The sequence below is a fragment of the Trachypithecus francoisi genome, unplaced genomic scaffold (genome assembly GCF_009764315.1).
Source record: "Trachypithecus francoisi isolate TF-2019V2 unplaced genomic scaffold, Tfra_2.0 Lachesis_group4, whole genome shotgun sequence".
In the NCBI taxonomy this organism is placed as follows: Eukaryota; Metazoa; Chordata; class Mammalia; order Primates; family Cercopithecidae; genus Trachypithecus; species Trachypithecus francoisi.
In genome coordinates, this window is record NW_022681469.1 from 24336191 (window position 1) to 24480369 (window position 144179).

A 144179-nucleotide genomic window follows, 5' to 3' on the forward strand; every position below is an offset into this window, starting at 1 on the left:
TCGGAAGGCTGAGATCATCCATCCTGCCCTCTCTGAAGCCCCTCTCTACTGTAGACTGAGCATAGGAGCTATAGAGTCTTTCAGGGTAGGTGTACAGAGTTGGATGGAGAAGACAGAAATTCCACCCTCTTCAACAGAAAGTAGTAAAAATGGGTATCCTGTATCTCATCTCTGAATCAACTTACTCCCCCAAAAGATGTTGCAAACATTACTAACTGGAATGTTTTCTAAATCATAGGAAGGACCCTGAGGTGGCACCTTTTACAAATTTTATCTGGAAAGGCAATGCTTTTAAACTATCCTCCAGCAAAATATGTTCCTGTCATTAAATTTCAACTAACTTTATCCTATCCCGATGACATGTGGTTTGTGTATTCAGTCCTTCATTTGATAAATACTTACTTTAGAGCCAAGCCTCATAGCTACTACACATACTGCCAAATACAGAGATGATGGAAGACTTGTATGCCAGATAAGGAATATTGAAAGGGAAGAATCATTCATCCAGAATTCATGAGATCTCCCTCCACAGCTATCAAAAGAAGATCCACCCACTGGGCTGCAGGCATATGGCAGTGTGCTCTGTCCTTACGATCAATCAAGATGGTAAGTGCCTCAGGCTTAAGTAATTTATTGTAATCACTCTTCTGATATGCAAATCATTTTCAAAGGCTTTCTGGCTACTGAAAAGATCATATATGACCAGCAGGTGCACATACGTTTCAGTCGGCTTGATGGATGTATCTCTCTGAATAGTTATGTAAGTAAGATTCTACTTTATTTATCAGTTTTTTAATGAATTAGAAATAATTTTTTAAATTTAAAAAACTGTAGACTGGACCTGGGTCTCAAAATGACTCTACCAAGGTACTGACAGCCTAAAAGATTCAGCTGGAGCCTTCTGTCTTTCTCTTTTTTTTTTTGAGACAGAGTCTAGCTCTGTCACCCAGGCTGGAGTGCAATGGTGTGATCTCAGTTCACTGCAACCTCTGCCCACCTGGTTCAAGCGATTCTCCTACTTCAGCCTCCTGAGTAGCTGGGATTACAGGCACCTGCCACCTCACCCGGCTAATTTTTGTATTTTTCGTAGAGACGGAGTTTCACCATCTTGGCTAGGCCGGTCTTGAACTCCTGACCTGGTGATCCACCCGCCTCGGGCACCCAAAGTGCTTGGATTACAGGTGTGAGCCACCGCGCCCAGGCTTCTGTCTGTCTCTTAAAGCTAAGGGTATTAAAGACACATTCATTTGGAACTGTATTAATTGAAGTTATGTGATTTAATTGATGTATCACTATTAGTAAACTAATAAATCTATTTTTAATAAATTAAATTTTAAAATGAATTTAATTGGTGAATTTGAACTGTATCCATTAACTGGGGGTATTCATCAAAAACAACTGGGTGTAACAAAGGAATATAAGACCTATATCAAATATTTGGAGGACTTTCATGAAGAATAGGAAAAGACCTGTTCTGTGCTGTCACTGCGTGCGGAATTGAGATCTACAAGTGGAGGATAAAGGAAGATGGCATTTTAGCTGCACATAAGAAAGACTTGCTAAACACAAGATTTTCTCCTAAATATTAGTTGGGACATGAATTCCTGATCCCTAGAGGTGTTTAAACATTACCCAGACTGTGTGGAATATTGAAGATCTAGAAGAACGTCAGTGCCTCTGGGGCCCACCAACCTCGAGTCTATGATTCTGTAACTAGGCAACTTAATTTCAAAATGCATTGTAAACATTTTTTTTCCTTTCTCTTGGGTTTCAACATATAACCTTGAAGCAAACTGCAGAAGCCTTTTGCCTCAGCCTTAAAATGGACTCCACGTCCCTCTCTTTCTCACAGAATATAGTCTCTTCACATTTATCTAACTGCATGCTAGGAAAAAGAAAAGAAAGAGAAGAGGCTCGTGAACCTGCATAGTGAGGAGTCAGTATCCCCCACCACCCTCGTTTAGCTCCCATCAGGGCTTTCTACTATAAATAGAGTAGAAAGGCACATAATTCTTATGGGGCTAATTTTTAGACAGACCAAGTCTGAGGACCCAGCTACAGAATTCCGGAGATTACTTCAAGGCAACTAGTCAACAACTTGGCCATTGTAAGGGTGATGCCAGCCTGAGATCCAGGTGGCCTGGGACCCAAGACAGCTGCCAGAACAAGACACACAGGTACTGGAATCAGCACAATTCTTGCATGCCTTCCGTAACAAGTTTTCCCTTTTTAAACTCCTGCTTTCTCCGCAACTAGTGAAACGGTTCCTTTGATAGGAATCCAGCCGCTTCTCCTTTAGTAGTTTTGGTTAGTAAAAATCACTTTCTTTCTTCCATTCCTCATTCTTGTTAATTGGACTCCGCAAGCAGCGAACTTGTGTTTGGTCACAATTTTGGTGGCCCATACTGGAAGCCAACAAATTCAGTTTGGGCCTGTGTTCAGGTACAGTTTTGGTGGCCTGTACAGGCACCACTGTGTGCCCTGGGGGCCTGAGCCCACTGGTGAGGTGTCTATCGGCAGGGCACAGGGCGTTTGTGAGTTGGAGCTGCTTGTTGCTAGCTGACCCCTGGCTGGAACGTGAGGACTTTCCCTGCAGCTGCTGAGATACTTTTGTCTCAGGGATCCTCTCTCTTCCTGCTGCAGTGCCTGCTGCCTTCAATTATTCGCTGGTGCAAAGAAAGTGACCTTTAGAGAAGTCGACAAATTTTGGAATTTGGGGATTTGGGAACTTTAAAACTTTGGAACTAGGTGAGTTAGTTGGAATGCATCAACCACCCTCTGCCTCCTTTGTGGTGCCCCTGGGTCTCTATGCTATTTAGACTTGGCCACTAGGGGCGCAAGCATTTTATGCATTTGTATTTGTGGTATCCTGGGGCTTTGCTAGGCTAGGACTCAGCAAACTTGGGAGGTAAGGAATTTAGGACCCTACTCAGCCCCTTAACAGGGTATTTTTTTGAAAACTCGCCATTTGTTTGTATGTGTGAACGTGAATGTGTGACTTTAGTGTGTGGGCCCTGATTTCTCTCTCTCTCTCTCCTTCTTCTGACTTCATCCTCCTGGTTATCTGGGAAGCCACCTACAGCCTTCCTCCCCTCAGCCAAAGGCATCCATAGCTCCCTTCTGCTGGAAACAGTTCACCTTGACAGGTGACTTGTGGAAGTGGGAGGGATTCATGCCACATGGTGTGTAAGTCTTGGATGCTGAGGCTCTCCCTGATGGGAGCTAAATGAGGATGGTGGGGGATACTGACTCCACATTACGCAGTGGCTGGAAGGTTCACGAGCCTCTTCTCTTTCTTTTCTCTTTCCTCTTCTCTCCTATAAAACTTGACCTTTCTCCTCTCCATTCTTTTTCTTTATTTTTCTCTTTTCCTGTTCGAGCCAGAGACTCAGCCTTGAAGGAGGAAAACAGTGTCCAGCATCCCGGCTCCTGATTCTGTCATCCCAAGGAAGGCCTATTTGTGTGCACATTTTAAGCTAGTGGGCAAATTATAACAAGAAAAGCTCAGAGTGCAAATGGCTAACCTACATTATAGAGTTAAGTAGAGTCTTCTAAAGCTCTCTATCTTCCTCTCTCTTCTGCCTGCTTTAAATCTGCTGTTACTAAGCTGCTGGTGCTAAGACTCATTATTTATGGTCTAACTAGAATGTAAACATTGGAAACTTGTTTGAAATTGGGGGGGAGGCCGGGCGCGGTGGCTCAAGCCTGTAATCCCAGCACTTTGGGAGGCCGAGACGGGCGGATCACGAGGTCAGGAGATTGAGACCATCCTGGCTAACACAGTGAAACCCCGTCTCTACTAAAAAAATACAAAAAACTAGCCAGGCGAGGTGGCGGGCGCCTGTAGTCCCAGCTACTCGGGAGGCTGAGGCAGGAGAATGGCGTAAACCCAGGAGGCGGAGCTTGCAGTGAGCTGAGATCCGGCCACTGCACTCCAGCCTGGGCGACAGAGCGAGACTCCGTCTCAAAAAAAAAAAAGAAAAAAAAAGAAATTGGGGGGGAAAGGGTAAAAGAGGTTTTTAAAACCAAACTGCCATAAAGACTGCTTTATCCAAAATTTTGGCTCACACCTTTCCTTGAATTACCTATCAGGGCAAACAAAGTTTAGCCATGTGGACAGGTTCCAGTTTTATCTGAAAAATAACTTGAAGCCAGGTTTTATAGGTTGGTGAGTTTGTGATGCTGCCTCATGGCTAGAGTTCCAAGGTAACAGCTATTGGATCTTTGTGTATGTACGTTTATAGGTTTAGATATGTTTATGTGATGTACATGTAATATGTTGTTTTATGTCTAGCATGCTACCAAATTGTCATATAATGACTACTCATAAATTAAGTCCAAATACTTTTCAAGTTCACATTGTGAAAGGAAAATATCTTCAGCTTCTTCAAGCTGGAACTGCTCAGGGTAAATCTGCCTCCCATTCTACTCCAAGTCATCCCTCTGCTCACTGAGATAGAAGCATATCTGATTGCCTCCTTTGGAGAGGCTAATCAGAAACGCAAAAGAATGCAACCATTTGTCTCTCACCTACCTGTGACCTGGAAGCCCCCTCCCTGCTTTGAGTCTTCCTGCCTTTGCTTCAAGTTGTCTCACCTTTCCAGACTGAGCCAATGCACTTCTTACATATATTGATTGATGTATCATGTATCCCTAAAATGTATAAAACTAAGTTGTGCCCTGAGTACCCTGGGCACATGTCATCAGGACTTCCTGAGGCTGTGTCACTGGCATGTGTCCTCAACCTTTGCAAAATAGACTTTTTAAATTAACTGAGACCTGTCTCAAATTTTTGGGGTTCACAGCATGAATCTTTGATAAATAAAATTGGCTTCAAAAATTGTTAGTAAAATAAAAATATCTCCAGAATCACCAGCATACATCTGTGTCTGAGTAAATAAATTTTATATTTGCCTTTATGCTTTTTTTTTTTTTTTTTGAGATGGAGTCTGGCTCTGCCGCCCAGGCTGGAGTGCAGTGGCCAGCTCTCAGCTCACTGCAAGCTCCGCCTCCCGGGTTCACGCCATTCTCCTGTCTCAGCCTCCCGAGTAGCTGGGACTACAGGCGCCCGCCTCGTCGCCCGGCTAGTTTTTTGCATTTTTTTTTTTTTAGTAGAGACGGGGTTTCACCGTATTAGCCAGGATGGTCTCGATCTCCTGACCTCGTGATCCGCCCGTCTCGGCCTCTCAAAGTGCTAGGATTACAGGCTTGAGCCACCGCGCCCGGCGCCTTTATGCTTAACAGGGAAATAACTTTAAATAATGACTAACTTTGTACAATACCTGGGTGTTCAAAAGCAATCTAAACTGATAAAAAACTAAAAAAATTAAGTACAGGTAAATGAGATAAAAGCATGTAAGTGGACTTTTTGTGTAACTTAAAAATCTTAAAATTTAAATTAAATAATAAATGCTCATTTGATATCTGGGTCATTTCCAATTTAAAAAATTATGATATGAAAAAACATGGTTCTAAAACTGTGAAATGACTTAATCTGTAAAATATTAACATCTGACAACAGTTCAGAATTTCTTGCTTCCTAAATTTTCACTAAAATTTAAGATTACTAGAAATAAAAATTATAATTAATAATTCTATAAATTGTATTATAAAAATAATTTTATGTAATTTAGAAGTTATTTTAAAATTATTTATTTAAAAAGGAAAAAGAAAGCAATATAAGTGGGGGAGGGAGATGTGAAAAAAGTTATGAATATAAAGGTATATTTTTTAATAAAAAGGTTATAAACAAAAGAAAATAATTTTGTATAAAAAAGAATCTTATATGTTAGAAAAAGTGAAATGACATTATTTAGGAACAAGAGAAACGTAAGACAAGTGAGAAAGTCCAAGCATGTTGTAGATGGTCTATATAAGTTATAAGGTTCATGAAAGGAAATTTATAAAAGGATTTTGTGTGTGATTAAATTAGCTATAATTAAAAGGGAATTATTTAAAATAATCTTTCTAAGATTGGTTCCCTATTTTAAAACAAGGTTTTCTTAAGGTATTGATTTGCTTTTAATGAATTACAAGAATTTTTTTCTTTTTTTTTTTTTTGAGACAGGGTCTTGCTCTGCTGCCTAGGCTGTAATGCAGTGACATGATCATAGTTCATGCCACTTTGACCTTCTGGGCTCAAGCAATCCTCCCACTCCAGCCTACTGAGCAGCTGGGACTACAGGTGTGCACCACCATGCCAGACTAATTTTTTTTGACTAATTTTTTTTTTTTGTAGAGACAAGATCTCACTGTGTTGCCCAGGCTGGTCTCAAACTGTTGGGCTCAAGCAATCCTACCCTGTTTAGATTGGGATTGTTGGGATTACAGGCATGAGCCATTGTGCCCAGCCAAGAATTTTTTTTAATTTTATATTTCTATAAAATATATTTATATTTTAGAAAATAATTTCCTAAAATATAAAATATATTTTATATTTAGATTTTACATTTCTAGAAAATAATTTTTATATTTCTTTTGAAAATGTCTCAGAATCATATCTCAGAAGTTCAATTTTGCTGTGTCTCACTGCTCTCAGCTTCTTCTCTCCTTGGGGAGGCCTGAGATGATAACTCTCTCCTTCAGCTTTTTCAACAACATTTTCCCTCCAGTTCTAATTTTTGTTGTCTTGGCTTTTCTTGATATGTCTAAATTTTTCATTGTAATCAGGACCCTTCTCATACAGTTATTTAGAATTACGTAGTCCCCTGAGATCACACCACTGCACTCCAGACTGCTGACTGAGTGAGACTCTGTCTCAAAAAAAAAAAAAAAATAATTATGTATTCCCCTGATATACTCATAACCTTGAACACACTCTTCCTGTGATTGATTAAATTCAAGTACTTTTTGTTCATTGGGTTTAACTTCTAGTTTACCTAAATGGGCCTCCCATAAAGAGAAGCACTCACACTGAAGGCTTTTCTTTGCTTTTCTGGTAACTGGTTTAAGAAACAACATATTATGTTTTATCAAAATAATTCCTATGTTGTCTTTATTGGGTTTTTAATTGCTTGGAAAAACTGAGATCTGAAGGGTTAAGGTTCTTACATCTGTGTAACCTCCTGTATTGCCCTAAAGTCTTTTGATTATCACTTTGGCTGAATGAATAACTATTATTTTACAATGACCTGTTGTTCTGTTTTGATAAAATGCTTTAAGTGTTTTAATATCTTTGACAAATGTCTTCAAAATCGAATCCAAAATTAAGTCTCTGACTTGTTGCTTGGGTTTATTAAAACTATAAAAGTAATCACCATAAGGCTATAAAAAATTTTTGCAAGACAGCCCATTAAAAAAAAAAAGATAAAATTTTTTTGCAGCTTTCAGTCAGCTCATGGACTCCATTATCACCACCTCCAGGTGCTATTAAACATAATCCTTTATCAGGTGTTATTAACTAATCCTTGTGCTGCTAAGTCACAGGGCTTTGACTACTGGGTGGACATACCTCATCCAGAGAAGGCACTGACTCCTACCAGTATCTGACACCAAACCCAAGTTAACTAAAGCCTTGTCTTTGCACCCAAACAAAGGGGACAATCAAAATTAGGTGCTTTCATGAGACACAGGGACAGGCCGACATTCGAAACCATTAAGATTGATTTAATAATTTTGCCTCTCTCTAAAACAATATGTTATTCTATACCTTGATACTAAATAATTTAAATGTTTAGCTATCCTTAATCTGTCTTTTCTGTCATTCTCAGAACTAGTCAGGGCTTATGACATTTTTATTTAAAACTTGGCTAATTCTTTATGTTTTGTTTTACCTCCAAAATCTAAAACTACTCAATCCCTCCAGGCCCAGGAAATATTGCAGAAGAGGTGGGTATATGAGATTATAAGGGCTGGTTTTTGAGGGATAAAATTAATTTAGACCCTGAAAAGCAAGGACAGGCACACAGATGCCTAAATAGTTGAACAAAATCCTTGTGTTTCATATAGTCAATTGCCACAAGCCAAGATTACAGTAGCTCAATGCATAGAATTTGTAAATAAGTAAACTTAGCAAACTTGCTTTTTGGCTTTTGGGTTTTGGCTCTTCTATTACTTAAAAGAAGTTTTAAAAGTTAATGAGTGCCTGCCCACCTCCATTCCCATCTGGCCTAAACATTTGATTGGCTGTAAGTCTTTTGACTCTAAGTCCCATGGCCACAGAGTTCCCACCAAGGGACTTAATGGACTGGGACAGGTAGCTCACCACCCTGGCATCAATATGAAACAAAATAAATGCTTGGCTGCTAATACTGCCTCTGGTATACCTTAACCAATATAAACTTAAAAAATAAAATTCTAAGACCCTCAACAAACTGAATGGACCCCCCTTTTGGCCTTGTAAGACTAAAAAAACAGGCTCTCTAGCTGTAAAATATCAAATCATCACAGGACCTATGACCACACCAGGCAAGGATTAAGTCACACACTCCCACATTAAAAGAGGAAACTATGTTCTTCTTTTTCTTTAGCAGCCAAAAAAAGCATCAGCCTCGAGATAAGCTGATTGATTCCCAGCCCCTGTTCCACCAGCCATAACTACAGCTTTAATTAGTCAAGAGACTAATTGCAGTAACCTTTTCCTGATAAAAGACCACTAACCATGGCCAGTTCTGGCCAGTTTACATAAACCACACATTTGTGTGCCTTATGTCCTAAAAAGACCTTTTGACATATAAGGCCTAAATGTAGTACATTTAAATATTAAGTTTCTGCCTCAAAATAACATGGGTCAAAAATGCGTTATTTGTTCAGTACCCACATGTCAGGACCATCTTCATATGGGCACTGAATATGTATGTTCAGCCAGGTTCTTGTCATATCCCCACAGGAAATCTGGGTACAAACAACAGCGAGGAACATGCACTGTAATTAAGACTAAATGTTTTACATACTTTCCAGATAGCTCCAAAAACACATCTTCAGCCCTACAAGACATGCACAAACAAACTAGTGCTGTGTCTAATCGTACAATGTCTTCAAATCATATGGCTTTAAATATCCTAACTATAGCCCAAGGCAACGCTTGTGCATTAATTAAGGTTGAGTATTTTATGTATATACTAAATTATCCTCACAAGCTACGCAGGCCTTAAATACCCATATTTCTACTATAGATGCTGTCTCTCAAGACCACGTGACAGCCTGGTTTAGTCAACTTCCTAATACATGGAAGACTCTCACATACAGTATGATTGGCCTTCTGCCCATTGTTGTTTTCCGTTGCTATGGATTTTATTGCTGCTGTATACTTTACACAGTAATGTAGGACGAACTTGCTCAAACTTGCTCAGGTCCTTCCACCATAATGCTCCAACAAACCCCTACTATAAGTCCAGGGGCTCGAGAATATTTCCAATTCCAGGTCAACAGATTCCATTTCAGTACCCATTACCTACACCCCTTCTCAGCAGGAAGTGGCCAGATCAACTATGTCACCCACTTTCCACAGAAGTAGAATAAAATTTGACCGTGGGGAACTGTAACTGGGCAGCTTAACTTCAAAATGCATCTTAAACATTTTTTTCCTTTCTCTTGGGTTCCAACATATAACCTTGAAGCAAACTGCAGAAGCCTTTTCCCTTAACCTTAAAATGGACTCCATGTCCCTCTCTTTCTCACCAGATATAGGCCCTTCACATTTATCTAACTGCATGCTAGTGTCTATAATAATTGTGTGCCTTCTTAGAAGTGCCAGGGGCTAATTTTTTAGACAGAAGACCAAGTCTGGAGACCCAGCTACAGAATTCCAGAGATTACTTCAAGGTGACTAGTCAACAACCCGGCCATTGTTAAGATGATGCCAGCCTGAGATCCAGGTGGCCTGGGACCTAAGACAGTCACCAGAACAAGACACACAGGCACTGGAATCAGCACAATTCTTGCATGCCTTCCTTATCAAGTATTCCCATTTTGAACTCCTGCTTTCCCCGCTAGATTCAAGGCAGTTCCTTTGAATAGGAATCCAGCAGCTTCCCCTTTACTAGTGTTGGTTAATAAAGTCACTTTCTTTCTACTAGACCTCGGTCTTGTTAATTAGACTCTGCAAGCAGCGAGCATGCATTTGGTTCCACTTCTAGACTGGCAGGCACATGCTAAACCTCCTAAATCAACCACATCCCTTCTCCTGCAGCCCGAAGCCTACAGCTGCATGTTAGCCTTGGAGTTCCCTTTTCTACCAGCCCTATCTCATATCTTGCACAGAAACAGGACAGGGCTCCAGTGAGACAAACCTGTTAGTTTATCGGCTTGTACAGCTTGCCGCTATGAGTGTGCTGCTTTGTACTTAGTGAATGTATAATGGGTGAGATGGCAGAAGATAATATGATGATGAAGCAAGTGTTTAAAGTGCTTGTTGGGATGCTTGGTTTCCAGCTTGTAGGTAGAATGAAACTAAGTTACAAAACATTAGGACACACCTATTGCAGTAGGATTTTCTGCTTTAGAATATTAACTGTTTGTTTATAAATAAATCAAGTGAAGCTAAGCAGACAGAAGCTGCACCGTTAGTGTTGGAATCAGAGGAGACAAAAGGAACCGAAAGACATATTTTCCCGAGATCACTTTTTCCCTCTGCGAACTGAAGCAGAAATTAAGGAAGTAGATTTAAGGGTTCCAGCGCCTTTAGGGCTAGCTCCAAACTGTTGCCAAGGAAAAGTATAGGGTTCAGAAAGAGCCTCTTCTGATGTTACATTATCTGAGAGGCAAGCAGAAGAGAGGGAACTTAATTTTTGGCAGATGTGTGAATATTAATAGTTTAGGAAGGGCTGTAGTTTCTAACTTTACCAATTTACTAATCTTCTGATTGTGTGCTTTTGAGAAAATACTTGGTATTTGGTTTCTTCTGAAGAGTATGCATGGGAGATGTGGGACTTTTTAAAAATAACTTTTTTGGGCCTTTTTTTTTTTTTTAATAGTAACTAGCACCAGGAAAAGAGGTTCTTAAGAGAAAGAATGAGCTGGGGACCTGTGGCTGTTTCTGATTCTCACAAGCCTGCTCTCCTCCAAGACTCCACAGCCCTGGCCTTGGTGGGAGAGAATGACAATGATGTGTCTTGTACAGACAAAAGTCAAAATCCCACATCTAAAGACAGGGTGAGGAAGGTGCATCTGCAAAGTCATGGTGCTGGGAACTCAGCCAGCAAACTTAATATTTGATCAGATCATATCTGGACATGGAAATCCAAAGTGCAGAGAACCAACCTGTGGAAGTCATTAGAGTTTATTTAAAAAAAAGTAGGACCTCGAATGTGTGTCTGAGGTGATGATTAGAGTTTGATAATGTTACTAAGACAATTAAAAAACCTAAGCTTGGGTGATTTTTGTCTTTACAGAAACCAAAGGTAGATCCTGTGTATTGATTAAGCATTGAATTCCAGGAGAAACAAGAATGATCAGTAAATATTCACTGCTTATGAAATGTTTTTAAAAACTGTTATAAACCCCTCTTATTGCCACATAAAGGAAGGTCATTATCTTTCTGTAACCCTGGGACCATGACAAAACTCTTGACATTTCTGTATACTTTTATTTATTTATTTATTTATTTATTTTTATTTATTTTTTTGAGACAGAGTCTCCCTCTGTCGCCCAGGCTGGAGTGCAGTGGCCAGATCTCAGCTCACTGCAAGCTCTGCCTCCGGGTTTATGCCATTCTCCTGCCTCAGCCTCCCGAGTAACTGGGACTACAGGCACCCGCCACCACGCCCGGCTAGTTTTTTTGTGTTTTTTAAGTAGAGGCGGAGTTTCACCGTGTTAGCCAGGATGGTCTCGATCTCCTGACCTCGTGATCCACCGTCTCGGCCTCCCAAAGTGCTGAGATTACAGGCTTGAGCCACCATGCCCAGCCGACATTTCTGTATACTTTTAAAAACATTTGTCACCTTCTTAATATACTGTATAACAAATACTGTTTTTCCGTCCTTCTGAAATTCTGCTTTGCCATTTTGATACCGTGATTGTCTAAGAACTACTCAGACAAGTTTGTTTTTGTTTTTGTTTTGATACAGGGTCTTGCTCTGTGGTTCAGGCTGGAGTGTGTGGTTATGCCTCACTGCAATCTCCACCTTCCAGGCTCAAGAGATCCTCCCACCTCAGCCCCCTGGGGTAGCTGGAACTACAGGCTGACATCCATGCCCAGCTCATTTTTGTCTTTTTTGTAGAGACAGGGTTTTTCCATGTTGCCCAGGCTGCTCTTGGGCTCATAGGCTCAAGAGATCCTCCCTCCTCGGCCTCCCAAAATGCTGAGATTAGAGGCGTGAGCCACCACGCCCAGCAAGACTGGTTTTATTACTCACACTGATTTAGTGACATTTCTTCCCAGTTAACAATTTTTCCATTTTTACAAACTGATTTGGTAAAGGGGACAGAACTTTATACTTGGTGATTTTTTTAAATGTTCAACATAAAATAAAATGGATTTTAAAAAGAATATGTGAGATTCTTCCCCAAATCATTTCTTTTCAATTCTGCTTTGTATCTAGTTTGTCTCTTTTATTTTCTTTATTAACTAATGATTCTTTTTTTTTCTTTTTTTCCTTGTGGATAATTTCAGAAAAAAATTTCAGGAAAAATTGCAGAAATCATACAAAGAACTTTTTTTTCCTTAGTAATTTGAGAGTATTTTACCAACATGATACCCCATCACCCTTAAATGCATTAGTGTGCAATGCTTACAAAGACTTACACCTCTTACTACATTTAAACCGTTGAAATGAGGAAATTAATTCTAATACATTACTATCATTTTGTTTCAGACATCATTAAAGTTTTTTCAGTTGCCCCAGTAATATCCATTTTAGCCAAATGATCCATTTTAAAATTATATATTTCATTTATCGTGTCGTTTTAATATTATTTGATTTGGAACCATTTCTCAGTTTTTCTGATTTCATAATTTTGACTATTTGAAACACTACAGACCACTAATCTTGTGGGATTTATCTCATTGTGGGTTTCTTATGTTTCCTAGTGTTTAGATTCAAATTATGCATCTTTAACAGGGATATCACAGATTTGAAGCTGGAGTCTTCACACTGCATGCTGTCAAGTGGTACACGATTTCAATTTGTCCTATTACTAGTAATAGTAAATTGATCACTTGATTAAGATTGTGTGGTAGGCAGAATTTTAAGACGTCCCTATAACCTTGGCTCATGGTATTACTCCTATGATGGTGTTATATGGCAAATGGGTAATTACCGAGGTAGGCCTAATCTAAATAAATCAGGCCTTTAAAAGCAGAGAGCTTTTGAGAGCTGACAGCAGCAAAGAAGTCAAAAGTATTCAAGATGTGGCAGAGATTCACCTCCAGAGAAGCTCTACCTTGTTGAGATGGGGAAGACCCACAGCACAGAACTGTGATTAGCCTCCAGGAAAGGAACACAACCATCATCTGACAGCCAGCAAGGAAACAGAGACCTTGGTCTAATTGCAGCAAGAAACTTAATTCTGGGAGAAGGATTTTTCCCCAAAACCTCCAGAGAAGAGCCCCGCCTGGCTAACACCTTGATTGCAGCCTTGGGAGACCCTAGGCAAAGAACTCAGGGGTACGGCCTGGACTTCTAACTTACAGAACTATAAGACCATAAGTGGGCTGTTTCAAGCTGTTATGTTTGTGGTCATTTGTCATGCAGCAATAGAAAACTAATACAAGTGGTATCTGCCAGTCTGTCAGTTGTAAAGTACCCGTTTTTATTAATTAATAAGCATTTCATAAAGAGGTACTTTGAGGCAAGACAGATATCCTATTCCTCATCAAATGTTTACCCACTAGTTTCATCATCCATTGATGTAACCGTGGCAGGCAGATTGCCTGAGCTCAAGAGTTCGAGACCAGCCTGGGCAACACAGTGAAACCCCATCTCTACTAAAATGCAAAACATTAGCCAGGTGTGGTGGCATACTCCTGTAGTCCCAGCTACTCAAGAGGCTGAGGTAGGAGAATCACTTGAGCCCGGGAGGTGGAGGTTGCAGTGAGCTGACAGAGCGAGACTCCATCTCAAAAAAAATAAAAGAAAAAGAAAAAGAAAAGCACATTACAAAATATAGCATTGAAGGAAACATATCAATACATTAAAAATGGTGATCTTTGAGTGCTGGGATTACTGATTATTTTAATTTCTTTTTTTGAGATTTTCTGTTTTCCTACATATTCTACAGTGAAATTTACATTTGGTACTTAGAAAAAAAAAATTGCTTTCAATAACAGTGCCTAAAAGTCTTGAACTTTCACCTGAGTTCAACTGAGAAATGGGGGAAAATGTATTAGCAAGGTGATACAGTTTGGCTCTGTGGCCCCACTCAAATCTCATCTCTAAAGACAATCCCCATGTGTCGAGGGAGGGACGTGGTCAGAGGTGATTGGATCATGGAGGTGGTTTCCCACATGCTGTTCTCATGCTAGTCAGGAAGTTCTTGAAAATCTGATGGTTTAAAAGCGGCAAGTTTCTGCAGTGCTCTTTCTCTCTCCTGCTGTCTTATGAAAAAGGTGCCTGCTTCCCCTTTACCCCTTCCGCCATGATTGTAAGTTTCCTGAGGCCTCCCCAACCATGCAGAACTGAGTCAATGAAACCTCTTTCTTTTATAAATTACCCAGTCTCAGGTAGTATCTTCATAGCAAAGTGAGAACAGACTAATACACAAGAGTTTCTTGTATTATGGTATATTACAGTTTTTAAAACATTTTACTGGATCAAATGCATATCATTTTTCACTGGGGAAAAAAGTGCTAAAATATAAATCTTTTTCCTTTTTCCCACAGTTTCTTTCTCAAGTTGTCATAGTGGCTTTTGTTTGTTTGTTATTTAATGTCATTTTAAGTATAGAAAAATTAAAATGTTAAGTTTTTAGCATGAGTTATACTGTTTGTCTTTATATTGTGCAATACCAGTTTTTACAGAGTCACCAACTTTATACAACTCATATTTTGGAGCTCATATATGTGTATATACATTGTTCTTAGAAGAGTGGAAACACTGTGCAAAACTAATTCAAATTTTTTTTGTTTGTTTTTGTTTTTTTTTTGGGGGGTTGTTTGTTTGTTCTTTGAGATGGAGTCTCACTCTGTTGCCCAGGCTGGAATGCAGTGGCATGATGTCCACTTACTGCAACCTCTGACTCCCAGGTTCAAGTGATTCTCCTGCCTCAGCCTCCTGAGTAGTTGGGATTATAGGCATGTGCCACCACACCCGGCTAATTTTGTATTTTTAGTAGAGATGGGGTTTCTCTATGTTGATCAGGCTGGTCTTGAACTCCTGACCTCAGGTTACCCACCCGCCTTGGCCTCCCAAAGTGCTGGGATTACAAGCATGAGCCACTGTGCCTGGCCCAAATATTTTTACTTCATTTCCTGATGTGCACACAGTCTACTAATATACTTTATTTCTGGCTTACTGGTTGGTAAGGATGTACTGAAAGGAAAATAAACTATGGTTTCCACTTTTCATTTTCATTTCATTTCTTCTACATCATTTTCAGAATATGAGGTGTCTAATAAACAGAGGTAACATAATGAAGGGCTCATGTGATTAAGTCAGGCCCACCCCAGTGATCTCCCCATCTTAACATCAATTGATCTGAAACATTAATTACATCTAAAAAAAATTTCTTTTACCATACAACATAATAATCATGCCAATGTGATCATGTTCATCACAGATTCTGTCTATTCTTCAAGGAAGGAGGTTACATGGGGCAAGATTACACAAGGATCATTGGAGGTTATCTTAGAACTACATTTTCTTTGTAATAGAGAATGGCTGACTATCACTATCAGGGCCTCCACTCAGCCTGGCTATAAAAAGCAAAATGCCCCTAGGCAAGATAGATAAAGGCCCAGTTAATCTCTCCAGTCAGATCAGGAATTTGTTTCTTCCACAAGGTCAGTGAATGTCAACTGTGGAGCTAAACTGCTTGAGTCCAAATTTCCTTGTCAGAGAGCACAAACGCAAAGTCATGGTGCTGGGGAAGCTGCCAACACTCACAGACACCACTGCGAATGCTTTGCTTTGAATAAAACAATGAGAATCCAGGGAGACTGGAGAAAGAATATATACAGAAACAAACAGGCTGCTGAGAAGAGCAGTGGCTAAATGTGAATCAGATTATACCAAGAGATGCTATTTCAGCTACTTGGATAACGAATGAATGAGAAAGTAAGTTCTGATAAAAAATGTTGTCTGAGTACAGTGGCTCATGCCTAAAAGCCCAGGATTTTGGTAGGCTAAGGTGGGCAGATCACTGGAGGTCAGGAGTGGGGCACAAGCACCACAATCCCTGGGGCACAAGCACCAGCCTAGCCAACATGACAAAACCCGAACTCTACTGAAAATACAAAAATTAGCCAGGCATGGTGGCACACACCTGTAATCACAACTACTCAGGAGGCTGAGGCAGGAGAATGGCTTGAACCCAGGAGGCTGAGGTTGCAGTGAGCCGAGATCACGCCACTGCACTCCAGCCTGGGCAACAGAGCGAGATTTTGTCTCAACAAACAAACAAACAAAACTCCCTAAGTGTATACTCACAAATATTAAGCATTCAACTAAGGGCAGGACAATGTGTCAGACACTATATTGGGTGGAATCGTGTTCCCCCAAAGTCCATTTCCACTCGTAACGTCAGATTGGGACCTTAATTGAATATCGAGTCCTTGCAGATGGAGTTAGTTAAATTAAGATGAGGACATTCTGAATTAAGATGGGTCATAAATCCAATGACTGGTGTCTTCATAAGAAGGTCATGTGAAAGCAGAGGCAGAAATCAGAGGGAGGCAGCTACAAGCCAAGGAACCTCAAGGATTGCCAGCAACCACCAGACGCTAGGAAGAGGCAAGAAAGATTCTTTCCTGGAGCCTTCAAGGGTGTATAGCCCGGATGACACCTAAATTTTGGACTCCTGGCCTCCAGAATTATGCAGGAATAAATTTCTGGTGTTTTAAGCTTGTGGTAATTTGCTACAGCCACCCTAGTGTTACAGGGTGGGTCTTTGTTCCTAGAGCTCCCAAGATGGTAGCAGGCCACTCCCAAGATGGTGGCAGCCACTCCCAAGATGGCAGCAAGCCTTTTGTTCTCTGACCTGGGGTTCTTGGCCTCACGGATTCCAAGGAATGGAACCTTGGGCCATGCAGTGAGTGTTATAGCTCTATTAGAAGCTGTGGGTCATGGAAGAGAACTGTGGAAACCAGTGACTAGTGTTTAGCTCAATTAGGATGAACCCAGGCACTTAGCTGCACAGGAACAATGGTGAGCCTCTAGCCTGAACGGGAGCAGCAATGGGTGCCTCACTGCATCACAAATGCAGCAGACACTCTGCTGGATCCAGAGAGGTAGAAGTCAACGATGGGTCTGCGACAGCATCGTTCAGCAGTGGTGGGCGGCGAGCGAAAGCTCAGCTCGAGCCAGAACAAACACGGACCAGAAGAGTGTGCAGGTGCAAGATTTAATAGAGTGAAAAGAGAGCTCCCCTACAACAGGAGGGGGCCCAAAGAGGGTTGCTGCTCCCTGCTTGAATGCCTGGGTTTATATCCCAATTATTGTTCCTCCCCCTGTGCTCTCAGGAGATATATGATTTGACTATTTCTTTACCTTCTGCTTTTAGCCTAATTTGTATTTTAATGAGCCCTCTTTACTACCTGATTGGTCGGGTGTGAGCTGAGTTACAAGGCCTGTGTTTAAAGGTGGGTGAGGTCACCTTCCCCAGCTAGGCAAAGGAATTCTTAGTCGGCTTAGGAAATCCAGCTAGTCCTGTCTCTCAGTCCCCACTCTCAACAGGAAAACCCAAGTGTTGTTGGGGAGGTTGGTTGATGACTACTCTAACTGCTTCCCACTGAATTGGGTTGTAGTAGGGATTGTGCAGTTGAGATTTCCTCAGGAGGGGTAGCTTCAATGTCATTAACATTAGAGCATGGGCTAGTAGGCCTGTCCAGGAGTCCACGGTAGAGCTTAGTCATGGACTGCATCTGGTGCTTCATTTGAAGAACCATTTGTAGTTTTACAGCTTTGATTCTGGAAGAGACAAACTTAACAAGGAGTTTAAAGACACAGGGATTGAAATGTAGGCCCGAAGTGCAGGGGCATATGGGTGTGGGTGGTGAAAGTGGGGTTTCTTTTTGAAAAACTCGTATATGATGGGGCATCAATATTTCCAGGAAGCCACATTCTTCATAGAAGCTCTTGGTAAGGGGAGCTACTGGTAGTACAGCGGCATGGAGGAGGTGCAGTGAGAGTAAAAGCAGGTAAGAGAAGAGTAAAAAAAATATGACAAGGGAAAGCCAGGGGGATCTACGATTCTAGTTACTTTCTCATGGTTGTCACTTGAAGAGCAGGTGCAGATCCTCTAGAGGTTCACAGGAATAGTTAGCGTTGTCTCCTGGATTTTTGGGTTCCTTTGGCAGTATCCAGGGTTTGACTCGAGTGTGATGTATCCAAGACTCCACTCCAGCCACATTAACCATGGTTGAGGTAGATAAAATGACTGGGTAGTTTCCTTCCCAAGATGTGTCTAGGGATGGGGAATTAGAGGGAAGGGACTTGACTAATACCATGTCACCAGGGTGGAATAATTCCTTTCCCTCCTCTTGGGGACAGGTTCCCCATAATGTTTTAAGAACTTGTTGATATGATGTCTGCAACTAAGTTGGCCATCTCTCTGTTAAGCACAAGGTCATTGGTTAGGAAGGGCCATCCATACAACATCTCATATGGACTAAGTCCCACTTTTGGGGGAGAGCTTAGGATTCTTAGTAAGGCTATAGGCAACAGAGCAGGCCATGCAGGGTAGGTTTCTTGGGTTAGCTTTTTTAGATGTTGCTTGAGTGTTTTGTTCATTTTGTTGACTTTTCCTGAGGATTGTGGCTTCCAGGCACAGTGTAAGTGATATTGCATGCCCAACGTCTGGGATACTTCCTGGGTTACTGCAGCCTTGAGAGCTGGGCCGTTGTCACTCTGTAAGCCTTGGGGAAGTCTGAATCTGGGAATTATTTCATGAATTAGTGCCTTATTACCTCTTGGGGCTTTTCTGTCCTACAAGGGAAGGCCTCCGCCCAACCAGTGAAGGTATCTACCCAGACTAGTAGATACTGAAATCCCTGAGATTTGGTCATGTGGGTAAAACCTAGCTGCCAGTCTTCTCCTGGGTGATGGGCTGTTCTTTGTTTTCCAGAAAGAGCTTGGTGATAAGGCAAGGGATTATTTCTTTGGCACATTTCATATGCCCTGACTATCTGCTTGATAGTTTTGAAAAGGCCTGGTCCAGTAAATAATGATATGGCCATCTGATGGGTGCTATCAATGCCCAAGTGAAAGGTTTGGTGAAGGGTTTTAAGTGATTTACATTGGTTAGCTGCAGGCAAAAGTATTTTTCCTTCTTCAGTGGCTAGACATCCTGAGGGGAGGAAACTATGTCCTCGTGAGGTTCCCCATTCTATTTCTTCTGCTGAGTACTGGGGCTTGGTTACCTGGAGGGGATTACCCCATACTAGGAGTCCTTCTATAAGCATTTCTAATGGAGAGTCCTGCCTCATGGCTCTTTTGGCTTCAATATCCGCTTGGCGGTTCCCTTCTATTTCCCTTTCCTTTCTGATGACCCCGGCAGTGTAAGACTATCACCTCTTTAGGTTTCTGTACAGCCAATAATAATCTCCTAATGACTTCCTGATGTTTGATAGGTGTTCCCTTGGAAGTCAGGAATTCCCTTTCTCTCCATATTGCTGCGTGGGCATGGAGGACTGGGTAAGCATACTTAGAGTCTGTATATATATTTACCCTTTTTCCTTCTCCTAATTCTAGTGTATAATGGCCCCTGCTTTTGCTAGGATGTCTGTCCCTAACAAAGGAGTGGGGCTTTCAGGCATAATTAGAAAGGTATGTGAAAAGAGTAAAGTTCCCCAGGCACAGCTTAGTGGCTGGGAGAAGTATCTAGTAACTGCCTGTCCTAGGACCCCTTGGATAGTGACAAATCTGGAGGACAGTTGTCCAGGTCAGGAAAGTAAGGCTGAGGAGGCCGTGCCAGTGTCCAGGAGACAGTTAACCTCCTGGCCCTCAATGATCAAGCATACCCGGGGCTCTGTGAGGGTGATGGCATGGGCTGGTGCTTGCCCTGGGCACCCTCAGTCCTGCTGCTGGATCATCTGGTTAGTGGCTTCTGACTCAGAGGACCTTCATCCTCTGGGGCAGTGGGCCTTCCAGTGATTCCCTTGATATAAGGGGCATGGATGAGAGGGTGGCTTATTTCTATTCAGACAATCTTTTTTAAAGTGTATTGTAGACTGCACTGGAAGCAAGCCCTATTAAGCATTCAATTTGCCCAGGCTTTCCCTGTTCCACAGCCTCCAAAGTCCACTTGCCTGAGGGCCATGACTAAAGTGGTGGCCTTTTTCTTATCCTGTTTGTCCCATTCTGCCTGCTCTTCCTGATCTCTATTATAACAAACGGAGGTTGCCAAGTTCAATGGGGTTTCTAAGTTTTGCTCCGGGCCTAAGGCAGACTTTTGAAGTTTTTGCTAATGTCTGCAGCTGACTGAGTGATAAACTTGCCTTTTAAGATTAGTTGGCCTTCAATAGAATCAGGTGACAGAGAGGTATGCTTCCTCAGTGCCTCCCTTAGTCTCTCCAGAAAGGCAGTAGGATTTTCTTCCTTTCCCTGTGTTATAGTGGACATCATTGAATAATTCATAGGCTTCTGTCTAGTTTTCCTTAGTCCTTCTAGCACCCAAGTTAGCAAATGTCTGCAGCAACAATCTCCATGTTCTCATTCTGCATCCCAGTGAGGGTCAACACTGGGAACTGCCTGCTGGGCTGTGGGGAATTGTTCTGTTTCCTTTGTTGTTATCCTATCATTGACCTGACTGAGATACCAGAGATCACCAAACTCTCGGGCTGCAGTTATGGAGACACTTCTCTCATTTGGGGTTAGTGTCTGATCTAGCAGTGACATTGTATCTCTCCATGTCAGATCAAAGGATTGTCCTAACCCTTATAAAACATCAATATAGCCATCAGGGTTATCTGAGAATTTACCTAGGTCTATTTTAATTTGCTTCAAGTCTGAGAAGGTAAAAAGTACATACACTCTGACTGGGCTGAATTCTCCAGAATACATCTTAGGGGCATTTTTGCCTTGGGGGGAACGTTTCTGAAAAAAGAACATAGGGATGCCAGCACCCCTAGTCATTTTCCAATGAACTTTAGTCCTAGAGCATCCTCTATGGTCCTAATGCTTATTCCTTTCTGTTGGGAACAGGTCCCCAGATCTGGCCATAAACTGGCCCCAACACTGGCCATAAACAAAATCTCTGAAGTACTGTGACATGTTTGTGATGGCCATGATGCCCCTGCTGAAGGTTGTGGGTTTACTGGAATGAGGGCAAAGAACACCTGGCCCACCCAGGGCAGAAAACCACGTAAAGCATTCTTAAACCAAAATAACAGCATGAGTGATCTGTGCTTCAGGACATGTTCCTGCTGCAGATAACTAGCCAGAGCCTATCCCTTTATTTTGGCCCATCCCTTTGTTTCCCATAAGGAATACTTTTAGTTAATCTATAATCTATAGAAACAATGCTTATTACTGACTTGCTGTCAGTAAATATGTGGGTAAATCTCTGTTTGAGGCTCTCAGCTCTGAAGGCTGTGAGACCACTGATTTCACAATCCACACTCTGTATTTCTGTATGTGTGTCTTTAATTCTTCTAGTGCCGCTGGGTTAGGATCTCCATGACCGAGCTTGTCTCCGCACCTTTCCAGGGTGCGTAACCACTCATGGACCTCTGCTTATCGGATTAGTTACACTCACCGACGTAGCAGTCCTGCACCTGTTTCTCACCTTTCTTGACTACAAAGAAAGGGGTCCGGGCTGCCAGATTCTAGTGGTCCTTTACCAGCGTGCCCAATATTGCCTTTGCACTCAGGGGTGAGTTCTAGAGCTGGGCTGGGTTCCTGAGTATTTCATAACAACCCAGCTGCCCCATCAAGATGCATTCCCATAAACAACAGTTCTTATGCAAATGCATTTCAGTGAGTGTGTAGGTAACCTTTTGAGTCAGGATTAAGATAGAGTTTTGATTCTGTAAGTACTTTAAGGCTTGGCTGAGTGCAAACAGCTTGCATGGTTGAGCAGACCGATTATTAGGCAATTCTCCTAACTCTGCTTCCACAAGAGTCTCCCTAAAAATTACTGAATACCCATTGTGATTTTTTTCTCAGTCACCCAGGAGGAACCATCTATCATCCTGTCCTGAAGGGAGTTCCTCCTAGGTATGGAAGGATCTTTGCATGGTAATTAAAATGTAAATCCCCTTTTAGGAATCTGCTGGGTTAAGGGAATTTTCAGTGGTTGATGTTAAATCACCTTTTTCTAACAGAATAGCCCCATACTTTAAGATTTTTGAGTTAGTAAGCTACCTTTTTGCTTTTTTTTGACTTAGGATAGCTCTGAACTGTTGAGGTGTGCTCACAATGAGGTTTTCTCTAAAGGTTACTTTGCTACTTTTAGCAAAGCAGTTGCCACTGCCTACTGAATGCATTTGGCCCATCCACGGGTTACTGGGTTAAGGATTTTTGATAGGAACATTACAGGTTGTCAGTGGTCTCAGTGTTTTTGGACTATGCCCTTGTTTACACTGACATCCAGGTGGTATTGGAGTGTTATAAGGTCATGGAGAATACCTTCGATTATCAATTATAGGTTTTAAATTTACCCTGGCTTTTAAAGGAATAGGGTACACTGTTTTTTTCTTTACTACTTCTAGTTTTCTCTTTCTTTCTGTCTTTGACTCCCTCTTTGTCTCTCTGTTTCCCCCCTCTCTCTGCTGCTGTTTCCCCATCTCTCTCTCTCTCTCTCTCTCCTCTCTCTCTCCTCTCTGCCTCTCTCCTCTCTCCTCTCTCTCTCCTCTCTGCCTCTCTCCTCTCTCCCTCCTTCTCTCTCTCTCTCTCTCCTCTCTGTCTCTGTCTCTCTCTTCTCTGCCTTTGTAGATAGATTCTGCAAACACAGTGGAAGGATGTTCGCTCATTGCCCCCATTTGTCACTATAGGAATATGTGCCTGCCTTTCATTTACTGAGTTCGTTTTCATCCTGATCTCTTATGTTGTTGTAGACCGAGTTCCAATTGTTAAAGTACTGGGTTATCAGTTCTAAGGACCCAGCAAGGGTGGTGGGGAATGGGTCCCACATAACTGCCCATGTTGAGAGCTGTATGCCTAAATTGGGAGGGACACCAGGGACAAGACTCCCTGGGTTCATAGCTTAGATGCCTAAGGACACAGTGTAGAGCTTCCTTAGATCCCTTTGGAGATAAAACTTGCTCTAATACTTGGGAAAGCAAGTGAAAGTCTGAAGCATTAGTACCTAGGAGGCAGGGATTGGAGGAAGTAGATTCAGAGGTAAGAAGAATTTTGGTGCTACACTTTCAAGAAAGTCATGGTTGGGACCCAGGAGGTATGGGTCAGAAGGAGAGGTAGGGGTGCATGCATGGGTGACTGTTGAGTAGAGACTTCTGACTACACCATGATCTCTACCAGCTGATGCCAGGAGTTCAGGATGACAGCTTTCTGCCTCTAGTCAACCTTCAGCTTCCCCAGGAAAGCTGTGAAAGCAGAAGCTGGTTCCAGGCAGACCAATGCTCCCAAATCAGAAGGGTTGGGGGTTGTTAGAAAGCCTTTTCCCAGGAAGCCTCACACCTGAGTCTTTAGTCCAATGGCCATGCTAGTCGTTTTTAACTGGCCAACAGATCCCAGGTATTTTCCTCCAATTCTAAGGAAGGATAGGACAGAATAGCAAGTGAAAGTGGTCTGATATCACTTACTGCTTTAGAGAATCCCTGTACAGGCCACCAAATGTTACAGGTGGGTCTTTGTTCTCAGAGCTCCCAAGATGGTGGCAGGCCACTCCCAAGATGGCAGCAAGCCTTTTGTTCTCTGACCTGGGGTTCCTGGCCTCACAGATTCCAAGGAATGGAACCTTGGGCCATGCAGTGAGTGTTATAGCTCTGTTAGAAGCTATGGGTCATGGAAGAGAACTGTAGAAACCACTGACTAGTGTTTAGCTCAATTAGGATGAACCCAGGCACTAAGCTGCACAGAAACAATGGTGAGCCTCTAGCCTGAACGGGAGCAGCAATGGGTGCCTCACTGCATCACAAATGCAGCAGACACCCTGCTGGATCCAGAGATGTGGAAGTCAACAGTGAGTCTGTGACAGCATCATTCAGCAGTGGTGGGTGGCGAGCGAAAGCTCAGCTCGAGCCAGAACAAACACGGACCAGAAGAGTGTGCAGGTGCAAGATTTAATAGAGTGAAAACAGAGCTCCCATACAATGGGAAGGGACCCAAAGGGGGTTGCCGTTCCCTGCTTGAATACCTGGGTTTATATCCCATTCATTTTCCCTCCCCCTGTGCTCTCAGGAGATATATGATTTGACTATTTCTTTACCTCCTGATTTTAGCCTAATTTGTATTTTAGTGAGCCCTCTTTACTACCTGATTGGTCGGGTGTGAGCTGAGTTACAAGCACTGTGTTTAAAGGTGGGTGTGGTCACCTTCCCCAGCTAGGCTTAGGAATTCTTAGTCGGCCTAGGAAATCCAGCTAGTCCTGTCTCTCACTAGGAAAACTAATACAGACACTAATGGAGAAATAAAAACTAGAATAATGAGAATATTGCTATTCATAGGAAGAAAGCAAGGTTATGAATTCTGCTTATCAGTAAATATAGAGGAGCCATTATATTTTTTTAGTCTTCAGGATTATCCCAAGGTTGAAGCACTAGGGTATAGTTTTTTTCCAATCAGGACAGCCTTTAAATATACCCTGAGAGTCCGATATATAGGCTGCCTTTACCCCTGCTTTTCACTTGAGCTGTCAGCATCCCTTGGTTAATGGATAATAGTACCACAGCCATTATCTGCCCACTGCTTCTCAGGTCTTCTGAATGCTGTGTCCTAGCAGAAAGCAGATCCTGGGACTATATGCAAGCCATGTTCAACTCACACATAGAAAGTAACTGCTGGCCGGGCGCGGTGGCTCAAGCCTGTAATCCCAGCACTTTGGGAGGCCGAGACGGGCGGATCACGAGGTCAGGAGATCGAGACCATCCTGATGAACACGGTGAAACCCCGTCTCTACTAAAAAATACAAAAAAACTGGTCGGGCGAGGTGGCGGGCGCCTGTAGTCCCAGCTACGTGGGAGGCTGAGGCAGGAGAATGGCGTAAACCCGGAGGTGGAGCTTGCAGTGAGCTGAGATCTGGCCACTGCACTCCAGTCCGGGCGACAGAGCGAGACTCCGCCTCAAAAAAAAAAAAAAAAAAAAAAAAGAAAGTAACTGCTAATAAGGGCAATGCACCATTTTCTAGCACAGAGTAGAACACACAGAATTGAAAGGAGAGAATATTAGTGGTGCCTCAATTCCTATTTTGCCTCTCACCATTAGACTTGAATGAGAACAGAAGTATAACTTTAATCATTAATTAAAGATTGACATTCTCCACATATCATCCCTGACTCCAAAATTATTCTCAGTTCCAGTTCGAGGATGTTATATAGTCTCTGTAATGTATGACTAGCTGTAGAATTCATGAAATTACTTCAGATTATGTGAGTAGGCATTATGGGTTGTAACAATTAAGAAATCTAGCTTCAGTTTTTTAAAATCTGAAATTGGAGTTAAAAAGTAAAATTGGAGTAAAAACATTTCCCATCCATCCATCCATCCTTCCAACTATCCTTCCATCTATCCATCCTACCCTCCCTCCATCCATCCATCTATCCATCCATCATCCATGCATCCATCCTTCCCTGCTTCTATCCATTTATCCATGCCTCCCTCTGTCCATCTATCCATCATTCCAACCACCCTTCTATCCATCCATCATTTCATCCATCCATCCATCATTCATCCATCCCCAATCCATGTATCCTTCCACCCATCCTTCCTTCCTATCATCCTTCCATCCATCCTTCCTTCCTTTCATCCATCCTTCCATCCTTCCTTCCATGTTTCCATCTATCCATCCATGCCTCCCTCCCTCCCTCCATTCATTCATCCATCCATTGTTCCATCCTTTCAATCTACCCATTTATTCAACAGATATTGTTGATAATCTCTTCTCCCATAGAACTTACATTCTAGTGGGTAGAAACAGGGTAAGCAAGCAAACAGAAAACATATAAAATACATAATGTATTGATAAATGCAAAGGAGAAGAAGAAACACAGAAGGGCAAGAGGAAATATCAGAGGAGATGGGTTAATTTTAAATAGGGTGAGGAGAAAGCCCTCTCTGAGAAGATGATAAGTCGGAAGGAAATTAAAAATACAAGTCAGAGAATTATTCTAATATCTGAGGACAGAACATCATAGGGAATGAGAATAGCAAGGGCAAAAGCCCTGGGTGGCCTTGAGCAAGTTCCTCCTCCCTCCTGCGTAGCTCAATTTCCTCTTCCAGCAAATGTGAACAATAAGATGATAAGAGTACCTACCCCAAAGGGATTATTTTGAGGATTCAATGACTTCACCCACAGGAAAACACTTCAAGTTGTCTGGGCGCACAGTCCACTCTCAATACATCTTGGTTACGATCATTATTTTTTATTATCGATCTTTACATCCTCAGTGTTGGCAGAGTTTCTGGTGTTTAAAAAACATTTGATCAGATCAGATAAGTGGAAAAAATTATCATTTGCTTATTCAAGCCATGCTGTTCTGTGATATTCTGATCCTAGTTGAACATACAGAAATACATGTCTAAAACAGAACCTCGATTCTCACCTACAACAGGACAAAGTTCACTGTGATTTCAGATAAGCTTGGCTAAAATAGGACTTAATGGAGATAGTCACACTTCAGTGAAGAAAGAGAATTCCCTGTGTAATGTCACAGGAGATTCAACCTCAATATTCTGCATCGAAGGGATACTCCTCCAAATGAGAGGATCTGCAGAAACAGAAAAAACAGAGAAACTGTGTTCCATGAAAGCAACAGCTCTGATTCAAAAGGTATTCTTCTTGGTGGACTCTATGGTATTTGTGCTCTCTCAGCCACCTCCCTGCAAGAACACAAGAAGGGTGATCACACCTTGACCTTCCCTCAAATCAATATGAGGGCTTTGCTAGGAAGGAGGACAGACAGTGACCAGGGCACGGGAAACAACTCGGAATGACAACTCATGGTAAGCCTGGTGTCAGGTGAGGCAACTGAAAAGTCTTGTCCCAATCCACCCTCACAACATCATGAGGTAGGAAACAACAGCAGAATTGACAGCTTGGGGATTATTATGACTTTAAATGAGATAATAGCACCAGCAAAGGGCTCAGGACCCTGGCACATTCTAAGCTAAGGTTCAGTGGATGTTTGCTGCGATGAGTATTATCATCCACTTTATAGGTAAAGAAACCAACTTGGAAAAACTAGGAAATTTACCCAATGTCACACAGCTAAGAAACCAGTGTTAGAGCTGAATTTAAGGCCAGGTGGACTTACTCCTGAGCCCACCAACCCATTGCTTCCACCGGAAATAATGCTCATAAGAAGGTAAACGGTTTAGTTTAAGGGAGTGTCCCATTTTATGTTCACCCTTCCTTTTTACACTAAGCAGCTGCTACTTTGTTAAGCGCTGATAAAAGTAAGCCATTGTAAGATGAGGAAAGGCTGCTGTGATACTAAGGGTGGGCAGGATAGAAATGGAATATCATGACATGCAAGCTACGCTTGAGATACTGAAACCATTTTTAAAAGCTGAAAAATCATTTTGGCTATAGAAACATTGGAAGAAATTCAAATTGTCATTGAATTGCAGACCTCGCAGTAATAAACGCCAGGGAACTCTCTTGGATATATTTAAGTAGATACATTAATCAGAAAGTATTGATTGTAAAGAGATGATTTAGGATTCCCACCTACCCAGAGTGAAAATTTTCTTTCAACCACATATCTGACATTTCAAGTAGAGTTACCACCACCACCTTTGAGAGGCATTTGGAGATTATTTAATCCAGCCTCCCTGGCCTTCTTGTTTGAATGCTCTAAACACAATCCCACCTCAGGGACTTGGCACCTGCTGTTATCACTGCCAAGAATGCTCTTCCCCAAATATGCATATGGCATATTCCTCACAGCAAAGCCTCCCTTGACCCACCCCGTATAAAGGATCCGTCCCACTACCACCCACCACTTCCTATCCACTTTGCCCTACTTTATTTTTATGTCTAGCATTTGTTATTATCTGACACACGTATTTTGAGTTGATTTATTTCTGTTCTGTCTTCTTCCCTCCCTCCCTAAGCACGTGGAGGCAGCAGCTTTGCATAGTATGATAACCCAAGCATCTAGAAAATGCCTGGCACATAGAGGACTACTAGATATTTATTGAATGCATGAATAAATGAATGCTCGCCTCCTGCGTATCGACAACACACCTTCTGTTACAATTCTAGCTCTACATCCAGAAGTTCAGACAATGAGCAGCAATTAGAGATGTGTCCCTCGCAGTGATTCCCAGGCACCCCAATTTTAACTTTCAGAACTGCCCCAAAATTGTATTTGAAGACACAAGTAGTCCCAGCAGCCTTCCAATCCTTCCAACTCACCCTCTACCAGTTTAGAAAAACTCCTGGCAATATTCCTAGTTAACTCCATGCCACTTACGGCAACATGGTATAGGCCCTCCAGTTTCTGTTGAAGCTGAGGATGGTTGCCATCTCCTCATCACTCAATTTAAAGTCAAAGACCTGGAAAGATAGGAGTTCCAGGACATCATCAGTAAGGTCGTTACTGCTGTGGCTGGAGACTGTCAGCCATTCTAGCAGGGAGCTCTAGCAGCACAAACTGGCCACATGAGTTTTTTCCCATTATGTCCACGAGTTACAAATTTTTCTCTAAATTAAGTCCTACACAAAGACCACAGTATTTGTAGTGCTCAGTGTTCCAGGGGAGGGAGATCAGGCTCACAGGCACTAAGTCCCAGGTGTGCACAGGCCCTGTGCTCCATGATGCGCCCTTCAAGAGGACAGTTCACCAAGGACAGTTCATATCTCCTCTGCTGCTGGGAGGTGAGTAGGGAGGCCAGGACGGTCTGCTATTGTGTGTGGCCCAGGGCCTAGCTGCTCAGGGGCAACTGAGGATCTTCTCAGTGCTGTGAGGCACAGCTGTGCTCAGACCTGACAGGGCTTCAACAGGCACTGTCCCCAGCATGTCTTTAGCCTATGGGTCATTAATCTCAGCTCTACGGAGCCTAGATCCCTGGGCTGGAAAATGATAGGGTGGTGGGAAGGGAGGGAGCCAAAGACAGTGCAGGGGTGAAGTGAGAATCCTGGTGACAGGGTCTGCCTGTCCCCCACTCCACTGAGGAATACCAGGGCCGACCAGCCGGGATCTTACCTGAATGTTCTCAACAATGCGTGCTGGTGTCACAGACTTGGGGATCACAATCACATTCCTCTGGATATGGAAACGGATCAGAACCTGTGCGGAAAGGGGACATCATGTTTCCACTCAGCTACAAGGACCCCTCCTTTTATGGAAAAGAATAAAACATCTCTGCAGCTCACTGTGGCTTCAGGTACAATCGCTAATACTGACTGAGCCCTTGACAGCTATTAGACTTGTGCCAGCCGTCCGCCTCATTTTCTCCCTTCATCTTAGGGACAACTCTGTGATCTTCGTTTTTTAGGAATAAAGAAAGCAGCTTGGGGGTCATAAGGCTGATCAGAGGTACAGTTGGCATCTGAACCCATATCTCTAGACTCCAAAGCCATGCTTTGCGACTTGACCGTAGGGCTTAACAGGAAGCTGTGAGCCAGAAGCTATCTTTGTTTCAGTGACAGCTCTTGTGTTTCCTGGAGGTTCCAACAGACTTCGAAGGAAACACTATAGATGGCTTCAGCTCCTGTGTTCTTCCCCTTTAAGGAGTTACTTGAGGACAACACAAGAAATGAAACCTGAGACTGGAAGAAAGAGTTGCTGGATAACAAGAAAAATAAAAATATGGCACTGGGCTGTGGTTTTTTTGTGCTTTGCAGCAATCTCCTTAATCTTGGGATCCTCCAGCAGTGAAGGGTCCTCTGGCTTGGCCCTAGAGGCAGAAAGATGCTGATGTGAACAATCACCATGGCTACCATGTACAGATGGACACCACTCCAATGAGGGTCTCACCACTGATCATCAGGGCCTCTCCATCTGAGAGACAGGCAGGAGGACCTGGAAGCTTGGGTCCTCCCCCAGGCTCTGAAGCCTCAGCATTTTGCAAAGCCTGCTTCATCCTTGGGTGGTTGAACTGGAAATATTCCCAGAGGGTCAAACACGTCACCCATGTTTTTGCTGTTGCTGCTCTGCTATTGTTGTTTTTTAATTCCCATTTGTTCCACTGTCGTCCCATTTGGTTGTACCAAATGCATTACCTTACACACGTTTTTCTTTCCAGTGACTTATGGTCTCATACCAATATTTACCAAAAATAAAATAATGTTTTTAAGATTATCAAGAGAAGGATCCACTGCTTGCAAGCCTCACCAAGGTCTATCCGGAGAGCCCAGGGGGCTGTAGGCCGTAACGGTGATGCCCTTGGAGTGGCAGTACTGGATCAGTTTCTCCTGCGTGAGGTACGGGTGACACTCAACCTGCAACAGCAAACAATCTTCGTCACAGGGAATGCTGGCTGGCTTTTTGAGTTGTTCATAGGGAGTTCTACACACACACACAAAGACCACCAAGCAAAAGCCAAACACCTACCCACTGAGATTCTTGCTAACACACCCATGAGATCAGCCTCACACCTCCCGAAAGTGTCCTGATCACTGACCCCTGAGATGAGACTCCGGGCATAGCATTGAACGTTCCTCCCAATGTTTAAGAAGTAATAGGGCAAGACCTTTATTTACCCTTATACTAAACAGAATTTACCTGGTTAGTCACTGGTTTATATTTCAGTCCAGGTTTGTTCAAGAGCTTCTCAATCTGGAAGTGGTTGAAATTGGAGATGCCAAGGGCTTTCACCAGCCCCTCATCCACCAGCTCTTCCATGGCCTGTCATAGAAAGGAATACCTTTTGGGCAGCCCCAGAGGGACTACAGGGACCCTGGCTTGCCTTAGTCCTCCCTGGGACAGAAATTGCTAAAGAATCCACCACAACAGGGTTAGCCGAAGCATTCACAGGAAATTTCAGTCCAGGGCCTGGGTGCCCATCAGTGATTGGTTCCAGCCCTACTGCCCCTCCTCAGCCCAAGAAAAACTAGGAGTAACAGGTAAAGATTTTATATTCTTGCCACTCGTACCTTACACGTAACGAAACACATGCAAAATTATACTTCTCTACACAGGGGAAATATGAAAGTTTTGTAACACAAAAAACAAAAAATAAATAAAAATCAACATTTGCAAGTTTATGAGATGATTTTATTTTTAATGAATCCAAATGATAGCAGGGAGCTACTGTTGTGTGTGCATTGTACACCCAAACCTGGGCAAGCTGTGTTAGTCAGGAAGAGGATGTAGCATGTGGAGAAGCCTCACTTATGGGTCCTGAGTCACTGTCTCCCACACCAAACTCGCTTTAGTTTGCAGGAAGGTCATGCATTCAGATTACGCCCTGGGAGGGTCACCTGGCCAAGGAGTTTTGTGGGACTGAAACCTGACCCACCGTCTGCATATCCAGCCATGCTTCTCGGCACAGAAACTACAGGGACCCCCAAGGAAGGGAATCTTTGTATAACTTTTAGCCTATATTGGGCATTTTCCAAACTTGCCCAAAGATATCATATATGTTAGCAGCAGCCTCCAATGCAACATGTATTTATTAGCCATCTATTACATGTTCCAGAAGTTGTCAGGATGTAAAAGTATACAATGTGCTTCCTTCTTCTGGGATTCTTATAGTCCAGTTAAAGTGCTAGGGTTCCCTTCTGTGGAGCCATCAACCATGACACTGAGGTTGCCTCAGATAACATGACCGGGGCATAGACAGAGTCAGAAAGGGCAGAGAAGGAAGAGATTCACACAGCCTGCAGCTGTCAGGGCAGACCTTCAGGTAGAGTTTAAACTGCACCTCAGAAAAAAAAAAAAAAAAAAAGAGAGAGAGAGAGAGAAAAGGGGAAAAACATGAGCATATGAGACAGGAAGGCAATAGCAAAGCTCAGAGGCAGGGATGAACATGACATGTTCAGGGCACTCTTTATTCAGCCCTTCTCAACTTTGGCTGCAACTTGGAATCACCAGGGAAGTTTAAAAAGTACCGGTGGATGCAGTGGCTCATGACTGTAATCTCAGCACTTTGGGAGGCTGAGACAGGAGGATTGCTTGAGGCCAGGTGTTCGAGACCATCCTGGGCAACATAGCAAGACTCTGTCTCTACCAAAAAAAAATTTTTTTTAATTAGCTGGATGTAGTGTCATGTGCCTCTGATCCCAGCTACTTGGGAGGATTGCTTGAGCCCAGGATTTTAAGGCTGCTCTATGCTATGATCATGCCATTGTACTCTAACCTGGGCAACAGAGCAAGACTCTCTGAATTTAAAAAAAAAAAAAATTACCTATTCCTGGCTTTCTTCCCCCAGAGTTTCTTACTGATTTTGTCTGAGTTGTGTAGGGAAAAGAAAGAAACATCAGACTGTTACTGTGTCTGTGTAGAAAGGGAAGACATAAGAAATCCCATTTTGACCTGTACCTTGAAAAATTGCTTTGCTGAGATGTTGTTAATGTGTAACTTTGACCCAGTCACTTTGCCCCAACCTTGTGCTCACAGAAACATGTGTTGTATGGAATCAAGGTTTAAGGGATCTAGGGCTGTGCAGGAAGTGCCTCGTTAACAAAATGTTTACAAGCAGTATGCTTGGTAAAAATCATCACCATTCTCTACTCTCAATAAACCAGGGACACAATGCACTGTGAAAAGCCAGAGGGACCTCTGCCTTGGAAAGCCGGGTATTGTCCAACGATTCTCCCCATGTGATAGTCTGAAACATGGCCTTGTGGGATGAGAAAGACCTGACCGTCCCCCAGTCCGACACCCGTAAAGGGTCTGTGCTGAGGTAGATTAGTAAAAGAGGAAAGCCTCTTGCAGTTGAGATAGAGGAAGGCCACTGTCTCCTGCCTGCCCCTGGGAACGGAATGTCTCGGTATAAAACCTGATTGTACATTTGTTCAATTCTGAGATAGGAGAAAAACCGCCCGATGGCGGGAGGTGAGACATGTTGGCAGCAATGCTGCTTTGTTATTCTTCATTCCACTGAGATGTTTGGGTGGAGAGAAACATAAATCTAGCCTACATGCACATCCGGGCGTAGTACCTCCCCTTGAACTTAATTATGACACATATTCTTTTGCTCACATGTTTTCCTGATGACCTTCTCCCTGTTATCACCCTGCTCTCCTACCACATTCCTCTTGCTGAGAAAATGGAAATAATAATCAATAAAAACTGACGGAACTCAGAGAGCAGTGCCGGTGCAGGTCCTTGGTGTGCTGAGTGCTGGTCGCCTGGGCCCACTGTTGTTTCTCTATACTTTGTCTCTGTGTCTTATTTCTTTTCTCAGTCTCTCGTCCCACCTGATGAGATATACCCACAGGTGTGGAGGGGCAGGCCACCCCTTCAAGCTGTAGCCTAGACTTTGGATTTTTAAACTCTTCAGGTGATTCTAATGCATAGCCAACATTGAGAGCCACTAGCGTAGATGAAGTTATTCAATTGGGCAGTAGAGTTTAAAAGCTATGAAATCATAAGTTTCCTGAAAACTTCAATTGAGCAATTAGATAATTTAAAAGCTTTTGTGCATCATAGGTCAGATTAGTTTGCCTGTATTGGAACTTGACTTCTTTATACTTTTTCCGCCCCTCTACTTTAGAGTGGTCAATGAGGTTTCTACTGAACTGGCTGTGGGTCTACATAAACATCCAATGCTTTCATATTCAAGCCTGCTCGTTTCAAATCAGAGCCTCTGACCTTGATCACTGATATCTTTTCATGCCTTTCAAATGTTGTATTTAGTCGTCATCCTTGTATTAATTCAGAAAACATAGCACTGTGAGACGCAGGCTACATTGACATACTTGCCATACTTAATATCATCATAGGAGCTTAGACAGAAAAACTGATCAAATGTATTGCAAATGGGTGGGTGCGGTGGCTCATGCCTGTAATCCCAGAACTTTGGGAGGCCAAGACAGGTGGATCCTTTGGGGTTGGGAGTTTGAGACCAGCCTGGCCAACATAGTGAAACCTCATCTCTACTAAAAATGCAAAAAACAGCCTGGTGTGGTGGCACGCACATGTAGTCCCAGCTACTCAGGAGGCTAAGACAGGAGAATGGCTTTTATTCAGTAAAGGGAGGTTGCAATGAGCCAAGATCATGCCACTGCACTCCAGCCTGGGTGACAGAGTGAGACTCTGTCTCAAAAAAAGAATGCTGTGCTTGTGGATTAACGCCTTTGAATAAACAATACACAGAAAAAGCTACATTTAATTGAATCATGTCAATTCTAAGCATTTCAGAAAGGTGAGGCTTAATATATTTTCCTCGTAAAACACAATAGAAGCTCACAACTGCATACATCCCTAGACACACAGCTGCCAAGATAACATGGTTAACTCTTGGAGTCATATGCCACTGTTTATTTATAACTTATTCCTCCACTTCGTTCTCTACTAGCATTTGCAAAAGGACATAATGGTATAATAAAAAATGACCAGAGAAAACGTTCATCCCTTAATTCACTTTGAATATGAAGGATGTGAAACAGGTCATGATTTGATCTGAGAAGCAGGTATCTTGCACTGACACCCAGGTTGGAGTGCAATGGTGTAATCTCAGCTCAATGCAACCTCCGCCTCCCAGGTTCACACAATTCTCCTGCTTCAGCCATCCAAGTAGCTGAGATTCCAGGCACACACCACCACACCTGGCTAATTTTTTGAATTTTTCATAGAGACAGGGTTTCACTCTGCTGCAACACTGGTCTCAAACTTCTGACCTCGTAATCTGCCCTCCTCAGCTTCCCAAACTGCTGGAATTACAAGGTTCCCTGATTTCTGGATGTGTGTTCACTGCCTGGCAAGCACCACGCTGATGGCTTTGGTGGTTGGACTTGTGATTCAGATGAGTCTGGGTCCAATCCCAGCTCTGCCACACACACTGTGACATGACCTGGGCAAGTCACCAAACAATCTAGGTTTCAAATGTCATTATTTACATTATTTATAAATGGGGATGTTAACCCTGTCTCATAGGGTTAGATGATTTAAATGGGCTTTATGACTAATGTCCCTGGCATGTAAACCATCTTAATCTTTATCACACCCTTGAAGATATACATTAGTACTTTGTATTATAAGACTTTAAAGAAAAAAAAGAGAAAACTGAGCCCTACAAGAGTTACAAAACTGACCCTAGGTGACTCAGCTGCTATGAGCAAACCCAGGCCCAAACCTCCTGTTCCAAATGGTTCACCCTGGTTTGAGAACAGCATGTGTATTCCCCAAAGTGGGGTCCATTGTATTTCCAGTCTTATTTGAAGACTCAGTATTAGCCTTGAAATATAAATAGTATCAGATGCACCCAAAAGCCAAATGTGATGAGGAAGATATTAGAAGAGCTAGAGAATCACGATGATGAAATTAGAAAGCATCAGGCACATGGCCTCTTTCATATCAATGGGAAGTCTCATGGATAACTGAAGATTTCTCTCCCAGCACACTTACAGGAAGCTGGAACCTACCTCCCAGGCATCCAAGAACGTTGCTTTTCCACCGATGATATTACCTTTATCATCTTTGGGTAAAATGTCACCCCCAGACTGTAAATACAGAATGAAAAGTTTACTCAAGGTTTCAGGGTCCTGACTCTTGCTAAATACTACATGTGCATACCAGTTTTTCAGGCTCTGCAGTACATACTACAAGAATGTGAGTTTAAATAAAATCTCTATATCTACTGTAGCATATTAATCCATATATTTTAGAAACCACTGGATTGACGTTAAGATCTGCTGTTAGTACATTCCAGAAGCCACCGTTATCACCATGGACATTAAGCTCATACACCTAGATCCTGTATACACCCAAGGGCAAACTTTCACAACAATATCACTGGATAAGGATTAGATCTCCAGGGTGTGGTTTTCTGGGGAAGATATTGGCCAGCTTCTATCCTTGCAGCCTCTAGAAGAGACATGGAATAAGGGATGGCAGGCCATCATCACTCCAGCTGGTCAGGAGGGGAGAGAGCTGGAAATTTGTCTCTCCCACCCCTCAGGAGCAGGTAGAGCAGAGCCCTAGGCAATGGGAGCCGCGATGACAACTGGCTTCCTTCCAGCATCACCCCACTTGGGCTTTTCTCCAAGATGCCACTCCCGGGGTGTGCTTTGCTTAAGAAGATAATTAGGCCCTGGAATATAGTTATGCAAGTGTAACCCAAGGGATTTCCTGGGAGGGCAACACTGGGGCGTGAAATCAAGACAAAGGTGATAGGGCTGTTGCAACTTGTCTGGGCTACCAGAAATCATGGCTTCTCTCAGACATAACTGCAAGAAACGCAGGCATGTGGCCACCTCAGCAGCACACATGGCCTCAGCCTCCCTTCCACGCCAGCATCTTTCTGCTCCAAGGTCTCTTCCTGCCATTCCCAATTATGAACTGCAAGGTCTCCTGCTCCAGTCCACACCACCCCCAGCCCTGGTACAGCTACTATTTTCTGACACCTGCTCAGAAACTAGAGGCTGAGAAAGGGAGTCGCTCAAACCTTGAATCCCTGTGGCCAATGAATAAGATAGACGTCCAGATAGCTCAGCTTCAGGTCCTTGAGGGTCTTCTCAAAGGCTTTCCTCACAAGGGGTCTCTCAAAGAAAGTGGGCCACAACTGCAAGAGGGTAGCAATGAGCTGTTAATACTGGGAAAAGGAAGGGCCACGTTATACTCATTGTTCCTGCTTTTATATTTGCACCCTGATCTAACCTGGCACAGGTCATTGATAACAAAGCTGATTAAGATCCACAACGCAGTGTGGAAGATCACCAGGGCTCAGCACATCAATGACATGTCTTAAGTGTTAAAACCAATTTACTTTTTCAACTCTCCTAGTACTCTATATGTCTCTCAGATCATTTAAGTAAATATGGCCACAGATTTGAAATGTGTTTACCTGTCTCAGTCTCTTCCTCAGCTGTGGGCTCTCTGAGAGCAGGACTTGCGTGTAGCTTTTAAATGTCAAGCATTCTTAGGCCTTTGGGAAAAGATGGTCCTTTATCTGACCTATCTGATAGGTCCCTTATCAAGCCTGTCAGGCCCCAAATGATAACTTTATAAGGGCTTTATCCACACTTGGCTGCTACACAGTGGGGTCTATTTGTCCCACCAGATGTATGCAATATCCAAGTACCTAGAAACAGTGTTTTTTCAGCAAGTTGTGTATAATGTAAATTCAGTGATTCTCAACCCCCTCACACCCAACACCCTCTTCATTTTTATGACATTGTGTACCTCACCTTTTACTAGACTGAATAAAGAAAACCATATGTGACAATAGAAAAATGCCCCTATTGTTTTCCAAAATGCCCCCTGGCTGAGAACCTCAGGGGCACAGTCGCTGAGACCACAGTGCTGACAGGGAGGCCACACATCAAGCCCTGCCTGCACCCTTGGCCTCTGACTGCCTCTGGGCAGATGGTGGATCCCTCTGATAGGGAACAGGGAGACCCAGGGCAGTGCAGGGCTCCATGGAGACAAGCCCACTATGGGAAAACCAACCCGCAGGCAGGTGGCGCAGCAATGACGTGTTCAAATATCAATAACGGCTTGGAGTATGGATAGAATTGTGTCCACGGATGTTATCAAGGCAGGGATGAAAAGGGCTACATGTAGAAAAGGCTCACAGAGTTCTCACTGCCGACCCGACCCAGATACTTCTGCCTGCCTTGAAGTGAAGGCCTCCCACCCAATGCGCCATGTGCACCTTGCTGACGATGAACAGGTCCTCCCGCTTCACAGCCTGCTCTTGGATCTTCTCTTGGATGGTTTCACCCACCTCATGTTCATTCTGATAGAAATAGGCACAGTCAATGTGGCGATATCCTGCATCAATGGCCACCTTCACCGCTTCTTTCACTTTGCCGAGAGGAGACTGAAAGGCAAAAGAAAAGCCCATCACACATATATATATTTTTTTTCCTTAAGAGATGGGGCTTGCCATGTTGCCCAGGCTAGCCTCACACTCCAAAGTTCAAACAATCCATCCAACTCCCGAGTAGCTGGAATTACACCACAGTCAGCAACCAACATATTCTCTTATCCCCAGATCGCCTTCAACAGGCTGCCCCGCATGGCCCAGTTTCTCCAAACCAAGCCCTCACTGGCGTCTCCTTTGCCAGGGGATATCTGGCAAACTTTAGAAAAGTTTTCAAAAGAAGAGAAGGAAAGTGAATTAATTTTATGATTATCTCCTTATGTCCTGTCCTAGTTAAAGTCAGTTCCCCTTTCATCCAGGTTAGTCCTGAAATGTCTTCAGGTGTGTCGGGGAGTGCAGATGGCTCCACTGCAACTTGCTGAAGACCCAGATGAAAGCTTGACTCTAAATAACCCAGAGGGATTTTCAGGCAATATCCCCAAACGGTAATAAGGATGTGGATAATGGTCATTACAGCATCAATCCGGATTCCAACACTTACTGGGTGTGTGGGCCCAAGCAGGTGATTCCATCTTTCTAAACCTTGTCTGCAAAATGGAAAAGAAAAATAGCACCAGCCTATGAGGACTTTGTGATGATGACAAGCTGCAATGAATGTTAAGTTAAGCACATCACCTGACACACAGTAAGGCTCAGTAGAGGCCGTTCATTATACAAGGATCCCTTCAGAAAAAAAGGAGAAATAGAAAACCTTATAGGAATAGAGTTTGTTTTCCATTCCCATAAGAAAAAAGAGGGAGGGAGGGAGAACGAGAGAGGGGGGAGAAAGAAAGGAAAGAAATAAAAGAAAGGAAATAGAATTATCACATTTTGTTCTAAACTAGCCAAGCCAACGATGGAGGCAAAAAGCACTTAAAACTTGATCTCTCACAAAATAGTTTTTTAAACGTCTTCTGTTGGGATATAACAAGCATTGAAAAGTACATAAAACATAGACGCACAGCTACCCTACCACCTGGACAAGAAACGGCTGCCACCAGGCATCCAGAAACACCCCTGTGCCCCCAACCGCTATGCTACACCCTTCTTCACCTCCACCGCTAAGTGCATAATCCTTTAGTCTATCATCCCCACATGTCGAAGATGGCTCCCTTCATAATTCTTACATTCAATTCCAAAATTCTGAAACTATCTGGTAAATTTACCCAGGGTGAGCAGATTCCCTGGAGTTCTAGAAGTGATTATTTGTTCTGTTTATATAGGATTGAAGCTCTGATTTTGGTCAAATCTTGCTATTCAAGCAAGAGACGCTGTGCATGAATCAAGCTGGAAGTGATCTGTTTGCCCAGATAGACCAAGAATGTATCCTGAGAATGACCCAGTGTGGCAACAGAGTGTCCTACCCTCCAGCTCGGCACAAGAGAGGGGAAAAATCAGGGTGCACAGAAGGAAAGAGAGCCAGAGGCAGAAGACTCAGCACAGGCATTAGCCATGAGGGATAGGAGAGAAGAAGAATTCCAAAGACTGCTTCTGGTCGCTAGTTAGGGTAGTGCCATCATGGATGAAAATGGCAAAGAAGGCAGAGTGAGGTGGTGATGGAACAATTTCAAACTTAGCCTAAGAGAGGCTCGGGAACCTCCCTCACTGAGTCCTGGATGTGCCTTACCATGTTTTGCCAGCTGACATTAACACAGCCCGGTGGAGCTCAGGACTCCCAGCCCAGGCTCTCGGCAGTCTCAGCATGCTGCAGATTTCAATGTGTACAGCAACCACCTGGGGACCTTGTTAAACGGGAGATACCCATTAGGGAGTCTGGGGTGGAGCCCGAGACTCTGCATTTTTCACTTTCTTTCTTTTACACAGGATCTCACTCTGTTGCCCAGACTGGAGGGCAGTGGCACCATCACTGCTCACTGCAGCCTTGACCTCTCAGACTCAACACTCAGTCTCCACCTCAGCCTGCCAAGTGGCTGAGACTACAGCTGCATGCCACCATGCCCAGTTAATTTATTGATTCTCTGTAGAAATAGAGTCTTGCTATGTTGCCCAGGCTGGTCTCCAACTCCTGGGCTAAGCAATCCTCCCGTCTGGGTCTCCCAAAGTGTTGGGATTACAGGCATGAGCCACCACACCTGGCCAGTTCTCCATTTCTAACAAGCTCCCAGGTCATATGGATTCTGCTAGCCCAAGTCCCACAACGTGATCTGCAAAGGGGTGCCAAGGACTTGGGGCTCTGCATCCTCTCTGCAACCACCCGGCCCACAACAAACCCACAGCCAAGTGGGGAAACGTTGAGCCCAATTAAGTGTCCTAGAGAGACAGAAGAAACTGCCCTGGAAAACAATTTTAAGTCCAACAGCTGCTTAAACTTTGATACTTGCTAGAGAAGCTCTCAGCACTGCTGGGAAAGCCAGCCTTGGAGCTTTGCAGTCTGAATAGCTCTGAGAAAAGAAAGCAATCGGAGTCCTGGCTCCAGGACTGAATCTCACCTCTCCAAACCCCTGTCCGACCTCCAGCCTTTCCTGGCTGAATGCAGAAAGAGAAAACACCCAAACACCCCTGCAGAGAAGAAGGGTGTGCAAAGATTTGCATATTTACCTGCCATGTGCCCAGGCCCACAATGGGCATCTTGGCTTTGGTACTGAGCTTCACAAAGGCGGCCATGGTTGGTGCAGAAATGATTCTGAGTGAGCAGGTAGAAGTCTCACCTCCTGCTGTGTCCAGAGTTGGTTGCTTCTGGTGAGTTCTTGGTCTCACTGACTTCAAGAATGAAGCCCCAGACCTTCGCAGTGATTGTTACAGCTCTTAAAGATGGTGTGTACAGAATTTGTTCCTTCAGATGTATCTGGAGTTTCTCCCTTCTGGTGGGTTCGTGGTGTCGCGGACTTCAAGAATTAAGCCACAGAGCTTCGTGGCGAGTGTTACAGCTGTTAAAGGTGGTGCAGACCCAAACAGTCAGCAGCAGCAAGATTTATTATGAAGAGGGAATGAACAAAGCTTCCACAGCTGGAAGGGAACCCAAGCAGGTTGTTTATTCCATTATTTATCCCCGCCCATGCGTTGCAGATCGGTCCATTTTGCAGAGCACTGATTGGTGCATTTTACAGAGTGCTGATTGGTCCATTTTACAGAGTGGTGCTTGGTGCATTTACAATCCTTTAGGTGGACAACAGCGCTGATTTGTACATTTTTATAGAGTGCTGATTGATGCATTTACAATCCTTTAGCTAGACACAGAGTGCTGATTGATGCATTTACAATCCTTTAGCTAGACACAGAGTGCTGATTGATGCATTTACAATCCTTTAACTAGACAGAAAAGTTCTCCAAGTCCCCAATCGCCCCAGGAAGTCCAGCTGGCTTCACCTCTCAATCCTCCCTCTAAACAGGACATCCTAACTGCTATTGGGAATTGGGCGATGTCCACTCTAGACACTTCTTGCTGGATAGGGGTGAACAAGGGGCCCTGCAGTTGTAGTGTCCTTCAGAGGGGAACTCTTTAGGCCAGTCAAAGGGCCAGCGGGTCAGTCCAAGGGTCCTCAGTACAAGTTTTTAGTCGAGCACACTTGGAGTTCCATTTGTAAGACCATCTGTAGCTTGATGGTCTCAATCCTAGAGGAAACACATTTACAAGGAGGTTAAAAATACAGGGCCCAAAGGTGAGTAATAGCAAGATGGTTGTCACGGGCCTAGAAAGGGGAGAAGCCATGTTGCCCAACTCCAGAGGTTGGCATAAGAGTTAGAAAGACACTGTCTGATTTCAGAAGCCTTTTCCTGTAAACGTTGAGTGGCATGTCGTATTATCCCTGACTGGTTAGTGTAAAAACAATACTCTTCCCCTAAAAATGTGCAGAACCCTCCTTTCTCAGCAGTGAGGAGGTCAAGGTCTCGGCGGTTTTGGAGAGTCACTGCTGCCAAATAGTCTATTTGGGATTGTAGAGTAAGGATAGATTTAATTATTTCTTGCAAACTGTCTGAGAAATCCTTTGAGATGTGTGGTAGTAGGATAATGAAGTAGATAAACTGGCTATTCTGGTTCCTGTAGCAGTGGCCGTTCCTAACCCTATTATGTAGGGGTATTAGTTGTATGGCTCTGTGCTGACAGACTTGAGTTTTGAGGGGCACTGATAGGGTCTGATTTCCTGGGGCAATGTTAATGTTGGGACTTAGGAAGACTAAGGTGCAGGTGCCTGTCCACTTAGTGTGGAGGCAGATATAGGTTGACATTACACAGAAGAAGAATATGCCTTGCTGGGTAGTCAGAACACGGTGTGTATGTTAAAAAGGTGTGTGAGTTTGTTGTTTTCATTTTCCCATATTCCTAGAGGACTTGCCAAGGTAAATCCAGTGAGTGTCTGGAAAGGGGTGTTGGGAGCAAACTGAGTGGCTCTCTGTGTTCTGTTTTCCCATTGGAGAAAAAAACCGTTTTGTATCTATTAGGAACCATTCAAGAGAGTGCCTGAAAGATGGGATGAGATGGGATGAAAGATTGGTGCGTTCTTACAGAGTGCTGATTGGTGCATTTACTATCTGCTAGCTAGGGAGAAATGTTCTCCAAGTCCCCACTCGACCAGGAAGTCCAGCTGGCTTCACCAGTCACTGCTTTTTGTTTGTTTGTTTTTGAGAGGGAGTCTTGCTCTGACTCCCAGGCTGGAGTGCAGTGGTGCGATCTCGGCTCACTGCTACCTCCATCTCCCGGGTTCAAGCAACTCTCCTCCCGAATAGCTGGGATTACAGGCGCTCACCATCACTCCAGTCTAACTTTTGTATTTTTAGTAGAGACAGACTGGTTTCAAACTCCTGACCTCGGGTGATCCGCCCACCTCGGCCTTCCAAAGTGCTGGGATTACGGGCATGAGCTTCTGCGCCTGGCCACATCCTGCTTAAGAAGGCTGGTGCTAACCGCTGTGGGAAGAGCTGGAGCCTGGCCACAGTAGCTTCCCTGCCCTATCCAAACAGGTAATCCCTTCCAGGCTTTTGTGAGATTGACGATTGTGTGAATGAATTATTACACATGGCAACCTTGTGTAAAGTTCTCTTACATAAGAGTATCATCGGCACTTTTGTTTGTTCATGATGAGTCAAGAAATTCAAAACAGCCCAAAGTTGGAAAGTAGTGAGGGAGAGAGAAAGGAAGGAAAGAAGAGTGAGGGGAGGGAGGGAAGGAATGACGGAAGAGTAAAGAAGAGAGAAAAGATAAAGAAAAAGAAGGAGAGTAAAGGAAGGGAGGAAGGCAGGAGGGCAGGAAGGCAGAATGGCAGGCAGGCAGGCAGGAAGGAGAAAGAAAGAAAAGAAAGAAGAGAAAGAGAGCGAGAGAGAGAAAGAAAGAAAAAAGAAAGAAAGAAAGAGAGAGAGAGAGAAAGAAAGAAAAGAAAGAAAGAAGAAAGAGTAAGAAAGAAGAAAGAGTAAGAAAGAAGCCTGGCCAACATGATGAAACCCCATCTCTACGAAAAATACAAAAATTAGCTGGCCATGGTGGTGAGAGGTGAAGTCAGGTGGACTTCTTGGTTGGGTGGGGACTTGGAGATCTTTTCTGTCTTACAAGAGGATTGTAAAATGCACCAATCAGCACTCTGTAGCTAGGATGGTAAAATGCACCAGTCAGTGCTCTGTGGCTAGCTAGAGGTTTGTAAAATGGACCAATCAGCACTCTGTAAAATGGACCAATCAGCAGGAAGTGGTCAGGGAAAATTAAGGGAATTAAAGCTGGCCATCCCAGCCTGCAGAGGCAACCCACTTGGGTACCCTTATATGCTATGGAAACTTTGTTCTTTTGCTCTTCAAAATAAATCTTGCTGCTGCTGACTCTTTGGATCTGTGCCATCTTTAAGAGCTGTAACACTCACTGCAAAGATGTGTGGCTCCATTCTTGAAGTTAGCGAGATCACGAACCTACCGGAAGGAACCAACTCCAGATGCAGTGGCCATGTCTGTAATCCCAGCTACTTGGGACGCTGAGACAGGAGAATTGCTTGAACCTGGGAGGGGGAGGTTGCAGTGAGCCGAGATCATGCCACTGCACTCCAGCCTGGGCAACAGAGTGAGACCCTGTCTGAAAAAGAAAGAAGGGGAGAAAGAAAGAAAGAGATTAAGCAAAGCAAAGAAGGAAGAAAAAACAAGGATTTTCTTTCCCTGTGATGGTTTCCTCTGTGAAATGGAGTCTAGGGAGGAGAGGTGAGAAGCAGTGTTTCCATTTTAAAAGTAGCAATTCCGGCCGGGCGCGGTGGCTCAAGCCTGTAATCCCAGCACTTTGGGAGGCCGAGACGGGCGGATCACGAGGTCAGGAGATCGAGACCATCCTGGCTAACACGGCGAAACCCCGTCTCTACTAAAAAATACAAAAAACTAGCCGGGCGAGGTGGCGGGTGCCTGTAGTCCCAGCTGCTCGGGAGGCTGAGGCAGGAGAATGGCGTGAACCCGGGAGGCGGAGCTTGCCGTGAGCTGAGATCCGGCCACTGCCCTCCAGCCTGGGCGACAGAGCGAGACTCCGTCTCAAAAAAAAATTAAAAAAAAAAAAAAAAAAGTAGCAATTCCAGATTCAGTGCAGAGATGGTCAAATCCTGAGCTGATTAGAGTCAGCTATAACTAGTTGGTAGACAGCAATCTAGGGAACATGATACAGACCTGGGCCATGCTGTGACACACCATGACAGGCCAGGGCCACGTCACAGCATCAGCTTCGGCTTGCGGGTAGTGGGTTTTTGTGTTTTTTCGCGTTCTTGTTTATGAGGTGGGTTTGCTTGAAAATTGAAATGGACTTGAATCTCTAGGCTGTGGCTTATGACAGCTCTTAGAGGGCAATTGGCATGATATTTTGCACCTATGAGTGAAATATCTTAAATTTCATTGATGTTTGTTAAATTATCTACTTCAACATTAATAATACATGCATGGGCTGGGCATGGTGGCTCATGCCTGTAATCCCAGCACTTTGGGAGGCTGAGGAAGGTGGATCACTTGAGCTCAGGAGTTGGAGACCAGCCTGACCAACATGGTGAAACCCTGTCTCTGCTAAAAATCCAAAAATTAGCCAGGCATGCTGGCACATACCTGTAGTCCCAGCTGCTTGGGAGGCCTGAGAATCACTTGAATCTGGGAGGGAGAGATTGCAGTGAGCCAAGATCCTGCCATGCACTCCAGCCTGGGCGACAGAGAGAGACTCTGTCTCAAAAACAGATAAATAAATACACACATGCCTCATCATCTGGTGGCCACAAAGTCTCCTGGATCTGCACATGGGGCACCTTATTTTCCCAGTGTATACTGGATGACATGCAGGGCTAGTATTGTTGAAATAGTAAATCCTTAGTGACCGTCAAGCTAAATAACAGAGAGAGGGTCCCTAAAAGAAAAATATTTCTCTGGGAATAGAGCACTGCAATGGGAATACGCATGCCAGAGGAAACTATGTGTATATTTGGGGAAATAAAGGAAGACAAAAAGTTTTCAGGGGAAAAATGAGGATTATCTAATTGCTTTGAAATAATTAGCCTTGGCTACAAAGATCAATCATGCAAGTGTTAGTCTGAGGTTGGACAGGCAGTTGTTCAGCGGTCCTTGCAGAGTATGTTTTTTATTTAGTTGCAATGGCCTTTGTTCAAGGTTGTGGTTTTTGCAGTCTTTCATGGTAATTTTGGTTTTCAGTTGTACAACCATTAGAACCCTCCTTTCATGCCTTCCGAGCTGTATTTGTTGTTTGCTTTTTAACATTAGTGACTCCATTTTGATTCTGACCATTTTTACATGATGCACAGAAAAAAGAAATGTGTATTATTCATGATAATATTCCTTCGATAACCACTTAACTATGATTCGGTGAGGAGGGAGATCTTTTTTAGATAACTGAGATTAAGAAGGTATATCGATTAGCTGTTTTCGTGTAACAAACCAACTGGTTATAACAACAACCATTTATTTGCTGGTGATTTTGTGGGCTGGCAGTTTGGGCAGGAAGCAGCTGATAAGCCAGTCTCAGAACCACAGTGCTGTCAGCTTGGTTTCCTCACCTCTGTGGGCTTCACTGGGGTGGACTGGGATGTCAGGGAAGGCAGGGACCCTTCTTCACATGTTTTTCGTTTTCCATGAGGCTAACTTGGACTTGTTCATAGGTAGCAGCATCGTAGGAGGCCTACTCTCGGAATGTGTGCAGAGTCACCTGTCACCTTCTATGGATCAAAGCAAGTCTCAAGGCCAGAACAGGGCCAAGGAGTAAGGGAATAGATTCCACCTCTTGAGAGGATTGGTTACAGGGAATTTTGGCTAATTTCTTTTTTTAAAGGTAGAGTCTCTCTCTGTCACCCAGGCTGGAGTGCCGTCGCACAATCTCAGCTCACTACAACCTCTGCCTCCCGGGTTCAAGTGATTCTCCTGCCTCAGCCTCCTGAGTAGCTAGGACTACAGGTGCACACCACCACACTCAGCTAATTATTGTATTTTATTAGAGACGAGGTATCACCATGTTGGCCAGGATGGTCTCAATCTGCTGACCTTGCGATCTGCCTGCCTTGGCCTCCCAAAGTGCTCAGATTACAGGTGTGAGCCACCTCACCTGGCCGAATTTTGGCTATTCTAAATCAACCCCAGAAGGTTTAATAAGAACTTTGATTAGCTCCTTTCTAGCTTCATGAACTTACCAATCTATTCCTGGTTTTGCACCTTTAAGAAACTCTCATTTTTAAATCTGATGAATACATGTCCATAAGACGCTTTACTTTGTTAAAAATAAATACATAAAAAATTGAGAGAAAATTATTTTGTAGAAGAAAAATGAATGAGGAGTAGTGTCATATTTCCTTCTCACATCCATTTCTCTAAGAAATGAATCTGTCCTTCAACGTCTGCTCCTAACCCATACTGTTCGAATATAGATGGCTGTTGGCCATGGTCTGGGGATTATTTATAATCAGCCACAAGGGGTTACAGTGTAATGGCTTACAATTTAGTGGGGTGGGACCACGGACTAATTGGAGTTTTTTGTTTCAGTCCTCATAACTTGTTTGAAGCTGGGGGCTTGGCTGTCCACCCTTTGTACTTAGTAGTCCACCAAACATCTGCCCAGTCACCACAGGGACTTTTTGATCTCCATACTTACACTTGCTTGATTTTTTGTGGTATGGACATAGACACTTATCAACATGGGATAGCTTCCTTTGAACCTGCTTCTCTCCACATGGATGACTGAATAGGCATCGAACAGAAGCGTTAAAAAATGACTAGCCTGAGTTACACTGATGACAAGATGACCTTCTGTTGAAAAAAAAGAAAAGAGAATAAACAAGTGATTATTAAGCTCTTGTTAGAGTTAATTTGGCGGGGGTCAGCCCTGGAGGGACAGTTCATGACTCTGGAGGTGGTGGTGCCTTCTTGACTCGGGTGTGATGAGTCCATCCTCTTTCTGCTGTCCGGACTGCAATCTCAGTAGTTAGGAGCACTAGGTAGGGTCCTTCCCAGGCTGGTTCAAGCTTCCTTTCCTTCTACCCTTGGATGAGAACGTGGTCTCCAGGCCGATGCTGATGTTCTGGAAACTCCAGGGGCGACGCCTGTACTAGGAGACCTTCAGTCTTAAGGAAAGAGCAGGTAGAGGATAGAACAAGCATATAATTTTTGAGGAACTGATCCTTTGTTTCAAACATAGGGATGTCAGTAGGACAGTGTAAGTAGGGAATTCCACAGAGCATTTCATAAGGTGACAGGCCAATATCTCTCCAAGGGGCAGCCTGGATTCTTAACAAAGCAATAGAAAGACATTTAGTCCATGGCAATCAAGTTTCTAAAGCTAACTTAAGTGGTTTTTTAGAGTCTGATTCATCCACTCTAGTCTTCCTGAGGAAGATGAATGCCAAGGGGTATGGTATTCCCAATGCATATCTAGTGCCTGGGCTCACTTCTTAATGACATGCACAGTGAAATGAGTTCCATTATCTGAATCAATATTTTCTATTAGTCCAAATCTGAGTGTGATGTTTTCACTTAATGCTTTAACTACATTGCTGGCAGTTGCACGTGAGAAGGGGATTGCCTCTCCCAGTGGGTACAGTGGTCTATTATTACTAATAAGTGTACCGACCAATTGGAAGCATTTCAGTGTAATCAATCTGAACACTTTGAAATGGTCTCAGCCCCAGATTTCTTCCTCCAAAGGGCCATTTACTTAGAACCTGCTTATTAGTTTTTTTTACATATTAAGCCACTATCTATAACTTGTTTGTTCAGGGTGTAAATTCCTATACACACAAAAACCCGGAGAACTGCATCGCACATTGCTTGGGGTCCCCAGTGGGTCCCTTGACATAATTGAGACAGACTTCCCTCATGAGAGGTTTTGACAACATTCCCCTTTGATCTGATAATATCCATTTCCTTTCTGAGTTTTCTTTAGCTCCTATTCTTATCAACTTCTTTTTTTCAATGGAAGAGAAAACGGGGGTTGCAGTAGGAGAAGGAAGGCATGGAGTTAAATGGAAGAAATAGCAACTTGTTTTGCTATTTGATCTGCAGGATTATTTCCTCGACTTGTGAAAGGCAAGTCCTTTTGGTGCCCTGGGACATGTACAATAGCTGTCCCTTCTGGCAGTTGGAGATCGTTGAGGACAGGAGCATCAGTTCTATTTAAACTAAATTCTGGCCTGTACTATTGATAAGACCCCTCTCCATCCAAATTTTTCCAAATGTGTGTGCCACCCCAAAGGCATATTTATAGTCAGTACAGAGAGTGTTTTCTTGGTTTCGTAAATGTCCTAAAGCTTGGCTGAGTGCAAACAGTTCACACCCTTGGGCAGACCAATGATCAGGCCACCTTCCTGATTTTACTTTTTAAGTGCCTCTCCGTTAATCACTGAATACCTATTATGTCTTTTTCTTTTAATCACCTGGGAGGATCCATCTATGAATCAGTGCTGTCCTGTCTTGAAGGGAGTTTTTCCGAAGTAGGCTTGAACTTTGGTATGGTAATTAATTAGATTCAAACATGCATGCTCTCCTTTTAAGTTTGGATCCCCCGTTAAAAAGCCTGCTGGATGAACTGCATTATTAGTAGTTAATATTAAATCATCTCTTTTTCCAGTAAGATAGCCTCATATTTTAAAATTTTGGAGTTAGTGATCTACCTCCTTGCTTTTTGATTTAATACAGTTGTAACTTGGTGGGGCGTGGCCTGAAGCCGCTAGGGAGTAACCTAAAACCTCAGTTGGAGGGACAGCACAGTCTGGAGCATGGCCTGAAAAGGATATGGAGTAACCTGAAACCGCAGCCAGAGGGACCTGAGACAGCAACAGGAGGAGGGGGATTGGGGGCACTGAAGGAAGGAAGATGATTTAGAGGATCCCATGGGTTAGTAGGTGTGGATTGTCTAGGCATTGTCTAGGATGTCTCTTTCCCTTTTAGAAACGTTGGCTTCTGACTTTCTCCCTCCGGCGTCTGAAGGGTAAAGGAGAACTGGTCCCAGCCGCCAGCAGAGGGCGGAATCGATTTTTCCTGAGAGACAGGGCTCTTATCATTAACATGTTCGATTAAGAGATGACACGTCCGCTCTTCATTAGACTTAAATTTTGGCAAGAAAAGTGAAGGCTTAAGGATGGATTCTTGAACTCAAATAAAACAACAATATTTTATCATCTACTTTTTTTTTATACTTGGTTCTCTTATTATCTTTTCAAGACTTTAGCTTAAGCCCCAAGGGGCTATCAGAAGGAATTTCATCCTCTCTAGACTCTCTAGTTTTCCGTTCCCTATCTTAGGGATTATGGGAGGGGGCCCAACCCCTCCTGTTAGAGATTTCTACCCTCCCCCTTCCTGGAGGCTGACTGAGGCTTTGGGCAAAGGCTCCAACCACACCTGTTTGGATTTTCTACCCTCCCCCTTCCTCTTTGTCTGCTCTGTCTGTTCCTGCCTCTAGTTGATAGATGGCAGCATGAGGCCACAGACGAGACTCACTCACTCCACACAACCACCATACTTAGTCTCATTCGAAATGTAGCAGGACGAGCCGCCGACAAAACTCCTCAGACACCCAAATAAAGAAGGAAGGGGTTTATTCCGCCGGGGGTATCAGAAAGACTTCTGTCTCAAGATCCGAGCTCCCTAAGTAAGCAATTCCTGTCCCTTTTAAGGGCTCACAACTCTAAGGGGGTACATGTGAGAGGGTGGTGATTGACTGAGCAAGCAGAGGGTACGTGGCTGGGGGCTGTGTGCACCGGTAATTAGATCGGACGGGACAAAACAAGATAGGGATTTTCACAGTGCATTTCTATACAATGTCTGTAATCTGTAGATAACAGAACCAATTAGGTCAGGGGTGGATCTTTTTTATTTTTTTTTTTTTTTGAGACGGAGTCTCGCTCTGTCGCCCAGGCTGGAGTGCAGTGGCCGGATCTCAGCTCACTGCAAGCTCCGCCTCCCGGGTTCACGCCATTCTCCTGCCTCAGCCTCCCGAGTAGCTGGGACTACAGGCGCCCGCCACCACGCCCGGCTAGTTTTTTGTATTTTTTTAGTAGAGACGGGGTTTCACTGTGTTAGCCAGGATGGTCTCGATCTCCTGACCTCGTGATCTGCCCGTCTCGGCCTCCCAAAGTGCTGGGATTACAGGCTTGAGCCAGGGGTGGATCTTTAACTACCAGGTCCAGGATGCGGCATCGGGCTGTCTGCCTGTGGATTTCATTTCTGCCTTTTAGTTTTTACTTCTTCTTTCTTTGGAGGCAGAAATTGGGCATAAGACAATATGAGGGGTGGTCTCCTCCCTTAATACACTCTCAGCCTCCAACTTATCCTGACCACCTAGAAAATACTTTGTCACCTTCGCGAAGTCTCCTACCTTATTCCACGCACAAGAATTACCTGCTCCTCTTATTGATTCGGTCTTGCAAGGCTCTCCTACCCGCTTTGCTGAGAATCCAGATTTATTCCTTACAACAGGTGGACCGTGAGCTCCCTCATGCTAGGGGTGTGGTAACTAGACAGTAGGATGCATCCCCTTTGGGTGGGGTGACTGTAGGCCTCCCTCCCAAAGGAGAATGTTCAAGCCCCAAAGTTGGGCGCCAGAACTGTTAGGAGTAACGCTCAAAATCTTAAGGAAATTGAACACTTGAACAAAGGATTCTTAGCAAAGCAATTTTACTTCTGCGCCGAGGGGTGCCTCCTTGGCCAGTCGCCATGAGAGCACACATGAACAAAAGGGCACGAGAGCCTTTATTCCTGACGCAAGTACTGCCCCTGTACCCTTCCTCCATTGGCCAGGGTCGGGTTGTACAATTTAAACTTATCCCGGCTGACTAAACATTTGATTTCTTAAGATCAGGTGAGCATGTAAAAAAAAAAAGAGAATAAAGGGGAAGGAGTGTCTGTAAAGAGCTCAAAACTTAGTCCTCCTTCCAAATAAGGAATGGAATGTGAGCTGCTACTGATAACGCCTGGTACTGTGGCATGCCTGGGCATCTAACAAAGGCAAAAAGGGAAAAAGTTGAAAAAGGAAAAAAGGTGGAGGGGTTGCTATGAATTAGAGAATAAAAGATTGATCACATTATTTGAAGAGAAACCTCATCATATCCCACACATCCATTCATCCATCCATCCATTCATCCATCCATCCTTCATCGAAGCCCAATCCATGTATCCTTCCACCCTTCATTCCATTCATCCTTCCATCCTTCCTTCCCTATTTCCATCCATCCATCCATGCCTCCCTCCATCCATCCATCCATTCGTCCATCCATTGTTCCACACATTCCATCTATCCATTTATTCACCAGATATTATTGAGGCAGGGGAATATAATAATTAACAAAATGCAGAAATCCCTTCTCTCATAGAGCTTACATTCCAGTGGGTAGAAACAGGGTAAACAAGCAAACGGCAAATATATAAAATATATAACATATTGATAAACACATTCTATGCAGAAGAAGAAAACACAGAAGGCCAAGAGGAAATATCAGAGGAGATGGGTTAATTTTAAATAGGATGATGAAGAAGGGCCTCTCTGAGAAGACAATAAATCAGCAAGGAAATTAAAAATACAAGTCAGAGAATTATTCTAATACCTGAGGGCAGAGCATCCCGGGCAGTGAGAATAGCAAGGGCAAAACCCTGAGGCGCAAGTACCTCTCCTGTGTAATTTTTCAGTAATGGTCAAGGTCCTCTTGGTCCCCACCAACTCTCCCTAACTTATCTGGGAGTTGACATTTTTGAACCAACAAAAGTGCTGGAAGGCAACACTCTAAGATTTTAAGGGTGCAAAACTTTCATGAAGTTTCTGGGAAAACGCTGACAACAAATGAGGAAAAACAAAGGAATTAGGTAGAATTTAAAATTAAATATAATCAAATTCCATTGCTTTTTACATCCAGAATACGTATTTTCAAAAATCGAAAGACTTGTTAAATGAGAATAATTTGAAATAAAAGTGTCTTTTTCATTTGGTTTTCCCAGTGGATGTATAAAATAACTAATTGAGTTAAATTTGTTCCTTTTTAAATCCTTAACGCCTTTCTAGAATGTAAAAGTTCATTTCTTATTGTGGAAATTTTGAAAATTATGTAAAAGTGTAATAAAAATAAACTTGTTGCCAAACAACATAGAAAAAACTCTGTTAATATTCAAATCTTTCTAAATAGGTTTTCCTTTTATTTCTAAGTTTTGTTGGTTTGAAGTGAAAAAGGCTTATTTTATTTGCATTTTTATTACTAGTCTGTACAATTTTTCACGTCATTTAATGGTCAATTTTTATGTAACAAATTTCTTTTGGGCATCTTAGATTTCTCTTATTGATATGAATAAGCTCTATTGATTATAAGAAAATTGCCAAATGGTTTTGTCCAAGTCTGTTTATTTCCTATTTTTTGTTTGTTTGTTTGTTTGTGTGTTTTTGTTTTGAGATGGAATTTAACTCTGTCACGCAGGCAGGAGTGCGGTGGCACTGTTTTGGCTCACTGCAACCTTCGCCTCCTGGGTTCAAGCATTTCTCATGCCTCAGTCTCCTGAGTGGGAAAACAGGGGTGTGCCACCATTCCTAGATCAGTTCTGTAGTTTTGTTAGAGACCAGGTTTCGCCATCATGGCCAGGTTCCGCCATGATGACCTCAAATGATCCACCCTCCTCAACCTCCCAAAGTGCTGGGATTACAGGCGTGAGCGACGCCGCTGACATATTTTTGCATAATTGTCTGTTCACAGTTTACATTGCTATAGTCTTGCACGTTCATTAAAGCAAAAAAAAAAAAATTATTTCCAACAATCTTCACTCTTCAGGGTTCTTTCAAATTTTACTGAAAAATATTTTCTACAGAAACCTCTTTCATCTGTACATTCTTAACTATAATGTACAGTTAAAATCACAATAATGCAATAAGCAGGCTCCACATTTTTAAATAATATTTCATATAGCAACAGTCTCATTATGTTGCCCAAGCTAGTCTCGAATTCCGGGCCTCAAGCGAACCTCCTGCCTCAGCCTCCCATACTGCTGGTATTACAGGTGTGAACCACTGGTCCCAGCTGGGTCCAAACTTGTAATCATGTAAAATGCAGAGTTGTTGCAAGGTTGTTGAAATGACTGGAGCAGCCCTGGACAGTCAGGCTTTAAGGGGTCTGGCTGGGAGATCCAAATCCCTTTAGGTCCCGGGCATAGTTTGGCATCATCTGGTCAGCATTTGCCAGATCTCACTTCAATACAACACGGGAAGTCTAGCCCTCTGGACTACCTGGGCCCGGCAGGACAGTCACAGTGATTCCACAATCTCCGTGGTAGTTGCTACCCGTGTTTCCAGCCCTCTCTTAGACAATGAGTGGAGAGAACACTTGAAACATAAGAGCCTCACCCCTTGCCTCCCTACTTCCCACGACAAGCTCCCTTCCTTTTCCACACCGACCTTACCATCTTCCGCTCTGTGGTTACTCCCCTTCCTTTCTCTTCATAAGGCAAGTTCCCTACATTATCAAAAGAGTTATTTAACACACGTCTGTAGTGTATACCTTAGATTCTCTCCCCATAATGGCAGCTTTGGTTTAGTTGTAGAGGATGGTGGCTTTATTTCTGACCAACTGGGACGAAATAATGAAAAAGTTTTAGGATGGATGCCTTGTACTTGTTACAGTTATGACATTGGGGACCATGAGACCTGCAAGGTTCTCATTACTCGAGATATAAATACTGAAAATATAATCAGATAACTTGCTGGTGAGGTGGTGTGTGCCTGTGATCCCATCACTTTGGAAGGCAAAGGCGGGAGGATCACTTGAGGCCAGGAGTTCAAGACCAGCCTGGGCAGCATAGCAACATCACAAGATCATGTCTCTACAAAAATTAATTAGCAGGAGGTCGTGGCCTGTGCCTGTACTCTGAGCTACTCATGGTGCTGAGGCAGGAGAATCATTTGAGCCCAGGAATTAAAGGTTGCAGTGAGCTATAATCATGCCACAGCACTCCACTCCAGCCTGGGCAACAGAGCAAGACTTATTCTCTACAAAGACAGAGAACAGAATCACTAAGAAGTTGCTTGTTAAAACACAGCATTCCTCCACATTAGCTTTTCAAATTTACCTCTGTTTGGTTAAATTCAAGTGAAAAAAACAAACAAACAAAAGCCACATAATAGAAACCCAATCATTTTCTCCTATAACCTAAACTTTTTATCAAGTCAGTCATAATCACAATCACACGAAGAAGAAAATTTTCACCAAATGCTCCCTAAGGAGATATCACTGTGCTCTGGGTTGAAATTGCTTCCTGTGTATCAATTGTATACATTTTATATATTTTTTTTAAAATTATACTTTAAGTTCTAGAGTACATGTGCACAACCTGCAGGTTTGTTACATATGTATACATGTGCCATGTTGGTGTGCTGCACCCATTAACTCATCATTTACATTAGGTATATCTCCTAATGCTAACCCTCCCCCTTCCCCCACCCCACAGTAGGACCCGGTGTGTGATGTTTCCCTTCCTGTGTCCAAGTGATCTCATTCTTCAATTCCCACCTATGTGTGAGAGCATGCGGTATTTGGTTTTCTGTTCTTTGCGATAGTTTGCTGAGAATGATGGTTTCCGGCTGCATGCTTGTCCCTACAAAGGACACGAACTCATCCTTTTTTATGGCTGCATAATATTCCATGGTGTATATGTGCCACATTTTCTTAATCCAGTCTGTCACTGATGGACATTTGGATTGGTTCCAAGTCTTTGCTATTGTGAACAGTGCTGCAATAAACATACGTGTGCATGTGTCTTTATAACAGCATGACTTATAATCCTTTGGGTATATACCCAGTAATAGGATGGCTGGGTCAAATGGTATTTCTAGTTCTAGATCCTTGAGGAATCGCCACACTGTTTTCCACAATGGTTGAGCTAGTTTATATTCCTACCAACAGTGTAAAAGTGTTCCTATTTTTCCACATCGTCTCCAGCCCTGTTGTTTCCTGATTTTTTAATGATTGCCATTCTAACTGGTGTGAGATGGTATCTCATTGTGGTTTTGATTTGCATTTCTCTGATGGCCAGTGATGATGAGCATTTTTTCATGTGTCTGTTGGCTGTATGAATGTCTTCTTTTGAGAAGTGTCTGTTCATATCTTTTGCCCACTTTTGGATAGGGTTTTTTTTTTTCTTGTAAATTTGATTGAGGTCTTTATAGGTTCTGGATATTAGCCTTTTGTCAGATGAGTAGATTGCAAAAATTTTCTCCAATTCTGTAGGTTGTCTGTTCACTCTGATGATAGTTTCTTTTGCTGTGCAGAAGCTCTTTAGTTTAATTAGATCCCATTTGTCAATTTTGGCTTTTGTTGCCATTGCTTTTGGTGTTTTAGACATGAAGTCCTTGCCCATGCCTATGTCCTGAATGGTATTACCTAGGTTTTCTTCTAGAGTTTTTATGGTTTTAGGTCTAACGTTTAAGTCTCTAATCCATCTTGAATTAATTTTCGTATAAGGAGTAAGGAAAAGATCCAGTTTCAGCTTTCTACTTATGGCTAGCCAATTTTGCCAGCACCATTTATTAAATAGGGAATCCTTTCCCCATTTCTTGTTTTTGTCAGGTTTGTCAAAGATCAGATGGCTGTAGATGTGTGGTATTATTCCTGAGGCCTCTGTTCTGCTCCGTTGGTCTATATCTCTGTTTTGGTACCAGTACCATGCTGTTTTGGTTACTGTAGTCTTGTAGCATAGTTTGAAGTCAGGTAGCGTGATGCCTCCAGCTTTGTTCTTTTGGCTTAGGATTGTCTTGGCAATGCGGGCTCTTTTTTGTTCCATATGAACTTTAAAGCAGTTTTTTCCAATTCTGTGAAGAAACTCATTGGTAGCTTGATGGGGATGGCATTGAATCTGTAAATAACCTTGGGCAGTATGGCCATCTTCACGATATTGATTCTTCCTATCCATGAGCATGGTATGTTCTTCCATTTGTTTGTGTCCTCTTTTATTTCACTGAGCAGTGGTTTGTAGTTCTCCTTGAAGAGGTCCTTGACATCCCTTGTAAGTTGGATTCCTAGGTATTTTATTCTCTTTGAAGCAATTGTGAATGGAAGTTCATTCATGATTTGGCTCTCTGTTTGTCTGTTACTGGTGTATAAGAATGCTTGTGATTTTTGCACATTGATTTTGTATCCTGAGACTTTGCTGAAGTTGCTTATCAGCTTAAGGAGATTTTGGGCTGAGACAATGGGGTTTTCTAAATATACAATCATGTCATCTGCAAACAGGGACAATTTGACTTCTTCTTTTCCTAACTGAATACCCTTGATTTCTTTCTCTTGCCTGATTGCCCTAGCCAGAACTTCCAACACTATGTTGAATAGGACTGATGAGAGAGGGCATCCCTGCCTTGTGCCAGTTTTCAAAGGGAATACTTCCAGTTTTTGCCCATTCAGCATGATATTGGCTGTGGGTTTGTCATAAATAGCTCTTATTATTTTGAGATATGTTCCATCAATACTGAATTTATTGAGAGTTTTTAGCATGAAGGGCTGTTGAATTTTGTCAAAGGCCTTTTCTGCATCTATTGAGATAATCATGTGGTTTTTGTCTTTGGTTCTGTTTATATGCTGGATTACATTTATTGATTTGCATATGTTGAACCACTCTTGCATCCCAGGGATGAAGCCCACTTGACCATGGTGGATAAGCTTTTTGATGTGCTGTTGGATTCGGTTTGCCAGTATTTTATTGAGGATTTTTGCATCGATGTTCATCAGGGATATTGGTCTAAAATTCTCTTTTTTTGTTGTATCTCTGTCAGGCTTTGGTATCAGGATGATGTTGGCCTCATAAAATGAGTTAGGGAGGATTCCCTCTTTTTCTATTGATTGGAATAGTTTCAGAAGGAATGTTACCAGCTACTCCTTGTACCTCTGGTAGAATTGGCTGTGAAACCGTCTGGTCCTGGACTTTTTTTGGTTGGTAGGCTATTAATTATTGCCTCAATTTCAGAGCCTGCTATTGGTCTATTCAGGGATTCAGCTTCTTCCTGGTTTAGTCTTGGGAGAGTGTAAGTGTCCAGGAAAGTATCCATTTCTTCTAGATTTTCTAGTTGATTTGCGTAGAGGTGTTTATAGTATTCTCTGATGGTAGTTTGTATTTCTGTGGGGTCGGTGGTGATATCCCCTTTATCATTTTTTATTGTGTCTATTTGATTCTTCTCTCTTTTCTTCTTTATTAGTCTTGCTAGTGGTCTATCAATTTTGTCGATCTTTCCAAAAAACCAACTCCTGGATTCATTGATTTTTTGGAGGGTTTTTTGTGTCTCTATCTCCTTCAGTTCTGCTCTGATCTTAGTTATTTCTTGCCTTCTGCTAGCTTTTGAATGTGTTTGCTCTTGCTTCTCTAGTTCTTTTAATTGTGATGCTAGGGTGTCAGTTTTAGATCTTTCCTGCTTTCTCTTGTGGGCATTTAGTGCTATACATTTCCCTCTACACACTGCTTTAAATGTGTCCCAGAGATTCTGGTATGTTGTATCTTTGTTCTCATTGGTTTCAAAGAACATCTTTATTTCTGCCTTCATTTCGTTATGTACCCAGTAGTCATTCAGGAGCAGGTTATTCAGTTTCCATGTAGTTGAGTGGTTTTGATTGAGTTTCTTAGTCCTGAGTTCTAGTTTGATTTCACTGTGTTCTGAGAGACAGTTTGTTATAATTTCTGCTGTTTTACATTTGCTGAGGAGTGCTTTACTTCCAACTGTGTGGTCAATTTTGGAATAAGTGCGATGTGGTGCTGAGAAGAATGTATATTCTGTTGATTTGGGGTGGAGAGTTCTATAGATGTCTATTAGGTCCGCTTGGTGCAGAGATGAGTTCAATTCCTGGATATCCTTGTTAACTTTCTGTCTTGTTGATCTGTCTAATGTTGACAGTGGGGTGTTGAAGTCTCCCATCATTACTGTATGGGAGTCTAAGTCTCTTTGTAAGTCTCTAAGGACTTGCTTTATGAATCTGGGTGCTCCTGTATTGGGTGCATATATATTTAGGATAGTTAGCTCTTCCTGATGAATTGATCCCTTTACCATTATGTAATGGCCTTCTTTGTCTCTTTTGATCTTTGATGGTTTAAAATCTGTTTTATCAGAGACTAGGATTGCAACCTCAGCTTTTTTGTTTTTTGTTTGTTTTCCATTTACTTGGTAGATCTTCTTCCATCTGTTTATTTTGAGGCAGTTGTGTCTCTGCATGTGAGATGGGTCTCCTGAATACAGCAAACTGATGGGTCTTGATTCTTTATCCAATTTGCCAGTCTGTATCTTTTAATTGGACCATTTAGTCCATTTACATTTAAGATAATATTGTTATGTGTGAACTTGATACTGTCATTATGATATTAGCTGGTTGTTTTGCTCACTAGTTGATGCAGTTTCTTCCTAGCATTGATGGACTTTACATTTTGACATGTTTTTGCAATGGCTGGTACCTATTGTTCCTTTCCATGTTTAGTGCTTCCTTCAGGATCTCTTGTAGGGCAGGCCTGGTAGTGACAGAATCTCTAAGCATTTGCTTGACTATAAAGGATTTTATTTCTGCTTCACTTATGAACCTTAGTTTGGCTGGATATGAAATTCTGGATTGAAAATTCTTTTCTTTAAGAGTGTTGAATATTGGCCCCCACTCTCTTCTGGCTTGGAGAATTTCTGCTGAGAGATCTGCTGTTAGTCTGATGGGCTTCCCTTTGTGTGTAACCCGACCTTTCTCTCTGGCTGCCCTTAATATTTGTTCCTTCATTTCAACTTTGGTGAATCTGACAATTATGTGTCTTAGAGTTGCTCTTCTCGAGGAGTATCTTTGTGACTTTCTCTGTATTTCCTGAATTCGAATGTTGGCCTGCCTTACTAGGTTGGGGAAGTTCTCCTGGATGATATCCTGCAGAGTGTTTTCCAACTTCCATTTTCCCTGTCACTTTCAGGCACACCAATCAGATGTAGATTTGGTCTTTTCACATAATCCCATATTTCTTGGAGGCTTTGTTCATTTCTTTTTACTCTTTTTACTCTACACTTCTCTTCTCAGTTCATTTCATTATTTGATCTTCAATCGCTGATACTCTTTCTTCCAGATGATCGAGTCGGTTACTGAAGCTTGTGCATTTGTCACGTAGTTCTCGTGTTATGAATTTCATCTCTATCAGTTCTTTTAAGGACTTCTCTACATTGGTTGTTCTAGTTAGCCATTCATCAAATCTTTTTTCAAGGTTTTTAGTTTCTTTGCACTGGTTATGTAGTTCCTCCTTTAGCTCTGAGAAGTTTGATCGACTGAAGCCTTCTTCTCTCAACTCATCAAAGTCATTCTCCGTCCAGCTTTGTTCCGTTGCTGGCAATGAGCTGCGTTCCTTTGGAGGGGGAGATGCACTCTGATTTTTGAAATTCCTGCTTTTCTGCACTGCGTTTTCCCCCATCTTTGTGGTTTTATCTGCCTTTGGTCTTTGATAATGGTGACATACTGATGGGGTTTTGGTGTGGGTGTCCTTTCTGTTTGTTAGTTTTCCTTCTAACAGTCAGGACCCTCAGCTGTAGATCTGTTGGAGTTTGCTTGGGTTCCACTCCAGACCCTGTTTGCCCGGGTATCAGCAGCGGAGGCTGCAGAAGATAGAATATTGCTGAGCAGCAAGTGATGCTGTCGGATTCTTGCTCTGGAAGCTTCGTCTCAGGGGTGTACCCCACTGTGTGAGGTGTGAGGCGTTGGTCTGCACCTAGTGGGGGATGTCTCCCAATTAGGCTACTCAGGGGTCACGGACCCACATGAGCAGGCTGTCTGTTCTCAGATCTCAACCTCCATGCTGGGAGATCCACTGCTCTCTTCAAAGCTATCAGACAGGGGCATTTACCTCTGCCAAGGTTTCTGCTGCTTTTTGTTTAGCTATGACCTGTCCCCAGAGGAGGAGTCTACAGAAGCAGGCCAGCATCCTTGAGCTGTGGTGGACTCCACCCAATTCGAGCTTCCTGGCGGCTTTGTTTACCTACTTAAGCCTCAGCAATGGCTGGTGCCCCTCCCCAAGCCTTGCTGCCGTCTTGCAGTTAGACCTGACTGCTGTGCTAGCAACGAGGGAGGTTCCGTGGGAGTGGGATCCTCTGGGCCAGGGGTGGGATGTAATCTCCTGGTGTGCCGTTTGCTAAGACCCTTGGTAAAGCGCAGTATTAGGGTGAGAGTTACCCGATTTTCCAGGTGTTTTGTGTCTCAATTTCCTTTGGCTAGGAAAAGGAATTCACTTCCCCTTTGCACTTTCCAGGTGAGGCGATGCCTCGCCCTGCTTCAGCTGTTGCTGGTCGGGCTGCACCCGCAGACCAGAACCAACTGTCCGACACGACCCAGTGATATGAACCCAGTACCTCACTTGAAAATGCAGACTCACCTGTATTCTGTGTCACTCATGTTGGGAGCTGGAGGCTGGAGCTGTTCCTATTCAGCCATCATGGGCGTGCCTCCATATACATTTTAAAAGCACCCCGTCTATGACATTGTGTATGGATGTGAACATATATACTAAAAATACAAAAATGTGGATGGGAAGTATACCAGGCAAAGGTCTAGCCAGGAGAAAAGAAACTGTGCTAAGATTTTTACACATTGGATGTTTGATTCAAATAATTGGTTATGATAGGTGATCAGTTACACATGATGGAATAGCTGGGCTATGGAAAGGAGATGAGGCAACTCAGTTTAGCAGCAGCAGGAAGACATCCTCACTCCTAAGGAAGAAGGACAAAGAAAGGGTGCTGCTCCCTCAACCCGGAAGCTTTGTCTGGTAGGAGATAGAAGCAAGGTGGAGGCTGCCTGGAAAAAGCTGGGCCCACAGAGGAATGTGCTTTCTACTGGAGATGCCACTCAAGGTCAAGAGACAGGGAGAGAGGGAGAGAGAAATGCCTGGCTCTTCCCTTCTTCAGCCCTTCAAGCTCCTAACAGTACCTCTTACTGAGGAAACCCAGGGGAAGTTATAACATAGCAAGGAAGCCTGGGAATGTAGGTGTACCCCTCAGCCCCAGTCAGAGGGTGAGGGGACTCACCAATTTAGGATAGGCATCTGCTACTGGAGCAAGAGTCAGGGGAAGGGGGATCGGACGTGCACAAAGTGGTCCTTGACTATATTGGTAACCCCTAATTTCTTTAATTTTTTTTTTTTTTTTTTTTGAGATGGAGTCTCACTCTGTCGCCCAAGCTGGAGTGCAGTGGCCAGATCTCAGCTCACTGCAAGCTCTGCCTTCCGGGTTCACACCATTCTCCTGTCTCAGCCTCCCGAGTAGCTGGGACTACAGGCGCCCGCCACCTCGCCCGGCTAGTTTTTTGTATTTTTTAGTAGAGACGGGGTTTCACCATGTTAGCCAGGATGGTCTCGATCTCCTGACCTTGTGATCCGCCTGCCTCGGCCTCCCAAAGTGCTGGGATTACAGGCTTGAGCCACCGTGCCCGGCCTAATTTTTTTTAAAGGTTTGGAGACAATATGGCAAAATGTTAGCATTTGTTTTTTGTTTTGAGACAGAGTCTCTCTCTGTCACCCAGGCTGCAGTGCAGTGGTGCAAGTCTGGCTCACTGCAACCTCCACCTCCTGGGTTCAAGTGACCCTCCCACCTCAGCCTCTCTAGTAGCTGGGACTACAGGTGCACACCACTACACCCGGCTAACCCTGGTTAATATTATAATGTGGGCGACCAGAGGCTCATTACTTTATTTTCTGTACATTACTATATAGTTCGAATATTTCATAAGAAGCGATTATTATAGGACAAACAGAAATGTTCCAGATTAATGTCAATAGTAAGCATCTTTATTGTATTTCCACGCTACTTCCCAAGGAAATGTCACATCTCTGTCAGTGAACAGTAGCATGTTTGTGGAGTTTTCAGACTGTACCATTGACTCTTTGGCATGTTGGTGTATTGAAGACAAGGTGGGAGAGCAAGACAGGGAATGAGTGGAGACAGGCAAGGGGGAAAGGTGGCAGGAAAAGACTCAGGAGGAAGAGGATGACCATTGATCGCTGTGAGCTCTCCCAGAGACTGCCTGCCTTTGAAACTTGGATCAGTCAGTTACTACTGGGGTGGCCTTGACAAGTTCCTCCTCTCTCTCTCCTAAGATGTTAAGAGTACCTACCTCAGAGGGGTAGACAGCAATCCTCAGAGGATTCAGTCACTTCACCCACAGGAAAACACTTCACATTGTGTGGGAACATAGTCCACTCTCAATCCATCTTGGTTACCATCATTATTTTTTATTATTGATCTTTACATCCTCAGTCTTGGCAGAGTTTCTTGTGCTCAACAAACATTTGTTCAGATCAGATAACTAGAAAAAATTGTCATCTGCTTCTTCAAGCCATGTTTTCCTGTGATATTCTGATCCTAGTTGCACATACAGAAATACATGTCTGAAACAGCACCTCGATTCTGGTGTATAGCAGGACGAAGTTCACTGTGATCTCAGATAAGCTCGGCTAAAATAGGACGTGAGTGGAGATAGTCACACTTCAGCGAAGAAAGAGAATTCCCTGTGTAATGTCACCTGAGATTCAAACTCAATATTCTGCATGGAAGGGATAGTCCTCCAAATGAGAGGATCTGCAGAAACAAAAAAAAATAGAAACTGTTCCATCAAAGCAACAACTCTGGGTAAGAAGGTATTCTTCTCTGCTGGACTCTACGGTATCTGTGCTCTCTCAGCCTCCTCCCTGCAAGAACACAAGAAGGGTGCTCACACCTTGACCTTCCCTCAATTTGATATGAGGGCTTTGATAGGAAAGAGGACAGACAGTGACCAGGGCACTGGAAACAACTCGGAATGACAACTCATAGTAAGCCTGGTGTCAGGTGAGGCAGCTGACAAGTGTCCCAATCCACTGTCACAACATCATGAGGTAGGAAACACCAGCAGAATTGACAGCTTGGGGATTGTTATGAGTATTAAATGAGATAATTGCACCGGCAAAGGGCTCAGGACACTGGCACATTCTCAGCTAAGGTTCAATGGATGTTAGCTGCGTTTAGTATTATCATCCTACTTTATAGGTAAAGAAGCCAACTAGGTAAAACTAGGAAATTTACCCAATGTCACACAGCTAAGAAACCAGTGTTAGAGTTGGATCTGAGGCCAGGTGGACTTACTCCTGAGCCACCAAGCCATTGCCTCCACCGGAAATGATGTTCATTGGAAGGTCAGCGGTTCAGTTTGGGGAGAGTCCCATTTTATGTTCACCCTTCCTTTTTACACTAAGCAGCTGCTACTTTGTTAAGCACTGATAAAAATAAGTCATTATAACATGAGGAAAGGCTGCTGTGATACTAAGGGTGGGCAGGATAGATATGGAATATCATGACATGAAAGCTACGCTTGAGATACTGAAACCATTTTTAAAAGCTGAAAAATCATTTTGGCTATAGAAACATTGGAAGAAATTCAAATTGTGATTGATTTGCAGACCTCGCCATAATAAGTGGCAGACAACTCTATTTGATGTATTTAATTAGATACATTAATCAGAAAGTATTGATTGTAAAGAGATGATTTAGGATTCCCACCTAGCCAGAGTGAAAACTTTCTTTCCACCACATATCTGACATTTAAAGTAGAGTTACCGCCACCTCCTTTAACAGGCATTTGGAAATTATTTAATCCAGCCTCCCCGGCCTTCTTGCTTGAATGGTCTAAACACAATCTCACCTCAGGGCCTTGGCACCTGCTATTATCACTGCCAAGAATGCTCTTCCCCAAATATGCATATGGCATATTCCTCACAGCAAATCCTCCCTTGACCCACCCCGTATAAAGGATCCATCCCACTACCACCCACTACTTCCTATCCACTTTGCCCTACTTTATTTTTCTGTCTAGCATTTGTTACTGTCTGACACATAAATTTTGGGTTGATTTATTTCTGTTCTGTCTTCTTCCCTCCCTCCCTAAGTACGTGGAGGCAGCAGCTTTGCATAGTATGATAACCCAAGCATCTAGAAAATGCCTGGCACATAGAAGACCACTAGATATTTATTGAATGCATGAATAAATGAATGCTTGCCTCCTGCCTATCGAACACACACCTTTTGTTACAATTCTAGCTCTATATCCAGAAGTTCAGACAATGAGCAGCAATTAAAGATGTATCCCTCGCAGTGATTCCCAGGCACCCCAATTTTAACTTTCAAAACTGCCCCAAAATAGTATTTGAAGACACAAGTAGTCCCAGCAGCCTTCTAATCCTTTCAACTAACTCTCTACCAGTTTAGAAAAACTTCTGGCAATATTCCTAGTTAACTCCATGCCACTTACTGCAACACGTTACAGGCCCTCCAGTTTCTGTTGAAGCTGAGGATGGTTGCCATCTCCTCATCACTCAATTTAAAGTCAAAGACCTGGAAAGATAGGAGTTCCAGTACATCATCGGTAAGGCCGTTACTGCTGTGACTGGAGACTGCTGGTCATTCTAGCAGGGAGTTCTAGCAGCACAAACTGGTCACAGGTGTTTTTCCCATTATGTCCATGGGATACAAGTTTTTCTCTAAATCAAGTCCTACACAAAGACGGCAGTATTTGTAACGCTCAATGTTTTGGGGGTGGGAGACCAGGCTCACAGGCACTAAGCCCCAGGTGTGCACAGGCCTTGTGCTCCATGATGCGCCCTTCTAGAAGACAGCTCTCCAAGGGCAGTTTACACCTCCTCTGGTGCCGGAAGATGAGCAGGGAGGCCAGGACAGTCTGCTCATGTGGTGGCCCAGGGCTTAGCTGCTCAGGGGCAACTGAGGGTCTTCTCAGTGCTGTGAGGCACAGCTGTGCTCAGACCTGACAGGGCTTCAGCAGGCACTGTCCCCAGCATGTCGTAAGCCCATGGGTCATTCATCTCAGGTATACTGAGCCTAGATCCCTGGGCTGGAAAATGATAGGGTGGTGGGAACGGAAGGGGCCAAAGACAGTGCAGGGATGAAGTGAGAATCCTGGTGACAGGGTCTGCCTTTGCCCCACTCCACTGAGGAATACCAGGGCCGACCAGCCGGGATCTTACCTGAATGTTCTCAACAATGCGTGCTGGTGTCACAGACTTGGGGATCACAATCACATTCCTCTGGATATGGAAACGGATCAGAACCTGTGCGGAAAGGAGACATTAGGTTTCCACTCAGTTCCACAGACCCCGCCTTTTATGGAAGGGAAGAATAAAACATCTCTGCAGCTCACTGTGGCTTCAGGTACAATCGCTAATACTGACTGAGCCCTTCGCAGCTATTAGACTTGTGCCAGCTCCCCGCCTCTTCTCTCCCTTCATCTTAGGGACAACCCTGTGATCTTCATTTTTTACAAATAAAGAAAGCAGTTTGGGGGTCATAAGACTGATCAGAGGTAGAGTTGGCATCTGCACCCATATCTCTAGATTCCAAAGTCATGCTTTGCGACTTGACCGTAGGGCTTAACAGGAAGCTGTGAGCCAGAAGCTATCTTTGTTTCAGTGACAGCTCTTGCGTTTCCTAGAGGTTCCAACAGACTTCGAAGGAAACACTATAGATGGCTTCAGCTCCTGTGTTCTTCCCCTTTAAGGAGTTACTTGAGAACAACACAAGAAATGAAACCTGAGATTAGAAGAAAGAGTTGTTGGATAACAAGAAAAATAAAAATATGGTACCTGGGCTGCGGTTTTTTTGTGCTTTGCAGCAATCTCCTTAATCTTGGGATCCTCCAGCAGGGAAGGGTCCTCTGGCTTGGCCCTAGAGGCAGAAAGATGCTGATGTGAACAATCACCATGGCTACCATGTACAGATGGACACCACTCCAATGAGGGTCTCACCACTGATCATCAGGGCCTCTCCATCTGAGAGACAGGCAGGAGGACCTGGAAGCTTGGGTCCTCCCCCAGGCTCTGAAGCCTCAGCATTTTGCAAAGCCTGCTTCATCCTTGGGTGGTTGAACTGGAAATATTCCCAGAGGGTCAAACACGTCACCCATGTTTTTGCTGTTGCTGCTCTGCTATTGTTGTTTTTTAATTCCCATTTGTTCCCACTGTCGTCCCATTTGGTTGTACCAAATGCATTACCTTACACACGTTTTTCTTTCCAGTGACTTATGGTCTCATACCAATATTTACCAAACATAAAATAATGTTTTTAAGATTATCAAGAGAAGGATCCACTGCTTGCAAGCCTCACCAAGGTCTATCCGGAGAGCCCAGGGGGCTGTAGGCCGTAACGGTGATGCCCTTGGAGTGGCAGTACTGGATCAGTTTCTCCTGCGTGAGGTACGGGTGACACTCAACCTGCAACAGCAAACAATCCGCATCACAGGGAAAGCTGGCTGGCTTTTTGAGTTGTTCATAGGGAGTTCTACACACACACACAAAGACCACCAAGCAAAGGCCAAACACCTACCCACTGAGATTCTTGCTAACACACCCATGAGATCAGCCTCACACCTCCCGAAAGTGTCCTGATCACTGACCCCTGAGGTGAGACTCTGGGCATAGCATTTAACGTTCCTCCCAATGTTTAATAAGTAATAGGGCAAGACCTTTATTTACTCTTGTACTAAACAGAATTTACCTGGTTAGTCACTGGTTTATATTTCAGTCCAGGTTTGTTCAAGAGCTTCTCAATCTGGAAGTGGTTGAAATTGGAGATGCCAAGGGCTTTCACCAGCCCCTCATCCACCAGCTCCTCCATGGCCTGTCATAGAAAGGAATACCTTTTGGGCAGCCCCAGAGGGACTAAAGGGACCCTGGCTTGCCTTAGTCCTCCCTGGGACAGAAATTGCTAAAGAATCCACCACAACAGGGTTAGCCGAAGCATTCACAGGAAATTTCAGTCCAGGGCCTGGGTGCCCATCAGTGAATGTTCCAGTCCTACTGCCCCTCCCCAGCCCAAGAAAAACTAGGAGTAACAGGTAAAGATTTTATATTCTTGCCACTCTCACCTTACACATAAAGAAACACATACAAAATTATACTTCTGTACACAGGGGACATATGAAAGTTTTGTAATGCAAAAAATAAAAAATGAACATTTGCAAGCTTATGAGATGATTTTATTTTTAATGAATCCAAATGACAGCGGGTAGCTACTGTTGTGTGTGCATTGTACACCCAAACCTGGGCAAGCTGTGTTAGTCCGGAAGAGGCTGCAGCATGTGGAGAAGCCTCACTTGTGGGTCCTGAGTCACTTTCTCCCACACCAACCGTGCTTGGGTTTGCAGGAAGGTCATGCATATAGATTATGCCCTGGTAGGGGCACCTGGGCAAGGAGTTGTGTGGGGCTGAAACCTGACCCACTGTCTGCATATCCAGCCATGCTTCCCGGTACAGAAACTACAGGGACCCCCAAGGAAGGGAATCTTTGTATAACTTTTAGCCTATATTGGGCATTTTCCAAACTTGCCCAAAGATATCATATATGTTAGCAGCAGCTTCCAATGCAACATGTATTTATTAGCCATCTATTACGTGTTTTAGATCCTGCCCAGAAGTTGTCAGGATGTAAAAGTATATATGTGCTTCCTTCTTCTGGGATTCTTATAGTCCAATTAAAGTGCTAGGGTTCCCTTCTATGGAGCCATCAACCATGACCCTGAGGCTGCCTCAGATAACACGACCGTGGCATAGACAGAGTCAGAAAGGGCAGAGAAGGAAGAGATTCACACAGCCTGCAGCTGTCAGGGCAGACCTTCAGGTAGAGTTTAAACTGCACCTCAAAAAAAAAAAAAAAAAAAAAGAGAGAGAGAGAGAGAAAAGGGGAAAAACATGAGCATATGAGACAGGAAGGCAGGAGCAAAGCCCAGAGGCAGGGATGAGCATGACATGTTCAGGGAACATTTTATCCAGCCCTTCTCAACTTTGGCTGCAATTTGGAATCACCAGGGAGCTTTAAAAAATACTGGTGGAAGCAGAGGCTCATGACTGTAATCTCAGCACTTTGGGAGGCTGAGACCGGAGGATTGCTTAAGGCCAGGTGTTCGAGACCATCCTGGGCAACATAGCAAGACTCTGTCTCTACCAAAAAAAAACTTTTTTTTAATTAGCTGGATATGGTGACAAGTGCCTATGATCACAGTTAGTTGGGAGGATTGCTTGAGCCCAGGATTTTAAGGCTGCTCTATGCTATGATCATGCCATTGTACTCTAACCTGGGCAACAGAGCAAGACTCTCTAAATTTAAAAAAAAAAAAAATTACCTATTCCTGGCTTTCTTCCCCCAGAGTTTCTTACTGATTTTGTCTGAGTTGTGTAGGGAAAAGAAAGAAACATCAGACTGTTACTGTGTCTGTGTAGAAAGGGAAGACATAAGAAATCCCATTTTGACCTGTACCTTGAAAAATTGCTTTGCTGAGATGTTGTTAATGTGTAACTTTGACCCAGTCACTTTGCCCCAACCTTGTGCTCACAGAAACATGTGTTGTATGGAATCAAGGTTTAAGGGATCTAGGGCTGTGCAGGAAGTGCCTCGTTAACAAAATGTTTACAAGCAGTATGCTTGGTAAAAATCATCACCATTCTCTACTCTCAATAAACCAGGGACACAATGCACTGTGAAAAGCCAGAGGGACCTCTGCCTTGGAAAGCCGGGTATTGTCCAACGATTCTCCCCATGTGATAGTCTGAAACATGGCCTTGTGGGATGAGAAAGACCTGACCGTCCCCCAGTCCGACACCCGTAAAGGGTCTGTGCTGAGGTAGATTAGTAAAAGAGGAAAGCCTCTTGCAGTTGAGATAGAGGAAGGCCACTGTCTCCTGCCTGCCCCTGGGAACGGAATGTCTCGGTATAAAACCTGATTGTACATTTGTTCAATTCTGAGATAGGAGAAAAACCGCCCGATGGCGGGAGGTGAGACATGTTGGCAGCAATGCTGCTTTGTTATTCTTCATTCCACTGAGATGTTTGGGTGGAGAGAAACATAAATCTAGCCTACATGCACATCCGGGCGTAGTACCTCCCCTTGAACTTAATTATGACACATATTCTTTTGCTCACATGTTTTCCTGATGACCTTCTCCCTGTTATCACCCTGCTCTCCTACCACATTCCTCTTGCTGAGAAAATGGAAATAATAATCAATAAAAACTGACGGAACTCAGAGAGCAGTGCCGGTGCAGGTCCTTGGTGTGCTGAGTGCTGGTCGCCTGGGCCCACTGTTGTTTCTCTATACTTTGTCTCTGTGTCTTATTTCTTTTCTCAGTCTCTCGTCCCACCTGATGAGATATACCCACAGGTGTGGAGGGGCAGGCCACCCCTTCAAGCTGTAGCCTAGACTTTGGATTTTTAAACTCTTCAGGTGATTCTAATGCATAGCCAACATTGAGAGCCACTAGCGTAGATGAAGTTATTCAATTGGGCAGTAGAGTTTAAAAGCTATGAAATCATAAGTTTCCTGAAAACTTCAATTGAGCAATTAGATAATTTAAAAGCTTTTGTGCATCATAGGTCAGATTAGTTTGCCTGTATTGGAACTTGACTTCTTTATACTTTTTCCGCCCCTCTACTTTAGAGTGGTCAATGAGGTTTCTACTGAACTGGCTGTGGGTCTACATAAACATCCAATGCTTTCATATTCAAGCCTGCTCGTTTCAAATCAGAGCCTCTGACCTTGATCACTGATATCTTTTCATGCCTTTCAAATGTTGTATTTAGTCGTCATCCTTGTATTAATTCAGAAAACATAGCACTGTGAGACGCAGGCTACATTGACATACTTGCCATACTTAATATCATCATAGGAGCTTAGACAGAAAAACTGATCAAATGTATTGCAAATGGGTGGGTGCGGTGGCTCATGCCTGTAATCCCAGAACTTTGGGAGGCCAAGACAGGTGGATCCTTTGGGGTTGGGAGTTTGAGACCAGCCTGGCCAACATAGTGAAACCTCATCTCTACTAAAAATGCAAAAAACAGCCTGGTGTGGTGGCACGCACATGTAGTCCCAGCTACTCGGGAGGCTTAGGCAGGAGAATGGCTTTTATTCAGTAAAGGGAGGTTGCAATGAGTCAAGATCATGCCACTGCACTCCAGCCTGGGTGACAAAGTGAGACTCTGTCTTAAAAAAAGAATGCTGTGTCTTGTGGATTAATGTTTTTGAACCAACAATACACAGAAAAAGCTACATTTAATTGAATCATGTCAATTCTAAGCATTTCGGAAAGGTGAGGCTTAATATATTTTCCCTTGTAAAACACAATACAAACTCGCAACTACATGCACCCCTACACAGACAGCTGCCACTATGACACCATGAACTCTTGGAGTCAGATGCCACTGATCATTTATAACTCATTCCTCCACTTCGTTCTCTACTAGCATTTGCAAAAGGATATAATAGTATAATAAAAAATGATCAGAGAAAACACTGATCCCTTAATTCACTTTGAATGTGAATGATGTGAAACAGGTCATGATGTGATCTGGGAAGCAGGTATCTTGCACTGACACCCAGGTTGGAGTGCAATGGTGTAATCTCAGCTCAATGCAACCTCCGCCTCCCAGGTTCACACAATTCTCCTGCTTCAGCCATCCAAGTAGCTGAGATTCCAGGCACACACCACCACACCTGGCTAATTTTTTGAATTTTTCATAGAGACAGGGTTTCACTCTGCTGCAACACTGGTCTCAAACTTCTGACCTCGTAATCTGCCCTCCTCAGCTTCCCAAACTGCTGGAATTACAAGGTTCCCTGATTACTGGATGTGTGTTCACTGCCTGCCAAGCACCATGCCGATGGCTTTGGTGGTTGGAGTTGTGATTCAGATGAGTCTGGTTCCAATACCAGCTCTACCACACACACTGTGACATGACCTGCGCAAGTCACCAATCAATCTAGGCTTCAAATGTCATTATTTATAAAGGGGGATGTTAACCCTGCCTTATAGGTTTAGATGATCACATGGTCGCTATGACTAATGTTCCTGGCATGTAAACCATCTTAATCTTTATCACACCCTTAAAAATATATATTAGTAGTATGTATTATAAGACTTCTTTTTTAAGAAGAGAAAACTCAGCCCTAAAAGAGTTACAAAACTGACCCTAGGTGACTCAGCTGCTATGAGCAAACCCAGGCCCAAACCTCCTGTTCCAAATGCTTCACCCTGGTTTGAGAACAGCATGTGTATTCCCCAAAGTGGGGTCCATTGTATTTCCAGTCTTATTTGAAGACTCAGTATTAGCCTTGAAATATAAATAGTATCAGATGCACCCAAAAGCCAAAAGTGATGAGGCAGATATTAGAAGAGCTAGAGAATCACGATGATGAAATTAGAAAACATCAGGCACATGGCCTCCTTCATATCAATGGGAAGTCTCATGGATAACTGAAGATTTCTCTCCCAGCACACTTACAGGAAGCTGGAACCTACCTCCCAAGCATCCAAGAATGTTGCTTTTCCACCGATGATATTACCTTTATCATCTTCGGGTAAAATGTCATCCCCAGACTGTAAATACAGAGTGAAAAGTTTACTGGAATCTGCATCACGACACCTGGTTCTGTTAAACAAGGTTTCAGGGTCCTGACTCTTGCTAAGTACCACATGTGCATACCAGTTTTTCAGGCTCTGCAGTATATACTACAAGAATGTGAGTTTAAATAAAATCTCTATATATACTGTAGCATATTAATCCTTATATTTTAGACATCACTGGATTGACTTTAAGATTTGCTGTTAGTACATTCCAGAAGCCAACGTTATCACCATGGACATTAAGCTCATACACCTAGATCCTGTATATACCCAAGGGCAAACTTTCGCAGCAATATCACTGGATAAGGATTAGATCTCCAGGGTGTGGTTTTCTGGGTAAAATATTGGCCAGCTTCTATCCTTGCAGCCTCTAGAAGAGACATGGAATAAGGGATGGCAGGCCATCATCACTCCAGCTGGTCAGGAGGGGAGAGAGCTGGAAATGTGTCTCTCCCACCCCTCAGGAGCAGGTAGAGCAGAGCCCCAGGCAATGGGAGCCGCGATGACTACTGGCTTCCTTCCAGCATCACCCCACTTGGGCTTTTCTCCAAGATGCCACTCCCGGGGTGTGCTTTGCTTAATAAAATTATTAAGCCCTGGAATATAGTTAAGCCAGAGTAACCCAAGGGATTTCCTGGGAGGGCAACACTGGGGCGTGAAATCAAGACAAAGGTGATAGGGCTGTTGCAACTTGTCTGGGCTGCCAGAAATCATGGCTTCTCTCAGACATAACTGCAAGAAAACGCAGGCATGTGGTCACCTCAGCAGCACACATGGCCTCAGCCTCCCTTCCACGCCAGCATCTTTCTGCTCCAAGGTCTCTTCCTGACCACCTGCCATTCCCAATTATGAACTGCAAGGTCTCCTGCTCCAATCCATACCACCCCCCAGCCCTGGTATAGCTACTATTTTCTGACACCTACTCAGAAACTAGAGGCTAAGAAAGGGAGTCGCTCAAACCTTGAATCCCTGTGGCCAGTGAATAAGATAGACGTCCAGATAGTTCAGCTTCAGGTCCTTGAGGGTCTTCTCAAAGGCTTTCCTCACAAGGGGTCTCTCAAAGAAAGTGGTCCACAACTGCAAGAGGGTAGCAATGAGCTGTTAATACTGGGAAAAGGAAGGGCCACATGATACTCACTGTTCCTGCTTTTATATTTGCACCTTGATCTAACCTGGCACAGGTCATTCATAACAAAGCTGATTAAGATCCACAACGCAGTGTGGAAGATCACCAGGGCTCAGCACATCAATGACATGTCTTAAGTGTTAAAACCAATTTACTTTTTCAACTCTCCTAGTACTCTATATGTCTCTCAGATCATTTAAGTAAATATGGCCACAGATTTGAAATGTGTTTACCTGTCTCAGTCTCTTCCTCAGCTGTGGGCTCTCTGAGAGCAGGAATTGTGTGTAGCTTTTAAATGTCAAACATTCTTAGGCCTTCGGGAAAAGATGGTCCTTTATCTGACCTATCTGATAGGTCCCTTATCAAGCCTGTCAGGTCCCAAGTGATAACTTTATAAGGGCTTTATCCACACTTGGCTGCTACACAGTGGGGTCTATTTGTCCCACCAGATGTATGCAATATCCAAGTACCTAGAAACAGTGTTTTTTCAGCAAGTTGTGTATAATGTAAATCCAGTGATTCTCAACCCCCTCACACCCAACACCCTCTTCTTTTTTATAACATTGTGTACCTCACCTTTTACTAGACTTAATAAAGAAAACCATATGTGACAATAGAAAAATGCACCTACTGTTTTCCAAAATGCCCCCTGGCTGAGAACCTTAGAGACACAGTGGCGGAGGCCACAGTGCTGACAGGAGGCCACACATCAAGCCCTGCCTGCACCCTTGGCCTCTGACTGCCTCTGGGCAGATGGTGGATCCCTCTGATGGGGAACAGGGAGGCCCAGGGCAGTGCAGGGCTCCATGGAGACAAGCCCACTATGGGAAAACCAACCCGCAGGCAGGTGGCGCAGCAACGACATGTTCAAATATCAATAACGGCTTGGAGTATGGATAGAATTGTATCCACAGATGTTATCAAGGCAGGGATGAAAAGGGCTACATGTAGAAAAGGCTGACAGAGTTCTCGCTGCCGACCCGACCCAGATACTTCTGCCTGCCTTGAAGTGAAGGCCTCCCACCCAATGCGCCATGTGCACCTTGCTGACGATGAACAGGTCCTCCCGCTTCACAGCCTGCTCTTGGATCTTCTCTTGGATGGCTTCCCCCACCTCATGTTCATTCTGATAGACATAGGCACAGTCAATGTGGCGATATCCTGCATCAATGGCCACCTTCACCGCTTCTTTCACTTTGCCGAGAGGAGACTGAAAGGCAAAAGAAAAGCCCATCACACATGTATTTTTTTTTTTTCTAAGTGATGGGGCTTGCCATGTTGCCCAGGCTGGCCTCACACTCCCAGGTTCAAACAATCCTCCCACCTCCCCAGTAGCTGGAATTATACCACACTCAGCAACCAACATATTCTCTTATCCCCAGATCGCCTTCAACAGGCTGCCCCACATGGCCCAGTTTCTCCAAACCAAGGCCTCACTGGGGTCTCCTTTGCCAGGGGATATCTGGGAGGATACACACTTTAGAAACGTTTTCAATAGAACAGAAGGAAAGTGAATTAATTTTATGATTATGTCCTTATGTCCTGTCCTAGTTAAAGTCAGTTCCCCTTTCATCCAGGTTAGTCCTGAAATGTCTTCAGGTGTGTCGGGGAGTGCAGATGGCTCCACTGCAACTTGCTGAAGACCCAGATGAAAGCTTGACTCTAAATAACCCAGAGGAATTTTCAGACAACATCCCCAAACGGTGATAAGGATCTGGATAATGGTCATTACAGCATCAATCCGAATTCCAACACTTTCTGGGTATGTGGGCCTAAGCAGGTGATTCAATCTCTCTAAACCTTGTCTGCAAAATGGAAAAAAAAAATAGCACCAGCCTCATGAGGCCTTTGTGGTGATGACAAGCTGCAATGAATGTTAAGTTAAGCACATCACCTGACACACAGTAAGGCTCAGTAGAGGCCGTTCATTATACAAGGATCCCTTCAGAAAAAAAGGAGAAATAGAAAACCTTATAGGAATAGAGTTTGTTTTCCATTCCTATAAGAAGAAAGAGGGAGGGAGGGAGAACGAGAGAGAGGGAGAGAAAGAAGGGAAGGAAAGAAAAGAAAGGAAATAGAATTATCACATATTTGTTCTAACCTAACCAAGCCAATGATGGGGGCAAAAAGCACTTAAAACTTGATCTCTCACAAAATAGTCTTTTAAACCTCTTCTACTGTGAGATAACAAACATTGAAAAGAACATAAAACATAGATGCACAGCTACCCTACCACCTGGACAAGAAACGGGCTGCTGCCAGGCATCTAGAAACACCCCTGTGCCCCCAACCGCTATGCTACACCCTTCTTCACCTCCACTGCTAAGTTCATAATCCTTTATCTATCATCCCCACATGTTGAAGATGGCTCCCTTCATAATTCTTACATTCAATTCCAAAATTCTGAAACTGTCTGGTAAACTTACCCAGGGTGAGCAGATTCCCTGGAGTTCTGGAAGTGATTATTTGTTCCATTTATATAGGATTGAAGCTCTGATTTTGGGCAAATCTTGCTATTCAAGCAAGAGACGCTGTGCATTAATCAAGCTGGAAGTGATCTCTTTGCCCAGATAGACCAAGAATGTATCCTGAGAATGACCCTGTGCAGTAACAGAGTGTCCTACCCTCCAGTTCAGCACAGGAGAGGGGAAAAATCAGGGTGCACAGAAGGAAAGAGAGCCAGAGGCAGAAGACTCAGCACAGGCATTAGCCATGAGGGATAGGAGAGAAGAGGAATTCCAAAGACTGCTTCTGGTCGCTAGTTAGGGTAGTGCTATCATGGATGGAAATGGCAAAGAAGGCAGAGTGAGGTGGTGATGGAACAACTTCAAACTTAGCCTAAGAGAGGCTCAGGAACCTGCCTCACTGAGTCCTGGACGTCCCTTACAACGTTTTGCCAGCTGACATTAACACAGCCACATGGAGCTCAGGACTCCCAGCCCAGGCTCTCGGCAGCCCCAGCACGTTGCAGATTTCAGTGTGTACAGGAACCACCTGGGGATCTTGTTAAAGTGCAGATGCCCATTAGGTAGCCTGGGGTGGAGCCTGAGACTCTGCGTTTTCTCTCTCTCTCTTTCTCTCTTTCTTTCTTGGATCTCACTCTGTTGCCGAAACTGGAGGGCAGTGGCACAATCGCTGCTCACTGCAGCCTTGACCTCTCAGACTCAACCCTCAATCTCCACCTCAGCCTCCCAAGTGACTGGGACTATAGGTGCGTCCCACCATGCCCAGCTAATTTATTTATTTGTTGTAGAAATGGGGTCTTACCATGTTGCCCAGACTGGTCTCCAACTCCTGGGCTCAAGCAATCCTCCTGTCTGGGTCTCCCAAAGTGCTGGGATTACAGGCATAAGCCACCACACCCGGCCAGTTCTGCATTTCTAACAAGCTCCCAGGTCATATGGATTCTGCTAGCCCAAGTCCCACACCCTGATCTGCAAAGGGGTGCCAGGGATTTCTGGCTCTGCATCCTCTCCGCAACCACCCAGCCCACAACAAAGCCACAGCCAAGACTCTGGGGAAATGTTGAGTCCAATTAAGTGTCCTAGAGCCAGACAGAGAAACTGCCCTGGAAAACAATTTTAAGTCCAACAGCTGCTTGAACTTTGATGCTTGCTAGAGAAGCTCTCAGCACTGCTGGGAAAGCCAGCCTTGGAGCTTTGCAGCCTGAATCAGCTCTGAGAAAAGAAAGCAACCGGAGTCCCGGCTCCAGGACTGAATCTCACCTCTCCAAACCCCTGCCCGACCTCCAGCCTTTCCTGGCTGAAAGCAGAAAGAGAAAACACCCAAACGCCCCTCCAGGGAAGAAGGGTGTGCAAAGATTTGCATATTTACCTTCCAAGTGCCCAGGCCCACAATGGGCATCTTGGCTTTGGTACTGAGCTCCACAAAGGTGGCCATGGTTGGTGCAGAAATGATTCTGAGTGAGCAGGTAGAAGTCTCACGTCCTGCTTTTTGTTGTTTTTGAGACAGTCTTGCTGTGTCGCCGAGGCTGGAGTCCAGTGGTGCGATCTCAGCTCACTGCAGCCTCGGTCTCCTCGATTCAAGCAATTCTCCTGCCTCAGCCTCCCGAGTAGCTGGGATTACAGGCGCCCAGTGCGACTTCCAGGTAATTTTTATGTTGTTAGTAGAGACAGGCTGGTCTCAAACCCCTGATCTCAGGTGATCCACCCACCTCGGCCTTCCGAAGTGCTGGGATTACAGGCATGAACTACCGGCCTGGCTACGTGCTGCTTATGAAGGCTGGTGTTATCTATAGTGGGAGGAGTTGGAGCCTGGCCCCAGTAGCTTTCCTGCCATAAGCAAATAGGAAATCCATTCCAGGCTTTTGTGAGATTGAGGATTGTGTGACTGAATTATTAATCACCGCACCCTTGTGCAAAGCTCTCTGTTTGGTAACAGCATCATTAGAGTTTCTGCTTGTTCACCATGACTCAACAAATTTAACACACCCAAAAGTTGGAAAGTAGGCAGGGAGAGAGAAAGGAAGGAAAGAAGAGTTGGGGGAGGGAGGGACAGAAGCCTGGCCAACATAGTGAAACCCTCTCTACTAAAACTACAAAAATTTGCCAGGCACAGTGGCACATGTCTGTCATCCCAGCTACTTGGGAGGCTGAAACAGGAGAATTGCTTGAACCCGGGAGGCGGAAGTTGCAGTGAGCCGATCGTGCCACTGCACTCCAGCGTGGGCGAGAGAGTGAGACCCTATCTCAAAAAAGAAAGAACGAAAAAGAAAGAGAAGAGAGAAGAGAGAGAGACAGAGAAAAGAAAGAGACAAAGCAAAGCAAAGCAAAGAAGGAAGAAAAAACAGCGGCTTTCTTTCCCTGTGATGGTTTCCTCTGTGAAATGGAGTCTAGGGAGGAGAGGTGAGAAGCAGTGTTTCCATTTTGAAAGTTGCAATTGCAGGTTCAATGCAGAGATGGTCAAATCCTGAGCTGATTAGAGTCAGCTGTAACTAGTTGGTAGTCAGCAATCTAGGGAACATGATACAGACCTGGGCCATGCTGTGACACACCATGACAGGCCAGGGCCACGTCACAGCATCAGCTTCGCCTTGCGGGTAGTGGGTTTTTCTGTCTTCTTCGCGTTCTTGTTTATGAGTTGGGTTTGATTGATAATTGAAATGGACTTGAACCTCTAGGCTGTGGCTTATGACAGCTCATAGAGGGCCATTGGCATGATATTTTGCACCTGTGAGTGAAATATCTTAAATTTCATTGATGTTTGTTAAATTATCTACTTTGACATTAATAATACATGCATGGGCCGGGCATGGTGGCTCACGCCTGTAATCCCAGCACTTTGGGAGGCCGAGGAAGGTGGATCACTTGAGCTCCAGGGTTTGAGACTGGCCTGGCCAGCATGTTGAAACCGTGTCTCTACTTAAATCCAAAAATTAGCCGGGCATAGTGACACATAGCTGTAGTCCCAGCTGCTTTGGAGGCCTGAGAATCACTTGAATCTGGGAGGGAGAGACTGCAGTGAGCCCAGATCATGCCACTGCACTCCAGCCTGGGCATGAGAGAGACCCTCCCAAAAATAGATACATAAATACATGCATGCCTCATCATCTGGTGGCCACAAAGTCTCCTGGATCTGCACATGGGGCACCTTATTTTCCCAGTGTATACTGGATGACATGCAGTGCTAGTATTGTTGAAACATTAAATCCTTAGTGACCGTCAAGCTAAATAACAGAGAGAGGTCCCTAAAAGAAAAATATTTCTCTGGGAATAGAGCACTGCAATGGGAATACGCATGCCAGAGGAAAGTATGTGTACATTTGGGAAAATAAAGGAAGACAAAAATTTTTCAAGGAAAAAATGAGGATTATCTAATTGCTTTGAAATAATTAGCCTTGGCTACAAAGATCAATCATGCAAGTGTTAGTCTGAGGTTGGACAGGCAGTCGTTCACAAGTCCTTGCAGAGTATGTTTTGTGTTCAGTTGCAATGGGCTTTGTTGAAGGTTGTGGTTTTTGCAGTCTTGGTAGTTTTGGCTTTCAGGTGTACAACCATTAGAACCCTCCTTTCATGGCCTTCCCAGCTGTGTTTGTTAGAGTCTTTTTTTTGTTTTTTAATATTAGTGACTTCATTTTGATTCTGACCATTTTCACGTGATGCACAGAAGAAAGAAATGTGTATTATTCATAATAATATTCCTTGGAGAACCACTTAACTATGATTCGGTGAGGAGGGAGATCTTTTTTAGATAATTAAGATTAAGAAGGTATATCGATTAGCTGTTTTTGTGTAACAAACCAACTGGTTATAACAGCAACCATTTATTTGCTGGTGATTTTGTGGGTTGGCAATTTGGGCAGGAAGCAGCTGATAAGTCAGTCTCAGAACCACGTGCTGTCAGCTTGGTTTCCTCACCTCTGTGGGCTTCACTGGGGTGGACTGGGATGTCAGGGAAGGCAGGGACCCTTCTTCACATGTTTTTCGTTTTCCATGAGGCTAACTTGGACTTGTTCATAGGTAGCAGCATCGTAGGAGGCCTACTCTCGGAATGTGTGCAGAGTCACCTGTCACCTTCTATGGATCAAAGCAAGTCTCAAGGCCAGAACAGGGCCAAGGAGTAAGGGAATAGATTCCACCTCTTGAGGGGATTGGTTACAAAGAATTATGGCTATTCTTAATCAACCCCAGAAGTTGTCATAAGAGTTTTGATTAGCTACTTTCTAGCTTCATGAATTTACCAATGTATTCCTGGTTTTCTACCTTTAAGAAACTCTTATTTTTTCAATCCGATGAATCTATGTGCATAAATTACTTTGTTAAAAATAAATATATGCAAATTGAGAGACAATTATTTTGTAGAAGGAAAATGAATGGGGAGTAGTGCCACTTTTCATTCTCACATCCATTTCTCTAAGAAACAGAGGAAACAGCAACGAATACACCTGAAACAGGGAGGAAAAGAACAATTCCAAGAATTGTGGGAGTGAAGAGAAGTTTCTGGACAGAACAGTGTGAGCCAAGGGGTGGAAGAGACCAGGATACATTGGAAGAACGGGAAGAAGCCAGTGTGGGAATGTACAGAGAGTAGACTTATGGGTGCCCAGCAGAGTTAAAGCTAGAGTGGTATGCAGGTACCAGAGGGTCAGGAGCTGCAAAGCTGTGATCACGGAGGTGGATTTGCCATGAAACTAACAAAACTTGACCTTCAGTTGCCCTCACTTGCCTGAGCACCATCTTAGACTTTGTACCTAACATTGAATTCTTAATTTTGTATTCTTTTTCTTTAAAAGAAAACCCTAATTGTACAACGTCAGGATCACAAAATCTGAATCCACCTTGTATGTTAACATTTTTTGTCTTTATTTGAGAGCACCAAAGTTTTGTTTTTTATTTTTCAAAAATCTTTTTATTATGAAATATTTTGAAAATATGCAAGGTCCTCACTTTCTCTCCTTGTGCTCTATTTGTTTTAAAAATCGTATCATAGCTGGGTGTGGTGGCTCACACCACCTGTAATCCCAGCTCTTTGGGAGGCTGAGGCAGGAGGACTACTTGAGGCCAGGAGTAACATAGTGAGACCCTGTCTCTATGAAAAATACAATAAACAATTAGCCGGGCGTGGTGGCACATGCCTGTAGTCTCAGCCACTCAGGAGGCTGAGGCCAGATGATTGCTTGAGCCCGGGAGCCTGGATAACAGAGTAAGACACTGTCTGAAAAAAAAAAAAATCACTTTCTCTCTCTAGTTTCCCACCCTCCGGATTCTGCTGATTATCGCATTCCCAGAAATGTATTTATCATGTCACTCTATCCCCCGAATGTCTTGGCAACACTTAATAAGACCTAGAGGCTTGATAAAATTCAGATCCAATTTTTGTTTTGTTTTGTTTTTTGGCTATTTCCTATGTGCTGTGTTCTTCTGTTCCGGTGGAATGACTGGCTGCCTCTTTATTTGTATTTATTTATTTGTATTATTTATAGTAGTCATTGATGATCATTCCTTAAATCCATTTTTTTCATTACATTACAAAACAGTGAAATACTAATTCCACCATTCTTTCTTCATGTATTAGCTGGCATACTTCTTTAAGGAGAAATTTATTTGGCTACCCTGAGGTATAGTTTGTATAGGAACACTGAATAATGATTGATTCATTCTTTTATTTTAGTTTTTAAAATGAGGTTTCCAAGCACCCTCCAAGATGACCGATTAGTTGTAATTTAGTGTTCTTTGAATTCATGAATTTAAATATATTCAATGTTATAATCTATTGCTATTACTGATGCTCAAATTATCCTCTTTGCCACTAAGAGCACTTCAAATTGGCTTTTGCATTCTTTTCATGTACTCTTTATAGTCTTTGGTAACTTCATTGCTTTCCTGTTCCAGACCTACATTTATCCAAGGAGACTTGGTTCCTTTTAGTGGAAACTGATATTTAGAAACCACAATTTGGGAACTAGAACCATTCTTTGCAATTGAATTGAATCTTGCTTCCAAGCCTTTTCAGTAGAAAGAGGTAGGAAATAACTTTTTAAAAACCTACCATGTATGTTGAGTAATACAAGAAACAATTAGCCAGGCGTGCTGGTGCACGCTTGTAATCCAGTTACTCGGTAGGCTGAGGCAGGAGAATCACTTGAACCTGAGAGGTGGAGGTTGCGGTGAGCTGAAATCACACCATTGCACTCCAGCCTGGGCAACAAGAGTGAAACTCCATCTCAAAAAAAAAAAAAAAAAAAAAAATCGTGACTTCAAATGGACATTTCTGATTCAAGTTAAGAACTGCAAGGCTTAATCTCACCTGTCTTATGTTTCTTCATTCTCTCACACTGACTATCTCACTTCCCAAAGATACAAACATAATTGCTAATTTGCTTGATTTCACAATGTACATGCAATAGTACTAAAAACACAACACAACCTACACACTCTAATTACTGAAAACAATTTTTTTTTTTTTTTTTTGAGGCGGAGTCTCACTCTGTCGCCCAGGCTGGAGTGCAGTGGCCAGATCTCAGCTCACTGCAAGCTCCGCCTCCCGGGTTTATGCCATTCTCCTGCCTCAGCCTCCCCAGTAGCTGGGACTACAGGCGCCCGCCATCTCGCCCGGCTAGTTTTTGTATTTTTAGTAGAGACGGGGTTTCACCGTGTTAGCCAGGATGGTCTCGATCTCCTGACCTCGTGATCCGCCCGTCTCGGCCTCCCAAAGTGCTGGGATTACAGGCTTGAGCCACCGCGCCCGGCCTGAAAACAATTTTAAAGTATTGAAAATTTAAGAGCCTTTAGGCTTATTTATTCTGTGAACCCTGAAAATTTGAGACAGGTCTCAGTTAATTTAGAAAGTTTATTTTGCCGAGTTTGGAGGACACACACCCACAACACAGCCTCAGAAGGTCATGATGACCTGTGCCCAAGATAGTCAGAGCACAGCCTGATTTTATACATTTTAGGGAGACATGAGGCATCAATTAACATATGTAAGATGAACACTGGTTCCATCCAGAAAGGGAGGGGGCTTCCAGATCATAGGTAGATAAGAGACAAATGGCTGCATTCTTTTGAGTTTCTGATTAGCCTCTCCAAAAGAGGAAATCACATACGCATTTATCTCAGTGAGCAGAGGGGTGGCTTTGTTTGTTTGAAATGAAGTTTCGGTCTTGTTGCCCAAGCTGGAGTACAATGGTGCGATCTCAGCTTACTGCAACCTCCGTCTCCCGGGTTCAAGTGATTCTCCTGCCTCAACCTCCCAAGTTGCTGAGATTACAGGCATGTGCCACCATGCCTGGCTAATGTTTTGTATTTAGTAGAAACGGGGTTTCGCCATGTTGGTCAGGCTGGTCTCGAACTCCTGACCTCAGGTAATCCACCTGCCTCGGCCTCCCATAGTGCTGGGATTACAGATGTGAGCCACCGCACCAGGCCCAGAGGGGTGACTTTGAATAGAATGGGAGGCAGGTTTGTCTTAGCAGTTCCCAGCTTGACATTTCCCTTTAGCCTAGTGATTTCGGGAGCCTAAGATGTATTTTTTTGACAATTCTATTTTGGTTTTAAATTCCAGGAGTTCCTTTTCAAATGTTTTGTTTTAGAATTATGTTCCAAAGCCAAATATGCATAGTTTCAAATTCAAATATACAAATCAGGTTATTTTCAGAGCAGTCTGCTTCTTACCCCTGTCAGAGTCCTGAATGCAAAAAGGCAATGGGGAAATATTTTTCTTAAGTCGTGAAGAAAAAGAACTTTAAACTCAGAATTTTCAATCCAGCCAAACTGCCGTTTAAATGGGAGACTATAATAATATTCATACACATGAAAGCCTCAGAAAATTTATCCCACAATGACTTACAATCATTAAAATGTTTTTGCTTTATTTCCTGTGATCATAAGGTTCTAGGGGTTAGAAATATTTTCTTCTGAATCAAGTTATTAAAGTTAGCATTTATACAAAAATAATTTTTAAGCATAAATACTTAAATTTTTGATAAACCATTAAACATCTAATATAAAATTCCACTGGAACTTTATCTCTATGTAACATAAATGGAGATTTTTAAAAAATTTTATTTATATCTGCAAGTGCTGTAAGAGTTAACTTCAGCAGGCCTGAATTAGCCTGATACATTTTATTAAAATAATAAAGGCATCTCCCTGGCATAAGCTGTGAACCGTAATGACTGGCAGTGTTTCTTTGTGACTTTGGGTCTGAGGAGTTGCGTGGCAGTTTGTGTCAGTTTTGTTGTTGATAACATTGAAATTGGTGATGTGCATCTCAGTATAAATTCTTACAGGGCTCTGTCCTTTCTAGTTATGTAACAAGAAAATTCTGATGTAGGCAAAAAGATTAGATTCCATTTTTGACTCTTTAGTTCTAATGGATTCTGTACATATATTTGTGGTTCTGATTCAAGAATGTCCTGGTACAACCCTTGGAGAAAGGAAGAAAACTTGGAGCCCAGACCAGCTCCTCCAGACCCCTTGCTGGAGACAGCCTTTGACTATTACAAACAGTCTCACTTCTAGGCTGTTTCTCTATTGTTTTCTTTTCCTATAGTCACCTGTAGATTTGTAAGCCTTGCCATTTTGGATCATGAGAGCCTTTCTTAGCATTTGAATCCCATCTAGCTGTGGAATCCAAGGCCTTTTACAAATGTGAAAGTGGCCTGGGATGGAGAAAAAACTCTTCTTTTACTTCTTTACACACACACACACACACACACACACACATATATACTTTAAGTTCTGGGATATATGTGCAGAACATGCAGGTTTGTTACATAGGTACACATGTGCCATGATGGTTTGTTGCACCCATCAACCCATCATCTACATTAGGTATTTCTCCTAATGCTACCCCTCCCCTAGCCTCCCAACCCCCGACAGGTCCGAGTGTGTGATGTTCCCCTCCCTGTGTCTTTGTGTTCTTATTGTTCAACTTCTTTTACTTCTATTCGATGCAAGGGCACACTGTATATTACTGTCTAGCCCTGGTAAAGAGCTGTTTGGGGTAATAGAATTCATTTAGGGAGACATGGGGATGTGACTGTGGAAAGAATGCAAATTAAACTGATTAATATCAGAATATGTGATAAAATGCATGGAATACTGGTATTTCCGTTACCTGAAAATACAACTGGTATGGATATAATCTCTAAAAGGAAATTCCTCCCCCTACTGGGTAAGATTAAAAAAATAACTTGTAGATTTGGTTTTGTTCAGTATTAATTGGACATGGAAACTGGGAGCCTTGAGAGTTGCCTAAGCCAACTCAAATAGTAAATCTGAAACAATATCAACAATCAATAAGAAATGACAGCCCTAACTAGGGAAATATTAGATGCACATGTGTTAGTGTACACAAACACCATGTACAATAGCCTGTCGTGGTCAGTAAGAAAGGCTGACCCATTCATGGCATGGCAGTTCACTTCACAATAGAATAGAGGAAAAGCAAAACTGTGTCCCCAACAGCCTTACCAGTGCCTGACCTGGTCCAGACTCTTCTACTGATACAACAAAGTAAAGACAACTGGTAATTGATCTGTAATTAATCTGGCTAATTCACCTCTCTCCATATCAGTCACCAAGGTGAGCCAACAATTTTCTCTGACGTAGAATGATCGCCCTCATGTGTTTACTATACTACCTCAAAAATATTTCAACTCTCCCATGTATTTTCTTTCTTTCTTTCTTTTTCTTTTTCTTTTTTTCTTTTTTTTTGAGACAGAGTCTCGCTCTGTCACCCAAGCTAGAATGCAGTGGCATGATCTCGACTCAGTGCAACCTCTGCCTCCTGGGTTCAAGCTGTTCTCCTGTCTCAGCCTCCCTAGTAGCTGGGACTACAGGCACACGCCACTACACCTGGCTAAGTTTATTGTATTTTTAGTAGAGACGGGGTTTCACTACATTGGTTCGGCTGGTCTCGAACTCCTGACCTCACATGATCAACCCACCTTAGCCTCCCAAAGTGCTGAGATTACAGGTGTGAGCCACCGCACCTGTATTTTCACTAACTGTTAAGGTGAGTTCCAAATCTAATACAATTGGACAATATACTAATTATAGATTATATTGATGACATGATTATTTCTGAAACTGAAGATCAAGCTAAGAACAAAGTAATTAAGCTTATAAAGCATATCTCTAATTGGAGACGATTGCTAAAATCGAGGGGCCATGCACAGACTGTGGAAGTTTTGGAGAGATAATATGTGCTGGAATAACCCATAACATACCACAGACCACCAAAAACAAATTACTCCTCACCTCAGACTAACTAAGAGGCTCAGTGCCCAGAGGGTCTATTTGGCTTTTGGAGAAATCATATCCCTGAGTTATGAACACTGCTGGTCCCAATACATAAAATCACTGCGGAAAAGGATCCATTTGATTGGGAACCCAAACAACAGCCTTCTTATGACTGCAGGAGGCAGTGGTTCCACTGGGAACACACAATCATCATGCTAACATGATATGACTATTGGCTCCCCATATTCAAGCTGTGTGAACTCTCCAGCAGAAGTCCATGACTGCTACTCACCAACTTTGAATTGGGGGGCTAGAGCATTACCAAATGCTGCTCTCTGCTGTACTCCTGGAAAACAGATACTTGTTTGTTATTGGGCATTGAGATAACCCAAATAACTGAAGAACATTAAGACTGGAAATACCCATCATGCTGTGGGTGATGTCAGAAAAGCAATCTGGCCAGGTGCGGTAGCTCACGCCTGTTATCCCAGCACTTTGGGAGGCTGAGGAGGGCAGATCACGGGGTCAGAAGTTTGAGACCAGCCTGACCAACGTAGTGAAACTCCGTCTCTACTAAAATTCAAAAAATTATCCGGACGTGGTGGTGGGCACCTGTAATCCCAACTACATGGGAGGCTGAGGCAGGAGAATCACTTGAAGGTGGGAGGCGGAAAGGTTGCAGTGAGCTGAGATCATGCCATTACACTCCAGCCAAGGTGACAGTGCAAGAGTCTGACTTGGGGCAAAGGAAAGGGAAGGAGAAAGGGAAGGAGAAAGAGAAGGGAAGGGAAAGGAAAGGAAAGGAAAGGAAAGGAAAGGAAAGGAAAGGAGGAAGAAGAGAGAAGAGAAGAAAAGAAAAGCACTCCAATGGGAGTGCAAAGCTCAAAGAAGTTCCATCTTAAAAGGGAAATGATACATACAGGAACATGCTATCAGGCAAACCAAACCACAGGAGGGATACATTTTATTCACTAGCAAGTAGCCTCTTTTCCCTTAGGACCTACAATTTTAAAAAAGAATACTAACAACAACAAAAAAGCATTCTACATCAGTTTTGCCCAACTAGTTGTATTTCATCAAATTAAAGCAAACATTTCACTACCCACACAGTACAACAAGGGCCCAAGAAGCATCACATCCAATGAATTTATTGTATTTCTTATCACTATCAAGTTAATAGGTTTATAGAAAGTTCGAATGAACAACTAAAGCATCTGCTTTCAAAAGGATTGAAAAGCTGGTCTACAATCTTCAGCGATATGTTTTGCAAGTTGACATGAGAATATTTAAAGGCGAGTTGCCGTTAGATAAATTGCTACACTTTTGTAGTGGATTAGGAAATAGGAGACAATACAGAAACTCGAAGCCAACTCTTCCTTTCTTCACCACAATTTCTTTGTTGAATGTCAAACTTGCTAGTCCCTGAACCAGAGCTATTCATACAGCAAAGGTTCCCACAGGCATGTAATACTCCAAAACAAGATACTATACCTATAAAATAGAACCTAATTGCAAGAATTCCCTGGGGATTGATACAATTATTCTTGTGTAAATTACCAAAAAGGATTATTCTTTTCCTACACCTCACTAAAGTGGGGCTATTGCAATTGTTTTCTTGCTTAGTGGACAAGATGGCCCTCTGTCTCCATACTTATTTAGTCTGACCCTCAATGATTGCAAATGAATGTAAAGGGAAGCCCTGGCATGTCCCACGCTGCTACCACCAATAGGAATTGTCCAGTGGCTGAAGACAGGGACCTCATTTGTGGGAAAATGTTTAGATGAAAATTAATGATAAATGAAAGAAAGGTAAGATTGTCGTTGAGAGGAAAAAGTCAACAAATGATTGTGGTATCTACCTGCAATTTGGCCCCTCGCAGAGGCTAGAGCAAGAGAATAATATTTTCTCATAAGTTTTGATCCAGATTCCCCTTGGGAGGGAGAACTCTGTCTGCTGAGAACTCCTCCTTTTTTAAAAAACCAAGACATGAGCTGCTTCAAGGTCAAACTAATGAGCCTACTAAGGACTTATGTTAGAAAACAGCAGAATATTTCCCCTGTCAAATTCAGAGAACACTGATCAATAATCTTTTGAATGAACATCGCATGACCACTAATTGTGATTAGTGAAGGTTTAACAAAGGTATTGGGATATAAATTATCCATTGAATGCGCCATCTGTTATAAAATTATGTTTTTAAAAAAGCTGTTGTGAGGAGAAAAAGAAAATCCATGAAGAGGTGAAGGCACAATTAAAATACTTGGATCACTGACAGAGACAGTAATAATATACAACTTGGTGATCCTGCATTCCTGAGAATGAAAAGCCAGCAATTAGACATGCATGGTTCTGAGAAGCATTACAATATATACAAACCAAAATTCACCTAGGGTCACTACTACTTATACGTCCTCACCCTGAAGAATTCAACATTTTTGGATCTCCACTTTATTTCCAAATTGCACTAAAGCAATGAGTAATCAATGGCAACAATGTATCTGGTGGCTCAAACAGCATCAGCCCACCCAAAGAAAGAGAGCTTTAGGAGGATTGCGAACTGGGCTAGAAATCGTTGACCAGGCAGAATTCATTTTTAATAAGGAAAGACTGTTGAAGAAAAAGACCTTCTAATATAAATAGGGAAACTAGAAGCATCCTATTTCAGGATAAAGGACTAAGATGGCAAGTTACCTGGCATGACAGTACAGGACTGACAATTATAGCAGCTATTAAGATGACATGCCCAAATCCAGAAATGGGAATGAGCCTGCATGCCAACACATCTGGGTTATTAGATGTCTTAATTCAAACGGAGTTTCAGGTATCCCCGACACAATGACCAGGGCATCTCACAGCAGAATTTCAAGTTACATATTTATGGAAGACTTATAAGCCATCCAGTCAATGAAAATGTTTAATTAGAGAAAGCAACCTACCAACATGTTCTTCCATGGCTTAAGCACCATGACTCAGTGCAAACCATTCTTTCTATAGTGTGACTCATGGTGATTTGACAAATTTGGAAAAGGATCAGTGTTTCCCATGGGGAATAGATGGGCCCTGTTGTAGAGCCTCTTTCCTTAGGAAGCAATATTTGTTAAAGCCATATACCTAGAGGAAAGGAGTTTGACTTGTACTCCAAACATTTTGAATCCTGTGTACTCTAGACATAACAGAGATATAGCCTCAAGTTTACACTTTTTTTTTTTTTTTTGAGACAGAGTCTCACTCTGTCGCCCAGACTGGAGTGCAGTGACGTGATCTCGGCTCACTGCAAGCTCCGTCTCCCGGGTTCACAACATTCTCCTGCCTTAGCCTCCCAAGTAGCTGGTACTACAGGCTCCCGCCAGCACGCCCAGCTAACTTTTTGTATTTTTAGTAGAGATGGGGTTTCACTGTGTTAGCTAGGATGGTCTAGATCTCCTGACCTCGTGATCCACCCACTTCGGCCTCTCAAAGTGAAGTTTATACTCTTAAGAGAAATAACACAGGGTGTGGTAGGCCAAATAATGCCACCGCCACAAAGATGTTCATGCCCTAATCCCCAGAACCTGTGAATATATTAGGTTACATGGCAAAGGAGAATTAAGTTTGCAGATGGAATTAAGCCTGCCAATCTGCTGACTTTGAGATGAGGGGATTATCCCAGATTATTGAGGTGGGCCCAGTGTAATCAGATGGGTCCTTATAAAGTGGAGAGAGGCAGAGTTTGACATTGCTGTCAAACTAAAAGTAATTGTTTTGTTGTAAAAAGGCTGACCATGGGTCTAGGGTGGATTGTACTGTTAGGGTTCATTCTGGCAGGCCTGGAAATCACCTGAACTGTCTAACTGAAATCAGAAATGTAACTCCCAGATGAGATGCATGACTTGCACCTGGCATGGACAAGAGCCCCCCCCCCCCCCCACACACACACAAGAGAAGTCTGGCCCTGGGGCTGACTATATGGCAAGAATATGTCTATATGACCAGCAGGGTATAAGAGGCACCAGCTTAGACTCCATGAGCATCTGAGAATAGATGCACCAAACCTATTCTTCCTCCAACATCCCTTAGAAAGTCCTGGGTAGGACCACAGTCATGCCTCCTTCTGTAACAGGAGGAAAACTTCTTCTGTGTATAGAACAGCAGAGGATGGAAGGAGGTGGTGGAATTGACAGTCGGACAAGTAGGTGGCACTTGTCTATTTTCAGGATGGGTCTGACATCTTGAAATATTGAAAGAAATCCTCAGCTGAACTTGAAGGTGTTGAAGAAGATGTCAAATTGTTTCAGAGGAGGGCAGGCAGTAAAGAACAGACAGGCAGAATTGTCCGCTTAGATTTTCCCCCCTATGTATCTATTTATCACTCTCCACCCTCTTTTCCTGGTGGCTACTTGTAGCCATGTTGTTTTTTGCTTTCTTCTTGGCGCTTTTCCCCATAATCAGACCACACTCCCCCTAGTGGTCTGCTGATGAATCTCTACTAACTAGGTTATGTAAAGAAACCTGCTGTATTAAGGTCACAACTGGAGTCCCTCTCTGTTTTAAGATGGAAACTGGAAGGATATTGTTTTATTATTTACTAAGGGGATGGGGGTGGCACTACCCACCATCTCATTTATCCCTATCTTCCATAGTGAGCTTCTTTTAGAAGAACTGGGCTTAAATTCCCAGTTCTAGGGTCTCTTGGGAGCTGTATATATATACCAGCATCATCCTTGTCAAACTAGGCCTGGAAAGAGCCACGGCTGGGTCTATTCCTACAGAACTTCTATTAAAAATAATTGGTGTAGCGTTCCCTGCTGTCGCCTCTTTCTTCTCCTTCTGACCAGAGAAGCTACTTTTGCCAAGCTGACTTACTGGGCAGGAGAGAGTTGTAAAGCTCTGGAGAGTCACCCATTCTGGTCTTGAAGGAGTGTCATCACCATCTGACACAGAGTGAGGCAGCATTGGAAGTGACCTGGGAATCCCAGGGAGGCAGCATGTGCCAGGACTTAGGTCCTAGTGCCAGCTTTTCTGCTATCAATGTGACCTATTGATTAGCCACTTTGAGCCTCAGTTTCTTCATATATAAAATGATACTGTGGTGGTTCTCAGCAGAGAAAAGGGGTGGTATACCAGAATAATGTGAAATGCTTTTTTAGCATACATATTATTTCTTTTCTCTTTGACGAAAAAAACCTTCAAAGTATTTCTGAAACACCCAACACTAGATGATTGCGAGTGCCTTAACAGATCTAACACATTGTTTGAAGATGTGTTAGACCTTTGCGTTAGATCAATTCACCCTAGACTCATTGCTCACAATAGAAGCAAGTTCTCACCACTGTGGTAAAGCTCAGAAAAGGTGTGTATCTAAAGGTTTGTTGCAAGGCTGGGCATGGTGGCTCACACCTGTAACCTCAGCACTTTTGGGAGGGCAAGGCGGGTGGATCACTTGAGGTCAGGAGTTTGAGACCAGCCTGGCCAACATGGTGAAACCCCATCTCTACTAAAAATACAAAAATTAGCTGGGCATGGTGGCAGGTGCCTGTAATCCCAGCTACTCAGGAGGCTGAGGCAGGGAAAATTGCTTGAATTCCGGAGGCAGAGGTTGCAGTGAGCCAAGATCTCGCCACTGCCTTCCAGCCTGGACAACAGAGCGATACTCCATCTCAAAACAAAACAAACAAAAACAAAACAAAACAACAACGACAAAAAAAAATTAAAGATTTGTTACAGAGCAAACCTACAAGATTAAAGGAGTGAATCTAATACCTTTCCTGGCCTAGAACTGCCTTGACAATTTCAGGTGTGATCGGGAAACCCCATTCAATATCAAATCCAGAGCTGCGGTGGCTTGTGTGCATGTCAGACTACAACCAGCAGAGGGTAGCACATACCTATGTCCTGGGCTTTCTAGGAAAGTCACAAAACTTGCCCTGAGATCATGCTTTCTGGAGAAAGGGAACAAGGTTTAACAAAGTCTACATGGGCATAAAAAATTAAAATCCATTTAGAACACAATCTGGAACTCAAGCCCAGGTGCAGAGGTGGACCAAGGCAATCTCCCAGTGCAGGAAAACTTAGTCTTTGAATCCTCACCATTTCCCATTCCATGTCCCTCTTTGGCTTCTCAAAGTATGTTTAGAGGACTGGCACCATTGGCATCACCTAGGAACCTGACAGAAAAGCAGAATTTCAGACCCTACCCCAGACCCTCTGAGTCAGACTCTACATTTTCACAAGATTCCCTTGTGATACCTGTTCATGTTGATGTTTGAGAAGCAGCGATGTCAGCACCACTTCCCTACCTACACATGCTGCCTGGAAACCTACCCTGTTCCCTGTGCCAGCCTCGCTCCCCACAGGGGAAGGTTCCTGCTGATTTCAGCCTTCACAAAGGGGAAGCACTTCGTGTGGCCTTAGCTGGGCAGACATGAGATTTCTTCTTCAGGTGATTAGGGACCTCATAGTGTGTTTTTAACCACCCTGCTATATTTGTCTTCACATGACAGCTGAGCAAGGGAACATTGGGGTGACGTGTCGCAAAAAGATTGTTGGGGCTCAGAAAACCGTATCTCAAGTTTAGCACTTTGAACAAAAGAAAATTGGAAGGGCTGAAAGCAGGCTCAGAAACAAGTTCTCTCTGATCTTCTCCTACCCTCCTGTCTCTTGCCTCTCATTCTCCCCTAAAGTGAGTCATAGAAACCAGAATTTCCTCTCCCCAAGGCGAGTCATAAAACCTAAAAATATTACTCTAACCTTTCTCCCGCCTTTCTATGTAGGAGCTGATCTGCCTTATCAGATAGTAGGCCATAAGACTCATTCCATAGGGGTCCTGCCATATGGCCAGGAGGAAGGAATGCTCAACAGAGTGGCCAAGAAGAATCTGAACAGACTGGCTTTGCTGGGCTTCCTACCTGCTCTTAGTATACTGCCATTAGAGCACATCCTTTTGTGCAATCACATTTCTAAACAGCTGTTCATTCTTCATCAAACCTAAGCATAAAAACAGTTTTCCCTAGGTTTTGGAGGTTTTATTTCTGAAGGCTCCTGTTTCACATACAACTTTGATTGAATAGAAGAGTGACATTAGCAAGATGGCTGACTGGAGACACCTGACCCTTATCTTCCCTACAAGAAAGGACCAAGGCAATAAATAGACAGCTAAAATTGGACTGGAGTGCCAAAAGGAGAGCGATGGAGTGAAGCAGGGGAGTGGAGATGCTTCTGAGGTGGTTGGAGGCCCAGGAGGACAGGATGGAGGCACCTGGCCTCTGCAGCCCCATCTCACCCACCTGGATCAGACCGGCCCAGAGATAAGAGGACTACCTCTTAGTGGAAAAAGGTAAACAGTAGAATCCCTGTCACCCCTTGCCACTGCAAACACATCCAATCCTTACTGCAGAAGAATCCCACATCCTCGTAAGCCCTGAGTCCAGTTTGGAGAGCTGCTGAGAATTCACTCAGCTGTGTCACTTCAGGTGAAGAGCATAAGGTGTGCACTCCCCCTTACCTCACTGAGCCACACTGCTGCAGCATAGCACCATCCTCAGAACAGAGCTACTGCTGGAGTGTGCCCTGCTCTGGGGTCATAGTCATTGTGCCTCTCTAGCACTAGGACTCTATCTTCATTCCACCAAGCCCACATGGCACCCAGCTGCACAGAGGCTGGTCCCAGGATTGGCTATGACTCTTGTCCTGCACAACAGTGAAACAAACCCATGCTATCTGCAATACAGCTGGAAGAAGAATCTAGCAGTCTCACCCAGGAAGAACCTGCTTTTGTGCCAGCCAAATGACTGTATGTTCTCCCCCAAGGAGAACAGCTCCTCAACCCACCAAGCACCTGACATGCCCCTAGGCCAGTGGAGCAGCTATGTGCAGATGTCCAGGGTCTGAAAAACAGGCCTTCAACACTACCCGCTCCATGAACATACCCCTGGCTTGCACAAAGTCCCCACACCCACAATCAGGGTTTGAGAAACTTGAGAGGCTGACCGAGAAGCTGTGTGCCTACGTCCTGGGTCTGAAAGAAAGTCTTATGTGTCACCTGTGAGAAATATACGCCGAGGTCAGCTGAGAAGCCATGCTCTTCCTTGGTGCTCAAAGCCTCTGAGGGATAGTTGTCTTTCTGCAGAATATTTGAAGGATATTTGAGGGACAAATATCTGAGGGATATTTGTCTTTCTGCAGAATAAGACATTTTGAGTAGTAGTCTCAGAGTTGCTTTGGTAAGAGAAGAGAAGGCGGCCAGACCGGTGGCTCATGCCTGTAATCTCAGCACTTTGGGAGGCTGAGGCAGGCAGATCACGAGGTCAGGAGATCGAGACCATCCTGGCTAACACGGTGAAACCCCGTCTCTACTAAAAATACAAAAAATTAGCCAGGCACGGTGGCAGGCACCTGTAGTCCCAGCTACTCTGGAGGCTGAGGCAGGAGAATGGCATGAATCCAGGAGGTGGAGCTTGCAGTGAGTGGAGATCACGCCACTGCACTCCAGCCTGAGTGACAGAGCGAAACTCCGTCTTAAAAAAAAAAAAAAAAACGGAGAGAGAGAAGAGAAGGCTTCCCAGGCCCCATAGATGGGTCTTTGAAGGTGGCTCTGGGCCCAGGGCCAGGTGAGATGCCCTTCAGGAAGAACAACCGTCACTGTGGGAGCTTGTGATAATGATGTAGGAATCTACTGCACTGACCTGAAAAACTGCACGGCCTTTATAAAGGCCACAGAGAACGGAATGAGCACCCATAGGAATGAGATGTTCTGTGCTCTCAGGAAACAGATAACAGAGGCCAAGGCCTGCTGATGCCTCCCCAGGCTTTCTTTTCTTCCCTCATTACCCTTGGCCCTGCCTTTATTCTCTACCTTACTTTCCCTCTCCCTTTTTCACAGGTGAAAGAAAACAGAGCATAGGACAGGAAGAAATTCACTGTGTGAATTTCTTGTGAATTTCCTTAGGGACCCACAAGCAGAAGGAGAAGGGGAGGAACTGATACCAGGGCCTGCCCTAGATCTAGCCCTGGAGGTATCTCTAAAATAAGTGCATTCTCTAGCTCCTCTGTCTCTCTGTTGCTCTCGCTCTAGCACTCTCCCTTCCTCTCTGCATCCTTGTTCACCCATACTGCGCACTCTCTTGTTTCCTCTGTGCTAAGAAGCAATTATGATATAAACTCATGGCCAGGCACTGTGGCTCATGCCTGTAATCCCAGCACTTTGGGAGGCCGAGGCGGGTGCATCACCACCCGCCTGGTAGAGACCAGCCTGGCCAACATGGGGAAACCCTGTCTCTACTAAAAAATTAGCTGGGCATGGTAACACATACCTGTAATCCCAGCTACTTGGGAGACTGAGGCAGGAGAATCACTTGAACCCCGGAGGTGGAGGTTGCAGTGAGCTGAGATCGCACCACTTCACTCCAGCCTGGGTGACAGAGTGAGGCTCCATCTCATTCATATATATATATATATATATACTCACTATATTCACAGGGCCTGCCTCAACCTACAGCTTCCCCCAATCCTTCCTTGCTCCACTACCCACCTTGCTGTTTCAGGTTTCCCAAGCCCAGACCCAGTCCCCATGAGGGGGGTTCTCTGCTCCCTTCTTTATAATTAAGCCCATTGGAAACTTATTCATTTGGAGCTAAATGATATCCATGAGTCCCTGATGACCCAGACCTAACAGCTACCTCCCTCAGGACATTTCCATTTCAAAGCTTGAAACTTGAACTGAAATCTTGAGGGTGAATTGGTAGAGAGTGGGGGAAGAGGTTCTGTTATTCCAATTACAGAGACGTCTCCATCCCAAGGTAGAGTATATTGGGAGATGATACTAAATATGTCCCATCCAAAGGGTATTTTCCTCTTCCTGTCATTTTCTTTTGAATTTTCCCACCTGAAAAAGTGCTGGACCTAGGATAGACACTCAATCAATATTTCAAATAAAACATAAGTTGGAATTTATAGTGTCATCAAAACTATAGCTGTGACAGTGACGGTAAGTTCTTGGGTATATATAGAAATAGAAAACAACTGAGGCTGTTGACATTGAATTATTGATACAACATCGGGAATGGTTGGTTACTCATCACTAGTACACGTTGCCATCAGCGTCATAACCATTATCATTGAATTTCAGAGTCTAACAAGCTTTAGTCAGTGTGAGCACATTTTTATAAATAAGTTGAGCTTAATTTCCTAGAGAAAATTAGAGAAAAGTTTAGAGAGCTATTTTTTGGGCTTATGAGGTTCAGTATTGTATCTCATAAAATATGGAAGGCCTCACATACCCATAGTGAACAGAAGCTCTGGCCTTTGTTTCTGTGACTCACATTTTCAACTTTGCCTTGGTATTGTGCTGTTCCTAATAAGACTATAAATTCTTCTCGCACAAGTACAGTCCCTAATGCTTCCTTGTTTCCCCCAGAGGGCCTGGGACGGTGTAATTATATAGTAAGTGCAGTTCCCTGTGGAATGAGTGAATCCAAAATCATCTGCTTCCTATGTTCTCCAGGAAGGGTCACTTTGGCCTGCTAAGGATAGAAAAATGCCTAACAACAAGAGGTGTGAGGAAGAGGAGGCAGCCATTGTTTTTGGCCACCACACGGCACATGTGTGCTCACACCATTACTGTTGGTTTGAGGTTAGAGACTGCCCGGGTCTTGAACAGTGTCGGTCCTGCCATTGGTGTGGTCTCTGTAACTGTTTTTGCCTTCCCTGCCTGACAAGGCCCTCTCATCTATCCAGGTCTACCTTCCCCTGTGAAGTCCTTGATATGGTTGGGCAATGTCCCCACCCAAAATCTCATCTTGAATTGTAATCCCCAGAATCCCCACATGTCATGGGTGGGACCAGGTGGAGGTAATGGGATCATGGAGAGGTGGTTTCCCCCATGCTGCTCTCTTGATAATGAGTGAGTTCTCAGGAGAACTAATGGTTTTATAAGCATCTGGCACTTTCCCTGCTTGCACTCACTGCTTCCTGCTGCCCAGTGAAGGAGGTGCTTGCTTCTCCTTTGCCTTCAATCTTCCATCATGATTGTAAGTTTCCTGAGGCCTCCCCAACAATGAAGAACTGTGAGTCAATTAAACCTCTTTCCTTTATAAATTACCCAGTCTCAGGTATTTCTTCACAGCAGTGTTGAGAACAGACTAATACAGTCCTTTTCAACCCCTGCAGGTACAATGCAGGAGTTAATCATGAAATCCTTTGTGCTTTCTTAGCATTTTACTCAGACCACCTCTACCATTATATATTATATAGGTGTTTATCCTCTTCCTTGAGTCTGAAAGCTTCCTAAGAGCAGGAACCAAACACAGTTACATTCTCTCACCACAGTTTCTTATGAAGGATAGTATTATTTGATGAGTAAATAATTAATTAGTAAATGAACAGATACAGTTCCTATGGCAAGAATGGGTAAAAATGAGAGAGACCACAGGTACTTTTCCAGATGACCTTTAAAGGCCTTACAGAAGAGAACCAAGAAGATGTTGGCAAGCCATATAAGTGGTCATTCTTCAAAAGCAAAAATACTTGAGGTAGATACAACTTGTCCTTTTTAATAAAACCTGTGCTTCTTTATGGACACAGCCTGTGTCTAAATTTCAGTATGGCATCTTGATGGCTCTCCTAAACACTTCTGACTTGTGCAGCATTCATCTTATGGGTCAAACCTCACGCAGCATGTGCAAAGTTTTGTTCACAGGTGAGCATAGCACATGATATTTAAGAATATCTTCTTCTTCCTCTGCCAATGCCTGTCTCCAAGTGATATGTCAGAGTGGTTCATCAGTTCTTCAAAATGAAGACAGTGTGATCCTGTGGGCAGGAGCTGACATGGAGCCAGACCTCCTTGGATGGCCCTAAGACTTACTGAAGTAGAACCTTGTCACTGGGGATGTCTTTGTTACTGAAAATAAATGCCCTCCTAGGAGAAACATTTACATGCAGCCAGGCCCAAGTCTTCTCATTGCTAGAACACCAGATGCGGAGCAGGACTAAGACAGAAGCCTCAGGACGCCCCTAGAAGTGCTTGGCTGTGACTTCCAGAGGGAAGATGCATTGGCCAGGCTCAGGCTGGCCCAGGGAGACACTGTCCCAAAAGTTGCTGTGATTTATTCACTGGGAATTGTTTAGGTATAGAATAAAGGTTAAAAGCTTGGGACAAAGCCAGGGGTGACAAGGAACATGAATCTGTTTTAGTCTATGAGGCCTGCTATAGCAAAATACTTCAGACTAGATAATTTATAAAGAACAGAAATGTATTCTTACAATTCTGGAGGCTGGAAAGTCAAAGATCAAGACATCAGCAGATTCAGCATCTAGTGAGGGCTTGCTTTCCATTTCAAAGATATTGCCTTCTTGCTATGTCTTCAGATGGCAGAAAGGGGCAAGGGAGCTTGCTTGAACCTCTTTTGAAAGGGCACTAATTCCATTCATGAAGGTGGAACCCTCTTAATCACTTCTCAAAAGGCTCCACCTCTTAATACTATCACATTGGGGATTAGGTTCTAACATATGAATTTTGGGGGTCACCAACAGTCAGACCATAGCATTATCCCTCCATCCTCTCCAGCTTCCCTCTGCAGTCCACCAGGGTGCTCATTGCAGCTCCCCAGGAGGCTGCTGTGCACTCAGGCTAGGCCCACTTTGAGAGAGCTGAACATAGACTTTCTTATTATCTAAAAATTAACAGAAAAGCAACAGTACAGAGATCAAGACAATCATGTATTTATTGCAGAATAAAGAAGAAGCTCATTCCCTCTCCCTCAGGGGAGTAAGAAAATCATCACTGTAGCATATTTCCATAATTATAATAGCCATCTTTTTTTTTCTTGAAACAGAGGCTCACTATGTTGCCCAGGCTGGAGTACAATGGCACAATCTCAGCTCACTGCAATTTTCATCTCCTGGATTCAAGCTATTCTCATGCCTCAGCCTCCCGAGTATCTGGGACTACTGGCGTGCACCACCACGCCTGGCTAATTTTTTCGTTTTTAGTAGAGACAGGGTTTCCCCATGTTGGCCAAGCTGGTCTCAAACTCCTGACCTCAAGTGATCCACCCACCTCAACCTCCCAAGGTGCTGGGATTACAGGCATGAGTCACTGCGCCTGGCCCCCATCTTTATATTAATACCACATGAATCATATGAGCACAGCTTGGGGTAGAAATTGCTCTATCTTCATACTAATATCATGAAAATTGTACCACTGCAACTAAGGTAGGGTCTTAAGAATTATTATAGATATTTTAAAATATTACTATTATAGATAATTAAACATAGTGAGGATCCCGAGAAGGTGTGATGTGCACATCTGGAGACCCAGGTAAATTCTAGGGGCCTTGGGAACCTCTTTGCATGGATTTGATCCATTTCCTGGACAAAGCCATGATAGGATGTGTTGGAAGCAATAGTCCCATAACAAAGACTTCTGACCCAGGTATAAAAAGAGAAGGAAAGATGACTGTTCATTTCTTGTGCCGTATGTGGGGTGGGCAGAGTATTCTCTTAAAGGTAGCAGTGAGTCATGTGCTTGCATATGTACCTGAAGTATGATTCAGGGAAGGTGCTTTTTTTTCTTTTTTCTTTTTTTTTTTTGAGACAGTCTCGCTCTGTTGCCCAAACTGGAGTGCAGTGGCATGATCTGGGCTCACTGCAACCACAGCCTCCCAGGTTCAAGTGATTCTCCTGCCTCAGTCTCCAGAGTAGCTGAAATTACAGGTGTGTGACACCATGCCTGACTAATTTTTGTATTTTTAGTAGGGGCAGGGTCTTTGGCCAGGCTGATCTCAAACTCCTGACCTCTGGTGATCCGCCCGCCTCAGCCTCCCAAAGTGCTGGGATTGCAAGCGTGAGCCACAGAGCCTTGCCAGGGAAGGTGCTCTGTGGGATCTCTCACATGGTTTTCCACCCTAGACCAGTGAAACTAGTTCCAAGGTATGGAAGATTTGTGCCTGTGTGTCACTGAAGGATGAGTTAAAGAAAAATAATGTTTCTGTTTGTTGGTTGGTTGGTTGGTTTTTTGTTTTGTTTTTGTTTTGTTTTGTTTTGTTTTGTTTTTGAGACAGAGTCTGGCTCTGTTGCCCAGGCTGAAGTGCAGTGGCACGATCTTGGCTCACTGTAACCTCTGCCTCCTGGGTTCAAGTGATTCTCCTGCCTCAAACTCCCTAGTGGCTGGGATTACAGGCATGTGCCACCCCACCCAGCTAATTTTTGTATTTTTAGTAGAGATGAGGTTTCACCATGTTAGCCAGGCTGCTCTCGAACTCCTGACCTCAAGTGATCTGCCCACTTCGGCCTCCCAAAGTGCTGGGATTACAGGCGCGAGCCACTGCACTCAGCCAGAAAAATAGTTTTAAGAAACTAAGAGTGCAAGTCCAGATAGCGTATGATTCATTTTTTTTTAATGTTAACAATGGTAGGAAGAGGACCTTAGTCCACTGACCTGGTCACCCATGGTGATGACAACTTTGGAAGGAGGGATATTGGAAGGGAAATTAGGGCCTCAGCTGCCAAGGTCCCATGCAGTGGGGCTCCAGCAACATTGTGTGGAAAAGAGCACATGCAGAAGGTGAAAGCAGGTCAGGCATCCTGAATCAGCAGAGCCTAGGGCCCGGTGCCAGGGGTACCCAGCAGAACTGTGAGAACCCCAAGGATACTAGAGATGGGAAAGAAGCCATGTTACTTGACATAGATGAGATCTGAGTTTGAGGAAATTTTTACTTGGCCTTAAAGAACAAGTTGTATCCAGGAAACAGGAAGACTTGGGGACACAGAAGTATTCATCACTATTGTTTTATTTATTTATTTATTTATTTATTTGAGATGGAGTCTCACTCTATTGCCCTGGCTGGAGTGCAATGGCATGATCTCAGCTCACTGCAACCTCTGCCTCCCGGATTCAACCAATTCTCCTGCCTTAGTCTCTTGAGTACCTGGGATTACAGGCACGCACCACCACGCCCAGCTAATTTTTGTATTTTTAAATGGAGACAGGGTTTTACCATATTGGCCAGACTGGTCTTGATCTCCTGACCTCGTGATCCACCCACCTTGGCTTCCCAAAGTGCTGGGATTACAGGCATGAGCCACCGTGCCCGGCCTAGTCACTATTATTATTATAGATACTATTATTGTGATGTATAACCACTTCTGGATTTAAAATATGTGAATTTAGCAGATTATTTCTCTCTGAGCCTCAGTTTGATCATCTGTAGATCAATGAGTTTGACCAGATATTATGTAAGTTTCCTCCAAATATAATGGATTGTGAACCTTATAATTTTGAAAAAAACAGGGAACTTTATGGAGAAACCAGTAAAAATTCAATACAATGAATAAAACAAAAATGACAAAGCATCAAAGAAGGGACGAACTTTAAATTCTTGGGTAAACATGATAGGATCACCTACTAGGAAAAACCCTGACTAGGGTGACCAACCTTCCCTGCTAACTTGAGCCTCAGGGGTTCCCAAACCACAGGACTTTTGCTTTTAAAATCAGGAAAGTCCCAGACAAACCAGGATGAGTTGGCCACCCTACTTATGGACCTCAGGTACCCAAATAGTATTGCATGGAGAAAATGAGGACAGTTTAATACAAATCAATTGGAATTTGATTAATCAAGGGTGTGAGTTCTTATAAAGAAATACATTTCACGGAAACACTAGATGCTAAAGAAAGAAAAAAGTATACCTGAACAAGAAATCTATGAGTCTCAGAGAATATTTGGATAAAAATAAAGGAAGCAAGAAAGATGTATTTTGTTCAGGGAGCCTGCCTCTGGAAATCCAGCCAGGGAGAAAATGTGTATGATAATTTACCAAGGCAAATATACAGCTCAAATTCTAAAATTATTAAGCAAATTCTAACTGTTCTAAGAATGAGTATTTTTCATTGCTGTTGTTGTTGTTGTTGTTGTTGTTGTTGTTGTTGTTGAACAAAGAAAGAGGAGAGCAAGGTTTGCTGATTTTGTTTGGGGTCAGGACAGTTGTTTTTCATTGGCAGTTGGAGATGAGATTCATAGAGGATGGCATTGTCTCTTGTCCTCACCACACCGCCTGCCTCCTTCTTCACCCTCAGTCATGTTGGACTGTTTTGAGCCCCTTTGGAGGAAGGAATTAGAAGTAAAAATTGAAGAAGTTGTTTTGGTGAGAGATTTTGTAAGACTTGGGGCTCAAATAGTGGTGCTTTGGTATCTATGTAACAAAGTACAAAATACAGTGGGTAGAGAACTTTCTCTCCACTTTAGTATGGAACCCAGCTTCCCTCTGCTCCTTGAGGACTGATGGCTTTGGGAATAATTTGCCCATGGACATTGACACAGTCAGCAAGGGCTGTGAGGTACCCTCAAGGGGTTCTACAAAAAGTAAAATTAAATATATATTGATATCTTCTATATATATATAGAAGATATGTACAGAAATAGGTATATAGAAATATATATAGAAATATATATATAGAATATATAGAGGAAAAAATATATAAAGATGTATAGAAGATATTCTATATATAGAAGATATAAATATATATAAATGTATATATATATAAAGAAGATATATGAAAGATACAAATATATGTGATGGTTAATACTGAGTGTCAACTTGATTGGATTGAAGGATGCAAAGTATTGTTCCTGGGTGTGTCTGTGAGGGTGTTGCCTGATTTGCTTTCTAGGAAGCTGATTTGCTTTCCAGGAAACCAGGGCGAGTATTAAATGACCAGCGAGTAGGCAAGGCTAGGAGCAAAACTGCACATTTATTTTTGGTCCCCCAGCTTCAGGAAAGAAGGTGTGGGGGAGGGGTGAGGTCAGTGGGTCTCCGGCAGGGGAGGCCTGGGGAGTCACCTGGTGGAGCTCTCCGACGGAGCTCCTACAGTCCCCACAGGAGTGAGGGCTGAGGAAGTGCGCCCAGTGCGCCGGCCGGGAGCGGCTTTTATGTCCTGGGCCTGGGAGTGGGAGGGCAGTGGGCGGGATATAGGCAGGTCGGGGCAGGCAGTGGGTGTGGCTAGGCGGGTTCCGGTTTTTCTCCGTCGGAGGTCGGGTTGCGCCTGCTGCAGTCGACTCGTGCCTTTCCCGGGCGCGGGAAAGTTGACGGTGAAGAACCCGGAACTGCGCCATCTTGCCGCCGTTCGTCCAAACATTGCCAAAGGAGATTAAGATTTGGGTCAGTTGGACTAGGAGAGGCACAACCCACCTTAATCTGGGTGGGCACCATCTAATCAGCTGCCAGTACAGCCAGATTATAAAGCAGGCAGAAGAATGTGGAAAGACTAGACTGGCTTGGTCTTCCAGCCTACATCTTTCTCCTGTGCTGGATGCTTCCTGCCCTCAAATATCAGACTCCAAGCTCTTCAGCTTTTGGACTCAGACCTTTCACCACAGACTGGAGTCTGCACTTTCGGCTTCCCTACTTCAGAGGTTTTGGGACTTGGACTGGCTTCCTTGCTCCTCAGCTTGCAGATGGCCTATTGTGAAACTTCACCATGTGATCATGTTGAGTCAATACTCCTTAATAAATCTCCTTTCATATCTGCATCTATCCTATTAATCCTGTCCCTCTAGAGAACTCTAATACAATATATAAAGGATAGATACAACATATATTAAATATATTATTAAATATTTAAAATATATTTACTTATGTATTATTTATATATTAATATTAACATTTACATTATATTATTTACAGCATAATAATTAGCCTCATTTCATCATGAAAGATGAGGTTTCTTTCATTCATTTAATTGTAATTTCATTCATTCTTTTAATTATAATTTTATTTTCATCTTGATAGTCCATTGTATAAATATATTGCAATATACTTATCCAATCTCTTGCCGATAGGCATCTAAGTGGTTTCTAGGCTTTCTCTGTTACTACCCATGCTGCTGTGAACATCTTTGTACACATAGGCACTAGGATACACATGTGTAAGTTTCCCTAGGACAGAAATTGCTGAAGTACAAATGTTCATATCTTCAACTTTCCTAGATAACAAATTATTTTTCAAAATGATTACCAATGTGCTTTCCTCAGGTACGTATGAAAAATTATGTTGCTCACAAACAATAAATATCATCTGTAACTCTTCCCAATCTAGGCGGTTTGTAATGGTATCTGGTTGTGATTTTAATTTGCCTTTCACTGATGACTAATAAAGTTTAATACTTTTTCATATGTTTATTGGCCATTGGGGCCTCCAGTTTTATTAAATATCTGCTCAAGTCTTTTCTGATTTTTTTATTTGGTTATTGTTTCCTTAATGATTGTAGGAGTCTTTTATATATTCTGGTAACAGTCCTTTGTTAATTATATATGTGTTGCAAATATCCTGAAACATTCTGGGGCTCAAATTTGTATGCTCTTTACAGTATATTCATATGAAAAATATGCTGGATTTTGATGGGATCAGATTTATCAATCTTTTCATTTAGTGCTCTTTATATCTTCTCTAAGATGCTTTCTTTTACATGAGATCGGGAAGACATTCTCTTTTTTTATCTTCTAAAAACTATACAACACTGCCTTTAACTACTGTAGCTTTATAATAAGTCTTAAAATTGTTAGTGTTAGTCCTCCAATAATATTCTTTCTCAAAGTTTTTTGGCCATTCTAGGTCCTTCCATATAAATATTAGAATCGGTTTGTCAATTTCTACCCCCCACCCCCCCCCAAAAAAAAACTGATAGGAATTTTCTCTTTTTCCTTCTTTTTATATTAATTTTATTTTCTTTTAAGTTCTGGGGTACATGTGCAAGACGTGCAGGTTTGTTACACAGGTAAACATATGCCATGCTGATTTGCTACACCTCTCAACCCATCACCTAGGTATTAAGCACCTATTTATCCTGATGCTCTCCCTTTAAGACAATGAGTCTTAGTTAAGGTGGTTAGTTAAAGTAGACTTGGGTTTCACATAATAAAGAATATTGTAGCTACAGGAAGTAGTAACATCCTTATCACTAGAGATATTCAGAGGCTGAATGACTGAGACCATCATGGTTTCTTGTGAAAGGCTGAGCTGAATGACTTAACATTTCCCAATTCTAAAATGAAAGATCTTTAGATGCTGCAAAATAGATTTGAAAAGTGCACTAAGGGCAAAGTCTCAGTTCTGAAGCAGTATCACTTGCCATTTTTCTCAGTCCACTACTTCCCTTATCAAGCTTTCAGCCTTCCATGTATCATTCCCTTGCCATCACCTCTCAGAAAATATGACAAAAGCTTTTATCCTCTCCCCAGGTAATACCTGGGTGATGAAATAATCTGTAAAACAAATCCATACGACACAAGTTTATTTATTTAACAAACCTGCACAGGTACCCCTGAACCTAAAATAAAAGTTTTAAAAAATCCTAATATAGTTTGGACATTTTCCCCTCCAAATCTCATGTTGAAATTTGATCCCCAGTGTTGGAGGTGGGACCTGGTGGGAGGTGTTTGTGTCATGGGGGTGGATACTTGTGGTGGTGAGTGAAATCTCACTCTATTCGTTCCCCTGAGGTCTGATCGCTAAGAAGAGTCTGGCACCTCCCTCCCCTCTCTTTTCCTTCCTTTCTTGCCATGTGATGCCTGCTCCCTCTCCCCTTCCACCATGAGTAGAAATCCTTAAAGTAGATGCCGACACCATGTTTCTGGTACAGCCCGCAGACCATGAACCAAATAAACCTCTTTTTAAAAAAAATTATCCAGTCTCAGGTATTCCTTTATAGCAAAGGAAATTGACTAAGACACATGCTGTTATAGATGTATATGTATGCATCTATAATGCATACATATGTATATGTATATAACACATACACACGTGTTAGGACGTTCAGTGAATATAGAGACAGTATCAATCTCAAAAGAAGGACCCCACCAAAATTAAGAACAGCAATTCTCAATACGTTCATTAATAACATCTTATAACATGTTATTCATAACAATTAATAACATTATAGACTTTCATGTGGTTTTAGCTTACTCAAATTTACCAACATCTTTACATCTTTTTTGTTTTTGAAACGGAGTTCCACTCTTGTTACCCAGGATGGAGTGCAATGGCACAATCTTGACTCACTGTAGCCTCCGCCTCCCGAATTCAAGCGATTCTCCCGCCTCGCCCTCCTGAGTAGCTGGGATTACAGGCGCATGCCACTATGCCCAGCTAATTTATTTTTAGTAGAGACGGGGTTTCACTATGTTGACCAGCTGGTCTCAAACTCTTTACTTCAGGTGATTCACCCGCCTCGGCCTTCCAAAGTGCTGGGATTATAGGCGTGAGCCACCGCGCCAGGCTCTTTAAATCTTTAAGTGACTATTCTTCAGAGTAATTCACTCAAAAGTGAATAGTATAGAACACTAGCTATGTTTTAAACATAGTTGTATTAAATATTTCTCTCTCTCTAGATATATATACACACACACATATATAGTCACCTATATATGTTATGTTAACCGATATACAGGTTAACATACATAGGTTAACATATGTTAACCTATATACAGGAACCTATATATGCGTGTGTGTTTGTGTGTGTGTGTGTAAAATGTGTGTACATAGGTTTTGGATTTTCACTTTCAAAAATGAAGTTGTTAAATCACCTGAATGGAACGGGCATGGCTGTACCCTCCTGTCTTCACTTTGAGACACTTTGAAGAGTTTGCCGTTTGCCTGTGGTGGTTGAGCACAATAAATAACTTCCACTTGGCCCACAACAAAGTTGATGAGACTCAAAGGCTAATTTAACAATTTCTATGAGATCAATTAATCTGGGGGCCAAAGTAACCATAAATACTTGGTATACTCAGTGCTTAAAATTAGATAGGAATGGGGGAATTGAGGACAGTGATTTGCATAACATTTTCTTTGGAGATAAAAGCCAGTAAGAGATTTTTTTTCATGTGCAATCATTTCAGGCAGTTCACCTAAAAGACAATAAAGATTGTTTTGTTTTTTTCCTTAAAAGAAGTGAGATTGCTCTTCATTCTATCTTTTATCCTTTCTATAAGCACTGAGTAAGTAGGCCATTATTATCATTACTATTTCATCTTTCTCTTTTTAATATAACTTTGAATTTGTACTTGGCTTACTTGCTTTAAAATATCATATTCACATTCTTTATTCCAAGAATGGGAGAAGATAGAAGAAAGTTTTACCGCTTTTGATTTGAGGGGAGACTTAAAATGTGATAGGCTGAAATTTGGGAATAAACCCAAGGTCTGAATGACAGTTCGGATTTGACGAATACTGTACAAACAGAATGGCAGAGACTTAATCCTTGGAGAAACTCAATAAAAAGAAAGAAGCTTTTTGCTACCGGTAATTAAGTAAGAACAATAGTATGAAATATAGAATGACAAACTGAGAAAGCTGATACTCTTAGTGCCCTTGACTCCAGTAAGATCATTCCCAAAGAAATTCTCTTCTTGCTATGTGTGCCAGTACCATGAAAATCCAGACAAATGAGAAGATTAAAAGTCATGTCAGATGGAGAACAGTCAAAACAACAGGAAATGATTTGTTGGAGAATAAACTGGATGAGATATGATATTGTCTTCAGAATTTGAAGGACTGTTATGAAACTTTTATGACAGCACTAAGACCAGAAAGAGGATGGTTCCAGGAGTTCTGTGGGGCATGGAATAAAGACATGATGATTAAGGTTGTCTGACAAATTGACAAGCTGCCTCCCAAATCCATGCACTCATTAAGAATGAAAGTATCTGGGAGCTGTATTAGTCAATTTTCACACTGCTGATAAAGACATATCCAAGACTACACACTTTACAAGAGAAAGAGGTTTAATGGACTTACAGTTCCACATGGCTGGGGAGGCTTCACAATCATGGCAGAAGGTGAAAGGCACATCTCACATGGCAGCAGACAAGAGAAAAGAGCTTGTGCAGGGACTCCTCTTTTTAAAACCATCAGATTTCATGAGACTTATTTACTAGCATGAAAATAGCACAGGAAAGACCTGCCTCTGTGATTCAATTACCTCCCACTGGGCCCCTCCCACAGCATATGAGAATTCAAGGTGAGATTTGGGTGGGGACACAGCCAAACCATATCAGGAGCTAAATGATAACACAAAGAAGGAAACAACAGACACTGGGATCTACTTGAGCAGGGAGGGTAGGAGGAGGGAGAGGAGCAGAAAAGATAACTATGGGTTACTGGGCTTAAACCTGGGTGATGAAATAATATGTACAACAAACCCCCATGGCACATGTTTACCTATGTAACAAACCTTCACATATACCCCCAAATCTAAAATAAAAGTTTTTACAAAAATGTTTAAAGTAGTACTAATAATATTGTTTTAAGAGTATTGAGATTAACTACTACCTGAAGAGTCCTATTATATTCACATATTGTATATAAATAATCATCTTCATCTACTTACATGTAAAAACACAAAAGTTGGCATCAAACAATACAAGGTTAATTATTACTGTAGATCTGAAAGTAGAAAAAAACAGAATGGAATTACTTGTTCCTAGGTTGAGTGACCAACTATTAGGGATGCTGTGGATGTTTGCTTGTTGAATGAGGAATAGCAGTGGAACTTTATGGCAGTGGTCAAACTTCTGGGTCTCATGACCACTTTATACTCTTAAAAATTATTGAGGCCAGGTGCGGTGGCTCACGCCTGTAATCCCAGCACTTTGGGAGGCCAAGGTGGGTGGATCACGAGGTTAAGAGATCCAGACCATCCTGGCCAACATGGTGAAACCCGTCTCTACTAAAAATACAAAAATTACTTGGGTTTGGTGGCACACGCCTGTACTCCCAGCTACTGGGGAGGCTGAAGGCAGGAGAATCGCTTGAACCTGGGAGGCAGAGGTTACAGTGAGCCAAGATTGCACCACTTCACTCCAGCCTGGGTGACAGAACAAGACTCTACCTCAAAAAAAAAATTATTGAAGACCCCAAAGAGCTTTTGTTTAATGTGGGTTATATATCAATATTTACCATACTAAAAACTAAAACTCAGAAATTTAAACAAATTTATGTATTAATAATTTTTAAAAATAAGCATTATATGTTACACAAATAACGTTTTATGAAAATGCAACTATATTTTCCAAAACAAAACTTTAGTGAGAAGAATGGCATTACTTTGCATTTTTATAAAACTCATTAATGTATGGCTTAATAGAAGACAGCTGGATTTTCATACCTTCTTCATTCACTGTATTGGAATATCACACACCATGTGGCCTCTGGAAACTCCACTATACACTTGTGAGAGAATGACAATAAAAAAGAAAAATGCTTTTAGTATCATTATAAAAAAATTGTTTTAGTCTCCTGAATCCCTCTGAGAGTATCTCTAGATCCCAGATACACTTCAACCCTTTGTAGTCTGATATCATCAACCCAATTTATCAACCTAATAATATTGCATGAATGAGCCACAGTCTCCCCTTTCAGGGCAGGGCTAAGACGACGCTACTTGGGTACAAAGCATAGACATGGGAATTCATCAGAATCTAAAAGCATCATTCTACTTTCTCTTTTTTTTTTTTTTTTGCCATAATCAAGATTCATTAATCCTCAACTAGAAGTTCAATACTATTTTTTGTTTGTTTTTTCAATAGAGATAGAGTCTTGCTCTATTGCTGAGGCTGGTCTCAAACTCCTGGCTTCCAACACTCTCAAAGTGCTGGGATTACAGGTGTGAGCCACCATACCCAGCTAAAAGTTTGATACTCTTGACAGCATCATATTATTTACCTGCAAAGGCTATTATTTACCTGCAAAGAAACTATCTGGAAAAGATTATAATGGGTCATGTCAAAGTTGATATATCTATGAGGAAGTTTACATTTGAGGTTGTCCAAAAAAGAACCAAAGGGGAAATTTTCAATCTCCAAGTCATTTTTACTTTTTTATCGGTTCTACATAAGCTTTATCATAATTATGTTACTGACCTGTTGGAATAAGTGCAAAGTTAATTACAATTGAAAAAGAAGAACACTGCAACGCAAACTGAATTATTTTAACTAAATTTGAACTTACGTGGTTGATATTGTTTCACAACTGTTTAAGTTCAAATGTAATTTAGATCTGTTTAGTTGTTTAGTGTTTAGATCTTTACAAAGGCCAGATAACTAAACAAATCCTTTTCTCTATTTTTTAGTACTGATATTTTTAGATTACTTAGATTATTCTCAAAACAAACCCAGTTTATAGCCTAGTCCACAGCCTGTAATTAGATAACAATTACAATATTGGTATAGTAAAAGTGGAAGCCATCTAATCATTTTCCAAAACAATTTAATTCCTAAACTCATTTTGCTTTTCCTCATTTGTTGCCAACAGTTTCCTACTTTGTCAGTTTCTACATATCTCTCGTGTTCTTTTCATACCTAGTCATCTGATTTTTCCTACTATCAGTATCTGATTTCTAAATAACCCTGCACTTCATTTCAATTACTTTAAAATTTTTCCCACAAATGTTTTCTACTCAAGGCTTTATATTTCTCTTGTATATTCTCACTCATGTGGGGAGCTAAAAATGTTGATCTCATGAAGGCCAACTTTTAGCGTCTCTATCATCACCATGCCCAGATTTTCCTGAGTACAGTTTACAATTCCAGCTCAAGTTGGAACAAAAATACCCTTACTTTGGATTCCCTTAGCATAGCTCAATTAGGCAAGAATTTTAGAAATTATTACTAGCTACTAAGAAAACATTGAGAGAATTGAACCAAGAAATAACCCCTACATCTTATCCTTGTTGCCAAAGTGCCCTATGAAACATACACTGGAGTATTTTTCTAAGGTGGAGTTAGTTGTGTCAAGGAGGCTCCACACAATCCACCTCGTGATTTTAGTAAACACAATGCAAACAATGTTTGAGGGAGTGTTACAAAAATCGAAAATGACAAGTCACCATGGGAATTAATTTCCTCTTGGCAGCTTGTTTACAAATTTTATTTTACAAAGGCAGGTTTTAAGTAAATAGTAAGCAAACAGGGTGGTTACAATGAAGATGGCAAAGTTCTGTGAATGCTCCCAAATATATTTAGGCCAATTCCAGAATCCAGGTTTTAATATATCCATTGAATTTCAATTTGACCATGAGCCTTCACAACAGGTATGGCTAAAGATCTTTTTAATCATTTGGAAAAAGGTGCATCTTCTGTGTAAACCGTCTAAATCTTGTTTAAATGCTATGTTATTTGTGTTTGGTATTGCTATTCTATGTAGAAGTTGTTTATGTTAAAGATCAAATAGGTCCGTTTTAACTTCCTGAATTCCTGCTTCTTGTATTCCTGAAATGACTGGGGCAGTTATTTGTAGATTTTCTAAGGCAGCTACTTGTAGATTATGTCTTTTATCTCTGTGGAAATAGTAGACATAATAATTTCAATCAATAATTGAAATAATTCCAATTGCTACAAATATTCATAGCACTTTTCTTAGGTGAGATTTATCTAGTGGAGATAAATTTGGTAAAATGAGCTTTTTGTCATACCTTGTCCCTTTTTGTCATATCCTTGTCCCTCAAACTGTATACATTGTGGTTGGACATATGTGACTTTAAATTCTTCTATTTTGAAATTTATTCTTACTCTCCTAGCTGTTGGCTTGTAAATTAATTTTAATGAGTTAATTAGAGTTTGTTTCAATAAATTTGGTTCTAATAATTTAGGTGGAGAGTTTGTTATGCCTTTGGTCCACTGTGGTTTCCAGTGGTGTGTTCACAAGCAATGTGCTTCATTCCAGCATCCTTTGTCAATTATGCATAGTCCAGAGTTCCAGGGTTTAACAGAGCATTTTGCAAAAGAGGTGTCTTTAGCTACAAATATAGGTAAGTGGGAGTCTACTCTGGTTATGGTTTGGTAAATAGGATGTTGCACTGACCACGTAACTTTATTCCATGATCCATTAGATGGCTAGATCATGGAGAAAAAGTAATTCGACATATCTGGGTTTATTTTTATGACTTTGTTCATATTTATTTTGGTTCCTAGTGTTTCCAACCAATTGATTTAAATTATATATTGTTGTTTAAATCATCCTGAATTTTCAATGGACATTTTGGAAAAATATCTTGATTTTGTGCATATTTGGTTTTGCTGGTAAATTTGTTTAATATAGTCATATTTCTTGGTTCATTTCCTGTAGAGAATATGCTAATAATCTCTGTTGTTTCGTATGTGGATATAAATGGTCCAAGTACTTAGATAATAGCAAGTTATAGTTGTCTGGTCTGTAAGTACATGTGAATATTAATTGTTCCCATTTTGTTTGTCATAATTTATCAAAAATACTTGTTTCCAATGATGTCCAAGACCACCCAGGATTTCTAGAAGATATTGACTTTCGATAGTCAGTAAATTTAGCAGGTATTTTGTATGTTGCTATATCTACTATGATGATGGGGAGCCAGTGTAGTTTTCACAATTGTGTCCAAAATGAGCATGTTTTGGTTTCTGTTGCATCCCATGATACAGTAGACTTTCCAGTTATGGTAACATATCTGTCTACATTTTCTATAAACTCTTTGCCTAAATGTAGTTTTGATATATCATAGCGAAGTTTTCTATCTAGTGTAAATTTAGTATGTGTTGTGTTGTGCCAAAGCTGCCTGAATTGGGCTGTGTCTGTTGGTTCAGTTTGATTTTTAAAGCCTGTTGGTCTTGGCATCTGTAGCCATGTTGATAAGTAATTTATACTGAAGAATGAATGAGGCTAAGATTTTTCACCCGTGGGATAATGAAATGTAGCTTTAGTGTATGTCAAGTTAAGTTTAAAGTATATTAATGCTGGTTGTGCCTCAAAATATATATCTTGTTGGGTAGCATTGATTCTGTACATTGTAAGTTCGTCAGTTGTGGTGTTTAACTTGTACGCTTGAAAGCAATATACTTGTATTCAGGACAAGCTTTATCTACATAATCTTAAGTTGTTTTAGTGTGTATTTCACAAGTAGTGTGTGTAAAGTGATAGGATCAGTTAAGATTATGGGGTACAATCTTTGTTTACAATCTAGTTCTGCTGGTAAGAATTTTTTTTGCCTTGCTAAAGAATTGTGGTCCTGTCAAATAATCTTGCCTTTTGGCATAGTAATCATAAGATGAGCAGGCTGGATGAAAGCAAAACTTTCTAAAAATGGAAAGTGAACAAAAGTTACTTAGATAATAATTACAATATGTCTTATCCTCTTATTATGTCTTTCATCTCTGTGGAAAGAATTGAAGTAATAATTGAAATAATTCCAATTGCTACAAATATCTGTAGCTGTTTTCTTAGATGATATTTACCTAGTGGAGATAAATTTGGTAAAATTAGATGTTTATCATATCCTTGTTGTTCTGACGTAGTCTCATGTGTATCCCAGTAACACTGGCACTTTTTCCTGTGGAGGTATGAAATGTGGGTATATGTAATATGAAGTGGTTCATGTGGTAGCAATATCTGGTGTAGTATCATCCCTTGGACCTACTTCATAATCATCATCTTCATTTCCTTCAAGCCTGGATTTCTTCGTTTCCTTCATAGTTCATATCAAGTATTAACAAATGACTTACTTGTAGAAGTGTGTTATATTCAAGCATGTCATGTTAGATCCTGCAATATATGATTCCATCTGTGGTATTGTGATTGCTGTTTGGTCTGATTTATTGCTTCTTATGCAATGATCTATCTTGATTGATATGTCTGTTTCTGTTAGCACTTCGGTATCCATTATGTGTGCTGTCTATTGGTTTGAGGTGTTATTGAATGCTTGGTTGTAGCTGCATAAATTGGGTGTGTCACGTTTAGTCACGTCATTTATACATTCTTCTAAGGGGTGTTTAGAAATGTGTGCAAAGCTTCTATAAAGACGCATTGGCTGGAAGGTGGCTCATGTTTGTAATCCCAATACTTTGGGAGGCAAGGAGGGCAGATCACTTGACCCCAGGAGTTAGAGACCAGCCTGGACAATATGGTGAAACCTCACCTGTACAAAAAATTAGCTGGTCATGAGGGCATGTGCCTGTAGTCCCAGCTACCTGGGAGGCTGAGGTGGGAGGATCACTTGAGACCAGGAAGTCAAGGCTGCAGTGTGCCAGTGATTGTGCCACTACACTCTAGCCTGGGTGATAGAGTGAGACTCTGTCTCAAAAAAAAAAAAAAAAAAAAAGATACATTGATTTGATGCATGTGTAGGAATTCTTCAGGCATCGCTTTGGTCAAACAAATATGAACAAAATGGTCTAATTGAAGCTCTAAGTATTCCTTTATCAGTCCCTTGATTTTCCAACAATTGTTCAAAAATGGTATGTTTTCATAAAGTATATATTATGAAATGTGTTCTGTTAATCCTATAATTTCAGGTGCTGTATGAGTTGGCATTGTTGGATATGTGTGTGTTTGAAGCTTAGGGATTTTAATGGTCTCTTTAGAAGTAGAAGTAATAGTAGCAGTAGTGATAGTATCTACTGTTTCCCTTCTATACCGCCTAACATATTTTAAGCTATTTATATCAATCCTGTATTTGGTATTAATGATCAGATATATAGGCATTAAACTGCAAACAAAGTAGTATTAACTGCAAACAAAGATATGATAACCTATGTATAAATCTCATTGTAATTATTTCCTTCTTTAATATTATAGTCAAGGGTTGCTTCCAGCAGTGGTATGGCTGCTGGGTTAGATTGGCGTAGATCCAACAAAGTAAGGTAGTTATGTGGAGTTTGTTCTCTCCTATTAAGCAGTTTAACAATACAACTTCTATAAAGGGTTAGCATTCAAGCAAGACCAATGCAATCATTGGGGGGTACACTTTCAGCTAAACCTTGAACGGCTGCTGATGCTGCATTTAACTCATAAATGTAAGGAGTGGGAAGGTGGCAGTGGCACTTAGGTTCTGCAAAGTCTGGTATGAAATTCCAGTCTTTGCCAGCCTGCATGGGCCAGTCCACTTTAGCTAATTCCTGAAATAAATCAGTGAAGTGGGTCTGAGAGCTGTAGGTGGTGAAAATGAGGCTGAAACTGAAGAGGAAAGAGGGCAAGACGGGATACATGAGGGTGATGGAGATCTTGGAGATGCTAAATCTGTATGCTGGGAGTGCACTACAGCTGTCAGTCTGCAAATGGTTAATCAAATAACACTCTTAAGAAGCAGACAGTGTAATTTGTAATTTGCCTGCAAGGGATGTGTTTACTTGTGTTAGTCTCATTTGTCTGTTTACAGTCTCTCTGGTGACAATGTAAGTAACAAGACAGCAAAGTCACTATGACGGCTAATATGAGGTGAATGAGAAAGGTGATAAGACCAGTTGAGAATTGACATAAATTTGTAGCCATTTTGGTGTCTTAAGTGGGTACAGTATTTAATTATTTCGGTGATGACTAGAAGTCATCATTGGTTTTTTGGGGGTTTTTTTTTTTTTTTTTTTTGAGACAGAGTCTCACTCTGTTGCCCAGGCTGAAGTGCAGTGGCGTGATCTTGGCTCAAGGCAATGTCTGCCTCCTGGATTCCAATGATTCTCCTGCCTCAGCCTCCTGAGCAGCTAGGATTACAGGCACCCACCACCATGGCTGGCTAATTTTTGTATTTTTAGTACAGATGGGGTTTCACCATATAGGTCAGGCTAGTCTCAAACTCTGGACCTCAAGTGATCCACCTGCCTCAGCCTCCCAAAGTGCTGGGATTACAGGTGTGAGTCACCGCGCCTGGCTGAAGTGATGTTGAAGTTAAAAATATTAGGTTAGTGGCAAGTAAAATGGGATTGAATTGAAGCATGCCTTCACTTATTCTTATGGAAAATATTAATGCATGACTAGAAGAAAACAGTGTAACAATACTGCAGAAAGTGTGATAACATGTCTAAATATAGTGAGAATTTGGAGAGAGATGGAAGATTTTGTGTAATTGTGATTCTCCTCTGCTCCTCTCCTCTGCTCCCAGTAAGATTTGGACCATATACCTTTACCATTAATTTTGAAATTATTTTGTCCAATAAGTGTTTCTGTGTCCACTGGCCACAATGTCCTGTTGGGAGATAGTGTTGTCATTTAGTTTAGTGCTTGCCTTGTAAGATATAATATTTGCATTACGTCCTTCCTTATCTTTTGTGACCATTAAGGTCAGTAGATTAAGATATAAGTGGGGGCTGCTTTTGTTAAGTCTTTCTCTTTGATTTAAATGGAAACATGCCAGGTTAAAAGCTTATTGGAATGTACTCATTTTGTCGAAGGTTTTTAATTCTCTTTTTAGTAGTCCGTTCAGTCTTTCTCCATACCCCACTGCTGTCAGATTATAGGGTAGGTAATATTTCATTGTATATCTCATCGATCTGCCAATGCTTTTGTTGTCCTTAATGTAAGATGAGTTCCCTGATCATGTTCAGTTATTTTAGGGGTTCTATAGTAGCTGCCCAATTTTCTAAGGGTGAGATGGTTTATTTAGTAAGTGGGTGGCTAGCTGCTATTGCTGCACCAATTCCTGTATATGTATCCATCATTGTTACTGCATATTTTTGTGGATAGGAGTGATTTAATGATGCTATAAAATCTATCTTGAAGCGGAAATTAAAGACATCAGGTGTATATTACTATGTATCTATGAATTTAGCATATCTATATTTGTCTAGGTTAGTTTTACATTGCTGACAATTAGCTCTGGCCTTTTTAATTTGGTGCAATGTCACTTTTTGATTTCTGTCTGATAGCCACCTATACGTTGACTGTGTGCTTAAATGTCCTTTTTGCTTATCTAATGGTAGGAGTGTTTGTGGAATGGTGTCTGGTGTCTGTTTAATTTTAAAGTCATATCTTGTTTCACTCTAGTTATCAGGGTTACTTAAGGTTTCTCCCAGTCACTATCTGATTTTTCTCCTGAGTTGTGGAGGTGTAATGAATGTCTCCCTGAGTTGTCTGGATTTCTGTGTAGTTTTAATTTGGGTATGTTTTGAATATCAATGGTTATGCTTCTTGTTAATTAATGGTTATGCTTCTTCCTGTTTATTAAATTTTATGGACTCTGAATTAACTTTTTGGTGTGCTGAAACATGTGCCACAAATATCTTAATTCTGTTTGATAATTCATATAGTTGCTCCCAGTAAGATTTGGACCATATACCTTTACCATTTTGTCTTCTTTTTGAAGTTAATTTTGAAATTATTTTGTCTTCTTTTATGTGGCTGCAGGGTTATGCCCGCAAGTCTGTAAAAATGTAAATTTTATTTTGATTTTCTGAGTGCCTGACTGCTAGAACAGCTGTAATTAGTTCTGCTGAGAGTGATTGACCCGCCTCCTTCAGGACTGGTTGGTCCTGAGGTCTGAGTGCTGCTGCTGTCCATAGGGCCTGGCCTTGGGTCACAGAGACCTTTTTGTCTATAAACCAGGTGTTGAGTAAGAAGTTTGACTAGCCTGAGCCCAATTTTCCTATGTTAGCATAAATTGTACCTACTCTCGGAATAAATTTTGGCACATCTATTTCGGTGTTGTGAATTTCTTCAGTGAGGAGACCTGGTTGACCCTTAAAGCCTGTGTCTCCATCCTGGATATACCATTTTCATGTGAACAGCTTTGGGTCAATTTGGATACATGTCAATTTTTTTTTATTTTTCAGGACTCAGTTTTATTCCATGAAGGAGAGGCATATGGTATCTAATGGTAATATTGCTGTTGCCAGTCAGAGGCTCAGTGTTTTTGAGGGCTTCATATGTAAGCCATTTATATATATATATATATATATATATTTTTTTTTTGTTCGTGTGTTTGTTTGAGAGACAGAGTCTCACTCTGTCACCAGGCTGGAGTGCAGTGGCGCCATCTCAGCTCACTGCAACCTCCGCTTCCCAGGTTCAAGCGATTCTCCTCCCTCAGCCTCCTGAGTAGCTGGGACTACAGGTGCACACCACCATGCCCAGCTAATTTTTGTATTTTTAGTAGAGACGGGGTTTCACCATGTTGGCCAGGATGGTCTTGATCTCTTGGCCTCATGATCCACCCACCTGGGTGTCCCAAAGTGCTGGGATTACAGGCATAAGCCACTGCACCCAGCCCCATATATATTTTTCAAATGGGCTGTATTTGTTGTTAGAATATGGAAACTTTGTTGTCCAAAATCTAACCAGTAGGATTTAGAATCTGATTTCTTTGTCTATAATGACCACGTTCCATGTTCATTGCTCGTTAAAATTTCCAACCTAAGTTCTGAATCTGGAGATGGGTAACGTCACATTTGGAATGTGGTGATGTAGTCTTTGAGTGTTTCAAATGCTTGTGTTTGTTCTTGTCCCCATGTGAAGTCTTGGGATTTCCTAGTTATCTTATTGGTTTTAGGATGATGTTTAGGTAAGGTATAGGCTGTCTCCAGTATCCAAGGAAACCTACTAGTCTATGCTTCCTGTTTATTTTTTCGTGCCCTATGGGCTTTTGAGCCATCTGTCACTGTGGTCAGAATTTTTATCCCTTCTGATAACTACTGTACTCCTGAAACTTTGCAGTTGGTGTCTGGACTTGTAGTTGTATCTATATTAATAATCTATCTCAGTGATCTCAAGTGTGTTGAGATTTCTTTTGGGTAAGTTTTTCTTGGTCATTGTTTACCATTGTAATGTCATCTATGTATAATATCATTAGTTTGTGTATTTTGATTGATCTATGTGTGATAATAAAATAGAGTGAGCTGTTATTGGACTATTTAAATATCCCTGTGGTAATCTTTTAAATTGGTATTATTTGCCTTCCCAGGTAAAGGTAATATATTCCTGGTCTTCTTGGTCTATTGGTGTGGCAAAGAACATGTCTGATATGTCTATGGTTACAGAGTATTTGCCATTATAGTTAGTGATCTTATTTATTTATTTACTTATTTATTTATTTTTGAGATGAAGTCTTGCTCTGTTGCTAACGTCTCACTCTATTGCCCAGGCTGGAGTGCAATGGCATGATCTTGGCTCACTGCAACCTCCATCTCCCAAGTTCAAGTGATTCTTTTGCCTCAGCCTCCTCAATAGCTGGGATTACAGGCATGTGCCACTAAGAGGTGAAGCCAGCTGGACTTCCTGGGTCAAGTGGGGACTTGGAGAAATTTTCTGTCTTACAAGAGGTTTGTAAAATGCACCAATCAGTGCTCTGTAAGAACACACCAATCAGTGCTCTGTAGCTAGCTAGAGGTTTGTAAAATGTTCCAATCAACACTCTGTAAAATGGACCAATCAGCACCCTGTAAAATCGACCAATCAGCACTTTGTAAAAGAGACCAATCAGTAGGACATGGGCTGGGACAAATAAGGGAATAAAAACTGGCCACCCCAGCCACCAGCAGCAACCCACTCTGGTCCTCTTCCACACTGTGGAAGATTTTTTTGCTCTTCACAGTAAATCTTGCTGCTGCTCACTCTTTGTGTCCGTGTCACCCTTAAGAGCTGTAACACTCATCGCGAAGGTCCGTGGCTTCATTCTTGAAGTCAGCAAGACCACAAACCCAGCAAAAGGAACCAACTCTGTACGTATCTTGGGGCTTGTCTGGGATATTGCCACATGGTGATTACCATCGGACCCCTTTCACTTGCTATTCTGTCCTATTTTTCCTTAGAGTTCAGGGGCTAAACACCAGGCTCCTGTCAGACCGTTAAAAGCGACTAGCACAGCCACAGGACTACAGACACGGGTGTCAGGCTTTCTGGGAAGGGGCTCTCTAACAACCTCCCACTCTTCGCAGTTGGGAGTGTTGGTTTGCCTGGAACCAGCTTCCACTTTTCCTGTACTCCCAAGCTGAGCCATTTAGCTCCGGGGTCCTGACAAAAAGTTATGCTCAGCCATGAGCATAACTCTCAAAGTTATGTTGCCCAAGCGAGACTCACCCATCTATCCTATCTATCCTGACCCTTGCCTCCTGGGTCCTAATGCCTGTCAGGCAAACTTTCTCCCACCTCTCTTCTCCAAGACTGGTCCTGCTTCTAAAAACCACTCCTTGTCTCTGATGCTTTTCTAATTTCTCCTATAAGAATGATTTCTAGTATAAACTTCAAGACTCTGTTCCTTTCTATAGGCACCCAGGCTCACCAATAAGACAGGCATAATTTTTGCTCAAAGCCCTGTTGTGTGGGAGACTATCTGGAATTTTAGGATCCCTCCTCAGAGGGATGCATTTCTATGCCTGACAGTGTTATGATGTTCAATTATCCCATAAATGGAGGAGTCAGTCTGTATCTGTGGTCTGTCTTTGGCAAAAATCTATTCTTATTGTTTGTAATTCTGCTCTGGTGTATTCTCGTCCTGAGGTCTGCCATTTCCATGATTACAATCTATAACTCTTTTTCTAGTTATCATAGGTCTTGACTTATAGATCCCACCTCCAACAGGGATCATCAGATTCTCCTAGGTCCTCTAGATGGAGGTCTTTAAGATCCAGGGCTTCCTCCTTAAAAGTTTCATCTGAAACGGATTGACTTTTCCTTAGGATTCTGTGAGCTAGCTCTTTGCCTTTGTGGTGACCCCTGTCTACCTGTAAGATACTTTGCATTAAAAGTGCAGGGATTTCTTCTTTGGGGGCTCTGGTAATTAAAAGCTGAATAATTTTCGGGTCCCTCAAATCTGACTGTATATCCTCAGGGGATTGTACAGAGAGTCTTTTCCTGGCTTCCAACTCTGTTGGGTACCAAGGATCCTCAACACTGGGTACTGCATTTGGGCGACAAGCCCTCCAGCATGCTTGCTGAAGTTTCTTTCCTAGGGCCCACATTATGCAATATTGGTAGCTATTTTATATAGTTTCTCAATAATATATATTTCAGTTTCCCACTTTAACCAGCCATATGAGTGCAGGTTATGTAATAATTGACTTTCTTTGGGCTAAATTAAATATTTGTTTTGCTAACCATCATCTCATAAATTGAGACCCTGCTTGGTATGAGCCTTTCCGGCTCCACCAGCTTCCTAGCTTGCCATCAGTCAAGACCTTGTGAGCCATCATTATCTTCATGACCTGGGCAAGGTCCCCTGTCACCCAAGGTTTTCCTTGGGGAGACAGACTTTCAAGGTGAAGAGAGATTATTTCTTCTTAGAGAGGGTGGCAGTTTGTTTTGCCAAATGGCATGATTTCCAATTTCAGTTTAAGTGGGGACTTCAACCTTAAAATCAACTAACTATGCCAATTATGCCAAGTAAGACAACTATGCCCATTGTGCCTAGTAAACCAACTGTGTCAATTTTGTCCTGAGCTGTGCAAGGTTAGAAATAATCAGGTCCACACATGTTTGTGGCTTTCCACAATGTCAAGCTTTTATTGATGCTATTTCAATCACAAAATCCACGAGCTACATGGAATTCCCAAGGAGGCAATTCTCCTTAGTACTTCCCATTGACTTGTAGTCAGAGCTGTGGGCACACAGACTCAAGTCACTTCACAGTCAGTAAAGATTACACACCATATATAATTGTATACTTAATCAATATATAAATGTTATAGGTTAAACATCCCACAACAAACAAAGTAACATTTAACATTAAGAGGAAAAAGAGATAGGAGAAAGAGTAACAAGACAGTGCACAGAGAACAAAGAAGGCAAAAGGAGTCTTGATCTGGACCAGGTGGTCCCTTGGTCTTGCAAGGAAGAGTCTTTGAGGTGGCAGAGCCTTCGGGGTCAGATGCCAAGTTCTCATCACAAGTGACGGCAAGATGGTGCCAGTTAAGATGGCCGTTTTGACATGCTGAAGAGCTAATCTTTGATAGTCACAGCTTCCTCTGGTGAGAACTGATAGTGGAAGAGTGTCCTTATCTGGTTGGATGCAGTCTTTATTTTGTATTTGTTTATTAAACAAAACATCGTATCTTTGTTGGCAAAGTACCTTATGAAATACAAAATGGAGTCTTTTCCTAAGATGGAGTTAGTTGTGTCAAGGGTGCTCTATACAATATTTCTACTACTTTAAGAGAAGGGCATATGTGGAATGCTGGATCCCCAAAATAACACCAAAACAATCTATTGATCCTACTGATAAGACAACGCTACCTCTGTAACGTCTTACCAGCATCTTAGAGGGAAAGGTCAAAATGAAGAAATGTATTGAGATTTTTGAAGTCTGGTTTAAGGCAGGTCTCTCAGCAGAAGAGGGAGCAAGGGTTGGAGCTTGATTAAAATTAGATAAGCATCATGACATAATAGATTAGAACTGGTAGACGCAGCAAGGCAAAGATTTTGAGGAGAGGGTTCAAGGAATCTTGAAGTGTAAACTAAACTAACATTTGATGCCTTACATAGTTTCTCAATAATATATATCTCAGTTTCCCACCACTTTAACCAGCCATATGAGTGCAGGGTATGTAATAATTGACTTTCTTTGGGCCAAGTTAATTATTTGTTTTGCTAACCAAACTCTTCTGATGAAGAGTTAATGAGTCATTTAGGAAGTTCCAAGGATCAACAATAAAGTTATCAACAATTTTTAATTTCTTGAGCAAGAATTTCCTAAGGGAGTTTGGTAATGAAGAAATCTAACTTATATTCACATAAGCTGTGAGATGTGGATAGTTTTGATTCTCATTGTGGTTTTCAATTAAAAAAAAAAAGAAAGAAACAGGCCGGGTGCAGTGGCTGTAACCCCAGCACTCTGGGAGGCTGAGGCAGGTGGATCACGAGGTCAGGTGTTCAAGACCAGCCTGGCCAACATAGTGGAACCCCGTTTCTACTAAAGATACAAAAATTAGCCGGGTGTCGTGGTGCACTCCTGTGACCCAGCTACTCAGGAGGCTGAGGCAGGAGAATTGCTTGAACCTGGGAGGCAGAGGTTGCAGTGAACCAAGATCACACCACTGCTCTCCAGCCTGGGCGACAGATAAATATAAAATAAAAAATAAAAATAAAAAACTAACAGAAAATCACACAATTTTTCATAAAGAAAAAGATGCCTCGTACATACGTGTTTTTAAAAATTTTGTAGCTGGGTATGGTGGCAAACACATGTGGTCCCAGATATCCTGGAGGCTGAGGTGGGAGGATTGCTTAAGTCCAGGAGGTTGAGGTTGCAGTGAGCTGAGATCATGCCACTGCACTCCAGCCTGGGCAACAGAGCAGGATCCTGTCTCCAAAAAAAAAAAAAGGAAAGAAAAAGAAAAAAGAAAGAAACAAAGAGAAGAGAAACCACAAAGTTGCATTTTTGATATTTATTATATATAAATAATATAAATTATTTATAAAACTGAATGCAAATATATTTATACACACTTATTGAGGAGTGAATTAATTAATTAATTAATGGAAACTCTAGACAGGGAGGAGAAGTTGACCAAGAAGCTACCTCTGTCCCCTAGGCTTCTCCTTCCACTTTGAGTACTAATATTTAGTGTTCCCATCCCCATCACTACCATGCCCAGATTTCCCTGAGTACAGTTTACAATTCTAGCTCAAGTTGAAACAAAAATATCCTTTCTTTTGGATTCCCTTAGCATAGCTAAGCTAGGCAAGAATTTTAGAAATTATTGCCAGCTACTTAGAAAACATTGGGAGAATTGAACAAAGAAATAGCCCCAACATTCAAACAAAGAGAAGGACACCTACAATAACCAATGGTATGTACACTCACACCGGTCAGTGCTGAATCAACAGAACCATCTATTTACTTAGTGAAAATTCCATCACTGTTTCTTCAGGGCAGCATCGCCTTTACTACTCTGCAATGCACACACTCTGATTTTCTGATGTAATTCCCAGAATATTCCATATCCACAAGAAGAAGTTAAGGCTCCTTTGCTTGGCACTCAAGAACTAAATAATCTGTACCAGTTTACTTTTCTGGCCATATTTTCTTCTCCCTTTCCCCAGTACCTTCTTAGATGCTGTCCCCAAACTCTTTGCACAGTGTTACTCAAGAGCTAGGACAAATAGGACCCCTCTGTGAAAACTGTCCCCTTCCACCCCCACTCCCCTATGTCCCCATTGAAGCCATAATCTCCAATATGATGGTATTTGGAGGTAGGGCCTTGGGGATATTAAAAGGTAAGCTTAGACACATAAAAAATTTGAAGCATTTATTTGAACAAGCAGCAATTCATGAATTCGGCAGCACCAGACCCCAAGCAGTTCAGGGCTCTACCGAGAGATCACAAGGGGAAACTTTTGTAAGGTGTTTATAGAAGCAGGACAAAGAAAATACTTAATTGATTCAAGTGGAAAATCCCTAGTTAGAGGATAGTTGGCGGTTTCTGATTGATACAGTTGCTAGTTGGAGGTTAGGTGGTGATCTCTGATTAGTTAAGTTTCGTTTTACTGTTTACACTGAGTTAGGCTTCAGTTTGCTGATGTAGAAACCCAAGGTAGTAGAGCTGTTTCAGCCTAATAGCTTCCCAAGTAATGATTTTAATGGGGAGGTAATCATGGTTAGATGAGGTTATGAGGGTGGATCTATCATTATGGGACTAGTGGCCTTATAAGAAGAGATACCAGAGAGCTCGTTCTTTTTGTTTCTCTCAGTTACAGGAAGATACAGTGAGAAGGTGGCCATCTGCAAGGCAGGAAGAGAACCCTCACTGGAACTGGACCATGCTGACACGTTGATCTTGAACTTCTAGCCTTCAGCACTGTGAGAAATACAAGAGCTGATTAATACATGAGGCTAACTCTGCACGTTTGCTCTAAGCCAGGGTGTAAGTTCATTGAGGCCCAGGAGGCCGGCACATGGTGCAATACATGTTAGTTGAACTACATTGACTTGACTTGGTTTGGTTTCATTTAGCTTTATGAAGCCTGCCACTTTGCACACTCCTGTGGTATTGCTATACTTTTAACCCCTGTGGCAGCTTTTTAAAATTGCATTTACGAGGATGAAGTGATGTATTTAAAAAGTGGAAGAAGAATAAGAACACTTTAAAAGTTTAAGTTCCATGAGAACTACTCTGTATCAAAGTTGTGTTCCTCTTGCTTCTGGTTTCCAGACAGGAAATAAATAGAATCTTATTTTAAAATAGATATTTTTAAATATTCCATTTCTCACCTAATGAAGTAAACCTACTTCCCTACCTGTAGACAGTTGATCCTGGATGTGAGAAATTGATCCAAGGAAGGAGAGCAGATTCCATTTTATGTGTCTTGAGATCCTTGAAGGGTCTTTCTCCTTTTCTTTCAGATAGCTAGGACTGAGGGTGCGTGTCAGACAATGGGGAGCCTTCCAAAACTGGCCAGTGTTTCTTATTGTGAAAAAATGATTTTTACCATGTCTCTTATTCCCCCATCCTCTTTTAGGAACTCTTGACTGTTTTCCTGGCCAGGGTGATCAGACATCACCTGGGGTTGTGGAGGAAACTGATCAAATATTGAGTTGATCAGATATTGAGGATGGGGGTTTCTTGCACAACTGACTTAATAGAGCTGTTTGCTAGAACTGGATTTTACAAGGAAGTGCACAGATCGGCCCTAGTAGAAGATTTGGAAGCCTGACTGAAGTTTGCCCAAGCAAAGAATCCTTGTCAATTTCCATAACATGCTGCCTTTTGTTATCAGTGAAACTTTATTTTATTTTATTTATTTTATTGAGACAGAGTCTCAGGCTGGGATGCAGTGGCACAATTATGGCTCACTGCAGCCTCGACCTGCAGGCTCAGTTTTTTTTTTTTTTTTTCAGAGGTGGGGTCTCGCTCTGTTGCCCAGGCTGGTATTGAACTCCTATGCTCAAGTGATCCTTCTGCCTCAGCCTCCACATGTGCTGGGATTACAGGCATGAGCCACCATGCCTGGCCTGAAATTTAATTTTAGCAGGACAGGTGCTGCCAAGTGCAATTATGAAACAGCTTAATGTAGGAGATGGATGTGTGAAGAAAATAAATAGGGAGAGAAAAAGAAGATACAAAATCAGTGCCAATGTCTAGACTTTACAGATGTAATGATTATCTATTTATGTATCTCATAAAAGCAACCAGGTATATGTGGAGAAAGATCCTGGTTATCTTCCTTAATATCAGTGTAATTGATTTGGGATGATGCCAGAGGTTCTAGTTTCCTTTAACAATGCACTCTGGAGCTGCTATCCACAATAACTTGTCCCAAAGGGTTTTTTTTTTTTATGATAATGATGTTGGCCTCACTTTGCAGATTTTGATTTTCAAGGTCTAAGGCCGTGAACTCCCCCCCTCCCCTATCTGTCCTTAGGCAGCCAGCTTTGTTCTGTATGCAAAGTTATGACTCACACAGAAAGGCTTCCTGTGGGTGAAAAGGAATGTGTCGCTGATTTCAGTGGAACAGTGGGGACAGAGCTTGATACTGGATGTCAGAAGACCTGCATTTGAATTCCAACTCTGCTTTTTACTGGCTGTAAGAAGTAACTTTTTTGAGCTTCAGCTTTAGCATCAACAAAGTGAGCAATATAAAGACTAACTCCAAGGGACCAGGTGAAGGCTTAAGAAGACAATGTATGTGAACTGCTCATTGTAACTCTATAGTATTTTAAGAAGCTGTTTTTGGAATGTATTACATGTTGAAAGTAATGTGGGTTTTAGACCTGTATACTTAGGTTACTTAATCATTTTAAGCCTAAACATTTTCATGTGCTAAAGATCAGACAGGAAGAAAGAGAGACAGAGACAGAGCTATTATAACCTACTTTTGTAGGTTCTTATGAAGATTAAGAAGGATAATATATGAACAGTGTCTGGCAAAAAATCCCAGCAAAGAATGGGCTTCTGTCTTCCTATAAAATTACAACTCTTCATTAAATTAATAAACCATTAGTTACTTGAATTTTTAAATAAGTAAGAAATGGAAGAATTGCCCACATCCAAGTTCTATCAAGTCATATCCACATTCACCTTCCACTGTTATCCATCACTGCTATCTCTTCCAGCTCAATACAGTTTCTCTTCTTGCGTCCTTCTTGGCCCATCAAAGACCTGTAACTGTGAAACACCAGGCCCTCAAGCTAGCATCACAAAAAAACTCTGGAGATTTATGGCTGACAGATTTGTATTCTCATGACTACCTGACACTCAAGACTATGACACAACTAACAAAGCGTCTTTCTGAAGATTTCATGAAAGAAGAAACACATTTTTGTTCTAGGCACTTAGGTGAAACAGGCAAAGAAAGAAATTCTAAATTCATCACATATGCATAGCTCCCTCACCACGGGGCTTCTCTATGTATAGATCGTATAACCCATCCCACTTAAGGTGTAGATCAGTTAGTATTGTCACACTCTCCAACCAGTTCAAGCTCTTGGGAAAGGATTCTCTAGTTGGCAATGAGATAACGTGAAAAGTGAAGGAGCTTTCTGAAGTCATTCAATCTTGGCTCCATTCCCTGAATAGCTCTGTATGGTCTTGGGCAAGCTACTGAACCCTTCTGGGCTTTAAATGTCTCATCTGTAAGAGAGCAACCATGCCCACCTTTCAGGATATCAAGAGGACTAGAGAAACCTGGATGGAAATAGGCTGCATGGAAGAGGCAATTTCACAAAATGCCTCTTCCATTTTAGAACATCTTTGTCCAGATACTAAAGGTAGAGAGAAAGGTGCATCACTTATGCTTCAGTGGCGATGTGTATGTGGCACTGCTATGATGAGATCAGCCCCTTCATCCAAGCTGGCCCCTTGTGACTGCTCTTCCTCAGGGTCTGGAAGTGTCCACGCAGCCTGGGGGTTTTGTATGGAGTCTCTAGACTCAGACTATCTCACTACCTGTCACTTTGCCATATGAAACACTTAGCATATTGCCCTTCATGAAAACCATTTCATGGGACCTCTCTGCTATATTTCTGTAGATTCTACTTTACCCCCATAAAGTAGAACGTTCTGCTCTTGGGAAAATCGTTACAAGATAACATCTATTATCTTTCATCCAGCTCGTCATTTACCCTTCCCTGAGGGTGGTGGAGTGTTTTATCTGATGAAATCAGAAAAAGGAATTGTGTGCACTTGGCACAGCCTCTTTTGGATCTGCTCACTCTCTCTCTCTGAGAAAGAATGCTATCTTCAGGTTGCACATACTTTCCACCCAGGTGACCTGCCTCTGAGAGGGAGTCACAGTGGTCCAGTTTCGCCTGACACTGGTGGGCACATTCATTCCAGGGGGACATTTGATGGAGTCTATAGACAAAGACCAAATTACCTTCTGCGGTTCAACTTTGTCAGAAACCAAGATGATATTTTGATTTTCATGTGCCTGGTGTCTGTTACTCAATTCATTACCAATTTAAGAAAGGAAGAGCAGTCCCGCTCAACTGCCAGTAGAGGGTGATAAATACATGTTGACTATTAATTTTATGTTTGGTTTTCCAGAGATTTTCATGTGTGTGAACATACATTATATTTTGCCTAGCATGAAATGAGTGTTCTTTTGTCAAACAAGCTCTGGTACTTGTAAAATAGAGAAATACTAATGGCGTGAATTTAACCAGTTTCGTATCTACCTTTCATCCATTTGTACAGGCACACCTCATTTCATGATGCTTCACTTTATTATTGCAGTTCACGGACTTCATTTTTACAAACCGAAGTTTCATGGCAGCCTTGAGTCAAGTAAGTCTACTGGCGCCATTATTCCAACAGTAAGTGCTTACTTGAGTATCTGTGTCACATTTTGGTGATTCTCACAATATTTCAAACTTTTTCATCATTATTATACCTGCTATCATTATCTCTGATCAGTGATCTTTTATGTTATTATTATAATTGTTTTGGGATTCCATGAACTGTGTCCATATAAGAGGGCAAACTTAATCGATAAATGTTGTGTGTTCTGCTCCACTGACCAGCCGTTCCCCCATCTCTCTTCCTCTTCTCGGGCCTCCCTACTCCCCGGGTAGGAGGGAGATATAAGGATATTAAAATTAGGCCAATTAATAACCCTACAGTGACTTCTAAGTGTTCAAATGAAAGGAAGAGTCTCTCATCTCTCACTTTAAATCAAAAGCTAAGTCAATTAAGACATAACTAAGCCTAGCAAGGAAAGAATGTCAAAAGTTGAGACAGGCTGAAAGCAAGGTCTCTTGTGCCAAATCGTTAGCCAAGTTGTGAATGCAAAGTTCTTTGTAAAAGCTCTTGAAGGAAATTAAAAGTGCTGCTCCAGTAAACATATAAATGATAAGAAAACAAAGCAGCTTTATTGCTGATATGGAGAAAATTTTAGTGGTCTGGATGGAAGATCAAACCAGCCACAACATTCTCTTAAGCCAAAGCTTAATGCAGAACAAGGCCCTAACTCTCTTCCATTCTGTGAAGGCCGAGAGAGGTAAGAAACTTGCAAAATAAAAAGCTAACAGAGATTGGTTCATGAGGTTTAAGCAAAGAAGCCATTTCTGTAACAAAGTGCAAGATGAAGCAGTAAGTGCTGATACAGAAGCTGCAGCAAGTTATCCAGAAGATCTAGCTAAGATCATTGATGGAGGTGGCCACACTAAACAATAGATTTTCAATTTAGATGAAACAACTTTATATGAGAAGAAGATGCCATCTAGAACTCTTCACAGCTAGACAGGAGAAGTCAATGCCTGGCTTCAAAACTTCAAAGGACAGGCTGACTCTCTTGTTAGGGATGAATGCAGCTGGCGACTTTGAGTTGAAGCCTATGCTCATGTGTCATTCTGAAAACTCTAGGGCCCCAAAGAATTATGCAAAATCTGCTCAGCCTGCTCAATAAATGAAACAACAAGGCCTGGATGACAATAAATCTGTTTATGGCATGGTTTACAGCATGAATATTTTAAACCCACTGTTGAAAACTACTACCCAGAACAAGAAAAAAGATCCTTTTCAAAATAGTACTGCTCATTGACAATGCACCTGGTCAACAAGAGCTCTGATGGACATATACAAGGAGATTCATGTATTTTTTTTCTTGTCTGCTAACACAACATTCGTTCTGCAGCTCATGGATCAAGGAGTAATATCAACATATCAACTTTCTTTTTTTTTTTTTTGAGACGGAGTCTTGCTCTGTTGCCCAGGCTGGAGTGCAGTGGCCGGATCTCAGCTCACTGCAAGCTCCGCCTCCCGAGTTCCCGCCATTCTTCTGTATCAGCCTCCCCAGTAGCTGGGACTACAGGCGCCCGCCACCTCGCCCGGCTAGTTTTTTGTATTTTTTATTAGAGACGGGGTTTCACCGTGTTAGCCAGGATGGTCTCGATCTCCTGACCTCGTGATCCGCCCGTCTCGGCCTCCCGAAGTGCTGGGATTACAGGCTTGAGCCACCGCGCCCGGCCAATATCAACTTTCAAGTCTTATTATTTAAGAAACACATTTTGCAAGGCTATCGCTGCCATAGATAGTTATTTTCTGATGGGTCTGAACAAAGGAAGTTGAAAACCTTCTGGAAAAGAATCGTTTTATTATGGATGCCATTAAGAACAGTCATGCTTCATGGGAGGAAATCAAAATATCAACATTAGCAGGAGTTTGGAAGAAGATGATTCTGACCCTCATGGATGACTCTGAGGGGTTCAAGACTTTAGTGGCGAAAGTCACTGCAGATATGGCAGAAACAGCAAGAGAACTAGAATAAGACATGAAGCCTGTAGATGTGACTGAATTGCTGCAATCCTATGAGAAAACTTGAATGGATGTAGAGTTGCTTCTTGTGGATGAGCAAAGAAAGTGCTTCTTTGAGATGTAATCTACTCCTAGTGAGGATGCCCTCAATGTTGTTAAAATGACAATGGATTTAGGTAGAGTTTTACATAAACTTAGTTGATAAAGCACTGGCAGGGCTTGAGCGGACTGACTTCAATTGTGAAAAAAGTTCTACTGTGGGTAAAATGCTGTCAAACAGCATTGTACGCTATAGAGTAGTCTTTTGTGATAGGAAGAGTCAATCGATGCAGCAAACTTCACTTTGTTCTTATTATAAGTAATTGCCACAGCCACCCTGATATTCAGCAACCACTACCCTGATCAGGCAGCAGCCATCAACATGAAGGCAAGAGCAAAAACATTAAGATCCGGTGAAGGCTCAGATGATGGTTTAGCATTTTTATTTTTAGCCATAAAGTATTTTTAAATTAAGGTAGACACATTGTGTTTTAGACACAATGCTATTGTACAATTATATTATACAATGTATATTGTATAGTGTAATGTAAACATAACTTTTATTTACACTGGGAAACCAAAAAACGTCATGTGACTTGATTTATCATGACAGTTGTTTTATTAATGTGGTCTGCAGTCAAGCCCACAATATCTCTGTACTTCTTAAGTGCTTGGAATAATGCCTGGTATGGATTTACAGAACCAGTTCTAAAGCCAGGCTGCCTGACTCTGTCATCTACTCGAGCCCTGTAGGTCTTTTTTCCTTAACTACAAAACTGGTGCAATAATACTTACCTGTGGGTTATAATGATGCGTAAGTGAGATAATGTGTGCAGAGTTTATTGCAATCCTTCAAAGGTTAGGGTCAGTTTCAGCTGTAATACAGACCCCAAAAGAGTAACATTAATAGAATGAGAGCTTTTTTTTCCTTCTATCTCCAAAAAGGAGATGGGAGAAAGGCCAGTCTGACATGGCAGCTGCATCCTTTAACAGAATCTAGGTTCTATGAAAGAAAATAAATTTTCTTTCTGACGAATTGTAGCCCCCTTGAATGATCAGGCCCAGGGAAGCATTGAAATGCAACAGCTGTAACCTCTCACTCCCCCTTGAGCTAGATAATTACCTCTTGAAGCCACTTGCTACGTGGGCTCTGGACTAACTGATGCCAAACAGCCATAAAATACCATATGCTGGCTGGACGCAGTGGCTCAAGCCTATAATCCCAGCACTTTGAGAGGCTAAGGTAGGCAGATTACCTGAGGTTGGGAGTTCAAGACCAGCCTGACCAACGTAGAGAAACCCCATCTCTACCAAAAATACAAAATTAGTCGGACGTGGTGGCACATGCCTGTAACCCCAGCTACTCGGGAGGCTGAGGCAGGAGAATCGCTTGAACCTGGGAGGCGGAGGTTGTAGTGAGATGAGATCGTGCCATTGCACTCCAGCCTGGGCAACAAGAGCGAAACTCAGTCTCAAAAAAAAAAAAAAAAATACCATACGCTGGACATCACAGCTCATGTCGAACCCTATAGTTCGACAATGCATAAACTAATCACCAGCCAATGTTATCTCTGTAAACCAATGAGCATTCCAGTCAAACAACATTTTTATCAGCATACTCTTCGTCCCCCTTTGCCTTTAATACCCTGCTTGTAACAAAGGCTAAATGAGCATTCCTCAAGGCAACTTGAAGTGTGTCCCAGGCAGTTGTCCTCAACCTTTGCCCAAATAAATTATCTACATTAATTTTTGCGTTAGTTTCTTTCTTTAGGTTGTTGTCTCTTTCTATTCTGCTGCTTTAACCATGCTATCTCATAATCCCAAATGGCTGCTTGAGCTCCAGCCATTACATTCACATTCCAGGCAGTAGAAAGGAAGAAGTGGCAGAGAAGGGTTGAAACAACCCTTTACTGATTTCTTGGTTTACCAAGAAATGTTCTCTTAGAAAACTCAGTTCCCCTCGCTTGGTTGGCTTAGAGTAGATTTCTCTACTATAATTTTACTTCCTCTAAAACTTACTAGGAATTTTTCTGCACTGATCATCAGAACTAAGTATAGCGTTTCATGAAACATTTCCCACAAGCTGTATTAAAGATTTACTAACAGTCTTACAATTCAACTTTTAAATAGCAAGCTTACGTAAGCATTTTGCCATATGTATATATGACAAGTTATGTATGTGTATGTTAGTGTGTGTGTGTGTCTGTGTGTGTCTGTGTATGTGGAGAGACAAAGAGAGGCACGTTGCAATCTATGGACTTGTAGTGTGTACTTTTAGCATGTACATTTTGTAGAGGCTGCTCTCTAATAATCTTAACCTTTTTGGGTCAGAAACCCTCTCTAGGATCTGAAAGAAAGCTTAAAACTCTTCTCTGGGAGAATGTACATGAAAACATACACTCCAAGTTATAGTCATAATGGATTTTATTACATTGGAAATGTATTTCTTTCACAAAAATTATAGAAAACATATTTACAATAATTTGTGACACCAATAAATGTTCAAGCTTGGCAAATGGTTTTAACAATGGTCTTTCCTTTTCTCTCAACAAAAGAGAAAAGTGCTTGAAGTTCAATTTTGTGCCTCCAGAAGGCCTCTGCACAGTCAGTGAGTTTCTTAAAGTCTGCTCTCATTTCTTGACAAAAAAACCTCTCAAACAATGGTGATTCAAAGCCCTGATTCTGATGAAACTGATGACTCCCACAACAGTAAACAAGACTTCTTTCAAGATTTCCGCCGAGTACTTGAAATTTTTTAATGAAATGCGAGGCCTCCTCACTCCCTCCCCAGTCCCCAGGCATTCTCCACCCCATCATTCTGTTTTAACCCTTTCCATGTTGTAATCATTCTATGAAATCATTGTATTTGTTTGGTTAATAAATTTATTACTTTGCTTAGCATTTATCTATCTCTGCCACTAGAATGGAAGTTCCCCTGAGAGGCCACACTATAGCCCAATGCCTGTAGCTGTGTGCAGAGTTATTTGTATTCCCATAAGGATCATCACTCACCGGCCAGCTGGAGCCCATTGCACAGGCTACCGAGAGGCAACTGGGCTCATCTCTACTTGACTCCATGTTCAGAGAAACCAGCAGTGCCATATGAAATCACATTGGAGCCTGAGTCAAGAGGGAAAAACAGGCACCCCATATAGTTATCAAAATATTCTGTCATGTGGTAAACCAAGTGGAAAAAACTAAGTATTATGATAAAGAACAAAAACAGGCTAGGCATGGTGGCTCATGCCTGTAATCCCAGCACTTTGGGAGGCCAAGGTGGGTGGATCACCTGAGGTCAGGAGTTCAAGCCCAGCCTGGCCAACAATGGTGAAACCTCATCTCTACTGAAAATACAAAAATTAGCTGGGTGTGGTGGCACACGTCTGTAATTCCAGCTACTCAGGAGGCTGAGGCATGAGAATTGCTTAAACCTGGGAGGCAGGCATTGCAGTGAGCCGAGATGGTGCCACTGCACTCCAACCTGGGCGACAGAGCAAGAACCTGTCTCAAGAAAAAAAAAAGAAAAAAGAAAAAAAACCATGATTAGTCAGGCACAGTGGCACATACCTGTAGTCTCAGCTACTAGGAATATTGAGGCAGGTATATGGCTTGAGCCCAGGAGTTCTAGGCCAGCCAGGGCAACATAGCAAGACCCCATCTCTTTAAAAAAAAATAAAAAAACAAACAGAAGACCATGATTATGTATAAAGCCCTGCATAAGGAAATTGGAGGTATGTAGAAATATAAATTTGCCCAATTCAATCTGTTCCCATGCCACTGTCGACTCTCATAAAACCCCCTGTTGGGTAACTCAAAAGCCACTAAGATTGAGGAGCCCCGGGCTGATTGGAAACAACTGTTGCCATTACACAATCATGCGGGTCCAAAAACACAAACAGCAGCCCATCTTTAGTCCAGGTTTTGATACTTTGCTTGTCGTGGATTTTTTGCATTGATTTTGGTTTTTTAGAATATTGCATTAAAACCTTAGTCCTCATGATTACTGAGATTGTCCTAGCCCCAGTCTTGGCACTGAATGTCAGACAGTTTAAAATAGGCCACTGTGGGAGCATTAATCCCCTGGAAACTGGCAAGGGCTGCTTATCAGGACTCCACTCCACCTCTCCCAAAGAACTGGTTGTTAAACTTTATTTATCAACAGACCACTGCCAACAATCCTCATTGTCAACATTCCTTATACCTTATCTTCTATATCTTCTCTGAGTGTTCATTTCCTGTTCTTGCTATAACTGATAACATGCCTTCCTTTATGGACATTGCTTCACCTGCTGTTCTCTTAAGAATTGGCTTGTTTTTCTTTGTCCATCCTCGTACCAATGATCCTAAAAGTAAGGTAGATATTCTCTTTGGATATTGCAGTTCTTAGTCTATTTTTTGTCAATATCCCAGATACTTTGAAGTACTCAGCATCAAAACTATACACGCTACTATTATTTTAAATGACCTTAAGGTCACGCTCATTCATCAGAGATTTTATCGCTTTTAGCTACCACTTTTGTAATCATTCTTGGGGACTTTCCATATCCATATCATTCTCAGTGACTTTGTAATCTCAGTTAATTTACCCCCTCAATTGTTAAGAACTTTTCCTCTCTTTATTGTCATTACAAACAGATCTACTACCATTGAGTTTCAAATTTAAGCATCATATTCTGACCAACACCTCTTACCTTTCCATCTTGTTCCCTGTAACACTCATACTTTATCAATTCTTGGACACCGTTAAGATCTCTGATCCACTAATCTTATCTCATTTTACTGTCTGTCACAATCTTCCTGGACAATCAACTTCTTCTTGTCCCTCTTTATCCAGTTAAGATGCTGTAATTGATCACAGTAGTTACTCCTTACATTTATGTTTAGCTGGCAAATGATCTTTTTCTGTTCCAATCAATAAAGAGGATCAGAGACAGTCTGCATTCAGATAGAGCAGACAATAGTATGCATTTACAGCTTCATCCCAAGGCTAGGTTAGCTTTCTTACCTATTGTCAGAGTTCAAAGATATCTAGACTATCTGGACATCCCACATCGATCCATCATGTTAATAACATGATGCTAACTGGATTATATGAACAAGAAATGGGTAGCACATTGGACACTTTGGTAAGAAACATACTCCAGAGGGGTGAAATAAATCCTATTAAGACTCAGGATGTATGTCACACCAGTGAAACCTTTAGGAGTCTGGTGGTTGGGACATTCTGGGACATTTTCCCTAAGTACAAGAAAGGATAAATTGCATCTCCCTATCTAAATCTGTCATAAATGAAGATGGAAGTATAGCTCTTGGTAGTTCTCTTCAAGCTCTGGTGGCAGCATATTTCACACTTGTGAATACTGCTCCAACCCACATCCTAGATGTCACCAAGGCAGCCAGCTTTGGTGAGGCCCAGTGGAAGAAAGAGCTCAGCAGCCAGATAAGGTTGCAATGCTGCTCGAGCCACAAAACCCAGCAGACCCTATGGTATCAGTATCAGAGTATCAGTGGTGGGAAAGGTGTGTGTAGAACTTATGGAAAGCCTCAACTGGGAGAATCACAATGAAGACCTAGAACTCTTGAGCAAGTCCATGCCATTAGCAGCAGATAATTTAATGTCTTTTGAAAAACAACTTTTGGTGTGCTACCAGACCCAGCTAGAGGCAGAGTGCCTGATCACAGGACAGGAGTGACAATGTAGCCACAATTCACATCATGTCCTAGGTTCTATCAGACCCCCCAAGTCCATAGGTTGGTTAGGCTCAATAACAATGCATCCAAAGCAGAAGTGTATATCCAACATCAAGCATGAGCAAAACCAGAGGGCACAAGTAAGCCGTGTGAGCAGGTGACTCAGAGCCATGTCATCCACTGTTGCACCAGCACCTCTCCATCGCTTTACCTGAGTGGTGGTGCAGGGGATACTTTATAACTAGATAATGGAGGAGGAAAAAGCCTGAGCTTGTTTTCTGGGTTGGTGAATTGGTTATGTGGGTGCAAGTCAAAAATGGATGGTAGCTACACGATGGCCCACTTGGAAATAACTTTGGAAGACAATGCCAAGGTGAAGTCCTCCCAATGAACAGAGCTTCAGGTGGTGCACTTGGTCATCAGCTCATGGGCAGTGACCAATGTCTTGGCCAGTCTCTAGAAAGAAAGCCTCATATAATTGGAGATTTTTTTTTTTTTTTGAGATGGACTCTCACTCTGTTGCCCAGGCTGGAGTGCAGTGGCACAATCTTGGCTCACTGCAACTTCCACCTCCTGGGTTCAAGAGATTCTCCTACCTCAGCCTCCCGAGTAGCAGGGACTACAGGTTTCCACCACCACACCCAGGTAATTTTTTATATTTTTAGTAGATACGGGATTTCACCATATTGGCCAGGCTGGTCTCGAACTCCTGACCTTGTAATCTGCCTGCCTTGGCCTCCCAAAGTGCTGGGATTACAGGCGTGAGCCACTGCACTGAGTCTGGAGACTTATTCTCTTCATTTCTGTAATCCTAGGGCCAAAAACAGTTCCTGTTGATATTAAATGGTGAATGCTTGTGGGATGAATGAATTTACTGAATAATTGAGTGAATGCACCTCTTCCATAAAGGTGCCAAACTTGCTAATACCACAGGTTCCTCACCTGTGCACAGAAATCTTTTCTTCCAGGAGGTTTGCTTAGCAAAGTAATTTTTCACCATCTCAAAGGTAGTCATGGCCCTAGCAGTTTCCAAAAGTTGCTCCCAATATTAGAATGCTTCATGAAAGGCATGGATCTGGCCGTCAAAGAGGAAAACAGGAGCTGGTGGCCAGAAAGTTCAAGGTTCTAATATCAGTTGGAACACCGAGAGCTCACCAACAAACAGCACAAGGCAGTATGGAGCAACACGGTGTTCTAATGAGCACCTTGGTGCAGATGGGCTGAGGCCTAAAATGGTGTCGGCCCCAAATGAGGATGGGGCAGAGGTTTTATAGTCTTCTGTAAACAGGAAGTGTCCCAGTCTGATGTAACTGCTATGTGGTACCCCCACGGCCTCTCTCTTGGTCTTCAAGGGGTACGTGTCTTCCGGCCAGCTCTCTTCCTTCTCCTGCTATCTTGCTGACGCACACTGCTGGCGCAGGTGACCTTGTGCCTTGGCACTGGACCTGAGAAGGGAGGAGTTATTCATTCCCCCAAGCTTTCAGGACCTGGGGAAAGTCTTTCATTCCTGTCTATTTGGTTATAGAAACAGGGAAAAGGGATGACTTTTTAAATAACTACTTCAGGCATGACATAGAGGGTGGTGTGGGCACCTCGGAAAAAAGAAAAACTTAATTTTGAGATATTTTTGAGAGATGGGTTGGTATTCGTTGTGTCGTTGTAGCAGGATTGTCTGGCGGTTGACTGTAGTTTCAATAAGACTTTTAATGGCTTTTATTATCAGTGGGATAATACAGGGGAGAAACAGGAGGAACCCAGTGATGAAGATTACTGCCCCTACCAGCGTTTTAAATCCTCCTTAATTAGAGAACCACCTTCCTAGGTTCGTTGGTTCCCATCCCTTCCAGGTTTGGACTGGTACATGGGTTACTTTTCTGATGTTTGAAGTGATTTCTAGAACTGCTTTTCTGTTATCGTCTATATTAAGACAGCAATTGGAGATATTAAACTTACCACAGATCCCACCTTCTTCTGCTAATAAGTAGTCTAGTGCCAGCCTGTTTTGATAAATTGCCGCGCACATTTGGTTTTGTTGTTGCGTGAGCATTTCCAGGGCTGAGGCGGTTTGGTTAGTGTTTATCTCTAGAACAGCCTGCAGTCTAATTACTCTATTTAGCATATATATGGGAGTGCGATAACCATCCTCAGCCCAAGTGGCAGGACCGTAATATTCGATGATCCATTGTGGAGGCCCCTCATCCTCTTGCCATCTTTGGCTTTGACCTACCTTTAAGGATCATTTTTCTTTGTTTAGGTTATCATACACAGGGACTCCGAGGGTGTTGCCTGCCTGCTTTGGAAGCAAAAAGAATCCAGGTTTAATTGTTCCTAGGAAGAAAGTACCTTGCCAGTGATAAGGTGGCCACAAGTAAGCTGGGTTCCACATATCCAAAGGAATCCATCAAGGGCAATCCATTGTAGGCTGATGTTCATAGGATTGTCCCATAGTGTACTTAGGCGGGGTATGTGGCATAAGGGTTAGTGGTGTTTGTACTGTTCCAGGCCCTTTTTGACGAGACACGATTGAGGTAGCTTAAGTTAGGAGACCAGGCTCCGTGGGGTAACCCTGGCCACCACTCTGCTGCGGAGGTGTTGACTGTTAGGGTTTGGTGACAGAGACTTTCATCTATGGTGCAATGGGTTTTATTAGTCCACTTGCGGTATGCGCGCCATCCCTCTTACTGGGTTGGTAAGTGTCCAGGACTGCGGGCGTTCCCGAGGAGTGAAAGCGAGGCTGGAGTCTTGGGATGCTAGTAAGTAGGGGACACTGTCTATCCCATACCACGGCCACTGTTCACTCAACGAGCTCCCCCACATACCCAGCAATTGCACGCATTTATGGTAAGCATGATGCATTCTCCTAGATCTACAAACAGGTTTTTTTCCTGGCTTGGGAAGGGATACGCCTGCTTGTAGTTTTGTATAAAGGGGTGGAAATACCATGGGTTATTTTGGAGGGGAGTTGTTGGCTTTGGCCTTTGTTTTGGCTGTAATCTATTCTCTCTCTATGTCCTCTGGCACTTGAGTGTTTACTCCCCATTGCCCAATTTTGGTGAAGCAAAGCCACTGCTTACCTTTTGGACATATAGCCCCATTATAACTGCCAGATACTCTACTCCTAGATTTTTTGCTTTATAATAACTTTTCCCTGATTCAACACATTCCTCGACTAAGGTTCCATAACAGGATTTTTCTATATGATTATGGTAAGTAAAGGACTGGTGCATTTTTCCTCCACAGTGGAAAGACTGATAACATTCACGGCAGCTTGGAGGGGCTGCTGTAGACAGCAGGGTGGCTACTGACAGGATTGTGGTGAGGAATATTCTTGTATTAAGACCTTTGGTTGGAAGTGAGGCACAGCAAGTGGTTGGGTAGATACAGGCCATCTCTGGAAGAAGGTGATTAGTCTTCTCATGTTTAGGCTTTCTAGGGGGTTTTTGGTTTTAAGAAAAATTTGGGGGTTAATTTAAGCTTGGTAGGAGAAACTGGCCTGGAGGACCACTTAGCTGTTAATGTTTTAGAGGAAGAAGTAGCCTTGGGGGTGAGCTTGACCCTGGTGCGATGGATCCAGTGGGGGAGTCCTTGGACTCTCATTGCAGTTGGTGTGCTGAGTACCACAGCGTAGGGGCCTGTCCACTTCAGTTGTAGCTTTTCGCGAGCATCAGGTTGGCAGATAAACATGTCTGTGCCTGCAAGACAGTTATGTTGAGAGGACAAGGAGGTGTCGACAGGGAGAGGCATGGTCTCATTTGCTGCTTCACGAATGAAAATCCAGTGTCTGGATTAAGGAGAGAAGGTAATTCCCGAGTGGCTCAGAGTCTGGGAAGGGTGGAGGCTCCAAGACGAAAGTTCGGCCGTCCATGATTTCAAAGGGACTATAAAAAGAGGGTGCCTTTGGTGTCGCGTGGAGTCTCATGAGGGTGAAAGAGAGGTTTTTTTATTCATGACTGTTGGGTTTCTAGAGCCGGCTTGGTGAGTTGGGCTTTAAGGACAGAGTTCACTTTTTCAACTTTGCCTGAAGATTGAGGCCTGTAGGGTGTGTGGAGAACCCATTTAACGCCTAAGGATGTAGAGATGCCTTGGGTAATTTGACTGATGAAGGTGGGCCTGTTATTGGACTGGATGGATATTGGGAGTCTGAAATGGGGAATTATATGCATGATGAGAGTTTGTGTGTGATGATATTTGCACCTTCTGAAGTTGTTGGGAATGTTTCTACCCACTCAGAGAAAGTACAGACAAAGATTAGAAGATAGAAGAACCATTTTTTGGGCGGCATGTGAGTGAAGTCTACTTGCCAATCTTGCCTGGGTACCTGGCCCCAGGCTTGTTATTAAGTTCTAGTTTTATTCCATTGTGGTCAGAGAAGAAAGTTGATATAATTTCAAATTTATTTATTTATTTATTTATATGTTTGTTTTATAGTAACAGGGTTTCATTCTGTCACTCAGGTTGGCTGGAGTACAGTGATGCAATCATAGTTCACTGCAGCCTTGAACTCCTGGGCTCAAGTGATCCTCCTACCTCAGCCTCCGGAGTAACTGGGACCATATGAATGTGCCATCAGTCCCAGCTATTTTTTTTTTTTTTCTTTTTGGTAGAGGCAGAATCTTACTATTTTGCCTAGGCTGGTCTTGAACTCCTGGGCTCAAGCAATCCTCCTGCATTGGCCTCCCAAAGTGATGGGATTACAGGCCTGAAGCACTGCACCTGGCCTTTAAAATTTTTTTTAGAATCTTATTTTGTGTCCTAACATATGGTCAATACTGGAGAATGTTCCATGTCCTGATCAAAGTAATGTGTATTCTGCAACTATTGTGTAAAATATTCTGTAAATATTTGTTAGGTCTACTGAGTCTATAGTGCAATTTAAATTTGATGTTGCTTGCTTGTTTTTCTGTCTAGATGAATCTATCCAATACCAAGAGTGGGATTTGGAAGTCCTCAGCTATCACACTATTGGAGTATATCTCTACCTTTCAATCTAATAATGTTTGCTTTATACATCTAGGTGTTCCAGTGTTAGGTGCATATACATTTGCAATTGTTATATTCTTTTGCTAAATTGATTCCTTTATTATTACATAATATCTACCTTTCTTCTTAGCTTCTTATTTGAATTCTGTTTTGTCTGATGTATCTACTGCTCATTTTTTTGTTTCCTTTTGAGTAGAGTATCTTTTTCAATGACTTTCTATGTGCATCTTTGCTGGTTAAATGAGTTTCTTGTAGGAAACATATAGTTGTGTCCTCTTTCTTTTAATTAACTCAGCTAGTCTATATCTCTTAAATGAGAAATTTAATCCATTTGCATTCAAGGCTATTATTGATAGTTGAGGACTTACTCCTGTCATTATTAATCATTTTCTGGTTGTCTTGTATATCCTTTGTTCTTTATTTCCTCCCTTATTATTTATTTTTGTGGTTGGGTGGTTTTATGTACAGATAAGGTTCGATTTCTCTTTTTCCTTTGTGTATCGGCCCTACCAATGAGTTTTATAGTTTTACGTGTTTTCATTATGGTGATTAGGGTCTTTTCACCTCTAGATGTATGACTCCCTTGAGCATTTTTGTAAACTTGGTCTAGCGGTGATGAATTACCTTAATTTTTGCTTGCCTGTGAAATATTTTATTTCTTCTTCATTTCCAAAATATATATTTGCTGGGTATAATATTTTTGAGCGGTCTTTTTTTCTTTCAGTACTTTGAATATTATCACCCCTTTTTCTCCTGACCTGTATAATTTCTGCTAAGAAATCCACAGTTAGTCTAATGGGGATTCTCTTATATGTCATTTGATGCTTTTCTCTTGCTGTTTTTAGAATTATTTATTTGCCTTTGCCTTTTGACAATTTGACTATAATATGCCTCAGAGAGGCGTATCAACCTATTTGTGATTCTTTGAGCTTTCTGAATCAGGATATCAGTCTCTCTCCCAACACTTGGGAAGTTTTCAGGTATTATTTTATTAAATATGCTTTTATTTTTAGATGGAGTTTTACTCTGTTGACCAGGCGAGTGCAGCAGCATGATCTCAGCTCATTGCAACCTCTACTTCCCAGGTTCAAGTGATTCTCCTGCCTCAGCCTCCCAAGTAGCTGGAATTACAGGTGCCCACCATCATGCCAGGTTAATTTTTGTATTTTTAATAGAGACAGGGTTTCACTATGTTGGCCAGGCTTGTCTCAAACTCCTGACCTCAAGAAATCTGCCTGCCTCGGCCTCCCAAAGTGCTGGGATTACAGGCATAAGCCACCGCACCTGGACTTATTTCATTAAATAAGTTTTTTATATCATTTCCTTTATACTCTCCTTCTGTAATGCCATAATGCAAATATTAGTTTGCTTAATGGTTCTTCATAACTCCTGTATGCCTCCTTTATTCTTTTTATCTTTTTTGTTCGTTTGCTTGTTTTATTTCAAATGACCTATCTTTTAAGTTCAGAAATTCTTTCTTCTGCTTGGTCTCATCTATCATTGAAGCTCTCAGTTGTATTTTTATTTTATTCGTTGAATTCTTTAGCTCTAGGATTTCTGTTTGGTTCTTCTCATTGTTGAATTTCTTATTCAAATCATGAATTATTTTCCTAATTTTATTGAGTTTTCTGTCTTTATTCTCTTTTATTTCATTGAGTTTCTTTAAGATTATTATTTTGAATTCTTTTCCTGGCATTTTGTGTATTTCCTTACTATTGCAGTCTGTTACTAGAGAATTACTGTGTTCCTTTGGAAGCATTATGTTTCCTTGCTTCTTCTTGGTTAATGTGTCCCTACACTGATTTCTACACATCTGGTGGAACAGTCACCCCTTCCAATTTCATGGAGTAGGTTTTATAGGGAAAGACTTATTCTCATAGATCGGTCTTGGGGAGTAGGTTCAGAGCAGTGTGTTGGCTTTGTTTCTAGGTGGATGCAGTAGTGTAGCATCTGCATAGTTTCTTCAACTGTGATCTTTCCTTGCAATGTTTGTGAGTATCTCAGTGTCCTAGGTTGAGAGATTTTGTGGCAGTGGCAGTGCAGCTTTGCCATGGCGGGCTTGCCAGGCCTTTCTCATGTCTGAGTGCATGTATGGCCACATTGGGTTGGCCAACTTCGGGTCTGGCTCACTGTGATTTCATGCCATGGGGCTGTTTCTCAAGCCTGAGGGGGCAGGTGTGTAGCTGCTTTGATGGCCCGCCTGCTTGCCTTCTAAGGATTGCCTATGGGGCTATCTCCCAGGCCCAAGATATGAGTGCATGGCTGTTTAGCTGCCTGGAAGTGTGTTTGCCAGGGCAATCCACAGGGCCATTTCTCAGGTATGCGATGCAGCCACACACCTTCTTGGCTGGCCTGGGTGCATGTCTGCTGGGGGTGGCCACAGAGCTGTTTCTCAAGTGTTGATTGCACATGCAGGTCCTTTGGGCAGGTCAGCAGCATGTTGGTGGTAGGGGTGTGGTCCCATGCTGCTACTGTGTCTTAGGCCCTGGGCATGAGCACAGAGCTGCTCTGTGAGCCCAGTGGCATGTCAGCTGTTAGGTGGATCAAGGACCTCTCTCACTTCAGAGAGGGTGTGCAGCAGTTTAGCTGGCTTAAGGGTAGGCTCTCCTTGGACAAGACTTCCAGACTCTTCCAACTGTAAAAGCAGACAGTGTAGGTTGGTTTCACTGCTGTGCAGGACCAGAGTCACAGGCAATCCTGGGCCCAGACTCCAGGCAGCTGGAGTTGTGGGATTCGGCCACCTGTGTGGGCTTCACACAGCTACTCAGTCAGCTTCTCGTTTCTCCAAGCCCTGGTTGTGAATGTGAGGCAATCCAAGGGTGTGTTCATGGAGGGAGTAGGTGCTATAGGCCTGGTTTTCAGGCCCTGTACATCTGCATATGGCCACTCTGCTGGCCTGGGGGTAGGCATATCAGTTGTTTGATGGGCTAGGACCTCTCCTGCTTGAGGGAGGACATACAGCCATTTGGCTGGCTTAAAGGAAGGTTCACCCTGGGTGAAACTGCCAGACTGTTCCTTCAGCTGTATTGCAGATGACAGGGGTTGGTTTCACTGTGGTGCAGGACCAGAGTCACAGCCAATCCTGGACCCAGTCTTTGTGCAGCTGGCCCACATGTGGGTTTGGTGGAATGAAGATGGAGCCCCAGTGCTGGAGAAGTGTAATGGTTATGGCCCCCAGAGCAGGGCATAGTCCAGAGATGGCTCTGATCTCAAGATGGTGCCATGCTGCAGCAGCTTGGCTCACTACGGGAAGGGTGTGTACACACCCTGTTCTCCTAAT

General features: G+C 42.5%; 1 protein-coding gene and 1 long non-coding RNA gene across 4 annotated transcripts; one reads left to right on the top strand and one right to left on the bottom strand.

Annotated features, from left to right (window-relative positions):
* The first annotated feature begins 16409 nt into the window (after positions 1-16409).
* Positions 16410-33132, top strand: LOC117072649. Its single transcript, XR_004432893.1, has 3 exons — positions 16410-16420; positions 19296-19301; positions 33047-33132. It is a non-coding gene; the product is annotated as an uncharacterized LOC117072649 (long non-coding RNA).
* On the bottom strand, positions 26560-77400 carry AKR1B10 (aldo-keto reductase family 1 member B10). 3 transcript variants are annotated; one of them, XM_033193012.1, is made up of 11 exons: positions 40689-40823; positions 37920-38087; positions 36711-36827; positions 35689-35766; positions 30884-31006; positions 30494-30600; positions 29976-30056; position 29634; positions 29363-29446; positions 28631-28713; positions 26560-26920 (listed from the first exon to the last, which is right to left on the bottom strand). In XM_033193012.1, exons 1-11 carry the CDS (start codon positions 40752-40754, stop codon positions 26878-26880), a joined length of 951 nt encoding a protein of 316 aa, XP_033048903.1. In that variant the 5' UTR covers positions 40755-40823; the 3' UTR covers positions 26560-26877. The 3 variants fall into 3 exon arrangements, with proteins under 3 accessions (XP_033048903.1, XP_033048902.1, XP_033048901.1); XM_033193011.1 differs by lacking the exons at positions 28631-28713; positions 29363-29446; position 29634; ... (5 more) ...; positions 37920-38087; positions 40689-40823 and adding exons at positions 64814-64896; positions 65544-65627; positions 66159-66240; ... (4 more) ...; positions 74138-74305; positions 76930-77400; XM_033193010.1 differs by lacking the exons at positions 26560-26920; positions 28631-28713; positions 29363-29446; ... (6 more) ...; positions 37920-38087; positions 40689-40823 and adding exons at positions 62297-63108; positions 64814-64896; positions 65544-65627; ... (5 more) ...; positions 74138-74305; positions 76930-77398.
* Positions 77401-144179: the final 66779 nt, after the last annotated feature.

Excerpts from the sequence above, each read along its gene's own strand:
- AKR1B10 (XM_033193011.1), bottom strand. The coding sequence starts at position 76,995 with ATGGCCACCTTTGTGGAGCTCAGTACCAAAGCCAAGATGCCCATTGTG. Across the intron at positions 71,943-72,929 it reads ACTGGCCACAGGGATTCAAG|TCTGGGGATGACATTTTACC; the intron begins GTTTGAGCGACT and ends CTGTATTTACAG. Across the intron at positions 67,192-71,864 it reads CATTCTTGGATGCTTGGGAG|GCCATGGAGGAGCTGGTGGA; the intron begins GTAGGTTCCAGC and ends TTTCTATGACAG.